The 117,504-nt window shown below is 36.2% G+C and overlaps 2 protein-coding genes and 1 pseudogene across 8 annotated transcripts; 2 read left to right on the top strand and 1 right to left on the bottom strand.

The window, feature by feature from the left end:
* Nucleotides 1-6,215: 6,215 nt before the first annotated feature.
* On the bottom strand, nt 6,216-99,867 carry PTBP3 (polypyrimidine tract binding protein 3). 7 transcript variants are annotated; one of them, XM_037152799.2, is made up of 15 exons: nt 99,649-99,867; nt 96,317-96,347; nt 64,101-64,185; nt 58,246-58,415; nt 54,979-55,125; nt 45,416-45,580; nt 40,842-40,952; nt 39,180-39,354; nt 23,926-24,003; nt 19,179-19,318; nt 18,910-18,943; nt 16,366-16,458; nt 15,481-15,697; nt 11,576-11,653; nt 6,216-11,424 (listed from the first exon to the last, which is right to left on the bottom strand). In XM_037152799.2, the coding sequence occupies exons 1-15, from the start codon at nt 99,654-99,656 to the stop codon at nt 11,292-11,294; spliced, it is 1,665 nt and encodes a 554-aa protein (XP_037008694.1). In that variant the 5' UTR covers nt 99,657-99,867; the 3' UTR covers nt 6,216-11,291. The 7 variants fall into 7 exon arrangements, with proteins under 7 accessions (XP_037008694.1, XP_037008698.1, XP_037008696.1 ...); XM_037152803.2 differs by lacking the exon at nt 99,649-99,867 and adding an exon at nt 99,046-99,231; XM_037152801.2 differs by lacking the exon at nt 96,317-96,347.
* Nucleotides 63,005-64,012, top strand: LOC119054767 (protein SGT1 homolog; annotated as a pseudogene).
* Nucleotides 65,530-65,811, top strand: LOC119054768 (small nuclear ribonucleoprotein E-like). The gene has a single exon (XM_037152804.2). The coding sequence runs from the start codon at nt 65,530-65,532 to the stop codon at nt 65,809-65,811; it is 282 nt and encodes a 93-aa protein (XP_037008699.1).
* Nucleotides 99,868-117,504: the final 17,637 nt, after the last annotated feature.

Below are 117,504 nucleotides of genomic sequence, written 5' to 3'. Positions count from 1 at the left end.
CCAGAACTCAGAGGAAACACATTTCTGTTGTTGAAGCCACCCAGTTTGTGGTGCTTCGTCATGGTAGCTCTGGAAACTAATACATTGTACAAGGGAGTATTTAGCTTCTTTGGGAATGACACCATCTGGGAAATCTGTGCTTTTGGGGGACATCGTGGAAGAAGTGATGGCCACCCTCAAAATGTACAGTTAGGACAATTGTTTCAGTAAGGGTAGAGATCTTGAATACCTATTCTAAAATGCAGTTGTGCCATTGGGATTTGCCGGCAAATTCCCAGAACCCTGAAGCAGAGTGTAAAGCAGGTGTTTTTGCAGGTTGAGACAGAGCCACTATTTACTCCTGTGAGTGCTCACTCAGCTTTCTGTGCATGTGATTGGCCTGCAGCCTGGTTCAGACGAGATGCTGGTCTACAACAACCAGTTTGCTGCCCACAGTCACCAGAAACCACAGCATCTATCTATAACGGTCTCAGGATTTTTACTGCAAGGACAGAGGATGGGGACTACGAGGGAAAATGCTGGGCCTGGTTCCACCTGCTCCTGCCAGCTGCAAGGAAGTGGCAGATCTTTATTTACCCAATAGATGAGGTGCTGTACGCTGGTCTCTGTGTGAGCGCTTTATTTCTCAGGGAAAGACTGCTACTGAGTGAGCAGGGGCTACCATCGGAATCCTGTAATCCCTAGTCTTTACGCCTTTATTTGTCAGACTTTAGAGTAGATGCATTGAAAAGTGTCATGCACCAAGCACAGAAGCTAACAGGTAATTCTGTAGCTCTAATCCCTGGGACAGCCCTAAACTCTGTTTGGTTTATTTTTAAGTGCTTATTCCTACCTAAATAAAGAGCTTCCTTTTGCTCTGAAGCCACTATTTATTATTTTTGTCATAAGGGAGAGATATGCAGTGGAAATGCTCAGGCTAAACAAGAAAGTCAAAGCAGATAGCTAGGATTAACACACCCTTTTGCAAAAGAACCACGGAATGAAACCAAAGTAGTATAAAACATTAATAAACTAAAATACAAACTTTTGGGGGGGATCAAAACAAGTAACAAGCAGGTATTTGAAAACACTTTCAGCAAGAACACTAAAGGGAAAAAGAGAAAACAGCAATTAAAAAGTAACTACACCACTTAGGTATAGATTTATAAATATCACAAACTTTTGACCAGTCTGAAAACTACTAGATAAGATGAACTATCTTAATTCATTAATAATCTCCCGAGTAGAAGGGGACAATGAACAGCATTAGAGAAGACTAAACACAGCATGAATTGTGTAAATTAGGGGGCAGGAAGTTTCACTATACCAGTCCTTCTACTTTAACAAATGTTTGAAATTTTCCATAAACACGAGGTAAACAAATTTTTGGAGAACAGAAAACAAAATCATTTTGAAAACAGGAAAATAAAGGGAAAGAATCAGGCATTTATTTTGTTTTTCTATAGAGAGTGTACCTCAGGGTAACCAAATAAATGGATATGGGGAATAAATGGATTTTCTCTTATATAAAAGTAACCCAAACAATACATGGAAAAGGAATAGAGCTTCAGTCTTGCAGTCCCTAAAAATGAATGGATCTAAGCAATGATCACCAATTACTACCATCACAAGATACCTAGGTGCCCAGTGCCATCTATAAAGTATTCTTGCTCCTCCCCTCCAAAAACATGAAGTACAACCAGCCCTGCCAGGGCGGCTCAGTTGGCTAGAGCATCGTCCTGACAGGCCAAGGCTGTAGGTTCTATACTAACCAGGATACATTTAAGAAGCAAGCGATGAATGTATAAACAAATGGAATAAATCTATGTTTTTTTTCCTCTCTCTTCCCTTTCTCCCTCTCTAAAACCAGTAAATAGTAACTTTTAAATAGCCCACAAAAAGAAAACCAGGAGGCAGGAAGAAGGTAAGGAAAGCAGCGGCTCCCCTATTTGCAAATTTGAGGTGGGGAGACATGTTAAAGTAGTAGCACCAGGGGGGCATAATCAGCAAAATCGTGACTGTTGGGAATTTTTACAGAGCAAATAGCTCAGTTTCTTCAACAAATAAGTTGCAAGGGGGAAAAGAAAGATGGAAAGACTTCATCGACGATTGCACTGTATAAAGTTAGACACACACGTTTGTAGATGAAAGTATATGATTGGGATTTGTTTCAAAATAACCTAGGCAGCGAGGAAGAATAGATGAAGCAAGATTAGCCCCTGGCTGCAGCTGGGTGTTGGGTATGTGGAGATCTACCACATGACACCAATTTGTATTTAAGAATCTTAGTGACAAGAAGTTTCACTAACTCTTTTGTTTTGAAGTCTTTTCTCAGGCCGGTAAGTCTTTCTGGCTTTTCTTGATAAAAATATGTAAGAGGTCAGACACCAAATGGACCACGACATCAGGCTTATAGCTGCAAAAACAAAACTAACAGGCACCTTTGAACAATGCAGGGGTTCGGGGTACAAACCTCCACACAGTCAAAAGCCAGAGTGTAGCTTTTGACTTGCACCAAACTTTAACTACAGCTGTCCCTTGGTGTCTGGGGGATTGCTTCCAGGACCCCTTGCAGACACTAAAATCCAGGGATCTCAAGTCCCTTACATAAATAAGATGGTGTCCAGGGGTGTCCAACCTGCGGCCCGTGGGCCAGATGGCTGTGAAGGTGGCCCAACACAAAATCATAAATCTACTTAACACTTAAGATTTCTTTTCTAAAAAATTTTTAAAGATTTTATTTATTTTTAGAGAGGAGGAGAAAGAGAGAAACATCAGTGTGTGGTTGCCTCTCACATGCCCCCACCCAGGGACCTGGCTTGCAACCCAGGCACGTGCCCTGACTGGGATTTGAACCTGTGACCGTTTGGTTTACAGGACCACGCTCAATCCACTGAGCCACAGTAGCCAGGGATGAGATTTCTTTGTGATTGTGTGCCGCAACGTATTTAATGTGTGGCCCAAGATGACAATTCTTCCAGTGTGGTGCAGATGTGCAAAAGGTTGGACACCCCTGGCAGAACAATGCCTAGTGGGCGTTCCATATCCACGGATTCCCAGCCACAGATCGAAAATACCATTTCCAACCTGCAGGTAGTTGAATCCACGAATCCACACATAAATGGATCCGCATAGTTCAAACCTGTGTTGTTCAAGGGCCAGCTGTATTAATAAAATCTCTTTTGAATTTAGTTGGGTATAAATGGTTCAAAAATGTAGAAATTACTTGAAAATAGTTTGTGTTTGTTCTGTTTTGTCAGGGAAACATTTTTCCTATAGGCGCTGTCATCAGAGAGATACGATACCATATTCACTTACAGGAGAGTCTCACAGTGAAACTCAGTCCATGGTACCTCAAGTACTTTATGACAAGGACTTACTGCGTATAATAATCAGCTGATTTAAGAAGCAAAAAGAATAGATGATAGCACCTTGCTCAATTACAATCAGTTTTCAAAATCCCTTTAAATGAAGCATAGCACACAGATAAATGCACAAATCCCAAGTGTACAAGCTCAAGGAATAATTAGAAAGTAAATTAAAAAAAAAGTAAATAAATACTGCTGGTTAACTGGTACAAAGGTTAAGAAATGAAACATTTACCACACTAGAAACATTTCCTCGTCCGCTCCATTACCTTCTCCCCAAAGGTAACCTCTATCCTGTTTTTGAACTTGCTGTAAATAAAACTAAACATTATATATTCTTTTGTGTATGGCTTTCTTTGTTCAGTGTCTCAACTGTGAGATTCTTCCATGTAGCTTTTGTATAGCTTTACTATGTTCACGTATTCCACTACTTTGAATCTCACTATAAAAATCTCTTTATCTAGTCCTTGAAATGATGCTTTGTCTAGCATTAATACAACTAGTACCAGCTTTCATTTTGTTCAAGACAATTGCTAACCAGGTCAGAATCTGATATTTATATCCTGTAGGATCAAGGATTTAGCAGATAATTCCATAACCTTGGGCACAGTTTACTTAATATAGTTTACTTAATTCCAACAGAACCAGTGAATTTTTCCCATTACCCTGTCTGTATCTAGAACACAGAAATAAAAGAAAATAGATATACAAACCTCTATGAAACATTAGAATCATTCATTTTCTGGTTAATTATACTTCCTTTATCATAGCAAAAGTGGGAGGTCTACATCCAAACCCAAGTTTATGAATGCAGTAATTCCAACACAACTGTTATTAGAATTTTATCAGTTCAGCATAAATTGTTTTGACAGAAGCACAATGACAAATTTCCACTAGAAGTCGAAATAAAACAACATAAAAAAAAATCACTGATGTAGAAACAATCACACGAATTGTAAACAGTGGATTTAACATTTCTAACTATTCCTGACCCAGCACCCTAGTTCAATTATTGACTAACGCGGAGCATTGCTAACTGGGCACAGCTTGTTTGATGGTGTCCTACTTGCTTATTCCCACACTGTTCAAGTCTGGCATGTCTTAGAAATGAGCATCGCTGTGAAATAGCTTGTTTCTGAGAGTGAAGAGTAGATAATTATGTAAGTGTATGTGTGTGTCCCTACATATTCACAATAAGCTGCATGACAGCTTTAAGCCAAGTGTATTCTGACTAGAATTGCCTAGTGGCCTCCTGTTCCATTTGGGGGGCTTCTGAAATCAAAGCAAGAGTTCAAGACTACTTGATATATGGATTTAGGCTGCAATTTCCACTGTATTATTACATATCTCTAAAAGCTAAATCACTATATTCACAACTCTTTGTATATTTCTCAGCACCTAGCTCAATTTCTTGGTCAGCTGAATGAACAATTTTTATTAAATAATGCTATGGGCTGAATTGTGTTTCCCCAGAATTCTGGTTGAAGTCCTAAACACCCGTACTCGGATTGTAACTGTACTTGGGGACAAGGCCTTTGAAGAGGTAATTACAATAAAATGAGGTCAGATGGGTGGGCCCTAATCCAATATAACTGGTGTATTAATACCTTGTAAGGAGATGAGAACACAGATACAGACAGAGGGACAACCATGTGAAGGTGCTGGAAGAAAACAGCCATCTGTTAGCCCAGCAAAGACGTCTCAGAAGAAATCAACCCTGCTGACACCTTGACTTTGGACTTCTAGTCTCTAGAACTGTTAAGACAGACCTTCAAGATTATAATCCTCACAGCTCTTGGCAGGACAGCTGGGAGCAATGGAGAGCAGCAGACAACATCAGGAAGACCTGGTTTCTAGTCCAGAACCTGCAATTAACTGGCGTGTGGCCTTGGGTAAGTCACTTCCTTCTCTGTGTCGATTTCTTTAAAAAGCGCAACTGAATTAGGTGATCTCTTAGATCCATTTTTATTCATTATTCTTAATGTTATACGCACTTTGCTGTGTGAATAAGCATTTCACAGTCAAGTTTTTATAAAAACCTCAACTTGAACATAGGGTTATTTTCTCTTTTCCTGACAAAAATATCTTTTATATTTTTGTAAAAAATAATTGAGCTGGTTACATTTATGGAGATTTTATACGTGATCCAGCAAAAATCAGTAGTGTTTACATTAATTTTACAATTTGTTAAAAATAAATTCTGTCTTCCAAAAAAATCCTAGAGTAAAAAATTAAAATAAGTTACTGTTTAGACTCCTACGATCCAATATTTCTTTAAAAAAAGGCCCCAGAAATAAAACACTTATCTAAGGAAAAGCAGTAATATAGGCAGCTGGTAACTGTACTATACCCTTTAATTAAAAAGTACACAAACTGAGTTTGAGATCACATCTCCTACCTCAAAATTCAGGGATACTAATCCCACAGGGCAGTAAAAAACTGAACCAGACTAGAAAAAGTGTTCCAACTCTTTTTGGCATTTCACATTATCTCGTGTGTGTGTGTGTGTGTGTGTGTGTGAGAGAGAGAGAGAGAGAGAGAGAGAGAGAGAGAGAGAGAACTCAAACAAGTGCACCAGTGTGCACTCATACTAAACGAGGAGTGCCATAGAAAAAGTTGCATTACAGGACAATTACAAAAGCAGTTTGCTCATTAACAAAATGAGAATTGTTCCTTAACTGAAAAAGAAGTGGTTAGTAGACTTATGGTTTTTTCAGTTTTTAAAGTTGTATAAATATGTGCTTGCTACTCTCTATGACAAGTTTAGATGGATGGCTATGAAAAATAAAACAAAATATGACATCATTAGAATTACAGGTAAGACAAGGGGAAACCCAAAGTACAGACAAGGACACAGAAAACCTGAAGAGCGTACAGATGTCATGACATTTATTAAAAGGCATGCTACAATGCTATAGTTGTTAGGAAAAGAGACCAGAGATACCAAGTAATAGTCAGCAAATATACAAACTGAATGAAAATGGAATATACTGTAGTGTACAGAAGCTTGAATTAACCATGCACTACGCATTTAGAAAATATGTTTTTTAATATTTTGTCATCTCTTTGCATTTATAACAATTCACTCCAACAATCACAGAATACTTCCCCCCTCCCCCCTCCCCCCTCAATGCCACAAACTGTGTTACAAATGAGGCTGGTACTGCTGCTTATCAAAATATACAAGACAATCGATGTTTTATATAAAACCACTTTATATGTTAACTTGTTCCCAACCCCCACTTTTTTTTCTTTTTTGGCCTGGTTTAAAAAAATGTTGTTACAAATATTTACATCATCTTCTGTTAGATGAACATTCTTATAAACTGAAAAAGGGAATCCTATGAACAGACCATGTAAAACACAAGACAATGTCAGAGGCTCCTAGCTGTGCTATTTTTCTTAAATACAGTACTGAAAATGCCCATTAAACCCTTGTCATCCTAATCCATTCTGTTCACATCTTAACTCCCATTTTCTCTAAGTAGTCTATTCACCAATAGGAAACAGAAAGTAAAGGCCGCTTTGCACTGGGTCTTCTTTCAGAAAGGAGCTTGGGAAAAGATGTTTAATAGAAGTCAAAACCAGAAGTCAGTCTTTGGTCAGAGCAATGAGGTGACATTTTGATGCAAAATTGTACTTGGTCAGTGATCTTTATAATTAGTACTTTCTGGATGCGGGATGAATTTTTAAAATATCTGGGTAAAAATGGTAAGAGGGGAAAAGGCCAGAGCATGACATCAAAAATAGCTATTAAAATATCTGTTATTACAACTACTATATAGATTCAAAAATTGAAAATAAGAGAAGAACAAAAATCTGTTTACAGTGCTGAATTAAGCTTGCCATAAGCAGCTTTCAATTATGACTGTTATCACCAAGGTCAATGGACCAGACAAATATCCCTGTTCTCTGGAACACATGCCTCAGGTTACAAAAACGAAGATGACCACAAAGACTTAGAGCAGCTCTGTTCTTGGACCTGCACGGTGCTATATAATGAGTATTATGCAATAAAGGCAAAACTGTGACTGAGACTTCACCCACTCAGTTACAATTCTTTACTTGTATGAATAGTCTGTGGGATAACGTTCCTTTAAAACCATATAGTACATTTCCTGAAAACCAGAATACTGACACTACCTTAGTCTTGAACAGGAAGGATAGGTCAATTAAGACTACTAAAGAAGGCACATAAACTTTGGTCCCGTTTAGTTTGTCTCCCTCTATAAAACCCCCGGAAACTAGTATTTTATTAAGTTTACTATTTTTTAAAACAATTCACAACTGTCAGAATTTGCTCTGAAAAAAGACTGCAAATAAGTCTTGTAGGTAACAACACAGCTCTTTTAAAAGACGGCTGAGTTCTATTTTTCTTTAAAGGAAAAGTTTTGTGCAATCTGAATTGTATTTCTTTTAATACAATAGTAGAATATTTTAAGTCTGGCAGTTTTATTCTTGTTAACAGATCAAGACAAAGGAAAGGCTAAGAAAAATGCTTTTACGCATAGTCACGCTGTCTTTTTGGTTTTAAAAATAGCAGTACACATTATGTTTTCTAAGAGATAGGCTAACAGTTTGGCAAACTTTGGGTTTTTATTAAGTGACTCATTGGGGGGGGGCACATACTTTTGTACTTGTCATCTTTTTTCCAAAAACATATTTAGTGGGAACAGAAGAGCAATTACATGATCACGTACTCAATGTATATATCAACTTTGCTGCCTTGAGGACACGGAGCTTTGAGAAGTTTACATGAAAATGAACAGACATTTATGAGTTACTTCTCACCAACTGGTGCACAATCTATGATTGCGACTATAGACAGAGAGAAAGAAGGCATTACTCTGCTCCCAAAAAGAATTAGGCAGACAGAAAGAAGTACGTCTCTAAAAACTGTGAGATCTGTATCTTTTAACAACAGCCAAAAAAACAAACAAAAAAACAATGCCTATACAAATAAATGATCACCATATTTAGTCTTAAAGAATTTAATGAGCTATTGGATAAAATTCTGATACTGTTCAGTTTTCGTTTAAGATACTGGGTTATTTTTCTATTTGTTTCTCACACAAAACACATTTTACTGCTCTGAAAGTTATTTAAACCTAAAAAAATTTTTTTGGCATAAATTGCTACTGTTACACATGTACTGCTATTTTTTTAAAGTCCTGAATATATACACTTTTTGTAAAAGTGAAGACACTTCCAAAAGTGTTAAGACAATACTCCTTAAAATAAAGTAAGCGAGCTTAAAAATAGAATACTATGTCAGCTGAACAGCAAAAACATGGCTTAGAAGATATCTAATAAACGCATGCCAAAAAGAAAAATACAAAGATCTAATTTTTCCACTACCCTGATATTTTTAAACTTTTTACAGAAAATATGCCAACACAAATACTGTAGACTCCTAGCATTCAAACAGCAAATAGCCCAGTACAGACAACATTGAGGTGCTACAGCTAACTTTTAGACACAAATTGATGGTTTCAAACACACTATTTTAAATAAGAATACCTCACTTTTCCAAATCTTAATTTGATTAATTTCTTTGTCAATAAATTAAAAGGTATGTAATGTGTATATGTATGTACATCAGAAGAGTGCATGTGTGTATCTATATACATATAGATATACACACACTTATCTATACACACACATACACAAATCCCTGAAGAGGATTCAAATGTTCTCTCAGATTTAAAGGCCCTGCCCCATTTCACAATTACATTCAACACCATTATGATCTCCCCTATGCTACACTTTTGCTATCCTAACACACTGAACGTTATGAGAATCGTGACTTTAAATTACACAGTAATTTTTAACTGAAAGCAAATGAAATAATCCAACTGAAAGCAAATGAAATAATCCAACATGCCGCTGAAAATTTGAATAATGCCTAAATAAAAGGAAAAAAAGAAGCACACTGGGGGAGATTTCTCCAAGAGATTTTTTCCTCCCCGCTTACTCAGTGTTTCACTGAAAATACACCTCATAAATGAAAAAATAATAACTTGTTAAGTGACTATACCTATCTACTCAGCCAATGCTATACTGATCCACCCAAAAGGTCTCAATTTAGTGTCCTCCCTCCTATCCCACCAACCTACTATTGCTCAGTGTTGCGAGAATTCTGCTTTTAAACAACCCATAATGTCCTCTGTCATCTCCAATTTTTTGTAAAATTTCTTTTGCAGAATCCTTCCTGTGTCCAAACTAATGGCTGGAATATAGCAAAAAGACTGAGATATTCACTGTAAAGGTGAGATGAGCCACTCTGAGAATCTGAAAAGTGTAAAAGCAGGGGGCAAAAATGTCCCTTTTGACAATTCCTGCTTTAAAAATCTGATCAAGCACTGAAAGAATAATTAACAGAAGCAAAGTTTCTCATTAATGAGAAACAATGTTACATTATACAATCACTGAATCAACATTAAAATGTACTCTTACATTCAACCAAAAGAAAAACAGGACAGAGAATGAGAAGGAACCCACTCTGTCATACCCCATATATGTGGGCACTCAGTTATGAAGGTTACAGTAACAAAGAAAACCAAGTTCTCACTTGAGTACTGAGAAAAACCAAGTAATCCTGAGACAAAATATGATGAATGATAAAGGTTAGACAAGATCCAGAAACTGAGATTGCATTTCATAGGTCCACATAGGTGTGCCATACTGGCAATGACCGCTATTGGTCACAATGTGAAGAGGCCTACAGGTGTGCACTGAGTTATTCTCCAAACCATTTACCCTTCCCCACCCCATCTCTGCACCAAAGCACCATAAATTTGAATAAAAACTATTACTTATTGAAAACCACTTAACATAGCAATGAAAAAAACCTTAAAATCCTTACCAAAACAGGGAAAGAAAAGACACTCACCAAGCCCACAATATAGCTTTCAAGATACTTAGATAAAATTCTAACCTATTGTATCATAAGCACATAAGGCACATAATAAGAAATTAAGTAAATACACAGTAATTCTGAATAAGTATTACAGATTATAGTGGTACAAAAAACCCTTGAGATTAATTTATTTCTAAAAGAAGACCTTACCAAAAATAACTTTTAAAAATCTGTCAAACCATATGATAGACCTGAATATTTTCCTTAAGACTGTAAACTTTTTTCTGAAAACAATTATAAAAAAGTAGTTTATAAGTAGAACTATTTTTTTTAAATTTTCTAAGATCATATTATCTTACTCAGCAAATGTGTTATTTTTAAATTTAAAACATGATTTTTCCTAATAAAATTACTAATTATTCTAACACCTTAACTGATCCTGGCTGGAATTTCCTTGGGGAAAGCTGAGACACTTCATTTCTCCAATCTTCAAAAGTTAAAGATATGCAATATTCAAAGGAGTGTCTTACAGTGAAACAAACCATTGAAAGAAAATATGGAATTTTATAAATCTGCTTCCAAAACAACCTAATTTATGTATAACTATCAATATAGGTAAAATAATTTATAAGTGAACATAATTCTGAATCATAAAGTTAAAAACTTGGTTGTAAGAAATTAAAATCACTTATATCAAGTAATTTTTAAAAGTTGGTATGTTTAAATTTTTTTTAAGTACAAAGGAGTTTAGAAATGTGTAAGGCTGATCTGGACCCAAACTAAAAAAAAGTCTGTCCTCTTGAAATCCAATTTAATATGGGGAATGAAATTACTGAAAAAAAAAATTTTTTTCCTGAAGATCATTTTCATAGAAACTATGGGATAAAGAAAACACATCTTTGATCACCTATTAGCGGGGGGTCAGGGGTTAATCATCCCTTAATTTTTTAAATATATTTAAATAGCAAACTTGGAAAAAATTATTTGTGTAAAAGAGGCAGAATTGGTCTTGAGATGCTTCAGTCTATGTCTGAACGTTTCACTGAAATTATGGTCCAGTCTTAGGAGAAAAATTCACAGAAAAGTCAGATTGTAGATTTTGAGAAGGAAACTCTGAGGTGGTGATTTTCTCCAAGGTCATGGTTATGAAGCTCAATGAGGGCCTGGATTGCTTCTTCCACAGATCCCAACTGAATAAGGGCCATTTTGCGATCTTTCCTGAAAATGGTATAAGAAATATAAAATGTACAGAATTAATTTTGCCTATAAACCTTCTCCCCAACCCTAGAAGACTTTACTGAACTACCTTAAAATTTACATACCATATTTTTAAACAAGGTTAATTTACTTCTTAAAAGCAAGGACTTACTGAAAAAATTTAAAAGCCTTCACTGTACATCCAGCTTCAGTGAAAAGGTTTTTCAGATCATCCATTGTAACAGAAGGTCTGTGAAAACAATCAAGAGAATCAACCAAGTAGCTTAGCCCTAATTCCCAAATGAAGCACGGAGAATAAAGCCATGCAATGAACACATGATTTGGCGCTGGCCTGAAAAATGTTTGAGGTTGACATATACATGCCCCTGAAACAACAGAATTTTATCTCAAATCTTTTGCAAAAGATGTGGACGGGTATATAAAGGGCAAGAAAATCTTTCTATACAGAGGTAGGCAAATGCAGGTTAACAGTTGTTAGTACGTGAAACGGTTTATTATTGTATTAATGCTTATTAATTATTGTATTAATGCTGATTAATTATTGTATTATTTATTTGCATTACAACTGTAAACCTCCTTTTGCCCACCCTTGTATTTATTCTTCCAAAGGATCAGTACCCATAACACTGGCTTCAGTAATTAATTTTATTACTTTCCAAAACTATTTCCTTAGTTTTGACTTGTCTACTATAGTCCAGTTCTACCCCTTAAACTGCTCCAAGGTCATTGTGAATATTTGTACATGGTAGTCAGGCGCTAAGATGGTCCCCAGTTACTCTGGCTGCCTAGAATTCACGCCCTTGAATACACCCTTGCCACAATGAACAGAGATGTCCTCTGTAAGCTTTAAGGGTATTGCAGAAATGATGCATGTGATTTCTGAGGCTGACAGACACTGTAGTCCCCACCTTACATCTTGAATCATTAGATTTGGAGGAAACCAACTGCTATTTCATGGGGATACATAAGCAGCCATAAAAAGAGGTTCTTGTGACAAGCGAGGGCCTTCTGTCAATAACTGGGCACATGAATGAGCTGCTCAGGAGGTGGCCCCAATTAAACATCCAGATTCAACCTTATGAGAGACTCAGCCAAAACCACCCAGCCAAGCAACTTCTGGATTCTTGACTCACAGTTATATTATGCGATAATGAACATTTACTACTATGCTTCTCATTCACTTGTTATGTACCTTTGAGTAAGTCACTTAACCTGAGCCTCTCAGTTTCACTGATAAAATGAAACTCATGACCTTACCTCAAAGGTCATATGGACAAACTAAAAGAGACAAAAAGTAGAATACAGTAGATTCCCCACTAGTCACGGTTTCGTTTCTATAGTTTCAGCTACCTGCAGTCTGAAAACATTAAGTGGAAAATTCATGAAATAAACAATTCATAAGTTTTAAATTTGGTGCTATTTTGAGTAGCATGAGGAATTTTCCTGCCATCCTGCTCCACTGAGCCTAAGAATCATTCCTCTGTCCAGTGTCTCCACACTGTGTGTGCTGCACACCTGTTAGTGACTAGACACTCAGCACTCAGCTCACCTGCAGTGGTGGTATTCTTGTGCTTGTGTTTAAGTCACCCTCATTTCACTTACTAATGGCCCCAACGAGCAAGAGCAGTGATGCTGGCAATTTAGATATGCCAAAGAAATGCCATAAAGTGCTTCCTTTAAAAAGTAAAAAGGAGCTCTGGCTGGCATAGCTCAGTGGATTGAGCGCAGGCCTGGGAACCAAGCAACCACTGTTCGATTCCCAGTCAGGGCACATGCCTGGGTTGCAGGCTAGTTCCCAGCAGGGGACACACGAGCGGCAACCATACATTGATATTTCTCTCCCTCTCTCCTTCCCTTCCCCTCTAAAGATAAATAAAGTATTAAAAAAAAGTGAAAAGGAGAAAGTTCTTAATAAGAGAGATCTCATTTACATAACTTTTATTATAGTATTTTGTTGTAATTATACTATCTTATTATGTTATTGTTAATCTCTTTTGTGCCTGATTTATAAACTTTACTGTAGGTATTATGTATGTACGGGGTCTTGTAACGTATTTTCTGGAAATAAGGGGGAAATACAATAGTGGTTACCAGGGACTAGGGAGTAGAGGGAAATGTGATTATTGTTTAATGGGTATAAAAGTTCAGTTTGGGACCATGACAAAGATCCAGACCTGAATAAAGGTGACGGTTACACAACATAAATGTACTTAATGTAAACATACACTGAACTGCACACTCAAAAATGATTAAAGCAGTAAGTTTCAAGTTGTATATAATTTTCAAAATTTAAAAGTTTAGTAAGAAGACTAAATGAGCCCTGGCTGGTGTGGCTCAGTGGATTGAGTGTTGGCCTTTGAATCAAAGGGTCACCAGTTTGATTCCTGGTTGGGGCACATGCCTAGGCTGCAGGCCCAGTCAATTACTCAGTGCAGGGCATGGGGGCACATGAGAGGCAACCACGCACTGATGTTTTTCTCCCTCTCTTTCTCCCTCCTTTACCTTCTGTTTAAAATAAATACATAAAATATTTTTTAAAAAGATTAAATGAGGTAATACCCATAAAACACCACCATAGTGCCCAGAATTTGGTAGATGGTTCAGAATATATTAATGTCCTTTCCCACTTCTACCCACAAGTTTTGTGTACGTTGCAATTTGAGACCAGCTCCTGGATAATGTATTGTATTTAAGTAGGGAATAATGACAGTACCTGCCTCTCGATCTAAATATGTTGCCCCTCTACCTGACTCTTTAGTGGTGAGCTGAAGAATTTCTAGATCAACATAATCTCTCTATATTTTTTAAGTGGTTTCTCCAACTTCCTAGCTGGCATGAGGTTTGAGCTACTGCCCAATTCAGATTCAAGGTTTCCCCAAGCAGCTTAATTGGAGACTAGCTGGGAGTCCAAGTAATCAACAGTTTTGAGTAATTATTTTCTAAACCTACTCATCTCCTATTCTCATTCTCAATAATGTTCTAAAACTTTACCATTCTCCATTCCCTCAGTCTTTAAATTTCCACCTATATATATTATACCCATACACCCAGCTTTTTACCCACCCTTTCCAAAGCGTTCCCCTCTTCATGTAATAGATTAAACTATACAAAATTGCCATCTTTGTTGGTTAAGGATTTCAAGAATTAGAATGGGGTTGCCAAGTGTTTTCTCTAAAGGGCCACACAGTAAATACCTTAGGTTTTGATGACCATACAATTTCTGTCGCAACTCTTCAGCTTTGCTGTTGTAGCTCAAAAGCAGCCACAGATAACACATAAATGAATGAATGTGGTTGTGTTCCATGCAACTTTACTCATGTAACATGAAATCTGAATTTTATGTAATTATCTCAAATGACAAAATATTTTCCTATTGCTTTCCCACCATCATTTGAAAATGTAAAATGTTTTAGCTGGCTCCTGGGCCACACCAAAACAGGTGGTTTTGACCCACAGGCTGTAGTCTTACTGGTCCTAGACTTGGAAGATTACTGAAGAACAAGTCTGCCACAACACTGCTAATACAGGATGGTCACCACGAAAATCACTTTTAGTTACAATTAATTATAATTAATGTTGATTATAATTGACAATGATATATGGCTCTGCAGCTTATAGATAACAAAGAATTCTTTTTTAACAAATTCTTAAATACATAAATTATTTGATTTTACTAAGCTGGTTACTTAAGAGTCTTCTATACAAAGGGAGTACGAATATATACCAATGCAGTATTTCTGCATAAACTTATTCTTATACCCTTTTATAACCAATAAGTAACAGGTAACTAGTTGCTAATTTTCTACTTGGAAAATTTCAAAACACTGCTATCTTTTACTCTTTGCTGTGTAGGCTGAAGATATAATCTTTCTCAAGACATAATGTCAAATGAATCATCTCACAAGAAATTAGTGGACAGGACAACTGCTACATTAAAATAACTTCAGAGTTTTTACCTCTCTTAAAACATATGCTATTTATAATAATAGTTATGAATTACTAGTCAATAGAAAGTTAGTAACCATTTAAATGAACAATAACTAATCAAGTACATACGGGATATTGGAAAGATGCAGTGTGGCTGATGGTGGAAAAATGTTCTGGAAGTTTTTAGAGCCAGGCTTTTTGAAGCGATGCAAAGGACTATTACTAAAATCCTTAGTCAGACCTTGGTCTTCTTGTCCCTCTCGAGGAAGCTGAACTGTTTGATGTTTGGACAGTGTAGCACGAAGCACTTTTCCATAAAGTCTCTGACCGCTCAGATGATTCATCGCTGGTGCACAGGAAGAAAATAAGAAATAAGAGTAAGTTTGGGTATTAAAATAGAGCCTCTGTAAAATTTGTCTAACTTATCAGCAATTCTTTTTATTTAGTCATTTAAAATTCTATTGTTAGAGGGTAAAAATGGTTATAAATTTAAAAACTCTTACATATAGAAAGGTACTAATGATTTAACTTTATTGTAAGGAAAGAAAAGCTGTCAAAATAAAAAGAACTATCTTCCCAGCACAATGCTAGGGAGTTCCCAAGTATCTGAAACATAGCAAGTGCTCAAGAAATAATTATTGCACAAATCAGTATGTTTTATAAAAATTCTGAGTGCTAACATAATAGCCACTGCAACAATGAACAGTGACACCACAGAATGATACTTTGTTGTACCATCATTATGAAGTTTGCCAAACTTTTATGTCATGCAACAGTTCTAACCCTAGAGTCAAAGCTCTAAATAGCAATATGTTCAAGTAGATAAATGAACTTCAGAGAGTAATAAATATTTTTAATCTTTATAAAATACAAACATGTTCAAATAATTATAAAGACATTAGCACAAAGAGGTACTCTTCAGTAAAAGTATATTCGTACTAGTGGTAAGTTTATTTTACAGGAAGATTCATATACAAACGGATAAGGTAAATTATTATTCTTAATCATTAGTACCTAGCTGAGCTTGATTTGCATCTGCCATTTGAACCAAAGCATTTTCTTTCTTATTAAACATAATCTTCACTCGATGCACATCACCATATACTCCTAGTTAAAAAGACAAAAGAAAACAGTTCTTAATGTCTAACTGTGTAATATTTAATTAATTTTACTAGTACATTAAAAGGTTTCTTTTCTCATAGAGGTAGGGGGAAAAGTGGGTTTAGAGTTGTAAATATATGAAACAGAGTTTATTCTTGTATTATTATATTATTTTCCAATACAAACAACTGTGAACCTACTTTTGCCCCACCCTGTACACATTCCCTGAGCAATCTCATACATACATTCCCCAATTTGTATCTCTTCTATGTTCCACATCACCCTTCTCCCTTTCCCACTTCAATCTTCACAATCTCTGTTGATAAATATTATCATATCCAAACACTTCCTCTAGTTAGATACTTGGAATTCATCTTTGACTTTCTTTCTTTAAACTCTTACCTCCCATAATCACCAGCACCCAGTGACACTATGGCCTAAACATCTACCACATCTGTCTACTCCTGCTCACTGTCATGACCATCGAAGCTATCATCATCACCGTTTCACATCTGCAGTGTCATAATAGCCTCCTAACTGATTTCATCACAACTAATTTTTCTGCATTGGTCTTCCCCGTGGTGAGTCCTACATCCCAAAGGATACGCAAAATGATTTGCTTATACAAAACCAACATGAGAAATTACATTTAACTACTTTTTAATATATAGGTAAAATTATAGGCAGAAGTTTCTATAATATACAAGGTATTCTCTCATTTTCTTCCATTTGGCATATTAAAATCTACTGCAGTTTATGTGCCACAGGGTATCATCAATATTACAAAAATAAGGCCCTTAAGGAGTGCTGGTTATCTTGTGGGCAAGCACCTGAGAACAACTGGACTTAGAGATGAATGGTACTTTTAAAATTTAAAACAATACAAGTATTCTTGTCCTTTTCACAAATACGCTGTCCTTTTCAGAAATAACAAGTGGCTGAAATAGATATTATTTTTTAAAAAATAGCAACTTGTTCTTCAAGCTGATTTTTTAAATGACAAATTAACTACTTTTAGAAAGAAATGTCTCTACTTTTAGAGACAAATTTTCATGTCTCTTATTAAGAAAGAGACATATGAAAATGTACCATTAGTACATGATTTCATTATTGAAAATTGATGGAAATGTGTCACCAATAAAAACTTCTACTACAAATAAACATAAAGGATCTTTGTGGGATGATCAAAATGTTCTAAAATTGGACTTTGATAATAATAATAATAATAGCTGCACAATTCTGTAAATTTATTAACAATCATGGTGCTATGTGGTATATTGTCTGGCTACAAATTGCACTTCTAAAATGCTGTTTTAAAAGCCCATTACCCACTCAAAATATTTAAAACAATTTTCTATCATAGTAAAAATTCTTCCAAATGGAAGTGAGTTTTAATCTCATTTGTTAAAAATATTCTAAAACAACAGTTTTCAAGATCAACTAATTTAACAGGAAATGAAACTTTTCTAACAACAAAAATTAGTGGAATAGATTGAAAAATTAGTAACATAATTAATTGGGTAGAGCAGCAATGAAACACTTCTATTTATAATGCATATGCTTAAGAGGCATCTTTTTCAGTAACAACAACCGTTAAGATCAAGTACTAAAATAAAGTGAATTTAAAATCAGCCCTTAGAATACTGAATCAAAATACAAAATATTTCTGAAAATAATAAAGCATATCAAATCATATTTCTCACTAAATGTTAATAGCTTTTTATGAAGTTTTCATTAATAAAACCATAAAAAATTAAATATAGCTTATTTAATTGCTCATATACTTATACATATTATACTAACATAATGAATACAGTATAAGATGGATGAAGTATATGAATAACTAAGCATATATACATTGGGAGTACATGCCAATTTTTTTTAACTGAGAAACACTATTAGAAAGTTTAGAGATTTGTAAAACCTGAATCTCATTATGCCTCTCTCTTCCTTAAAAGTATTCAATGGTTCCCTACTGTTCTCAAATGAAAACCAAGCACCATAATTTAGCTCACAAAGCTCTTCACGATGTTGCCCGTATTATCCGTGTGGACAGCGTCAATGCACCTCTCGCTTACAGCCTCCACTGGACTTGCTTCACTGCCATGTTCCAGAAGCACTCTCTCTCCCTGCTAGTATCTGAAAAAGGCTATTTGCCCTTCTTTTTCTGCCGGTTAACACTCATTTTTCACAAGTCAGCTTAACTATCATTTCTCTCGATACACCTTCTTTGATTCCCTCAAATAGGTTAGGACTCCCAGGTACATGTTCTCTTTTTACAAAAGTTTATCATAACTACTTACTAAGTCTTATTAACTGCTCTATTATCAGTCAAACATACTACTTGCCACACAGAGACAGTCAATAAATATTACTGGATGATAAAATGTGCTCAATCCACATCGCAAATATAAAAACAGCAAAAATAACACCCCCAACAAAATATAAAGAACTTACCAAATAAGATAAACAGTCCATGTGGTGTGATAAGCTAAAAAGGACAATACAAAATATGTGTCTAAGTAAAAAGTTAAAATAAGTTTACTTGTAGTACCAAGTGACTTTGTTTAAAGCATTTATTTTATATATTTCCTCTATATATACCAGTGTTGAATTTTAATAAAAATCATTGAAATAAACTTAAACATTTTTATTTGAATGCAACTTTACACCAGAAACCACTCCAGACCTCCTCCCGAAAGACTGTTTTATACTTTGCAACTCACATCAGGGTTGAGATTGGTGACAAGCAGAACAGAATTTCCTGGTATACCACTCGCCCCAGGAACAGCCATCCTTCCAGTGACAGCAGAGGAGGCAAGTGTGAGAGGCCCAAGAGGTCCAGGAACAGCTGGGACCGACAGACCTTTTTAAAACACCAAGAGCATTTCATATTCAAGTTATCTGGAGATTACAACACTTAATAAGTAAGTCAATGAAGACAAAAGCAAAAATAGGTAAGAAAATGTGTCAAAGCTACCATAAGGATATGGAAGGCCAGTTTTCAGCCCTACAGAGTCTGTCTGGAAGTCAAGTCCTTTGTTCTTTAATGTTATCATAGTCAGTATTCTATTACCAATACAGAATTTGCAGAGCAACTAAATTCACTGGTCTTAAAAGCCATTAGACTTCTCAGAGAATCTATCAACTATAAGCACTCTCTCATTTCCTGAAATATGTGTATTCCAGCACATTTCTATAACATAGATAGAATTTTCATATTGACTTCTACCATAAAACAAGATATAAACAAGGTCTGTCTGAAAAAAGTCCAGCCACTGTTAACATAACAATGGTTTGCTTGACATGGATGTAACCTGGCAGCTAAGAGTGTGGACTGGGATGTGCATGTGTAAATAATGACGACTTCACTGTACTAGTCAGTGGAGGTAGTAGACACCCTTGGGTAAGCATGTGTACTGTGTGGCTGTGGCATTCAAAATGACTGAGTAGAGCAACAAATCTGCATCAAATTTTGCATTAAGCTTAACATTCTTCCAAGGAAACTTTTTAAATGATTCAAGAAGGCTTTTGGGGATGATGCAATGAGTGCAGCACAAATAAAAGGTGTGGCACAAATGCTTCAAAGATGGTCAAGAATCTGTAGAAAGTGATCCATGTTCTGGAAGACCAGCATCAAACAGAACACTTAAGAAGGCTGAATGTGTAGGGGCTGCAATCAACAAAGATCGGTGACCAACAGTGAGGGAAGCTGATCTGGGGATTCCAAAAATCACTCTCTGGGATTTTGACACAAGATCTTGGCATGAAACATGTGGCAAAAATCATCGCACAGTTTCTGCTACCAGAGTAGAAGGAACACAGCTGCAGTTGCTAATGACTTGATTCAAACTGCTACAATGAACTCGATTTGACACCCTGTGACTTCTGGTTTTTCCCAAAACTAAAATCACCTCTGAAAAAGAACAGATTTCAGACCATCGATGATATTCATGAAAATGTGATGGGGCAGCTGATGGTGATTCCAACAAAGGACTTTGCAGTGTTTTAAACTGTGGGAGAGTCTGGAAGAATTGTGTGAGGTCCCAAGGTGCCTATTTTGAAGGAGAGTGAGGCATCATTGCCCTGCGTACAATGTTTCTTCTGTCTTCTTCAATAAACGTTTCCATTTTATTTTATTTTATTTTATTTTTTATTTATTTATCTTTAGAGGGGAAGAAAAGGAGAGAGGGAGAGAAACATCAATGTATGATTGCCTTTTGTGCATCCCCTGCTGGGAACTGGCCTGCAGGGAACTAGCCTGCAACCCAGGCATGTGCCCTGACTGGGAATCGAACCGCAATTGTCTGGTTCACAGGCCCACGCTCAATCCACTGAGCTACAACAGCCAGGACGTTTCCATTTTTCAAAGTACATGGCTGGACACTTGCTGGACAGACCTCCTATGTTTTAAAAATCTTTGAGCAGAAGTCACAAATATGCATGCCAAGTGGTACTGCATGTTCTAAAATTGAATTGTGAAAATACACAACTCTGTAAATTTACTAACAATCACTGAGTTGTATATCTAAGACAGGCATATAGCCAGAAATGTATGACATTCTGTATGGGAGAGTAGTATGTAACCTTGTGAAGTGTTATTACCATCAACTACAGATTTATAGAATTCAATATTCTTCCGTATCAAAAATTTTCAAGCTCTCTATTTCCCTGGATATATCAGAACTACTGAAATTTGTATTATACTGTAATGCTGTCACTACATACTATACTTAAAGCAACACACCTTCTCTGAAGGCCCCACTATTTGGGTTCTCAGCTTAAAAATTATCTAAGGTAGCCCTGACTGATGTGGCTTAGTGGGTTGGGCATTGTCCCACAAACTAAAAGGCTGCCAATTCAATTCCCTGTCAAGACACATGCTGGGGGCATGAGAGAGGCAACTAACCCATGTTTTTCTCACACATCAATGTTTCTCTCTCTTTTTTCCTCCCTTCCCCTCTCTCTAAAATAAATAAAGTCTTTTAAAAAATTATGTAAGGTAAAATCTCTAGTTTATACACAATGAACCAATTCCTTAATTCACTGATTCTTAAAGCTCAAAATTTCTTGTAATAGACAGGACCTTGCCACTTTACCATAAACCATGTAACTAAATGCAATACAGTTTGCATTCATACTGGTATTTTGCTTGATCAATCTAGTATCATTACTACTATCCTGCTGAATTTTAAAATTGTGCAGAACACATCTCAGGCTGGATACCCTTCCATGAAATTTATAATCAATAGCTTTTCACATGACTTCTTATGTCCCTCTAATCCAACCCCACGACTTTTGAATAACTTATTTTTTCATTTAAAAATTTTTAATTATAGTTTACATTCAATGTTATTTTGTATTAGTTTCAGGTGTTTAGCATATTGGTTAGACAATCATATACCTTACAAAATGTTCCCCCCAATATTTCAAGTAAACACTTGGCACCATACATAGTCATTCAATATTATTGATTATATTCCCTATGCTGTATTTTTGTAGGCTTATCATATACTGCTAAAAGTACACCTTAGCTACACTGTGGGATGCCTCTCTGTGTGTGTGTGTGTGTGTGTGTGTAGTTGTACATACACAATCTTTCGCTGGTATCTATGGATGCCCACATATATCAAATGATGAGGATTCTGAAATTCCTTACATAAAATGGCAAAGTATTTGCACATGACCTATGTACATCTTCACATATACATCTCTAAATTACTTACAACGCAATGTAAATGCTGTGCTTTGTGAATGCTTGTTATACTGTACTGTTTATGGAGTAATGACAAGAAAAAAGTCTCTATGCATTCAGTAAATACACAATCACTGAATGTATAACTATATATATAGATAGTACACATCAGTAACATTTCTGTCTCCAAACAGTTTCAATCCACATTTGGTTGAATCCAAATGTGCAGAGCCCATGGACATGGAGGGCTGATTGTATATCCCGCTGCAGAACCTTAAAAGTCTTATCAACTTCTCTTTCTTAACATCTACTACAGTATTTTATACACAGTATTTCAAAGAGAAAGATATAAAAATGACAAAAACCTATATCACTACCTTAAAATGTATATCAATTTAACATCAATTTATCAATTAAATGTATATCAATTTAAAATAAATAAGAACAGTATACAATGCCTGCATTTTAATGGAATGGGCAGAATATTCATTTAACATGTTAGTTAACATGTCTTAAAACTACCGAAAACCCTGAAACTTAAGCCTTGATCAATCTTCTTACTGCTTTTTCCTTTTTAATTAACTTCATCCTGTCTATCAAAGAAAAGTAGTTAAAATTCCCTGAATTAGAAGGGTAGAATATGAAGATTATTGCCAGAAAGCAACTATATTGTGACTTAAGATACAGTTATATTCACAAATCAACCAGAAGCTGGAAGTGTAATATGTAGGCTAGCTTAATGTTAATGCCACTCTTCTAACTGGCGACCTCAAAATTTTCTTTAGGAACTAGAGATAAAACCACAAAGAAATTTTTCCATCTCCTTAAGTTACAATCAAACTTGTTTACTATTTGGAAAAGTGTGAGAGCCATCCTGCCACGTATAATGTGCATCCATGTATAGTGCACACCAATGTTTCTGGCCCAAACCTTCAGGAAGAAAATATTATTTTTTAATTCAATTATTTATGTTTATATTTAGATATTTGCTTTTTGTATTATAAAAATTTTAGCAGTTATTTTCAAACATATTATGGTATAAGAAATTTTATGTAACAAATAATTACCAAACACAAGAACAGATACAAGGTATTTCAGGTACTAACCATGGATAATTGCGCATCCTTATTTTTCCCTAAAAAATTTGGGCAAAAAAGTATGCATTATACATGGCAAAATATATTATCCCTGTTAGCTAAAGAAAAAAACACATATCCCCTGAAATGAACAGCATGCATATCATCTTATGGTAATCTTCTGAACTCACTACTGATCCCCCCCCAAAAAAAGGGAGCGAGAGAAAGGATATATGAATAAGGTGAATACTAGGTGCTTATTAATTCAAATATATACTGACTGCATAATATGTACTAAATGACACGAAAGGTTTGAGGACAAACATAAGACACAGGTCTGTTCAACATGTAACTGATAAGATTATCAGCAAAGACAGAAGCAGTCCATACCATTTCCTACAATATCCAAAAAGGCAAACCTAAGGTTATTTAATATATTCAACCTAGAGTTACCTGTACCAATGGCAAATATAAACGATGCAGAACATATAATGGAGATTTACGATTAAGAATGGAATCAGAGAAAATTATTTGTAAATATAAGGAAGCTGTGTATTATACAATAAGCAACTTCTATGGTTAATAAACATAATACTTTTACTGTAAATCCTTCAAATATGTTAGTATTTTTCACCGTGATAAGTTCCTAGAAAATACAGAAAATGAGAAAAATAATTTCAAATTCAACTTTAAAAGAGTCACCTGTAGCTTGAGGAAATCCAATGGCTGGGGCAAATCCAGCAGCCCCTGCATACGGTGAAGAAATTATACCTGGTGCACCTAATGGGAAAGAGAAGCTAAAATAAATATATTACCCCCTATAAATATGGTTATAAAAGCAGTATAAAATGGATATTTGAGGGTATATTACTGATAAAGAGATTCTGTTATGAAATAAAAATTTAATAAGTGATCCTTAATGTATGATTAAAGAGTCTCTGCCACTCACAGAGGAGAACCCCTTTCAACTGGGTTACCCCTCTCAGCTGTTCAGTTTTGAGTTTTTATTTTGTTTCTTAGTTTTAGATTGTATTTATTCAGGGGATTGTTTTTATCTGAAAATCATCAAATATTTATTAAGTTGTACCGTACCTATGTGGTACTGCACTGATAAAAAGGAAATATGAAATAAAAATTCTTGCCTTTGAGAAGTTTACAAACTAAAATATAATTCAAGGAGATTGGTATGCTAAAGATCTAGCAGTTTAAATACAAACTTACTGCAAGTGGTCTAAATAGAAGGGATCACAGAGGATTCACTCTGATTGTCTGAGGTTTCTCAGAGATAAATCTTGAGCTAGACCTGACATACTAATAAACAGCACAGAGTATACTGTGTACTTGATGCTTAACAAATGCTAGTACTCTTCCCTTTCCTTTTAGAAGCTTGGTGACTATGCATCATCAATAGAAACAGGACTTAGTCCCAGTGCAGGAGTCAATATTAATAGAAAAACAATTTGGCTTTGGACATGTTAAGGTAGAGGTAAAGACATTCAAATGGAAATGCTCAACAGTAGAAATGAGGGGACAACCTCAGAATAACTATTATAAGAAACAGGACTGTAAATTATCTATGTAGAAATAAATATAAGAAAGCCATGCCAATGAGAGCCTTCAAATATGCCACTTAAAAGGGCACACAACAAGAAATGAAGAATCTGCTAAAAGCAGAATCTGGGAGTATTAGTACACTTAGGTGGTAGAGGAAGGAAGAGGATATTTTAAGGAAAAGAGAAAAAACAGCCTTAGTTGAAAAATATGAATTATAGTGCTTCAGGATCTAGATAAACTTTTTAGGGGTAAGGAATTAAAAAGAGGTTAAGAAATGAAAAATGTACAAGATAATGAGTAACGTTAGAGCACGAGTGGAAAGTTAGATTATGAGAGTCAAAGGGAGGATTTTTTTTTGTTTAATGATAAGGTGACAAATATATTTATAGAAAGAAAAATGTAGGCTGTATTTTACAAAGGAGTTAAAAGCTTATGTAATTTTTTTCTCTTCACTGAAGATAATTATTTAACAGAATTAGTTAAATATATAGCTGTGATTTATTAAAATAGTTCAAGAAAGTACAGTCATTTAGACTTAGGGATAGAGCCAGCAGAAAGAATTGAAGGTACAAAAATAAACAACTGACAGATACAATAAGAAGGGAAACATATTTACAGAAAGCATATTATGAACCAAACATTCTTCTAATGCTGAATGAAGACACGAATCTGTCCTTGCTAAACTCTAGTCAACTGAAGATCATAGGTAAAATGAGTCATTTTTACAACAGAGTAACTATATTTAAGGCATAAGGGAAGACAACAAAAAAGCTTTACTATGGATATGAGTAATTATAAAAATGTGCATTAGGAAGTTAAACAGAGGAAGAGACATGGAATGCCAAATATTCACTTGCCCCTTCCCTACAGCTCTGGCAGTCCTGTGACTTGCAGTGCCTCCTCCTCTGGGAGGAACACGCAGCCTATGCAACTCCCACTGCATCTGATCATGTCACAGAAACACACAGATGGACATGCTGCCTCTACACAGCAGTTTCAAGAGCTATTATCATATAAACCAACTCTTATTTTTTACTTTCTGCCACGAGAACGCCATGTCTCCCATACAGTGAAATGAACTGTCTTGGCCCAGGCACTAGCTCACAAAGGCATATGAATGAAGGTTGCCAAAGCAGATTCACAGCTGCCTGAGTGTTGATGCTATGAGAGAAATAAATGTCAACTGCTGTAAACCCTGAGATTTGGGCAAACAAGGGAGGTACTTTTTAAACACAACAAAGAGACTAATACAGATGCCCACTGAGAGAGGTCTAAGTCAGGCCAGCAATAGGTTTTAGGGAAATGAGGAAAATCTGGGACAACTATTATAGAACATAAAACAGTGATACATACAAGAACTGGAAAACAATTACCAGGGTCAAATTTTAAATAATTATTTACAAGTAGAATATGATTAGTAGGAAAATCTGTTCAAATCTGAAGAAAAGAATAATTTATAAAGTTTCCTCAAATCTGCTCCTCACATAAACAGAAGCAAAAATATTGTAGCAAAGTAACCAGTCAGACAATAGGTTAGTATCTTTATGAAAAGGTTATACAAACCTCTGACAAAACAATCTAAGATTTGAATGATTAAGAACAAGTATTTGGAAAATGTACCATTGCAAGAATATTAAGGCAAAATAAATTAACAGACATTTTTACCTATGAAATCAATTTATCAGTGTTATTTAAGCTTAATGTCCCAACTGGAGAATGATTAAATACACTGAGTCACTAAACAAAATACTGAGCCATTCACAATATTATAAAAAGTATGTACTATGAAAAATACACAATTATAACTGTTTTTTTAATATGGGTATACTAGCAGATTAAATCATACAAACCAACCTTATTGCAGAAAATGCTCAATGAAAGAATAAAAATGATGTTTAAAAAACCTAACAGCTGACAAGATGAATAGCCAAGCCAAAAACCTAACCTGGTGAAGCTAAGCTTTGGTTTAGTCAGCCTGTGGGGTAATAGACAAGACACAAATTCTAAGGTTAGCCCAAGGAAGTCACTAAGGAGGGTTTCACAACATTAATCTAGAAGTGTAAGCCTAAAATAATCCACCTATTTATCTGCTTCTCCTAAGCTAAGAAGACTGCAAGGAAAGTTACTTACGTGTCTAGCAAAGAAGGAACAAAAATGTTTATGGAAAGTTCTAATCAAATGCAAGCTGTCATGTAAATTTGCAGCCCAAATTTGTATTTTTCGGGGTCTACAGAAAAATTAATAAAATTCTAAATTTAGATGATGATGGTCCAAATATACAGCTTTTTAAGAAAAGGTATATTTTACTATTATGCTATTACAGTTGTCCCACTTTTTTTCCTTTTTATTCCCCTCTGCCATGTAACCCCCTCCCACCAGCATTCCCCTCATGGGTCATACATGTTAAGTTCTTCAGCTTCTCCATTTCCTATACTGTTCTTAAGCTCCCCCTGTCTATTTTGTACCTACCATTTATGCTTTGTATTTCCTGTACCTTTTTCCCCATTCTCTCCCTCCAGCCCTGCTGATAACCCTCCATGTGATCTCCATTTCTGTGATTCTGTTCCTGTTCTAATTGATTGCTTAGTTTGTTTTTGTTTTGTTTTTAGGTTCAGTTGTTGATAGTTGTGATTTGTGGTCTTTATACTGTTCATATTTTTTATCGTCTTTTTTTAGATAACTCCCCTTAACATTTCATATAAAGAAAGGCTTGGTGATGATGAACTACTTTAACTTGACCTTATCTGGGAAGCGCTTTGTCTGCCTTTCCATTCTAAATTATAGCTTTGCTGGATAGAGCAATTCTGGATGTAGGTCCTCACCTTTCATGACTTTGAATACTTCTTGCCTACAAGATTTCTTTTGAGAAATCAGTGACAGTTTTATGGGGACTTCTTTGTGGGTAACTATCTCCCTTTTTCTTGCTGCTTTTAAAATTCTCTCCTTATCTTTAATCTTGGGTACCTTAATGATGACGTGCCTTCGTGTGTTCCTCTTTGGATCCAACTTCTTTGGGACTCTGAGCTTCCCAGACTTCTGGAAGTCTATTTCCTTCACCAGACTGGGGAAGTTTTACTTCATTATTTGTTCAAGTAAGTTTTTAATTTCTTGCTCTTCCTCTTTGCCTTCAGGCATCACTATGATTCAGGTGTTGGAACGTTTAAAGTTGTCTCAGAGTTTCTTAAGCCTCTTCTCCTTTTTTTGAATTGTTTCTCTATGCTGTTCTGGTTCAATGTTTATTTCATCATGCTGTTCCAAATTGTTGATTTGAGTGCTGGTTTGGTTTCCTTCCCTTCACTATTGTTCCCTGTATATTTTTTCTATTTCACTTTGCATAGCCCTTTACCTTTTCCTCTATTTTGTGACCATCCTCAACCATTTCTGTGAGCATCCTGATTACCAGTGTTTTGAACTCTACATCTGATAGGCCGGCTATCTCCTGTTGCTTAGTTCTTTTTCTGAAGTTTTAATATGTTCTTTCATTTGGGCCATTTCTTTGTCTGGGCACACCTGTTACGTTGTTACGGGTAGAGCGTTAGGTATTTGCCAGGGCAGGGCACAGCAGGGCAGGGCAGGCCACTTCACTGTGTATGCAGGGGAGTGGTCAGAAAGGAAACAATGCTGCTTGCTTGGCTCTCGGCTTTGAGTCACTTCTCAAACTACCCATAAGCAAATTGGGCCCTTTCTGGTGCTTATTCTGGGTGGGTGGGTTTGTGTACATTCTAGGACGCCTGTGGGTCCTCCAATGAACTCTCCTGTGAGGCTGGAAGTTTTTCCTCCCACGCAACACCCACAGGTTTTTCTAGCGAGAGGTTTTTGAGACTTTATTTTTCTGAGCTGGAATCCTGAGCTGTGGGGTCTGTCTCTCTCCGGGGAGGGAGGAACAACTCCCCAGGAGGATGAGTTTATCTGCATGCAAATATGGGACTGCCCAGCCTGCCAGCTGCCACCTTGCCACATATTGTCTCCACCTCAGCTGCCCTTCTCCACCCCTCCTACCAGTCTGAATGAATGTTTCTTCTTTAACTCCTTGGTTGTCAGACTTCCATACAGTTCAATTTTCTGGCAGTTCTGGTTATGTTTTGTTTTAAATATGTTACTGTTCTCCTTATGGTTGTGTGAGGCAAACTGTATCTGCCTATACCTCCATCTTGACTGGAGGTCTCACTATAGAGCTTTTAATATTGAAGACAAGTAAATTCTCTCTAGAGGTATATACCACCTTGATCCTAAACCTCTAAAACCTCTCACAATCAATTATACAAATATAATGAATAACTCATCCAAAAAAAAGAAAAGAAAAAATATTTTATTGCAGAAATACAGCTGCAAAGACTTTGGACACTGCCTGGCTGGTGTGGCTCAGTGGGTTGAGGGCAGTGGGTTGAGTGCAGGCCTGCAAACCAAAGGGTCACTGCTTCGATACTCAGTCAGGGCACATGCCTGGGTTGTGGGCCAGGTCCCCAATAGAATGTACACAAAAGGCAACCACACACTGATTTTTCTCCCTCTCTTCCCTTCGCTCTAAAAATAGATAAACAAAACCTTAAGAAAAAAAGATGTTGGACACTGGAATTATCAGATGAAGATTTAAAGGCATGTTGAACAATATCTGTAGGGCATGAGTCAGTTTTTGAAAAAGAACCACATAAAATTTCCGGAAATGAAAACCCATTATTGAAATCTAAAATGACCAGAAAAAATTAAGAAGAGATTTGACAAGGGTAAAGAAATTGTTAATGAAATAAAAGACCCTAAGGAGTTATTCAGAATGTAGCTCACAGATAAAAAAGTAAAAAATATGGAAGTCTGAGACACTCAGAACAGAGCAAGGGCGTAAAACAGGTCTAATCAAAGTTCCAGAAAGTATGAAAAAAAAAAATAGTGAGGACAGTAAATATATGAAAAGATAATTTCTAGAACAACAACCAAAAGATACCCTACCAAATCAAGAATCCCAACGAGCTCCAATCAGAACAAATCATACTGAAACTACAAGACATCAAAGATAAAGAAAATATCTATGGAACAGCCAGAGAGAAAGAACAGCAATTAGGATGACCACTGACTTTCTCAGAGCAACAATGGAAACAAGACTACTGTAGAATGACTTCTTTAATATACTGGAAAATACAACAACAAAAAACCCCCTATCGACCTAGAAGTCTATACTAAGAAAAATATCTTCTAAAATTGACCACAAAATAAAGACATTTTGGACAAATAACAACTGCATATCTTACCACAAACTTCCCTAAATGAATACTGAAGGATGGGCTTTAGGCAAAACGTGATTCCCAGATGGCATATCTGTGTTGCAAGAAGGAATGAAAAACCTCAAGAATTATACATGACTTAATGTAAATGAATACTGATTGTATAAAACAACACTAACTAATTGCTAGGTAAAAATACATTTTATTTTTATTTTATTTATTTACTTTTTTAAATATCAATGTATGGTTGCCTCTCCTTCCCCTGCTGGGACCTGGCCTGCAACCCAGGCATGTGCCCTGACTGGGAATCAAACTACAATCCTCTGGTTCACAGGCCCACTGAGCTACGCCATCCAGGGCAGTAAAAATAAAATTTTAAAAGACAGTATCATGAGTTCAGAAAAGGTAAACTTCAGAAGAGGTACAAGGAGTTAAGGAAGCATGAGCAAAATATGAGACTATCTGGAGAAATGCACTCCAGGAGTAACACAGAAGGAAAAACCAGCACAACAATCCAGAGGTGGGAACATAACTAACATGTTTTAGAAATAGGCAGGATATCAGTTTGGGTGGCAGAGGAGCAGGGAGGGAACATCAAAGGAGATATGTCAAAAAAGTCAAATTGGAGTGGATGGTATAGGGCTTGGTAATCCAATATAAGAATGAGGGCATTTACTCTAAAAGAAATGAGAACCTTTGGAGGGTCATCAGCATTAGACTGAATTATATGACTTGGTTTTCTTATTTATATACAATAAACTACACATATAGAAGGTGCTATGTGAACAATTCTGATGTATATTTAAAATATGTGAAATTATCATCACAATTGAGATAACAGGTATTTCCATCACCTCAAAAATGTCCTTGTGTTTCTTTGTGGTCCATCTCTTTCCAAACCCTGTCTGTCCTCAGACAACCACTGATCTGCTTTCTGGCAAGTTAGACTAGTTTGCATTTAACAGAATCATATATCAACAGCATCACATATTTTTTATTTGCTTTCATTCATAGTAATATTTCATCTGGACTCTTTTAAAAAAATTTTTATTTATTTATCTTTAAAGAGGAAGGGAAGGAGAGAGGGAGAGAAATATGAATGTATGTTTGCCTCTTGTGCATCCTCTGCTGGGAACTGGCCTGCAACCCAGGCATGTGCCCTGACTGGGAATCAAACTGCAACCCTTTGGTTTGCAGGCCCATGCTCAACCCACTGAGCTACACCAGCCAGGGCTCATCTGGATTCTTTCATTCAGTAATCCTGTTGTCCTTATCAATTTGTTCCTTTTATATTGCTACATAGTATTTCATCACATGGATTATTCTGTTTATCCATTTCATCACATGAATTAATCACATTTTATTTATCCAAAATTACATTTTGTTTATCCATTCGCCTGTAACAGAATTATTTCTAGATTTTGGTCATTATGAATAAAATTACCATGAACATTTGTGTACAAGTATTTGTGTGAACATAAAAACAGTATGCTAATAAAAAATGTTCCACATCCTTGAAACAGTGAGACTTTTTAATTTCTATTTCCCTGATGACTACAGATGTTGAGCCTCTTTTCCTGCACATACACCATCTTGTGTAAAGTAACTCTTCAAATTTTTTGCCCATTTTTATTGGTTCCTTTGTTTTCTTATTATGCTATAAGAGAGTTCTTTATACACCTTGATATAATGAATTTGTCTGATGTATATGTTGCAAATATTTTTCTTCCAGTCTGTAGCATGCCTTTTGGTTTTCATGATGGTATTTTAAAAGCAGTAATACTTAAATTTTAAGGTATGATATAGAAATAATTTCATTTTATGGTTGTGCTTTTTGTGTTCTAAGAGACCTCTGCACATCCCAGGTTGCAAAGATTTCTCTTACATTCTCTTCTAGAAGTTTTATAGCTTTAAATTCTACACAGAGGTCTAAGATCCATTTCAAGTTGTCAGTATGGTATAGATATGAATCAATGTTTATTTTTTTCAATATGGATACCCATCTTTCCAAACTCTACTTGAAAGAGTTTCCTTTCCCTATCATATTTTACACTGGCAATTTTGTTGAAAAGCAATTAACTACATATGTGTGAGGTTTATTTCTAGATTCCCTATTCTGCTCCATTAATCTATATATCTACCTTTCCAACACTACCATATTGGCTTGATTACTGCAACTTTGTATTATCTTGCAATTACAATTTTTTAAAAATTCTTTAGAATATCCTCGATACTTTCTTTTTCCATTTCTATATGAATCTTAGAAGTATAGTGTATCTTACTAAAGAAAAAATTACTAAGTTTTTTTCAAGGTTGCTGAACATGAAATCAAGAAACTCTGCCTTTCTGTATCAGCAACAGTTAGAAAACAAAATAACAATGATAGCTAAAATTTACATTGCACTTATGCCATGCACTATTCTAAACTCTTTATATATACTAGCTAGCACATTTAATGTTCATCATAACCCTATCAATTAAGTGCTACTATTATGCTCATTCCATGTATAAGGAAACAAAAGTACAGAGCAGTTAAGCAATTTGCCCAAGGTTATACAGATAATAAATATTAGATCAAAAATATGACCAGTAAAATGACAATGAACTCACAACTACAAACAACTGAAACTAAAACTAAAAAAACAAAAACAAACTAAAGCAAAAAACTAGAATAGGAACAGAATCACAGGAATGGAGATCATATGGAGGGTTATCAGCGAGGTTAAGAGTAGTATAGGAATGGGAGAAGCCAAAGAACTTATATGTATGACCCATGGACATGAACTAAGGGTGGGGGCAGAGGGGAGATGCTGGAGGGAGAGGGGTACAGGGTGCAAGGAGATAAAGGAGAGGAAAAAATGGGATAACTGAGTAACATAATCAATAAAATATACTTTAAAAATAAATAAATATTAGCCCTGGCTGGTGTAGCTCAGTGGATTGAGCATGGGCCTGTGAAACAGATGATCGCAGTTCGAGTCCCAGTCAGGGCACATGTCTGGGTTGCAGGCCAGTTCTCAGCAGGGGCCAGTTCCCAGCAGGGGATGCACCAGAAGCAACTATACATTGATATTTCTCTCCTTCCCTTCCCCTCTAAAGATAAATAAATAAAATCTTTAAAAAATAAAATAAAAAAATAAATCAGTCATAACATACAATAAATAAATAAATACATAAATAGTAGTTCTAGAATTAGAATTTTAAAAGTATGGTTCCTAGAAATAAATCTAAGAAAACATCCCAATGTTTATGGAGAAAAGTCACCAACTTTACTGAAAGACATTAAGGAACATCCAAATGAATGGAGATGTGAGATGTACAATGTTCAAAGACTGAAGATTCTACTGTAAAGATGCCAGTATCTTCTAAGTTAGGGTGTCAAACTCATTTTCACTGGGGGCCACAGAAGCCTCACCATTGCCTTCAAAGGGCCGAATGTAATTTTAGGACTGTGCAAATGTAACTATTCCTTAACAGTTAAGCGAGAGCTTTGCACCGCCACCAGGCAGAAACAAGGTGCCGGGATGGCTACAAGGTGGAGGGCCAGATTCAGCCCAGGGAGCCTTGTGTTTGCCACCTGTGCTCTGAGTGATACAGAAAATCAATGTAATCCAATCAAAACCCCAATAGCTTTTTTGGTAAGTTGATCCTAAAATTCATGTGTAAATGGTCATTGCCTAGATACTCTTGAAGAATAAGGTAAAAAAACTTCCTCTATCAGATATTGAGACCTGTGGTAATGACAAAAGACAAACAGACCAATGGAACAACGCCCAGAAAACTACTTAAGCAAACATTAAGCTGAAGTTTTAACGTTATAACAATGCTGAAACTATTTTTTATTTATTATAGGATCAAGCAAGTAAGTCTAATGGAAACTAGATTTTTCATTCTTGATGAAGGAAGTTATCAATATAAAAAAAGGGTGCTGGGTTGGAATTAGAGGTATCCATTACAATTTGTGTTTTTTAAACAAATACACAGAAAAATGGAGCACATACACACATATATTCTACTAATGTCCATTTAAGGTTCCTAACCCTGAAAGGGTTACTCATCTGGATGGAACATCGTCCCGTACACCAAAAGGTTGCAGGTTTGATACCCAGTTGGGGCACCTATGGGAGACAACCACTGTCTGTCTGTCTGTCTTTCCCTCCCCCCCCCCAAAGTCAGCAAACATCCTTGGGTGAGGATTTAAATGAATAAATGAGTGAGTGAGTGAGTGAGTGAGTGAATGAATGAATGAATGAATGAAGTAAAGTACTTACAAGCAATGATGTCCTCTTAGCAATGAGCATATCTAATGCCTGGATATTAATTTCCAAATACCATTTCTCATTAAAAGAAACCTTTTTCAGAGCTAAGGTAGGGAAAGTAAAAAAAGATCTGATATATCTTCTGCCAGAAAGTAAGAAAGTGCTCAAATGATGATGAGGATATTTCAAGAGGCCACAGAAGCCAGTGTGAAATAGCTCCCACTGGCCGAATCTGAGAGAGCATAAGCATAAGATGAAAAATTAGTGTATAAAATTATAACACACAGAATAAGAATTTATGAATCCACACTGACATAAAAATAGGTAAATGAGTAGTAAATAAGCCATAGAAATCTAATGCATAGTATAGTAAATATAGGCATCATACTGTAATTATGTAATGTGGTACTATTATACTGGCAATCATATAATATACAAAAGCATCAAAGTAACATGTTGTACACCTTAAATGCACACACTGTTATATGTCACATGTATTCAAAATGAATAAATGAATGAATGGGATGATGTTAAGAAAAAGTCCTTTATAATAAAATCCCAGCTAATAAATGTAGAAGAAATAATGGAATTATCAAATCACCAATACAGCAACCACCATAGCAACAACTAATCTTTGCAATGGATGCTAAAACTATTATCTACAGTCTCAACACATCTCCACAAATTAATTACAAAAAGAAAAACAGTGACTTTACTGGAAGAAACTTGGCAGAAACCACTTTAATAAGTGATTGTAGGGGTCTGGAATAAGTTACCCCAAGAAGTACCTTTGTGGTAGGCAGATTATTTTGAGCTAAAGGCTACTACTGAAACCCTGCAGGCTGAAGAGAAGCTTTTGCCCTCATTTAACTCCCCAAAAGAATTTAAATTAGAAGACTTGCACCAGAAATAACTTTTATGATCAATCTATCTATTGATACATGACAGGGCAAACTACCAATTACTAAACAAATGTCTGCTTTTCTTATCCTACAGTGACCTTTCTGCCCTCTGGAGACCCAGTGCGGAATGTTACACAAACCTCATAGTCTCTTTCTGTCACTGGACCTCTCATGCATGTGGGGTCTTTGACTCTCTTCATGCACGTAGGGTTCCCATACGTGTACTTAAGTTTTGCTATTTTCTCTTGTTACTCTATCTCATGCAGATTTAATTATTAATATTAGACCAGCTGGAAAAACCTGGAGGGTATAGGAAAGTTTCTTCCTCCCCCCATGATCAAAGTTATTATAACCAGGAACAGGAAAAACTGGCATTGAGTGTCTCCTGACGTGATAAACTGAGAAAAACACATTATTTCAGCCAAAAAAACAAAAAACCACACACACACACTCATACTGAGAGACATTCTATATAATACCTGATCTGAACTCAAAAAATGCAAAGGTGGCGATAGACAAAGAATGAAGAAATGTTCCAAATTAAAGAACTCTAAGAAAGCACGACAAATATGTTAGCCTAATACTGGTTTGATCTTTACCAGAAAATATTCTCTTATAAAGAACATTACTTTCTTGACTGGCAAAATTTTAAAAGGTCTATGGATTAGATAGTAGTGTTGTATGAATGCTGATTCCAATAACTGAACTTTAATTTAGGTAAGACTGACCTTGTTCTTAGAAAATACAACAGTGAGAATTAAGAAGTAAAGGCGTATCACTTACTCTCCAGTGATTCGGGGGGGACTGGAGTGACCTACGGACGGACGGACACACACACACACACACACACACACACACACACACAATCAGAGAGATATCTCTCTGTACACATACATGTGGCATGATGTTAATAATTGAGGAATATGAATGAAAAATATAAGGCAATTTTTGGCATATTCTTGCAACTTGAATTATTTCAAAACAAAGTTACTAAAAGATTATAAACTTTAGAAGTATATAGCTTTATGATGTCAGGGTAACAAAAGATTTCTTAAGACAGAAAAACACAAATATAAGGAAAATGGCAAATAAATTTGACCACATAAAAATAGCATAAAGCCAAAAATGGGAGAAACACATATAAACCAATACACATAACCAAAACAGGACTAGTGCCTGGAATATATATTTTTTAATTTCTACAAATAAATACAGGAAAAAGAAAGAAACCAAACCTGAAAACAAGCAAGAGAGCTGAACAGAAAAATTTGTAAGGGGGAACAGCCAATAAACATATAAAAATATGTTTAACCTTACTGGTGATCAGGAAAATTTCACAGCAGCACTGTTCATAATAGGCTCAAACTAAAATAACCCAAATGTCTATTCACAGAATGGAGAAACAAACTATGGTATATTCACACAATGGTAACCTATACACTTGATACTACTGAGAATGAATAAGCAAAAGTCACATATATGAATATGAATGAATCACAAGTCACAACAAAAAAAATAAACAGCATGATTCCATTTATATAAGGTTCTAAATATAGGAGGAAACATTTTTTAAATTAGCACTTAGGGCTTCATAATAAGTGGTCAGAAAACAAAAACAAAAAGCTAAAAGGCAAAAGAATGATTATCATCAAATTTGAGACTGGTCATCTTTGGGAGAGTGGACCACAATCATTAAGAAGGGTACAAAAAGTGCTTCTTGAGTATGTATAAATATTTAATTTCTTAACCTAGTTGACAATTACATGGGTATTTAAAAACTTATTTACATGTTTTATAAGCTTTTCTATAGATATAATACAAGGTGAGGTAAAAATAGGCTTACAGTTGTGAGTACATGAAACAGTTTATTCTTCTATCATTATTTATTAATTATTATATTATTTTCCATATGAACAACTGTAAACCTACTTTTTCCTTACCCTATTATGTACCACTAAAAAACAGGGATGGAGTGCTTACAATTCAACCCTAGGAACTTTAAATGGCAACAAAAAGAAAGAACAAATGGGTAGGGAAAAAGTTAGGAGCATGTGGTATTTCAGAAGCCAAGAGAAAAAGGAGGAAATAGTAAACTTTCACACAATATAAAAAGTATTCTCTGATGACCCTGGCTGGTGTAGCTCAGTGGATTGAGCAAACAACCAAGGTTCAATTTCTGGTCAGGGCACATGCCTGGGTTGCAGGCCAGTTCCTGGCAGGGGGACACATGAGAAGCAACTGTACATTGGTATTTCTCTCCCTCTCTCCTTCCCCTCTAAAGATAAATAAATAAAATGTTTAAAAAATTTTTTAAATAAATAAAAATATTAAAAAATTATTCTCTGATGAATCACCTATCTTAGGATATAGGCATCACTTCACAATGACTTAGAATTTTAACACAATGAAAAATGTATTGTTTGGATATTTTATATTCAGAAACCAAATATCCTCATATTTTTAAATTGTCCTCTTTCCACAATGCGGAACATTAATTACACCAACAGTATATATTCAGTTATTACAGTTAAGTGTAGTTCTGCATTTCAGAGTCAGTTTTGGCAAACTTCATTGATAGCCCCAATTTCTATCAGGTGTTACTTAACTGGTAACTACAAAGACCTTTGGCTCTGCAAAACTGGACGTGTAAGTAGGAGCTGGTAACAAATACAAAACACAAACACTAGTCAGACCAAAGCAGAAATTTAAAACAATTTTAGGAACTTGAACTTAAACACAGTTCACCTGACTTTTTCCAGTTATAAATAACAAAAAGCTTTTACTTGAAAATAAAGTTAAAACTGTTTTCTAGAAAATTTTGGACAACCATTTGGCTATGGATTATTTTTTCTCACCTGTAAAATGAAGATGGACTAAAAACCACTCAAAGTCTCAATTAGCAATATTTTATGTTGTCATTTGGGAAAAGAAAAATCAATCATGAAGAGTAATAAAGTTTAACAGTCTATCTAAATATAAACCACACTTTTGAGAAGTGTAAAATCGAAAAGTAGCATACATTTACCTAATATACCCAACTGGGCCATCCACTGCTTTTTCCTTAACATTAAAGGTTTATTTAAAGAGCATAAACACAATCTCGGTCAGGGCACATACAAGAATCAACCAATGGATGAGTAAATAAGTGGAACAACAAACTGGTGTTTCCTTCTCCTCCCTCTCTTAAATCAGTAATAAAAAAAAAAATGAAACCGAAAGTATCAATATGCTGAGAACTAGTTTTAAATAAAAGGAAGCTCTTCAAAGCAACGTGTGCAGAGACAATTAAAAAATCTGCATTTTTAAAAATGCAAAACTACAACTTCCCACAAACTTAAAGATGAAAGTTCAGATGTTGAAAAAACAAAATAAAATAAATACCGTTCTTTGAATAAAAAAAGAATATACCACTAATTTAGGTTCTTGTTTTAAAATATCACTACCTAAAAAGAGAAAAGCATTTCTCTCAAGAGCAATTAAGCCAATATTTTGCTGGCTATAAACCAACATAGTTATCTCTGGCTGGTGTGGCTCAGTGGACTAGGCGCTGGTCTGCGAACCAAAGGGCCACCAGTTCAATTCCCAGACAGGGCACATGCCTGGGTTGTGGCCCCCAGTGGGGGGTGCGTGAGAATCAACCACACGTTGCTGTATTGTTGCTTCTCCCCCTCTCTTTCTCCTTCCCTTCCCCTTTCTCTAAATAAATATTTTTTAAAATATCAACATATTTAAACTAATGTTAATATGTAAAAGACTACTGATTTGAAGCAAATGGTTGTATGGCTGATAAAGAATAGTATTAATGTTAGAAAATAAATCTGTAATTTTTAACTTGTTTTGCCAAGTAACAGAATCTACAAATATTAAAATCTAAATAATGGACACATTTCATTCTATAATCCTTGCTATCCTTTGGAAATCCTGAGAGAATCCAAGAAGAAAAGGCTAACTGACATAACACGAATTAATAAATGAAACGGTGTAAGTTCGGAAAACTTGCTGTGACCCAAAACGGAACTACTCACCAAAAGCAGCAGCCATAGGGGGTTCAAGGGATGGATGGCCATCACCAGTAGGAAGGTCTAAGCGAGTGAAGTCTCTGCTTTTGTCATTATTGTATTTCACATTAAGGCTGGTGAGCTTGGAGAAGTCAATACGCAGAGTGCAGCATGCATTATAAATATTCTGGCCATCCAGAGCCTAAAGCATGTAAGAAAGGGACTGATATTTTGCAAGAAAACAACACTGATAAATCAAGTAGCCTGTACTTTGACACAGAATGGCTATCAGATATAAAGCAGAAAGCAATGGAATATAAAAACCAAAGACCTTTATTTATGTTTACCTCTGTCACTCTATGTACCTAAGAGAGAAAAAGAAAATCTCTCAGTCTCAGTTTTTTCATCTGTAAAATAAGGATAATAATCCCTATCTTGTTTCTAGTAAGACCAAGTGGAAGAGGAGAAATGTAAAGGCTTGAAAAATATTATGTATACTTGGACATTGTATTAGCTATTATTATGATTATTTTGTCAGCAAAAATGTTTAAAGATTTTAATTTTCCATTTCATCTTAATTCTTTTAATATAGTTTATATATATTTAAATGAAATAAAACCTTTCTGAGTGATACTTATCAGAACAACAATACATAAAGTATTATGTACCATTTTTTTCTTCTCTTATAAATTTATTTTTTAATACTGTGAATAATAAGCTGAGGGAAATTTGGAGTCAGTTCTGATACAAGACCAAATATTAGTAATCCCTCCCCTTCACAAAAAAAAAAAATCTGTAACCACTTATGACTTCCGTAAATACCCACACTTATAAAAATAGATACAAGACACATAAAAATGAAACAAAAATACACAAATATGCAAAATACCCTAACTTGTAATAGTATTTAGTGAGTACGCCATCATTAAGGTACAAAATAATATAAATATGGAGGTAGAAGGTACAGCACATATAAAAGCTCTATTTCTAATTCAGAGCTAGACACTATGTGGTACACAAAAGTACAACAAACCTTGTCGCTATCTTTGGGAAGAATTTAGAAATAATTCAGATACTGATATAAGACAGATTCTGGTCAAGGATAGCTACTACCAGGAAATGGGTCAGATATAACTAAACTGAATGCGAAATTTTGTATCTTGTCAAAAGTCAAGCATTCATGCACTAAAGCAAAGCAAAAAACACTATGAATTGACAGCAACCTATTTCCTGAGATTTAATACCTTCACTAATTCAGAGTTCAACAAGATTCAACAGTGAGTGCAGTTGCAAAAATAGTGAAATCAATCTCTGGCTAATTTAATAGAAAAAGTGAAGGTCAAAGGCAAAAATAATTCTACTTCACTAGTCAGACTATCAGAAATACTTGTGCTCGATTTTAGATTTTAAATATAACAAACAGAAATACCAGAGATGAGAAATTATAGGTGATTTAAAACCATTTCATATGAACAAAGAATTTTTAGCTTACTGTAAAAAAAAGCACACGAAATAATATATTTAAAAATGATAATTTTATAAATGTGTATTTTACAATTAAAAAATACATGATAAACTGGAGCAAGGAAGAAGACATGTTTTCTTCTTTATTGAAGAAGAAGAATGGTTTTCTTTGGTATCACTGAAGTGACTGATTAACACTTGAAAAATAAAAAAAATAATAATTACCATTTTGGCATATTGTGCATTCAATGGGTCAGCATACTGAAGCAAGGCTTGAAACTGGTTATTCTTTGTAAAGGTGATAATTTTCAAGACTGTGCCAAATTTAGAAAATATCTGGAAAAAAGTTCACATTAGGTTAAATTCAAAGAAAAATTAAACTAACATGTCTTTATAAATACAATTTGATTCATGAATCCCATTTTTAAATGAAAATAATTTCCTCTATTAAAATTGTTGGTACCAAAACAACTTAAATCAAGCCTAAGCCATTAGAGTTTCAACACCCATGCATGGCTTAAAACAGAACCTAAACCAATAGGCATTCAAATATTTAACCTATTTTATATGTCAAAAATGACACAATACTAAAACAAGACACTACAATAAAAAATAATTAATGTTATAAGATAAATGGGGTTAAAAGTATATAAATGGAAGTTAAAGAGTCATATGGATCATCTATTTCACTCTGACAATCAGCATCATCTACTTCTCAAGATTTTTATAGACAGAGAAACTACAAAGTATTCAATGCAAATTGCTCTATTAATACATGAAATATTCACAGAGCACTGTTCTAAGCACTGGAAAGTCAGCAGTGACCAAACAGAGACAAAAGTCTCTGCCCTTATGAGAAAAGACATGTGATAAATGAGCAAATAAATAACAATGTCTGGTCATAAAAAAGTGTTATGAATTAAAAAAAGAAAAAGAAATGAGAGTAAACCAGAATGCAAGTTGGGAAGGTGCAAGGGCGGTCCAGGAAAGCACCTCTGAAGTGCCTTTGGAGAACAGAAATAAACAGAATGCAGGGAAGGTTTCCTGACGGACTGATTACCAAGTGCATAAACATAAACAGAGCCTCAACTCTTAATGTCTCCTGTACATTATAATCTTTTAGACTTTAAAATGGGACTGAGATAATACTAAGTATCAAATCCTGGTAAAATTAATCTTCAGGGTGATTTTTATTAAGGCAGAACTTGCCAGAAACTGAAAATGTCCACTAGTATTCACTTGCAAAAAGCATATTCATATTAGAACTTTTTAAAATATCAAGCGCATTGGCCACAACTTGCTTATAATATTTTTGTAGCCAACGAAACAGACTTAATAACCAGAATTTTATATTACTAGTATTGCTTCTTTTTACTCGTATTGCTTCTTTTATTTAATATCATAATAATTGACTTTTGCAAGTTATTTATCTTTATTCTGCAATTCAAAAAGATCAGTCCTTTATCCTGAAGAGATTCATCTCTCAGACATTCATAAAATACCCCATATATAATAATACTTGGAAATAATGGATTATATGAGAATATTATTTTGAACTACTCCTTCAGTGCCCAGAGAAATTTTTAGTGTGCAGGGTTGAGTTTGTGTAATAATCAAAGAATGTCTTCTTTATCTACAAATATTCTCTAGGTGATGCCACAGAATCCAATGGCTTTAAATTATCACCCAAATGCTGATGATTACCAGATCTCCAACCTCACATTGCTATGTCAATCCAAATTTATCTCCCAATTGTCTATTTGACATCTCCTACTTGGATATTTACTAGGTATTTCAAACTTGAGATCTGCCCTACCTCCTACTCCTGCCCTGTCTTTTCCCTTGCCTCAGTCTTACTATTTTAGTATAACATAATTCTATTTTACCAGAGTCTCACAGCCAAAATCTAGAAGACAATTTTGATTACTCTCTTTTTCTTCATACACCATTATCTACTCGACCCATCAGCAAATCCTTCCAAATATATCCATAATCATCACTTCCAGTGCCCACATCCTCACCCAGGTCTCCACCATCTCTTCTACTTACAGAACCACACAGCAAGAGTGATTCTGTTAAAACATAAATGTACCCTTCTTCCCCAAATCCTTCAATGGTTTTCCCTCTTACTCAGGTTAAAAATTATAAAGGCTTTACACCATCTGGATCCTAACCGCTTCTCTGACCCTTTTATTTGACTTTCCTACTTTTTACACTACAATGACATCCTTATTTCTGATACCTGAACACATTAAGTACACTTCCATTTTAAGGACTTTGCACTTGGCTGTTTTCTTCTGACTGGACCATTATTCTACCACATACATGCCCAACTAACACCTTAACATCCCTTGTTTGAAATAGCACCACCCCAACCTCAATCACTCTCAATCCTCTTACCATGAACTAAAGGAAAAACCACTAGCTTCTATAGCAGTTTAGTTAATGCCAACTATTAAGCAAAGAATATAATCTTTTAATTAATTGTAAGAGGTGCAAGCAACTCCACACTTCCATGTATTTCCATATCTCAATATTCACTGCACTTATGCTACTACTTATGAAACTGTATCTTACCCACAAAACTACAAAAGCAAAGATCAGTTCCTTACAGTGCAATTTACTGGCATCTGATATTATAGCTAAAATTTCTCAAGTACTTAATATGTAGCAGGCACTGTTCTAAGTGCTTTTACTGCATTAACCCATGTAATACAATGAAGGGATTAGAAACCATCTTTATTCATCCCCATTACATAAATAAGTAAAAGACATAGATGGGGTAAGTTACTTGCCTGGGGTTATAGAGGTAGTAAGTGATAAAGCCAGGAATCAAACCAGTTCCAGACCCTCATGTTATACTACACTTTAGCTGGCTAATGAGACAGAGTGCCAGGGGGAGAAGGCTTAGTTAATGTAATTAGAGAAAGACTGGGGAGGTCTTTGACTGAAAACTCAGTGATTTAGAGTTCAGTTAAGTGACTAACGTCAGTGAAGAGTGTTACCAGCCTAAGAAATAGGAAACAGAAATATACTAAGACAGGAATAGCTGGAGGGAAGGGGAGAGAGTCAAAGGGCCATAAAAGTCAAGGTGCTAAATTAGCAGAGAAGTGTTAGGAAATAGGGTAAAGAGAGGACCAAGGTCTGCATGTGGGGGCCTTTAGGACTCTAGTCAGGAATTTGGTTTGATTTCAACAATGGAAAGGAACATTTAAACAAGGGAGTGCTTGAAAGTCCTAACCCCGAAGTTACTATTGAGGATTCACAGAATTACTCCTCTTCACTTGAAGGACACCATGATCTTTTGGGAGAGAAGGTTTGTTACTGCTCTCAGGGCGGGGTGATAAATGGAATGATAGGACAGGACCACATGACCCTGACTAAATTCACTGCAACAGATGGCAATGTTGAGCCCAAGTAGCAAGAACATCCTTTGTAAAACAGTGTAAGTTAGCAGTAGCTACAATGTTACAGTGCCAAATGCAAACAAACCAGCTGATGGATTGTGGAGTGCTCCATACCACTTTGTGGGATAAAAAGAAGAGCAGAAAATCTACCAGAACAAAGAAACCAATCACTCAAGCAACTCCTGAAGCTTTTTAGTGAACAAGTGTTGTGGATACCACTGTTAAGCACTCCCTAGGATGTGCTTCACAATTCGTATTTTAAAAAAATGATACTCAAAACTATCAAAGGGATCACAGCAGGCCTAATAAATGGCGTATTTTGACATGTACATGTATAGCACAGGAACTGTATTAGGAAATGTATCCAAGCTCTATCACCAGTTGGTACAGTGACTGTGAAAATGTAATTTAACTTCTAAGGGCCTTGTTTCCTTATTTGTAAAATGAGAATAGGGTAAGATGAATTTCAGTTCTTAAATACGCATGCATACCACTCCCACCCCCCAATGGCTCTTCACTTAGTAGTACAAAAACAAAGATTAGAAAAACGGTTAAGTAATTCTGGAATGGCCTGGCCATTATATTGGCAATATATATTGAAATGTACATGTAAAAATAAGCAAATAATATGTTTCAGTATTTTAATAAACAAATTGACAACTATAATGAACTCAAATCAATACGTAACTGAAAGGGACAAAAGTAACTGGAGCTTTTGGGTTAGATGCCAAATGTTTGTGTATACAGATTACAAATTAACTTGTATGTTACACTTTAAGAATATGTACATATATATTATATATATTACATATATTATATATAGATGGAGCACTAGGTAAAAATATAACAGCACAGAAAACAAAACTCTGGACTTCACACTAGGAGGCTTGAGTTCTAACTGGCTCTTCAATTACTCTCTACAGCATTCAAGGCATCAATTACCTGAGTCTCAGTTTTATTCACTATAAAATTATACGAGGTGACCTTCCAGTTTTTAAATTCTAATATGTAGTCATAGTAGGCCACGATTTAGTAGAATGTCTTTTATCAAGACAGTTCAGACATATGAATGGGTAGTCAATGACAGCTATGTGGGGCATCAGTCAGTATTTAACATGATACTTCATGTTACATATAGAGTTAAAATATATCTTAATTTCAGTGCTTTTTATAGGATTCTATGCTTTAATCATTTCCATGCTGAGATATAAAAAAGGATATCTCACACACCCTTTCGAGCCAAGTTATTTAAATTCAAAAAATGGAGACCATCAAAATTATCTCTAATTGATATTACTTCTTGCATGAAACAGGATAAATTTTTTTAAAAATTATGTAAATCAACCAAGCAAAATCAACAACCTACAAACTTATAACAATGTTCATCCTTACCTGATGAAGAACTTCCAGAGTAACAGGGTAAAAGAGGTTTTCAATAATTATTCGGAGCACAGGGCTCTGCCCAGGAAGGACTGTTCCTTCATTGGTAAGAGCTCCAGGAAGAGCCAGACTTCCTGACTGGACAGCACTGACCGCCTGCAGTGCAGCTTGGGCTCTCTGCGTAACAATCCAAAATGAGAACTTTTGGTTACACAGAAGCATTCTATGAATCCTAAAAATTAGTTAATGTAAAGCAATATGAAGTATATAGTTAAATAAAAATATACATATCTACTTTTTCTGTACGCACATAAACTTACAACTAGTAAAGAGTCAAAAGACTTGCTTTCTTATCACAATGGCACAAAATATAAGAAAGCTGCTTAAATTTACTTGAAGAAATGAAAAAAAGTACACAGCAAAAAAAGATGAAACTTAGATATGGTTTTAATTCAAAAATTTTAAATGACAACAGAAAAAAAGGCAATATGAAAGTAGTATTAAAGACCACTTAAAAACCATTCTAGTCCCCTTCTTTTCTTCTCCCTGAACAACTGAATTCTAAAGCCTTTGGGGGAAAAAGGACTCAAGGCCATGGATATCAGTGTGGTGACTACAGGGGAGAGAGGAATATAAGGGGACTATTAGTAAAATGGAAAAAAATTACAATTAGGATTAAATTAAAAAAATAAAGCCTTTGGGTGGAATATGATAAATGTAAGTATGGGGGAGAGGAGCGGCAGTGGTTCAGTGAGGTAAGGAAGACAACCCTGTAAGAAGGCATCCTGACACAGCAGCAGGGCCTGAGGAATAGGAAAGCAACCATGTAGCAGAACTTCCTAGCAAGGGGAACCTGAGTGCAAACAAGGTAAGAAACGTATCTCTGTGCAGGGGTGGCTCACTGCTAAATATCAGAAGCTGAGGAGCAGGAGAAAGGTAAGAAAGGCGTCTAGAGGACAGTAACCTGTCCAGGAGTGTCAGAGGCCAAGGAGAGTCAGTAAGGGTCCAGGTGGGATGGGTAGCCAATATGGTAATGCCAGTCTGCATATGGTGAACAGGAGGTTTGTGAGGGCCTGAGTGGAGTAAAAAGGTAATACTAGAGAGACAGCCTTGTATGGGTCGTTAGAGCCCAAGCAAATGAAGACAGACAAGTTTCTAAATATTATGTTTCACTAAAAGAAACCATCGTGTTCTAAAAAATGTTTAGTTCCAGATGTGGAGTAAGGAAAGCAGATGAATGTACAATTTTCTGTTTTTATGGAGTTGGTTTTTTGTTTTTTTACGACAACGCGAAGCAGTGTTAGAAGAATGATAGGAAGATGCCAAAAGGACCCCTAAGGTGTCCTACTGACTAAGTACACGACACTTTGAAAATCACAATAATAATAATTCTAACAAACATTGGGCTGCCAAAAAGTTACTTTGGTTTTTCCCATAAGATGGCTTTAGAAGCACTTAGTTGTCTTTAACTTCATTTGAAGTAACTTTGTTAAGATTGTATTGTGACAGCAGTCCAATCTGTGTATGTAAAACAAAATCTCAAAATTGGTGAATTTTCGTGTACCATTTTAATACTGAAGATGGAAGAAAGCAACATTTTTGGCATATTATGCTTTATTATTTCAAGAAAGGTAAAAACATAACTGAAATGCAAAGAAAGATTTGTGCAGTGTATGGAGAAAGTGCTATAACTGATCAAACGTATCAGAAGTGGTATGTGAAGTTTCATGCTGGAGATTTCTTGCTGGACAATGCTCCACAGTAGGGTAGGTCAGTTGAAGTTGATAGCAATCAAATTGAGACATTAACTGAGAACAATCGACACTATACCACATGGGAGATAGCCGACATACTCCAAATATCTGAATCAATAAAGCTGTTGGTGAAGATGAAAAACATGTCTTTTATTTTACAGAAAAACCATACAGACGTTTTGGCCAAGCCAATAATGGCCTATCAAATAAAACAGGAAACTTTTAGTTCATACTGATATAAACTGACAGCTGATAAGGACCAGTATATTTACACTGCCTTAAAGCACCTTTCCCCAAATACTCTTCTTTCTCCCTTTGTAAGTCCCAACTTTACAGTGGCACAGCCAGGCAACACCAAGTGACCAGAGAGCACGTCACCAGTAATGCAAGAAACTGAAATTACGTCCCACTTGATATGATGCAATTAAAAAAAAGAACAAAACTTCTATGTTGTTCCTGTCAAACATATATACACTGAACCTAATCACAAGAAAACATCAAACTAAGGAAGATCCAAACCAAACTCAAACTAAGGAAGATCCTAAAAGATAAACTGCCTGTATCTTTCAAGTGTCAAGGTCTTGAGACTGAAAGAAAAACTAAAGAACTGTTTGAGATTAAAGGAGATTAACAAAAATGTGACTTCTAAACAGAACATGTGATTTGGAAGAATATTTGTTTTACTCTAATAAACATTATGGGACTACTGGCCAAACTTGAATAGGGACTGGGAGTTGGAGGGAACTAATGTATCAGTATTAATTTCCAATTTTTAAAAAAGCCTCACCCAAGAACATGTTTATTGATTTTGGAGATGAAGAAAAACATGATGTGAGAGAGAAACATCGATCACTTGTTTTTCCTTTGTGCCCTGCCCAGGTACCAAACCTGTAACCCAGGAATGTGCCCTGCCCAGGAATTGAACCTGTGACCTTTCAGTTTGGGGGATGAAGCCTAACCAATAGGGACACACCACCCAGGGCTTAATTTCCTAATTTTGACCTGTATCCTGGCTGTGTAGAAAAATGTCCCTGTTTGGGGGGGGGGGGGGAGGGCGGCATGCTAAATGTTATTAGACAATGAAGACAGACCAGATTAGCAATTAATTTTCAAATGCCTCAAGAAATCAGAAGTTCTCTGTATTGTATTGGCAATGCTTTACTAATTTTCTCAAATTTTAAAAACATTATTTAAAAAATGAAGTAGGTGAAGGAGGGAAAATTGGAAGAAAAAAGCATGGTTGATGATCACTGAAATTAAATGGACATTTTCACCAATCTTTTGTTCCGTACTTATTGCTTAAGAAATGCTGAAAATTAGTAAAATGTTTATGCCACAAAATGAAAAACCCAACCACTTAGATGTAGCTCCTTTCATTTTCACATGGTGTTACTTGAGATTCTAAAGATCATAGTACTTATGTTGTTTTAAATGAGCAATTCTTGTATTTTATTTTCATGATTTTAATTTATACCACCACTCTGTGAGAAAAGTAGTTTTCCAACATTTTGCTGTAACATTAAAATTTAAAATAAGTATTTTTCTGAAAATTGGCCATCTTTTACTTCTGTATGCTTAATAGTAGGACTTCTATTTTTATACTTATATACAGTCATGCTGTGCATATGACATTAAGGAGTATCAAACATACACACAATGTACATAGTCTTATAATGTAAGATTATAAGGGAGTTGAAAAATTCCTATTGTTTAGTGACACCTTAAAGGTCATAATGTTGTAGTTATAACATGTTACTCACATGTGGAGATGCTGGTGTAAACAAACCTAGTATGCTGGCAGTTATATAAAAGTATAGCACATGCAATAATGTACCAGTATGTAATACTGGATAATGAAAATAAACATCTATGCTACCAGTTTATCTTTTTACTACACTTTTTATTATTTCAGAATGTACTCTATTTATTTAAGTTTGCTATAAAACAGCATGCCATGTTATGGTGGCAGTAGCTTTATATATCTAATGTTTACTACGGGGGTCCCCAAACTCTGGAGTTAGGAATAAGGCCTCAGAGCAGGAGGTGAGGCTGAGCTACAGTGAAGAGATTAGCTGGCATTACCACCTGAGCTCTGCCTACTGTTATCCCCACTATCCCCTTGGTCTTCTATGAAACCAATTCCCAGTGCCAAAAATGTTGGGGACTGCTGATTTATTGCATCTCTTTTGACTGCATCATTTTCTCTTGTGCTTGATTTAATCTTTTATAAATCATTTTATAAATGTAGTGTTACCAAAGTGTACAGTGTTTATAAAGTCTGCACAGGCATACAGTGATGTCCCAGGACTTCATTTTCACTCGCTGCTCTGTGACTCATCCAGAGCAACCTGCAGTCCCTACAACTTCGTTCATGATAACTGCCCTATACACATTTAACTTTTTTTTTTACCTTTTATACAGTACTTTAAATTACCTTTTCTATGTTTAGATGCACAAATATTCACTACTGTGTTACAATTATCTATAGCATTCAGTACATTAACATGCTGTGTGGACTTTAACCTGGGAGAAACAGCCTAGGTGTGTAGTAGGCTATACCATCTAGGTTTGTGTAAGTGCACCCTGTGATAGTCACATGACAAAATTACCTAGATGCATTTCTCAGAACATATCTATCATTAAGTGGCAAATGACTGCGCAAGCCTTTTATGTGTATCTTTTAATAGCATATTCATACCATATACAAATTTTTATGTTATCAGGTAAAGCACAACTGTCAAATACTCCATGTCCAGAGCATCACCATCTTTGAGAACCATTACAATGTTTTATGTCACTGATTTTCAAAACTATGCTCTTGGAAAGACAATTATATGTGGGACAGTGAGGACCAACATCCCACTTCAAACATGGCAGTTTATGTCAGCTATTTATACTGGCCTCTTCAGTAAGATTTTATGATTCTACTTCTTACAGCTTTGAAAACTGATTTAGACTTCCAATACTTTGAGCCCATATTTAGGTGAGGGATGGTGGTGTCGATCAATCCAAAAAGACTCAGAACTGACACAGGGGTTAAAATGAGCAGACAGGAATCAAAGCAGTTGTAACTATCACACACACACACACACACACACACACACACACACACACACACACGAGCAGAGACATGGAAGGTAAAATACAATGCTGTACAACCAAATTTCCTGTGATGATTGAAATATTCACTACATACACTGTCCAGTTTGACAGTCACTAGCCACGTGGCTAGTGAGCACTTGAAATTTGCCTAGTGCAACGGAAGAACTAAGTTTTTTTATTTTGAAATTTATTTGTCTAGGAAAAAAACAACAAAAGAGATGATGTACAGGATATCATCATAGTGAGGTTCTAAGTAGAATATGAGTTCCCTTTCCTCCCAGATTAGGATAATTAAATGTTATCAAAATTAAGCCTGCACAAACAAAAGTAAACTTAATCTCACTGACCTTATGTCATTGTACCTACAATAGTTCTATTTCTTCTTTATACTAAGCAATTCTCTACATGTATGCTTAGAACTGCTAGTATTACTGTTTTTGCTGTTGTTCCTCTTCTCTCTTTCCTCTTTGGCATATCATAGTGGAGAAATATAAAAAGCCATTATATATACTGTCCTAATCATTCTGGAGCTTTCAAAAATATTCTATATTAAGTATTTCATTGAATACTGTGCACAAAGGTCTCTCTGAATATCAGGCATGCAAGAAATGCTTTTGACAGCAAAAATCTGAGAAATTTACACCTGGGGAAAAAACTTTATTCTGTAAGTAGTAACTCTATAGTTTCCATTTTTAATTAGGCAAAAGAACATTTAAGTAAAAAACAAAAATGAAAATGAGCCATACTCCCTACTGAGAAAAACAGAAAAGTCAGGAGGAGGGAATGATAAATATTTTCTGTTACTCTGATACTAAAAATTGCAATGTAGAATTCCTATTACAGGATAACATTTACATGTTCAGCAACAAACTCTATGGAATGATTACAACACTATAAAGGAAACAGCAGTATGATCAAAATACCAACAAATATTTTTATTGAGGCAGAGAGAGGAATATACTTCACATAGAATTTAAACATGCTGAGATTATGGGAAGAAGACATTTCTGAAATTGAGATGGAAATGAGTATACAATAAAATGCACAGATTTTATGTGTTTAGTTTGATGACTTTTTAGGGAAAGCATTTTAAAGAAAAATCCCTCCATAGTCACCTTTTTGAAGATTTATAAACTTCTACCCACAAGGTCAAGAAAAACTGTGTATACAAACAATTAACAGCTGCTCTTAATGTAACCATTTCTCAAATGATGTACCTTAAAATATACGATATAAATTTTTTGGCTATAATTTTAGTTTAAATCAAGGGACAAAAATGTCTGATATTCGCCTGACCCTCTGGCAAGTATGTCCATAAGCTGGAAAAGAAGTTATGTGCACTGGGATATCTTGTTATTCAGAGAACAAAACAGAATGAACAGTAATTTATCTGCTTCCCAGAACTGTCAAAATAAAAGACATCTGAAACATTTTATATATGCAAATAGGTACCTTTAATTTTGAATTCAGCTTTGGTGTAGAACTTTGAATAAAAGAGAAATTATATTTTATGAAACATCAATGCATAAAAATTATGCAAAGTAACAAAACAGAAAGGATATTGGGAAGAAATCAAGTCTATCGAAGAATAAACTAGGTCATTTGGGCTGGCTTTGGTTGCCAAGCAACTGGGATTTCTTACTGTTTCCCTTTAGAATAATTCAGCATTTAAGAATTTTATTAAATTGTTTATTTCTTCTTCAAGACTTATTCTAACATATTTGGGAATCACACTAATGAGAAAACTGCACAACTTACATAAAAGAAATTAAAAGCTCTACTGAAAGACAGGAAACAAAATATTAACGTCCTCTTCAAAAGGATCAGTAAGCAATATAAATATGTTAGTTATCTGAAATTCAATCTATAAAATCAACTCAATTCCAAGGATATATTTTTGGGGGTAGAAGTTATCACAATAATTCTAACATATCTGGAGAAATAAACAAAATATACCAACCAGTTAATTTCATAAAAGAGAGAGTCAAGAATGGGCCTGACCCTTTAATATACTAAGGCACAGGACACTGTTACAGGACTAGAACGGAACGGAATCCAAAAGGTCGTCCAAATTAGACACATGGTGCATGTGAGCAGCTCTCTCATGAAGGGGGACCTAGGCCATGCCATGCAAGCAGAGTATGTAGGTATGTCTAACGACTATATACATGCATGTTGTAAATAGTCATAGCATGTTTACAGAAAACTAGACCATGACAAAGAACATGTTTCACATATGTGGATAATAGGTTATAAAAAAAAAAATAACCAAGGAGAAACAGGTAAAATAAAGACCAAAAAACCCTAACCTTACTCTCTACCCCCAAAATATTTCTAATGAAAGAAAGATTTACATCTGAAAATGCAAACAACTAAAACATAAAAGTAGGAGAATATAGGTAATTTTTTTTTAATTTAGTTAAGCTAGGTCTTTATGAGCATGGTTTCAAAATCAGAAACTATAATACAATCCTTAGGAATGTGTTGCATGAAAATATTTTAGAAACTGTATTACTAGCAGACAAAACTCCTGAGACAAACTAAAATGGTGGTTACCAGGGTCTCAGAGAAGGGAATGGGAAGTTAGTGTTTAATGGGTACAGAGACTCAGTCTGAGAAGAGGGAAATAAGTTCTAAAGATGGATGGTAGTGACGGGCTGCACACTGTGAGTGTACTTACTGCCATTAAACAGTATACTTAAAAATGGGTACAATGGCCCTGGCTGGTGAGGCTCAGTTGACTGAGTGCTGACCTGCAAACCAAAGGGTCATTGGTTTCATTCCCAGTCAGGGAACAAGCCTGGGTTGTGGGCCAGGGCCCCAGTAGGGGACATACGAGAGGCAACCACACACTGATGCTTCTCTCCCTTTCTTTCTCCCTCCCTTCCTCTCTCTCTAAACATAAATAAGTAAAATCTTTTAAAAAAATGGTTAAAATGGTAAAAACCCACATTAACAGAAATCACTATAAATACTTGTAAGTTACCAAATAAAAATAAGTAAACAAGAAGATATAACTTCTCACCTATCATATTAACAAAGACAGTAAAACTGGTCATACATTATCAGTGGCATCTTAAGTGGGCACATAATCTTTACAGAAAGCAACTGTACAACATGTAATCAAAATATAAAATATGCATATGCTTAGTCCCAGCAATTTTGCTGCCAGAAATGTAAACTAGTAAGATAATGCTGCAAGTGTGCTAATACATAATGTAAGAATGTTACTGTAATGCTATTTGTAAAAGCTAACACTGGAAATAATCTCCATGTCTATTCTTAAAAATTTGGGTAATGCCCTGGCTGGTGTAGCTTAGTGATTGAGCGGGGGCCTGTGAACCAGAGAACCACAGTTCGATTCCCAGTCAGGGCACATGCCTGGGTTGCAGGCCAGTTCCCAGCAAGGGAACGCACGAGGGGCAACCATACATTGATATTTCTCTCCCTCTCTCCTTCCCTTCCCCTCTAAAGATAAATAAATAATTTTTAAAATTTTTGGTAAGTTATAGCTGTTCTATAAAAGGGAACACTGTGCACTTAAAAATTATAAACTAATTCTGTATTTGTTCTCATGAAACAATGTATGACAGAGCTTTCAAAACATCAGAGTTCCTTTGGTATAAAACTATATACATAGATGACAATATACCTGAATAAAGAAGGGGCATACATCAAAATGTCAGTTATCTCTGGGTAACTAAATGGCTTTTTTGTTTTGTTTTCTTAACTTTTCTGAGTTGCTTGTTTGAATGTCTTCCCATGAGCATGTACCCTATTTATAATTTATAAGGCAATTTTTCATTTTAAAAAGTCTATTTCTAGACCTTTACTCTAATATTTCACTTACTATTAAGTTTACACAGTTTATAAATGACATTAATATCTCCTAGAGCAAATTAAGGATTATATATAGGAAATAGCAACTTTTAAAAACTAATGTGGAAAATTATCATTTAAATTCAGCAGCTTGCATTGTAAATAACTTTCAACACAGAATCAAAGAGCTGGAGGAGTTCTTTCACCTAGAGCAAGAGTACAGGGGCCAAACATGCTCTTAACATAATAAAAAAATGTCTTAAAATGTTACTTGTTTTGTGGATAAATGTTTTCTACCCTTAAGTAACTTCTAATTAGTATTTTAACTATGTACTTAAAAGTTAACCTGGAGTGACACAAAAGATTCAGCATGAACTACACCATAACAAAAACTGGTTAACAGGTAAGAAAGGTTGGTATTCTATGTTCACCTTTAAGTCACAAATCATTTAATGAACACATCTATATAAATTCTTAACAACATCTTAAGTTCAGTTGCTTAAAAACACAATAGAAGCATCATTGACTTCATAGTGCCTTTATTATATATTCAGTAAAAAAAGGATTGACTTTTAAAGTTCCTTCTAAATCTAAGATTTTAAGAGATATATAACAATTTAAGTTTTTACTTTTCTCATGAAAACAGTTTCAAGAAAAAACTCACATTTTAAATTTGCCATTTTTAACACCTTAACCTCAAACTTCATATTTCTAAATGGCTTTATTTCCGGTATTCAAGATTTTAGATTAGAATTTACATACACAATCTTTACTAATAAACCATCCTAAAAAAAAAACAAAAAAACCCACCTCTTTTCCCCATCTGAAACACAGAAAATTAATTTTAAGCAATTTTACCATATGCTTTTATAACTTTTTTAAAATGCCATTAATACTTACAGCTTGATTAGGTAGATTGTCAGTCTTAAGTTCTCTGTGATTGGAATACTGAATAAAAATAGGCTGGCTTCGAAGATGAGGAGTAACAGGAGTGTAATAATTCACCATAGTAATAGCAGCTTCCTCAGAAGCCATTTCTAAGAAAGCCTGCAGTAAACGCAAGAAGGTAAAGTGAAAGCTCATGTTTTTGAAATACAGCTAAGAACTTTCTTGTCATTCTAGCTTGCTCTAAACTCATTCATTCTCAACCTAAATTAATACAGACCCCAAGGGGATGAACTTTTGTTTGCCTCAATGTGTATCACTAATATTAATTGGGAATATTTGAAAAGTTGAGTTCAGTAAAGGATTTGGGATTAAGAAACTACCAGTTGATTAAACCATTTCCTGTGGTTTTTGGGTTTTTTTCTCTTTATGTTTCTCCTAAATCTAGAAATAATTAAAAAGACAAAAACAAATGTGTGCATTACTACTGTAAATGGATGCTTTTGGCAGCTGAGATTTAACAGTTCTTTCCTAAAAATTCTCTAACAGTGATGAGGCATAATGATTTGTTCTTCTTTACCTTTTTATAAAACAGCTGTTTATGAATACAATTAAATACAGCATGCAGGCAAGAGGCTCTACTGTTCAAATGAGAAAAACAGAACTTCCTATTTTAATTCAATATTGGTCAGTCATTCAAGTGACAATTTTTAAATCTCTGTAATCATTATATTAATATTAGATGTCTGCAGAGTAACATAGGATGATCTAAGATGGAAAACTCACCTTGGTATTTATAACTTAAATATATAGCTTCTTTTGTCTCTTCAAGACTCCTATAATTTCTATTACAGGAACAAGATACTCATAGAGCTTTAAGGTGGCAAGTTTTGCCACCTATCTTAATGGTTAATTAGGAAGATAAAATATAGACATACACTAACCATTCTGAACCACCTTAAGAACATACGAAATTTAAAATACAGGAAGAATCCTGGATCCAAATCAATGCAAATTTCTAGTTAGACAATTCAATTCTTTTTTACTACAACAGAGCATTTAATTGAGAAGCATATAGTAACCAATTCCAATTATATATAAAACATTTATAATTTATGTATAAAATATGTATTTTAACAACAAAATTTACTGAAGACAGCAAATGGTTAAGTATCTATAAATTGAACTTTCTTTGTTTATAGTTACCTTACTTGGCAAGTGTTTCCATTTGGCAAATATTCCAGGGAAAGAAGTATTAACTTCACAAATATTAAATATGATGCTTAACTGAATTAATCAAATGTCACAAAAGAATTAAACTACTAAAAGCATTCTATTAAGTAGTAATGTGAGCCACACAACAGTAGATCAAATACTGTTAATTAACTGATCTACAATGAACAAACAAAATTCCTCTATCTTCAAGAAATGAAATATACTTTGAGCCATTTATACCATCTAAAAGGTGGTATAAATCCACTATCCAATTATTTCAGTAATATACTTTTTCTAACATTTCTAAGAAAGGAGGATAAAAATGATCAAGGTAAAAATAGCTATGGCAATATTTCCTATCTCATTTTTAATCATCTCTTCAACAAAAAATAGTAAACTGCATTTTAATAATATTCACTATGTGGGAAGAAGGTCTCTTTTCTGAAAACTTTACTACATGTTAAGAATTGACTCAATGTTTAACATCAGTCGCACATTGTACACTGTATTTGGAATAGTACATAATTCTTGTCATAGAAAGTTTTTTCCTGAAAGTATATACAATCTAAGAATTCACATGTGAAAATAATTTTTCCACATGGCATCCAGTAAAGATTTTATTTCTGTTTTTCTAAAGTACCCATTCAGAAGGATCAATTTTCATTATCTGGGTGGAAAGAAAATCAAGTCAGTACCCACAAAAAAGGCTGGTAAAAATTTCCTTCCTGCTCTCAACACCCTACCTGCAAGTACCAAGGGAAAGATTATGCCTAAAAGTAGTTCTAGTGACTCGCATCAGAATCTCTTACTTAAGTATACTACTAACAAGATATTTTTCAAACAGAATTTGTGATCAAAGGACAAGCAATCAAGATAATAGTTAATTAGCACTACAGATAAATATAAATCCAGAATCAATAGTAGAGACAAAGGAAAGTATGATGTCACCTGCTGCCTCTCACAGACATTTGCAATGATGTGTAGGATATACTACAGAAACATGATAATATACATGATACACAGTTGTTAGACATCTCACATCATTAAACATGGCCATATTGGCTCTTTTTGAACTATGCGAACCTACTATTCTTAACAGAGGCAACTGTGTTAAAATAAAAATCTTAGTACATGTACTATCTTCAAGAGATGTAAGGTTAAGTGTGTAGACACAACCAGAGCTGAATACTAACACATGTTATTTACCTTCTACAGATTAATAACCTCATCTAAATTAAAGAGATGTTAGTTTGTAGTTTACTAAAGATATGGGCCTGAATCAGACATCATCATCCAGTCTCTAGCAAGTCTAATACGAATTAATTTATTTATAAATATATGTAAAATGTGCTTCTTAAATTTTGTTTATGAAAAGTCTAAGAAACACAGGGACTTATCATAATGTACTACACAGTGTCTAGTTCCTCTTCTTTACAGCAAAGCTCAGTGTGAAAGATTTTCAGGACAACTGAAAACTAGAACTAAAAAATTCATCTCACTGGGGGGTCTGTGCTGGAACAAGAAAGCATGCAATTATTCAAACACATATGACAAGTATTATAGTTTTGTCATGATCACAGCAAAAGCAAGTTTCCTTATTCATCTTAAGAAAAACCTATTAACTTCTGAAATGAAGAACCGCTTACAGTCTCTTTCAAATTATTAAAGAAGCTACATATTAATTCGGCAACTAAAATATATTAAAAATGTATATGTAGATGTTGGAAAACATGTATGTTCTATAATTTGCCTAATGAGGTATAATTTATATTCTCTCTGTCAGGAAATTCTAGTAATATAGAATATTTTCATAAACAATTTTGCAATTAAAAATATAAAATGTTTTTTATTAAGGAGGAAAAAGACCAGTCAATAAATAAGGTACTCCTTTTCCTGTGTTAATATTTTTGCTTGTTGCTTCCTGTCATACAAAAAAACTTTATAATTTAAAAACCACTCAAACAGAAGGAAGTTGAGAAAGTACAGAAAAATTCAAGAAAATAAAAATCATCTTTAACACTAACACTCGGAGATAGCGCTATGGGCCAATCTTTACACATTACATACCTGGCTTTTTCCTTTCAACATCAAAAGATTAGTCACTTTGCCAAATGGTAGACCTAATGATATAACTTCTGCTTCGGTGGCATCATTTGGAATTTTGCGAAGATGGAGAACACGAGAAGGTGAAGAGGGAGGTCTATCTCCTTTAAATTTCTTGTTGTCATTCCCATTAGCTAAAAAAATAAGATTTTAAAAAAATCACTGAAACTAATTTTGGTTGACGTACTACATTAACCACATTGTCACATTTGATCCTCCAAGAAGAGTGCCCTCTGTGGAAAGCTCTGCAAAATCCATTACATGGATAAACAAGATGCAAAAAGAAAAGATAATTGACTATTTATAGGATAAAAGATAAATGACTACTTACAGCAGTATTATATAAAATAATAACATATGTTACAGAAATAAAATATCTTGGGGGTTATAGTATTATATGAAATGTAACCTGTATTACAGTAACATAAAGGATATGATGAGGAAAGCAGAAAAGTTCTTACATTATACCTAGGTCTTACATTATTTGAAGGTAGACTGGTAAATCTAAGATGCATGACCTGGGTATTTAACTTAAGAGCAGTCACTTAAAGTAAGCCCTGTCCTTACCCTATTCTGCTGTTGATGTCACAAAATTACATCTTTATATAGTGTGTCTGGAAATACAAACTACAAACTAATAATTCTTTTGAATTCATTCATCTCTTAAAGTGACGTTACAAACCAAGTCACTTGAAAGCTTTACATTAATAATTTTAAAAACGATATTAGTCTCAAATTGTGCAGAAAAAAGTGGCGTTATAAACCATTGTTAGAATACTAGCTTTTATAAGTGCCCGTGTATTTTTATCTTCATTAAGATCTTTACTTTCTGTATGGTTTTTACTTACTGTCTAGTGTCCTTTCTTTTCATCCTAAAGAATTCCCTCGAGCATTTCCTATAGGGCAGGTCTAATGATAAACTCCTTCAGCTTTTATCTTGTAATGTCTTAATTTCTCTACCATTATTTTTCTTTTTTAAATCAGTGACTTGACTTTAAGAGTCTAATGTATTACACATAATTTGTCTGATTTCTTTTTAAAAATTCAATTTATTTAAACTAAAAAGAGGCGTAAAAAACAAAAATACCTTTGAATGACAGTTATGCCAATTACAGGATTCTTTGACAAGATGACTGTCTTATTCTTTTAGAACTTGGAATACACTGGCTGACTGCCCGACGGCCTCTAAAGTTCTGGATGAGAAATCTGTCCTTACTCTTACTGAGGATCCCTTGTCTGTGACAAGTAGATCTTCTCTTGCTTTCAAGATTCTTTGTCTTTTAAATGTTTGCTTATAGCGTGTTTCAGTGTGGATCTCATTGAGTTCATCTTACTTGGAGTTCACTAAGCTTCTTGGATATTTATGAGTTTATTCATGTTTTTCATCAAATTTGGAGATGTGGTAACTCTGGATATCAGACTCTTCCCTTTCCCCAAGGACTATCAGGGTGCTGTTATTTTTATTATCTTTTATTTTTTGGAATAATTGTAGGCTGTGCCAAGGATGAGCCTGGGGTGTAAATTAAGGTCTTCTCAAGTTTCTCCTGAGCATTTTCCTGGGTATGCAGGACCACTTCCTGATTTTCCCTATGGATACAGTTGTTATTTAAAGTCCTAGTCTTTAATGTCTGGTTCCCAAAAAGTAATTAAGAAAATGAAGTAGGGGAAGAGCACCAGCTCTTTATATTTCCTGGTAGTCACTTGGTAGGGAGGGCGACATGGCTTGCAACAATAGGGGGAGATGCGGAAGCTGCTTGCTTCTTTGTTGGCAACTATCTGACCGGATGAAGCAGTTACCTATCAGAAGTTTAAGGACAAGGTCCTTTTTGCCCACCCCAGCTACCACAAGCTGTTTATAAGCTGCTCCTGGAATAGAGACACAGCTGCCTGCCATGTGCCTGGAGGTGGGGGAAGGTAGCTGCTACTGTGCTAAGAGCTTAAAATTAACCATAATTTACCTTCCAAGTCTATCCCTGGAACTTGCAAGCAAGCCTTCAAAAGATTGAAGAGTTCCAAATTAGTTACAGATTCTGGCAATGCAACTGTTGTCTACACAGGAAGTCACATTCCTGGTGCTTCTTATCCTGCCATCTTTCCAGAATCCTCCCTCAATTACCTTTTAAATTAACAAGAAAGGAAAAGGAAAGGAAAGGAAAGGAAATGTAACTTTCCTTTCCTATGAGAAAGGAAAGTCATGTATGCACATAATTACCACTTTGTATAGACCCAAGTTTCCACCTGGTATCATTTTCCTCAAGAGTGAAGAATTTCCTTTACCATTTCATGAAATGAAAGTATGTCAGTAACAAATGCTCTCACCTCTTGTGTGCCCCAAGGGGAGCTTTTTCAAATGGACAAAGAATTCCAGGTTGATTGTATTTACTTTCAACACTTTAATGATGCTCCACTGTCTTCTGGCATATACTTTTGGGTAAGAAATCTCTCGTTATTCTTCCCATGAAAACTCCAGCTACTTTTAAGATTTATTCTACATTTCTGGTTTTCAGTAATTTGATTATGATGAGCCTTGGTAAGGTTTTTGATATGTGTATCCTGCTTGTGGTTCTTTGAACTTTTTGAATATGTGGATTTATAGTTTCTACCATATGTGGAATATTTTTAGTCATTATTTCTTCAGCTATATTTCTGCTTCCTCACCCCCACCTTTTTCTCTGGGATTTCCCTTATATGTATGTGTAGACTACTTGATGCTGTTCTACAGGTTACTAAGACTCTTTCATTTCTTCTTCAGTCTTTTTTTTTTTTTTTTTGGTCTCTGTGTTTTACCATCTATTTCTATCTTCAAATCCACTCATCACTTCTGCAGAATATAGTGTGCAGTTTATGCCATGCTGGGTATTATTTTCAGACATTAAATTTTTATCATTAGAATACCTATTTGATTTTGTTTCATTTTTCTCCTTGTTATGATGATATCTTAATTTAAACCTTTGAACATACTTTTAATAACTTTCAAAGTCCAAACAAATCTGCCAATTCAACCTTCTCTGTCATTTTCTAGGTCTGTTTCTGTTGACTGATTTTTCTCTGGATTATGAGAAACAATTTAGTGGTTCTTTACATATTTGGCAATCTTTTTAAAAAAGATTGTATTTATTTAACCCCAGAGAAAACGAAAAGTGGGAGAAAGGGAGAGAAACACTGAACAGTTGCTTTTTACACACTCACAACTAAGAACCTGGCCTGTAACCTAGGCATGTGCCCTGATGGGGAATCTAATTGGTGACCTTTTGGTTTGAGGGAAAACTGAGCCACACCAGTAAGGGCAATATTTGGCCATTTTTGATAGCTAAAAATTGCAAGCAATAGAATCTGTTTTATTACTTTAAAGTGCCAAAGTTGAACTTCCGGTCAGAATGGCAGTGTGGATAAACACAGCTCGCCACCCTGCACAACCAAATCAAAAATATAACTAAACTATAGAACAACCAGATTCAGAACCATCAGAAATTGAACTGAATGGAAGTCCTACAACTTTGGAATTACAGAAGAAACCATATTGAGATTGGCGGGAGGGGCAGAGACAAAGAAAAAGCTTGTTTCACACCCACATGTGGCAGATAAAAATTGGGAGGATATCTCAGGAGCAAGGCATCCCAGACCCATAAGAGCCCCCCAGCCCAGGGTTCCAGTGCCAGGAAGACAAGTCTCCATAACTTCTGGCTGTAAACACCAGCAGAGACTGAGACTGTGGAAGACAGAAACTGCTGGAATCCCAGGCAGTTCATTTTAAAGGGGCCACACACAGACTTACTCCCTCTGAGCTCCAGTGCCAGGGCATCAGATTGAAAGGCATCAGAGACATACAGGGAGGAACTAAATTATCTGGCATCAGGGTGAGAGCCAAGGGGCAGCTTTCTCCCAGACGGAAATGCTGACAGAGGCCATTTTTCCTTTTCTAAGCCCTCCCCCTCAACAGAGCAACAGAGCCAGCAGGTGGGTACCATATCTGAGACTTCATCAACCTGGGTCAGACTGTTTGCCTCACCCTGGTGATTCCCTGAAACTCTGCCCCACCCAACTTTTGGACCCACCCAGCCTGTTTCCAGTGGCTTTTCTATATGAATGGCTTGTACGGCACATGCTTCAGATTTTCCTAAATTCTCTCAAACAAGTTGCATCTGGCATCACCGAGCCCCACACCTCTAAGTTATCCCAGGCCAGGACTAGCAGCAGCCGGTCTTAGTTCACAGCTCTTGTGGGCATCTCCAAGCACAGCACACAAGTAGTTGCTACCTGCAGATAACTTTGTAGCTAGTGGTGTGTGACCCTGAGACAGAATACAGATAGTGGCTGACCTTGGACGTGACAATAGCAATAAGACTCAACTACAAGAGGAGGGTGCATACATCACATCACATCACCCTACCAGCTTGGGTATTGGAGGCTGTGCCACTGGACCCTACAGAATACCTTAAGTCACTCTATCAAGCCTGGGAAGTGTAGTAGCTCTACTCAATACACAGAAACAAACACAGGGAGGCTGTATAAATGAGGAGACAGAGAAACATGGCCCAAAAGAAAGAACAGAACAAAACTCCAGAAAAGGAGCTAAACAAAACGGAGAAAAGCAATCCTTTTTTGTTATATATAAACAGAGGCACTTCAGCCTATGTTTATAAGATGAGCAAAATAAGGGCAGCAGCGGGTCTTGCAACCTCAGTAGTAGGAGCTCCAGCAACAGCAGCAGTGACTATGAGGGATGGTGGCCACTATAGCAGGACTGGCAACAGCCCAGAGGTTTCTCCCGAGCCTCTCAGATGCTCTGGTTGACGAGGAGCCCCAGGCAGCATTAGGGGAGCTCACTAAGGCTTTGGAAGAGAAACCAGATGATGCACAAAATTACTGTCAAAGAGCTTATTGTCTCGTCCTTCTTGGGAATTATTGTGATGCTGTTGCTGATGCAAAGAAATCTCTTGAACTTAATCCAAATAATCCTACTGCTGTGCCGAGAAAAGGGATGTGAATACCATAAAAAAACTTTGCTGCGCTCTAGAAACCTTTACAGAAGGACAGAAATTAGATAGTGTGGATGCTTCTTTATTATCTGGATTAAAAGGTACCAAGAAGCTCAGAATGAGTCACAATCCAATGTGTCTGTATCCCAGAGGGCTGATCAGTCAAAAATCAAGTATGACTGGTATCCAACTGAATCTCAAGTAATCATAACACTTATTATCAAGAATGTTCAGAAGAATGATGTAAATGTGGAATTTTCAGAAAAAAGTTGTCTGCTTTGGTGAAACTTCCTTCTGGAGAGGATTATAATTTTAAACTGAGACTTTTTCATCCTATAATACCAGAACAGAACACCTTTAAAGTACTTTCAACAAAGATAGAAATTAAAATGAAAAAGCCAGAGGCTGTGAGATGGCAAAAGCTAGAGGGGCAAGGAGATGTGCCTAAGCCAAAACAGGTTGCCACAGATGCAGAGAACCTGTATCTATCATCATCTCATTATACAAGACATTAGGATAAATTAGTTGGAGACATTAAAGAACAAGAAAAGAATGAGAAGTTGGAGGGAGATGCAGCTTTAAAGAAACTATTTCAGCAGATCTATTCAGATGGTTCTGATGAAGTGAAGCGTGCCATGAACAAATCATTTATGGAGTCTGGTGGTACAGTTTTGAGTACCAACTGCTCTGATGCAGGTAAAAGGAAAGATGAAATCAATCCTCCTGATGAAATGGAATGGAAAAAGTACTAAATAAAATTTTTTAAATGAGCAAAATATGAACAATCTTTAAAAAAATTGAAAGAAAACATTTCAGATTTTGAAGAAAATGAAAACTCACCATACACACCTGTAGAAGGAGTAGAACTGTTCATGGTAAAAGGTCCGTTAAAGATGCCAGAAGAAAGAAGCTCATCAGGTCCCCGCTGAAAAGCAAGAGCAATATTCTGTTAATAAAAACAAATCTCAAATAATGATCCATATTTACCACTAAAAATATAAAAGTCAGCATTACTTCATCTGAATATCAAGGCATTTAAGGGGACATCTTCGAGAGTCACAGAAGCTAAACCTTGGAAGTGAATTTTATAGTAAGGGAAAATTACTGCACATTTACACAACTGTTAGTTATTAGAAAACAGAACTGTCATCACATAATTGGGGTATAATCCTGTACCTTTTTTGATTAAACCCAATCTTCTAACTTGTTACATGTGAACTACCAGAAACCAGATTGAGTAGGTACATCCTGACATTGTTTTTGTAGTATATTTTTAAGTACACTTAGTATATTAAATGTGAAGTTTCTATAATATATTCGAATGCAATTTTTTAATCCTTTCCCAAGGACATTTTTTTCATTGCTTTATTTTTTTTAAGAGAGAGAGAGGAAGGGGGGGAGGAAGGGGGAGAGAGAAACATGATGTGAGATGGAAACATCAACTGGCCGCCTCCTGTGTGCACCCTGACCAACTGAACTCACAACCTAGGTATACGCCCTGACCAGGATTCAACCCACAATCTTTTAGTCCACGGACAACGATCCAACCAAGCCACACCTGCCAGGACTGCATGAAAATATTTTGTGTGGCACTCCCTAAGAATTCTGATTTTTTAAATAACTTTTTTAGGTTGAACACAAAGATGTGATTTACTTCTATATTGTCCAAATCCTTCATATTCAGTGCTTTTTCATATATTAATCTTAAATGTATACTATTTATTAAACAACTACTATTTAAGTAATTTATTTCTCAGGTAAGAGTTTTGACCAATTCCAAAGCTGAACTCAGGTCAATGCCAAAACACAAGTTAGACAAGCCTTTCATTGTAACCCTTGGTAATTGTACCAAGATTTAAGTTTATATTTAAGGACAATAAATACCATGTATAAGTTAAAACCTACCTATTTCAAATGTTACCATTTGTTTAGCTTGATCAATTTTTAAAAAAGATTTATATATTTATTTATTTTTAGAGAGAGAGGAAGGGAGGGAGAAAGAGAGGGAGAGAAACATCCATGTGTGAGAGATACGTTGATCAGTTGCCTCTCACATGCTCCCATGTGGGGGACCTTGGCTGTAACCCAGGCATGTGCCCCAACTGGGAATCAAATCCGAGACCTTTAAGTTTGCAGGTTGGTGCTCAATCCACTGAGCCACACCAGCCAGCCATGGCAGCTTTATCAATTTTTAAGAAATATTTTTTATTCCAGAAGTAGCTTTTTGAGGGAGTGTGTGGGTTAGTGTGGTCTTTCATCAGCTTCCACCATGGCATACTGTGGCCAGAGCCAAAAAGTGCAGGAGGTGATGGTGCAGCCCATCAACCTCATCCTCAGATACTTGCAAAACAGGTCTTACTGTATTCAGGTGTGGCTTTATGAGCAAGTGAATATGCAGATAGAGGGCTGTATCACTGGTTTTGATGAATACATAAACCTTTTACTAGATGATGCAGAAGAGACTCATTCTAAAACAAAGTCAAAAAAACAACTAGGTCAGATCATATTGAAAAGAGATAATATTACTCTCCTCCAAAGTGTCTCCAACTAGAAATGAGTAATGAAGTGAAAAATTGAGAAGCAAGTTTGTATTTTGTGGGTGTTATTTGTGACAGGTAGTCCCTGAACATTTATTCATATTGTTTTGATTACCTTTTTGCTATTACCAGATGAAAATAAATGGTATGTGGTTGTTTTTATATAAAAAAAGAAATATTGTTTTATCTCCTGATGTAAAATTAGTCCCCAAACTATCCTACAAATATTAAAGTAGCCATAGTACTGTAACAGATATTGTTTAGGTGTAAGTACCACTTTCAAAGGGAACAACTTCAGTTTTAGCTGAAGAAAGGCAAACTACCAATGTGTTTGCCTAACAGAAATACAATTATTTAAACAATTTCTGTATTAGACGTCTGAAAATTATTTTCTTTGGTTCTTTCACTAAAAGTCATAGAGATAGCTTGGGACAAGAGGAAGAAATAAAGTAAGCTTGTAAGATGAAAATTGAAAATCTTAAATTACAGAAAGGTGGGAATCACAGCCTCACTTAAAGCATAGGTCTTCCTCATAATATCTGAAATACAGGTATTGGTAGCCAAAGACAGACTTAGTTTACTGACTACCTGCAGATATAGAAAAGTGAATTTTTGAAGTCTTAAATGTAGTAAAAATTTAAGCATGTCCAACATGTTTTTATGTATAAGGAGTTTGGTAAAACATGTGCTACTAATATATATATCTTCTACACATATGTGAGTTTAGTATCAATCAATGTTTCTATATGTAAATTGAGTTAATTTAATCTTTGAAACCTCTTAAGAGATCACTTTAGCTCTTTTCTAGACTTGAAGGAGTATGTTAAAATACCAACTAAACATTAACTCTAGGTGGTTTAGAGATTGAAATGTACAAAGCAAAATAATAAAGACTCTAGAAGGTAGTAAAAAGAGTATCTTCATAATCTTGGAGTAGGAAAACGTTTATTAAACAAGAAACGAGAACACAATTATAAAGGAAAATATCAATAAACTAGGCAACAGAAATTCAGAATTTCATTTTCAATATATACGAATACTGAATCATTACATTACACCTGAAACCAATATCTGCCAAATATCTCAATTTTTAAAGTATTTATTTAACAAAAAAAATCACTAGATTAAAAAGGCAAGTCATAGAGTAGGAGTAAATATTGAAATATCTACAATATATATCACAAACAGAAGTTTTATATCTAGAACTTACTAAGAAGAAAAAAAGAGGGGGAAAAATACCCTACAAAGAACCGAGAAAGAGTCAAGAATAACAGAAAATGACAAGAGAATTGAACAAGCACCTTATAAATAAAGTAGTAGACTTTATTACTGATCAGAGTAGTTGTGCTCTCTACTTCTTCTATGAAAAGAACTACTCATCACCAACCATGGCCATGTGACTTGTAATGCTTCCTGTGAGAAGATACCTCACTGGTCCACTGACACTAAGCATGGTTTTATGATTTCCTTTGACCTATGGAATATGGATGGACATGACCTACACTAAATCCACATAGACTCTTTAGAAGATATTAACGGTTTCTAGTTGTTCCTCTTTCCCTCCCAAACAAGAACGTATCCAAAACAGAAGCTGCTCTTTCAGCCTGGTTCCCAGAATAAGAACATGTATAGCTATGCAAGGGCCACCAACATTGTAAGTAAATAAATGTTTCTTATTTCTCAGTCATAGCAAAATAACATACTACAAACACATATGAAAGACACCTAACCTCTTTGCTCATCAGAGAAATGCAAGTTAAAACCACAATGAAATATTACCATGTTAAAAAGACTGAAATACCAAGTGTTGATAAGAATGTAAAGTGTCAGAACTCCTACATGTTGCTAGAGGAAGTGTAAATTGGGACAACTCTGTAAAAATGACCCAATATACTAACCCTGAGTATAGGAATATCTTAGGATCCCTATGTATTCTGCTCCTATGGATCCACTCAAGAGATTGACTGCTTATGTGCACCTAAACATATGAGAATGTTCTCAGCATCATTATTTCTACTAGGCAAACCAAAAACAACCAAATGTCATCAACTATAAAATAGGTGAATAATTTACTGTAAATACATTCACTGATTTGTAACAATGAGAATGAACTGCTCCATACAATAACATGATTCTCACAAACATAAAAAGTCAGTCACAAAACAATGCATGCTATATTATTGCATTTACATAAGAGTTCAAAAATATAATCAAAACTAAATTATACACCTAAGCTATATATCCAGATGTAAAAGATGGGAGGTGGACCCCTTCCTAACACCATATACAAAAATTAACTAAAAAAGGATATATATTTATACCTAAATGTAAAACTATAAAACTCTTAGAAGGAAACACAGAAATCTCCATGACTTTAGATTTAAAAATGGTTTCTTAACACCAAAGCACAAGTGACAAAAGATAAATAGATGAATTATATTTCATCAAAATTAAAATCTATTATACTTCAAAGAACGCCAACAAGAAAATAAAAAGAAAAGCCATAGAATTAGAGAAAAAATGGCAAATCATGTATCTGACAAGGGACTGGTATCCAGAACACATAAACTCTTGTAACTCAGTAATAAAAAGACCAATAACCCAATTTTTTAAAAGGTAAAGATTTGAACAGTCATTTCTCCAAAGAAGATATACAAAAATGGCCAATAAACACATGAAAAAATGTTTAACATCACTAGTCATTAAGAGCATGCAAATTAAAACCATGAAAAGATCACTTGAAATTACAATTAAAGCCAGGATATCACCATATCACTACATACCTATCATAACTACTAAAATGACAACATCAAATGCAGGTAAGGGTGTGAAAGAAACTGGCTCTCCAAGTACTGCTGAGAGAAATGTAAAAAAGCACTGTGGAAACAGTTTGGTGGTTTCTTAAAAACTAAACATATACTATGCTGTACATCAGAAACTAATATAAAAATATTAAATATAAACTTTAATTTAAAAAATAAATTTGAAAAACCCCTAAACATACATAGCAATCTCAAAATATCATCTGCTCAAAACAAAAATTCACAGGTTCTATGATGGCATTTATACAACATTCTCAAAGTAACAAAATTATAGAGCTAAAAAACAAACCAATGCTTGCCAAGAGGCAAAGACAGTTGGTGGAAGAATGGGAATATGATTGTAAAAGGGTACCATAAAGGAGATCTTTGTGGTGATGAATTAGTTTTATATCTTGACTGTGGTGACAGTTATATGAATCTACACATGCAATAAAATGAAACGGATTTATACAAAGGCACTGTATCAGTGTCAGTGTGCTTGTTTTGATAGTGTACTATTAAGATATAACAATTGGGGGAAACGGTGAGTAGCACACAGGACCTCTCTATAGCATCTCTGCAACTGGCTGTGAAACTCATTTTTTCAAAATAAGTGAAAAAAATTTGACAAGAAATACATCATTCTGAGCCAGAGGATTCCTACCGACTTGCTAACCCGTGCTCATCCTCACAAGCAGATAAGACTGATCCAGGTGTCAAATACCAAAGCTCATTCTCAGAGCTCATCCCTATCTCACACTATCATCTCTCACTATCCTTCTATACAATGATGGTCCAGAAGGCATCCCTTCAAAGACAAGCATGTTCAGAAACAACCTCATGAGTTCCTTATGGATCTTTATGTAAGAAAAAGAAGGGAAAGAATCAAAAGGCAGATAACATACACAGACACAAACAAAAATGACACAACTCTAAATTACGAGCAAACAGTTCCTAAAATTTAAACAAAATTTTTGAAGAACAAATAATAGCCTCTCCTAAATAAAACACAAAGGAATACAACAGCTTAGCAGGAAGGCAAATGAGAATTCTACTTAAGTAGTTAAAAGACAAACTGGGGAAAAACCTTAAAGCAGTGTCATGAAGTCAGACATTTCAAAGAGAAGGATGAGAGCCAAAAGTGCAAAAAACACCTCTCTACCATTCAAAGGCAGTATCTGCTGTAAGGAATCAACTCTTACTCTGTAATTTCAGTTCAAAAAGCTCCAAAAAACAAATTTTCAAGAAAGCCCTTTAATCGAGGCACATGACACTATCTAAAAGGTTTCTAGCCACGATCAGTATGGCTCAGTTGGCTGGGTGTCCACTTGCTGAGTGAAAGGGTGCTGGTTAGATTTCTAGTCACGGCACATGCCTGGTTGTGCATTTCAGTCCCCAGTAGGGGCACATGTGAGGGGCCACTGCTCAATGTTTCTTTTTCACACGGTTTCTCCCTCTCTAAAAATAAGTAAATAAAATCTTAAATAAAAAATAAAATAAAATAAAACAAAATTAAATTTAAAAATAAAGTAAAAAAAATACTTGTAGCCCTGGCTGGTGTAGCTCAGTGGATTGAGCGCAGGCCTGCGAACCAGACCATCGCTGTTCGATTCCCAGTCGGGGCACATGCCTGGGTTGCAGGCCAGGTCCCAGCAGGGGACACACAAGAGGCAACCCTACATTGATATCTCCCTCTCTCCTTCCCTTCCCCTCTAAAAATAAATGAATAAAATCTTAAAAAAAAAAAAAAAAAAAACACTTGTAGAGAAGATGTCAAATTGTTGTTAACACAGGCCCAGGCAAGGCTGGCTAGTTAAGAATCCAACAAGTTGATTTAGTTTTCTTGATGTACACACACCATTTCAGTTTCAATTTGAGGAGAAAAGTTGGTTGCTTGTGGTTCTTTCTATTTCTACCTCACTCAATAAACTTCATATCTAGTTTCCTAACAAATAAAAATCCAATCAATCATTAACATGAAATCACTTCTTGTTGTTTACTAAATCGAGTCTCAATGTACTGTGATGCCAACGAAAAGCTCTTTCTGATCTGGACCGCCTACTCACAATAACACTCTTCTCTGATAATTTTCCTCAAATACATATTTATTCCTGTCTTTTAAATTCTGTATTCCTGTCTCAAAAACAATCCCTTCACTACATACCCAGTCCTACCTATTGGTGACAGATAAATAATACCACAACCTTGATAATCTTTCTTTCCTAAAAGTGAAGAGGTTGAATTTAATTCTGATTGTCTTTCGAAATTAAAATGTGTCCAGTTCTAGGATTTTTGTACCTTTCACATAACATAATCTTCAAATGTATAACTATCACTATAACACATTTGGTCAAATATGTACATGAAGTTTTTTTCTCAACTACTTGGAGATCTACTATTGTGCCTTATACTCGATTATATTCACCCATTCCCTATAGCACATGTGAGGTACATGGCTCTCTGTCTTAGCTATGTATTATAGTCACTTATCTAGTTTAAAATACTACATACCAGGTCCTACCCCAGATATGCTAACTAGTAGGTACAGGCTGAGGCCTGGACACCTGTATATTTCCAAAGTTCTAATGTAAAGCCAATTGAGAACATCTATAAATAGTGCAAATGTTATAATGAACATAGATGCATAACAGTAAAGTGGTTTAAAATATAATGTTCTAGAATAGACCAGATATAGGCTTGAATAGGCTCTACAAACTTAACCTTTGTATGATACTACATATTCTTCAATCTAAGGCTCAGTCTGCTTATCTGTAAAATTAGAATCATAGTGGTACCCACCCTCATGGGTTATTCTGAGGATTAATATTTTAATACATAGTTCTCATTAAACACTGACAAATATTAATGATTAACTACTTAGTCCTTTTCAAAAGCTATATATGCCAATAGTTAGTTACATGTATGCAATGTAATTAGTATTGGATAGCAATCTTGTGTCCAACAAATGTGAAAGACATTCTTTCACTAAAGGAAAATTTCTCAAGTTTTAAAAAGAAATACCATCTCCTAATTCTAACAAAAAGAAAATTTCCTTTTCTCAGATGAATTAATGAAACTTGATTTTGAGATAAAACATTCTTAAAAACTAAAAGTAATAATTTCATATTTTATGTAACAAACTCTTACAATATGTATCCATTTCTAATAACTAGAGTTGGAATGCTTTTTGTATATGATTGTACTGGAGATTTAATAAAGCCCCATTTATAATTAACCTTTGAAAATGAAAAATAATAAGGCGTGTATCTGCCTGGGTATTAGGATACTTCATGCAAAACAATGATGACATTTGTTTACAGGAAAAAGAAAATTTTCACTGTAAGTATACTTTTAAAAATTTATATTTTTTAAAAATTATATTTATTTATTTTTAGAGAGGAGAAGGGAGGGAGAAAGAGGAGATAAACATCAATGTGTGGTCGCCTTTCATGCACACCCTACCAGGAACCTGGCTTGCAACCCTGGCATGTGCCCTAGATCAGGAATCAAACCAGTGACCCTTTGGGTTGCTGGCCAGCACTCAAATCACTGAGCCACACCAACAAGGGCTGGTAGGATCTTTTTATACTTACTTATCCAATTATCTCAGAATAAATTTTTCATTCTGATAATTCACTTTCATCTTAATATGCACTTTATGTTATAATATATCTCTATGCTCCTCTCTGTAATCCTTTTAACTGATAAGCTTCTGCCATGTTGTTAAAGGGTTTTCATCAAGGACTTTCAGCAAGATGGAGGTATAGGTAGATACACTTTGCCTCCTTGCACAACCAAAAGGACAACAACTAATTAAAAACAGAAAACAACCAGAATTGACAGGAAATTGAACTGTATGGAATTATGACAACCAAGGAGTTAAAGAAGAAACACTCATCCAGACCAGTAGGAGGGGCGCAGAAGACAGCTGGGATGGAGAGGACATGGGGCAAGGTGGCTAGAGGACTGGAGCAGTCAAGGTGGCGGCTGGTGGACAACATAGTCCCACATTTGTGTGTGGATAAATGGGGAGGAACAACTGGGGAAAGAGACAGGCCCTGCAACCCAGGATTCCAGCACAGGGAAATCAAAGCCTCTGACTGAAAATACCTGTGGGAGTTGAGGCCGCAGCAGGAGAAACTCCCAGTCTCACAGGAGAGTTCCTTAGAGAGACTCACGGGGGTCCTGGAACGTATACAAACCCACCCACCTGGAAATCAACACCAGAAGGGCCCAATTCGCTTGTGGGTAGCAGGGGAAGTGACTGAAAGCCTGACCAGAGCTGAGCAAGTGGCAGTGTTCCCTTTTGGACCCCTCCCCCACATACAGCACTATAATGCAGGCAAGTGGCTTGCTCTGCCTTGGTGAATATGTAAGGCTCTGCAACTTACAGTGTAACAGGAGCACAGAGACAAAAAACATGGCCCAAATGAAAGAACATATAAAAGCTCCAAAAATAGCACCAAGCAATGAAGAGTTAGCCAACCTATTAGACGCACAGTTCAAAACACTGGTAATCAGGATGCTCACAGAAATGGTTGAGTATGGTTGCAAAAGAGAGGAAGAAATGAAGGCTGTGCAAACTGAAATAAAATATACGGGAATCAACAGTGAAGGGAAGGAAACTTAGACTCAACTCAAAGATCTGGAGCAGAAGGAAGAAATAAACAGTCAACCAGAACAGAATGAAGAAGCAAGAATTCAAAAAATGAGGAGAGGCTTAGTAACCTTCAGGACAACTTGTAAATGTTCCACAACATCCAAAACACAGGGGTGCCGGAAGGAGAAGAGGAAGAGCAAGAAATTGAAAACTTACTTGAAAAAAGAGTGAAGAAGAACTTCCCCAATCTGGCAAACAAAACAGACTTCCCGGAAGGCCAGAGAGTCCCAAAGAAGTTGGACCCAAGGAAGCACATACCAAGGCACATCACAATTACATTAGCCAAGATTAAAGATAAGGAGAGAATCTTAAAAGGAGCCATAGAAAAGGAAACAGTTACCTACAAAGGAGTGCCCAGAAGATTATAAACTGATTTCTCAAAACAGACCTTGCAGGCAAGACGGGTGGGAAAAGAGTATTTAAAGTCATGAAGGGCAAAGACCTACATCCAAGATTACTCTATCCAGCAAAGCTATCATTTAGAATGGAAGGGCAGATAAAGTGCTTCCCAGATAAGGTCAAGTTAAAGGAGTTTATAATCACCAAGCCCTTATCATATGGAATGTTAAAGGGACTTGTCTAAGAAAAAGATGATAAAAAATATGAACAGTAAAAAGACCACAAACTCACAACTATCAACAACTGAATCTAAAAAAATAAACAAATAAAAACAAAAATGAACTAAGCAAACAACTAGAACAGGAACAGATTCACAGAATTGGAGATCACATGGAGGGTTATCAGTGGGGAGGAGAAGGGGAGAGAATGAAGGAAAAGGTATAGGAAATAAAAAGCATAATTGGTAGGCACAAAATAGACAGGGGGAGGTTAAGAACAGTATAGGAAATGGAGAAGCCAAAGAACTTGTATGTATAATCCATGGACATGAACTAAGGCGGGAGAATGATGGAGGGGGAGGCATGCAGGGTAGAGAGTAATAAAGGGGGGGAAAAATGAGACAACTGTAATAGCATAATCAATAAAATATATTTTTTAAAGTTTTCATCATAATTACTTTTAATGAATTCTTAAAAATACATAATGGTATAACTATTCCCCTATTTTTAAATATTGGTATTATTTGCAGTTTGTTGATATAAATTATGCTGTATTGACTCTTAAAATATTAAATTTTGTGTATTTTTCATTCTATCCATAGAATATTCAAAAGTGAAATAATTGTTCCATTATGAGTGGAAGATAAAACCGCAAGAAATCACAAATTCTTACTTAATGTAGAGTAACTTCAAGTTACTACTATACTACAAGAGATCACTAAGAAGTATTTTTATTTCCATAGAGGTCTTTCTAGTACCATTAGTATTAGCACATGACCATCCCATTTTAACATTACTCAAGATTTTTGGCTCAGTTCGTGTAGGAAAGAATTTAATGTTTTCCAAAGAGAGGTCGGTCTTTTGCCTTCTCCTTCTGGGAAGCAATCTGTAAGGCCATGGAAGGCCGTGCCTGAGAGAAGTGTCTTTTTTAAATCTGGGGGCTTTGTATCACCATCTGAGGGTGAGGGTTGGTCACACCAAAAAAAAGCCCAACAATGTGATTTAGGGAAGGGGTTTGGGGGCATATCTGGAGAGGATGGAGACTGAAGACTGAGATCGGCTTCAAGAACAATCAATTATGCCTATATAAAAGAGCCACCTCAATAAAAAATGCAAAAAATCACCCAAGTACAGGTGCATGTCCCTATTTAACAATACTTCATGAGTACTGTCACATACTAATGCCCAGAAAGTAATTCTGACTTCATGGCGATAGGACAAAGGAAGCTCTGTGTTTGGTACTTACCCAGACCCTGCCCCATGTGTTTTTTCCCTGGGCTCATTTAAATCTATTATCCTCTTCCTGTAATGGCTAGTAACCATAAGTATAACAGCATTCAGTGAGTTCTATAAATCCTTTTAGCAAATTATGGCACCTGAAGGTATTTTTGGAAACTTCCCAGAAAATACGATTAGGGTCAAAAGTGAGGGTAGTCTTTTGCAGACTGTGTCCCCTAATTTTGCAGACGGCCCAACTCCTTCGATGATTAAATGTTACATCAATAAAATATAATAAAACTATTTATTTACCAGATTTAAAACTTTATTCCTCAGGTTTTTTAAAACTTTATTCCTCACCCTTAAATTACCATTTCAACTTCTAACTATAAAAAATTTTAACCTAAAAAGTGGTAAAATATTCAAGCACAGAAAAAGAAAATTTAACTCAAATTTATCTACCATCTGAAATAAATTAATGCAAATTTTAGCTGTCACATTTAACATATCCACACAAAATATAAACTATCATGATAAAGAAATGGTGAACAATGTTGTCTTCAAAATAAAAGCCCATTTAAGTTTGATAATTCTACTAGACCTTTAAATAGTAACAGAGAGAGCTTTTTAAAAAAAAGAATATGCCTAAAATATGTGGAAGTAAAGCAAACCCTACAGTAGTGTGTAGTGTTGGTGTGGGTATTTTTACTGCCTTACTACATAAGAAAATAAAATATTTGAGCCTGAAGTTTCATATCAGAGATGGGGTTTACCGTTCATCGTATAGGATAAATAATACATCTCTTAAATAATAAGATACTTAAAAAACCTATAATTTATTGACCCTAATCATTTCGGGATACGGTACAAGACAAAAAAGACCAAAATCAGCTTACATTTAAAAATACAATCATAAAAAATACTCTGATAATCACCATTTTCTCCCCTAGATTTTCCCCTTAAGAATTCTCAAATTACAAAAAATAAAGGCTTTTAAAATATAAGGCTCAAGTACCAAGAGTCATATTACTTTGTAAAACTTTGTAAAAGCTGAGAAAAACACAGTTAGTTCGGTTACTGCTTTAAACTCAGATTCCTTCTTTTAAAAAATGACTTTTCTTTCCTAGACACAAAGCCTCTGGAAAACACAACACTACCTATAATTATTTAGTAAGAAACAAACACTATCTTTGAAAATTATACTTAGTATTTATAAACAAAGTCTGGAAAGTAATTTTCCATTACAGTAAAGGAAGAGCAATGCAGACCTAGGTAAAATTCAGTATCTCTAATAAATCTGACTGCTATAAGAGATTATGGCTTAAGACATGGATGATGAGCAGAATGAAGACATTTATAAAATAAATTAAAAGTTTATTTGGATGAGTGTAGATGATGACCAAGAGAAGGAAATTATTAAAGGGAGAGGAAAGAAGACTATCATGGGTAAATAACTTACCATTATATTAAAAGGCTTTAACAAGCCAAATAACAGAGACATCGTGGGGTGGGGGTGGAGGGCAGGTGATGCATGAACAACACTGGATCAACAGTCTCCTTAGATACACACAGTAAATTTACACAAGTACAGCAGTTGTTCTGTGGACTTGTCAGCTCTCTGGCTAAGTCAACACACCAATCCGCTTCACTGCCTCAAGTATCAATTATTGAAGCTCTCTCCTGCTAAAGAATTATTAAATACACCGGGCCAACAAAGCAAAGGAATACTGCAATTAAGCAGTACAAATAAAGTGTTGCATTATCAAATTTGATGGGAAGTAGTTTATTAACATTAAAATGAGATGATTAATATGATAACAGGCAATCCATACAACTGAGAAAGAGACACCATTAACTCATGGTTAAACTTCAGATCATACCTAAAATAGACCTGAAATTCAAGGATAAGATCATTTGTTTTAATCTATCAAGATACTATAACCATGAAAAAAGAGATTTTAAAAAGTCCCAATATTCCACAATCCTAGAACTATCTTTTACTAAATAAAGAATCTTAAATACTGAAATTAATATCCACTTACTACCTTGAAATCAAGGTAGTCAGTCCTCTCTGTAGTTCTAGCAGATTATCTAGTGACCCTTTGTGAACACTTAACTGGAACAAAAAACTCATGTTCATTCTGCTGTTATGTTTTTTCATAAACAAAACGAAAGTCATTGGTATGCAGAAACCGCCATATTGCACACATTTGTTGATTATAGTCTATTCAACTTTACATCCTCCTCCCACAGAACCTACTATAAGGTTTTCCATGCAATCTATGTTGAAATGATTTTTTGCTTATAAAAATGAATAACTAAAGCTAAGGGAATAAACTGAGTGAGGTTTTCAGATTGGGAGGCAGTATGAGATAATTTCAAGTTTATTTTTTAACATTTAGCTTTTGTTAATTTTAACCCCTTCAATGCCTATTACTCTAAACACATCCAAACCCAGAGGCACTGGTTATTGGTAACTATCCTAAAAAAAAAGACTTGGAGATCGTGTCCCCAACAAACACTGTGTGTAGGACCATCAACATTTCATCTACTAAAGGGTATGATTATTCCAAAATGTATTTACTTCCTAAAGAACAGTTACTTACTCCCCCCGCCAGTCCCCCCTCCAAAAGTTACCAAATTGTAACATTTTCCTTCCCAAGGCTACCACCATTGAAATTTTAGGAAGTGAAAACAAAAAGGGTGATAGTTAAAAATGGAGCAAATTCTTCAAATGTACAAAAGTGGCAATGTTTAAAATCCTCTATTTATGACACAATTTCAATAAAATAATTTTGACTGCTTTTATTTTATGTGGGCACCTTAGCAATAAAACACCAATAGTTTTCAAAAATTTATTAATTTTAGACATAGAGGAAGAGGGAGAGAAAGGAAGAGAGGGAAAAGGGCAGGAGGGAGAGAGAGGGGGAGAGAAAAGGGGAGAGAAAGGGGGAGAGAGAAAGACAGATAGATGGATGGATGGATGTAGGAGATCATTCTGCGTGGCATGGGCTCAGCCCTCAGTGGCAAACATTTACTGCAGAGTAACTTCCTACAATCCATGCTAAACCTTCCAAGAACAAGTGTAACCAGTTCAACAACTTTTGCCTTTTCATTTGCAAATATCCCTCTTCTATGATGTGATTAGCAGCACTGGCTCCTTTGTTTTCTGTAAAAGGTAACCACCTAAAGTGTCCTGTGCATGGTAAATGAGGACCATCATGTAATGTGCTGAGAAATCCAATAAAGGCCGGTCATGGCAAGGGCCAGGGCTTTTGCTCCCCTTGAGAGAAAGCCATGCTGTCCCTTCTCCTCCACAGGGCTCAGTAGTCTGTATGAATTTGTCTCATCTCAGCCATAACGTGGCAGACACTGTGGGGCGAAGTCCCCATGAATAGAGTGGTTGGATTTTGCTAATGAGTTACATACTGGTGGGAGAAACAAAAAAAGAAGCCAAAAGATATCATAGTTGTCATAGTTGTTTCAAACAGACTTCCGTGTAAAATATTCTTGTCCTATAGTCAGTCCACAGACATTTTAAAGTTTATATACATATACCTAATTCTCAAAATTTGCAAAGTAGGCAGTATTATCCCTCAAAGAACAAAACATCAGAGACTATTTTGACATTGGTCAGGGTAAATAGTACAAATAGTGGTTTAACAGTTATTTTTTAGGGTGAATGGTTTATTTCTCACTCCACATATCTGTTTTTTCTTAGTCTAATAAGCAAATTTCCCCTTGGTATGTTATGCCAACCCTCTGATCCATTTATGCCACCACCATCTAGGCATTATATTTTAGAACCGTATATAAAGATATATATATGTAATCACCTTTACAAGAGCAAAATAAAATGCAAGGATAGCTAATGCTTATGGATTGCTTAGTATGTGCCAGCTACTATTATTCTATGCACTTTACCATACATATTTCATATAAACTAGGAAACATAACAATTCAGAAAAAGTGCTGCCAGTTAAATTATCATATAGCATCAACTTTAAGAAGCACCCTCATATAAAAAAGTTAATATAAACAAAATGTATACCTTAGAATCAATGAAACATCAAAACTTCACAAAATTCTATGCACTGACTATTATGTAACTAATGTTGGTTCAAAATACTGTACCTCACATCCCATTCATCAAAAGCAAATTAGTTTTATTCTTTTCCTTTATGCATTTTAACTTTTGAGACTTCTTCTATCTGCGTGTCATAAGAATTTTAAAAACATGCAACACCTGACTATTTAGTCAGGGGCACTGACCTCTTTTCCCTCAGACTGTCAAAAAAAAAGAATGACAAGAGCCAACACAACAATAGATGTCCAGTGTGAACGAATCAAAATCACACTTTTTTGGGGGGGTTATACTGGCAAAATAAAGTAACATACTATTTTTTTCGAATTCTGAGACGCATCCCACCCCTGCCCCAAATTTGGGAGGAATAATGCTGCTGTTGAGTTCTGTTTACATTTTACATTATGTTATTTATGTTATTCAATATTTTACCCCATTTTTTGCTTCAAAAATTTTTTCCCTATTTTCCTCCTCTAAAACCTAGGTGTGTCTTATGGTCTGAAACATACAGGTAATTTTTGGTGTGCCGCAGAATTTTAATAATTAGTTTATGTGCCACGAGATGAAAAAGGCTAAAAATTGCTGCTCTGACACAAAAGAGAAAATTTCAGACCAATATCACTGATGAACGTAGACACTAAAATCTTCAACAAAGTATCAGCAAACTGCATCCCATAATACATTAAAAAGGTCATACACCATAACCAAGTGGGTTTCATCCCTGGTTTCATAAACCAAACAACAAATAAAGAGTTGGGGGTCATGATTCAAACCGCTGTAGACCAATTTCAGAGCCCATGCTTTTAATAACTCCACTAACCTACGAAATAGTAAACCATCACTGTTTTCACAGTAAGAGATTAAAGAAATTACTGTATATCCACACAATGAAACACTAGGTGGTTATTAAAATGATGAAACATCATACTTACCAACCTGGATACAAATTCATAGAACATTGCTCACTTGAAAACTATAAAACCAGGTAAAACAGTTATAACATGTATTTTCCACTTTTGTAAAAATAAATAACAATAAAGATGCACATATAAGCATACGAAGGTCTAAAAGCAAATTCACCTAAATGTTAAAAGGAACTACTATATCTGGTTTTTACTTCCTTTTACACTTGTCATGTTTAAATATTAACTAATCAGACAGAAACAGACTTTTATTTTTGAAAAATATTGAACTGTTTAAAAAGAGTTTGTCAGTATTTCTCTACTTCATAGCTGGGTCTTTCAATCAAATACATTTTTATAAGGATTTTTGGTCAATTCTACTACTGACCATTACTGAACATATTATTACCCCAAAATGTTAACAAAATTTTTCAATTAAAAAAATTTTTTTGCATCATTTAGTGATCTCCTAGCACCCCTGAATTTTATAACAGCTACAGTATTTGAGCTTAGGCTAGTTTTCCTGTTCCTTCAGTTCAAGAAAGAGGACTAAGAAGTCAGAATGAATAGTAATGAGCCCAACAGATGAGATTTCAATGCATCACAAAAACAGAGTTGTGTTCTAACCTCCTTTTCATCTTAGTGAAACCACAAATATTCTTTACTGTTTTAGCACACTTGAAGCTATGCTTTTATCTCTAATTCTATAAAAATGGTATTTGTCCTAGAATAAACCAACTTCCAAAAATAGTTGAACTTATTAAAGCGAATATTAGAATATTAATTTTCCTAAAGTCAACAGAAAAAACTGGATATAAAAAATAGAGCATGGGGTTTGGAAACAAACCTATATTTGAATCTAGCCATTGTCACTTATCACCTAAAAAACTCTGGAGCGGGAGCAGTACTGGTGAACAGAACGTTGATGTTCTGTCTACTAACTCTATCAATAATTTGAGAAAGATGTTGAAACCTATGACTAGTTATCCTTTTGGCTATTTCTTCTTTCATCCAAAACTGTTATACAACTTGTCAGAAAAATGTCTTCTTTTCTTAAGCAGGAGTCCTTTTGAATGACAAATATTAAAATCTCAAGAGTGCTAACTTAAGTCTAAAAAGCTGATTCTCTTCAACTACTGCTGATCCTCTGCTGTTGATGCTATTGTTCCAACATGTCATCACTAGCAGGACAGCTGCTGAATGAAGCTCCTATCTGCAATAGTGACTGAGCAGAAACCAGTTAATCTGCCCGCATTTCCTCTGCACGTTAGGGACGGAAACTCTCCTCTGGTGTAAGTCGCAGCTACTGTGGCTCCTAACCTCCCAAAGTTATAAAGCTCTCAAATTTTATATACATTCATTCATTCTCTCCACCTGCTTCACATGCACAGACACATTCTCTACTGCCCAAATCACAACAAATATTTTAGTGTCAGTGTCTAGAATTAGCCTAAAGACTACCACTAGGTTCAATAATTCTCTAAGCACTTACAGGACTTAGCATATAGTTGTGTTCTAAGACTTACAGTATAAGGATACAAAGCAAAATCAGGAGAGAAAGGTATATGGAGAAACATTCAGTGGACACCAGGTGTAACCTTTCAAGAGTTCTTATCAGTAAAGCCACATGGGACACAATTCCTCTACCAATGGATTGTGGTAACACACGTGGAAATGCTGTCTACCAGAAAAGGTCATTAGAGGCTCACTGCCCAGGGTTTTTATTAGGGGCTGGTCACATAAACACCCTCTCCAAAGCATGTACCAAAATTCCAGACTCCCAGAAAGTAAAAACCACATAATTTACACAAAGTTTAGACACAATGAGCCACTCTTATCATTTAAGGACAGTTCATATCAATGTGGGGAACTGTATTCCAAACAAGAGCCAACCTTGTAAAGCTGTAAACAGCCTTTGTAAGGACAGTCTCCCTGCTACACTATTTTTTGTACTTGCCAAGCCCAGATGGCTAAGGAAGTTTATATTTTTCCTGCAGCTCTCTGGAACCCAGACACAATTCTTCAGTTCAGGCTCTATTTCTACAGCTACTGCTGTTGCTGCTCCAACAGCATTAGCAAAGGATTTGAAAGAGTGAAAAAAAAACAACAAAACCTGGAGGTTCTGTGCTGCGTCATTAAGAGCAGACAGGACAGTGTTATAGGGTTAAGTGGGTTAAATGGCACAGGCTAGAAGTCACACCTTCTGTATTTAAATCCTGGCTCCACTGCTTACTATGTGATGAATAAGTTATATCTCTGTACCTCAGTTTCCACAACTGAAATGGGGAAAAGACAAACATCTTCCTCATAGTGTTGTGAGAATTCCATGCAAAAGTATATATAAAGGACTTAACAAGTATTATTCTTTTTTATTTTTTTTATATTTTATTTATTTATCTTTAGAGGGGAAGGAGAGAGGGAGAGAAACATCAATGTATGGTTGCCTTTCGTGCATCCCTTGCTGGGAACTGGCCTGCAACCCAGGTATGTGCCCTGACTGGGAATCAAACTGAGATCTTCTGGTGTGCAGGCCAGTGCTCAATCCACCGAGTTACACCAACCAGGGTGGCATTATTCTTTAAAAGGAAGTTTCCCTCCTATTTAGTGTTCTATCTCTAAATAGAACACTATCTCTATCTCTATCTCATGTGAAATGGCAATTAGAATAATCAGGGTCTTATACCCATGGTCATGACACTACATTAGTGACAGCTAAAGTACATTATATACCATATTATATAATTCACAGTGGGGAAAAATGGACTTTATAATTCACTGGTATTTAAATAACTGGGTAGTCATTTGAGAAAACATAAAGCTGATTCCATTCTTCACACCACACAGCAGGATAAACCCCAAATGAATCAAGGTCTAAACATGAAAACAATCATATAACTATTAAGAAAGCATGGGCGAATTCCTTTATAACCCCAAATGGGACAGCCTATGACTCAAAATCCAGAGCCACACAACAACTACAACTACTACTACTACTACTAATTATTATTATTATTACAATAAGTTCAACTATCTAAAAATCAAAAGCCTCAGCATGGCAGAAAGTTTCATAAGCATGTCAAACAACACACTGGAGAGAATATCTGCAATTCATTATAAACAAAGAAATTACCTCCCTAATTTATAACAAGCTTCTATAAGCTGATAGGCAAACAGCCCATAGAAAAATAAAGAACAAATACCAACATTCCAAAGAAAAAGGATTAAAAATATCCCTTAAAGATATAAAAATATGCCCTGACCAGGTGGCTCAGTTGGCTGGAGCATCGTTCGGTGTACCAAAAGGTTGCAGGGTTTGATTCCAGGTCAGGCCACATACATGGGTTGCAAGTTCAAGGCCCAGATGGTGTGTGTGTGGGGGGGCCTGCCAAATGATGTTTTTGTCTCACACTGATATCTCTGTCTCTCTTTCTCTCCCCCTTCCTCTCTAAAGATCAGTGGGAATGTCCTCAAGTGAGGATTTTAAAGAAAGATATAAAAATATGCTCTATATTACCCATAAAAGAAATGCAACTAAAAAGAGATGCTGGCAAAATCCAAAAGTTCAACAGTACAACCTTGGCAAGAACTATGCTTCACAAAATAGTACTACCCTAATGGAGGCAAATCTGTTATTTACCTAGAGATACTTTTACCTTCGATGTAGCAATCCCATGTGTGGACTCTACTTCACAGACACACCTGCATATACATAAAATGACCTATGTACAATATCATCCATAACAAACTGTTCATTAGAGCACAATGCTAGGAATAACATGAGTCCATCCAAAGGACTTAATAAATAATTTCTATATCCACAAAATATTTTGCAGCTGTTAAAAAATTAGAATGGGGGAATTTTGAGGAAAATTCCCTATGTTTTAGTGAAAACATCAAAGTGTTACACCAGTGTATATAAATATGCTGCCTTTATGTCTTTTTTTGTATAAAAAGTTACTTGAGGGTAAAGAAAAAACTAGTAAAAATTGCTAGCTTTGGGAGACAACACTCGGAATGAGAGTTTTCTATATATACATTGTTGAATTTATCTTTTTGTTGAATTACTTCTTTTAAACTTTATTAAATTTTTATCAACTATACATACTATACACATTGAAATATTACAAAGAAGTTCATATGATAAAAGCAAATCTCTCCATTTACATCCCAATCTCTAAACAATCTAAGTTAGTCTAATGGTTGTCCCCATAACCCAAATATGCTTACACTACTACTTTTGAGTTATCAACTTTAAAAATAAACTGACTAACCTCTAATGTGAAAACCTTAGAATTTATCTCTTACACTTCCTCTCTTTTCTGTCCTCTTAATGTCTGAAAGATATGCTATTAATTTTAGTTCTTATATGTGTCTTTGAATTACTGTATTATAATGTACTGCTTACTTTGTCCATTTTACATTACTTCTTGATTCTCCATTTTGAAAGACAAAGCTGTTGGTGCTAGCAATCTGTTCTCTCCTGTCCCTCTCTCTGCCAGCTTCACTTTTATTTACTTATGGTTATTACATTGTGCCCTGCAACAATAGCATTCTGGGCTTTGTTCATTGTGTCCTGTTCAAAGGTTGACTTAAAGTTGGAAATTAGTAAACAATATTTACATTTTTATCACTATGTAAAGAAATGTAACCCTGGCATAGTTCACTTTTTACTCTATGGTCTAATGTTACAACTTTAGGACCACTCGAAAAAGACTGCTCCTAGAGTCAGGAACACGAGCCCTGGTAGCTTTAGAGTATCAGCCTGATAACACCAAGGATGCGGGTTCCATTCCCAGTCAGGGCACATGTAAAAATCAACCAATGAATGCATAAATAAGTGGAACAGTAAAAATCGATGTTTCTCTCTTGCTCACTGCCTAAAAATCAATAAAAATAGAATGAATTCTTGATTATACTCTATAATTTCTAAACATCATGCCACATTCTACTTTGGTTCATAGTTAGGTCATGATTTTTTTTTTTTTTGCTTTCAAAGAAATTTTATCTTTTATTTTCTCACCCACCTACTTTCCTTTATCACCAAAAATTTCCCAAAATCTTCATGACACCATTCATTCTATGTAGCCCATATTTTTCTGTCCATATTTTTCTTCCTAAAACTCTGTCCTCCTGTGTCAATCTATAAGGCTATTTAGGCTTCTGAACAGCTGTTAACATGAGTCTTCTTTTCATTTTCCTTTTGGGTTGGCTCAACTTTTTCTTGAACTTCTGTCTTCCTTGTCCTTAGTTTACTAACATTTTGCCAGAGTACATCCTTAAATAACTACCTAAATGATGGTAAACAGAAGGTAAACTTTATAGAGCCATGCGTATCTGAAAACTATCTTTAATGTACCTTCATAATTAATTATTTAACTTAGTAAAGAATTCTGGGTTAAAAGTTATTTTTCCTAAGAAAATTATAAAAACACCCAGCGTATAGTATGACTGGTAACATGCCAGTATGACATTTATTTCTCTGAAGGTGACTTGTTTCTTCCCTCCCTCAGAAGCCATGGAAATTATCTCTTCATCCATGGAATTCTAAAATTTCACAATTGTCCTTTATACTCATTGTACTAGGTACTAAATAGGTGGATCTAAAGCCTGAAACTAGTATAAATTATTAACTCCTATCTCCCAAATCAACCATGGAGAAACTGTAGAAGCTAGAGGGATATGTGGATTTCGAGAATCAAAATGAGAAAAACCCTGAGAAAGTTGAAGGCTAACTCGAATCAGTATGTGGAGGGTGATGAAGATGAGTAGCTACAGACTGTGGTTGAGGACCCAAAAGCCTCAGTGAGGGGAGGGGGCAAGTTGGAAGAAAGCTTTTCATATTCTGTTCTTGCCTAAAAAAAATCCTCAGAGATACAAAACACCACTAAATTTGCCACATGTAAATATGCAACAAACTTTTTAGAAAAAGTACTAAAATCAATTGAAAAACAAAGAGATGGTGAAAAAGATATAAAAAACAAAAGTGACTGGATACTTGGTGTTTATATTGTCAAAACAGAATTTGAGGTCTGCAGAAAATGAGAATGTCTATTACAGTCCACAATTAAAATTCTAAAGCACCACATTTAATAAAATAAAGAAAAATGTAAGAAAAAATATAAGAAATAAAGATAAAATATGGAGAAAAAAAGGTAAAATGTAAGAAAAAAGATAAATCAGCAGTTGACTTAAAATGCTAATAAATCCCTCTTAGAAACCAATAGTCCAAAAATACAAAATATGATAAGAAAAAAACAAATACAATTAATGAGCTAATAAATGCAGAACCAGACATCTAGCTAAAAAATATACACTTACAAACAAACATTGTATCACACTGGCAAAAATTTGTGTAAAGAACAATTAGTTGAGTATTTTAGCCTTTGTAAGCCATATAGTCTCTGTCACAACTACGCACAATATGAAAATGAATGAGCATAGCTGTGTTTCAATAAAACTTTACAGATGCTAAGATTTGAATGTTACCAAACATTAATCTTTTGATTTTTTCCAACCATTTAGAAGAATAAAAACTATTTTAGTTCTCAGGACATATAAAAACAGATAGCACTAAGTTCTATTTAGGCCAAGGCTATAGTCTGCCAACTCCAACTCCTGTATCAGTTCATCAAAGAAATCTCAATATTATCCACAGGAACACATTAAATAGACTATGTTCCCTACAATAAAATTAGAAACAATAAAAGAGTAGCTAATGTTTGGAAACTAAATTTTTTCATGTGTTTATTGACTTTTTTTAAATGTGTTTTTTTAAAATATTTTATTTATTTATCTTTAGAGGGGAAGTGAAGGAGAGAGGGAGAGAAACATCAATGTATGGTTGCCTTTCGTGCATCCCCTGCTGGGAACTGGCCTGCAGGGAACTGGTCTGCAACCCAGGCATGTGCCCTGACTGGGAATCGAACCTCGATTGTATGGGTATGGTTCGCAGGCCCGCACTCAATCCACTGAGCTACACCAGCCAGGGCCTGTTTATTGATTTTAACAGAGAGGGAGGGAGGGAGATAAACATCAATGTGAGAGGAGTACCAATGGGCCACATCCCATTCATGCCCCAACCGGTTTCAAACCCACAATCTTGGAATGTGCTCTTACAAGGAATAAAACCCCAAACTTCTGATGTGTGGACAATGTTCCAACCAACTGAGCCACACCAGCCAGGGCAGAAAATAAAAATTTTAAAACCACTGAATAATCGCTGAGTTAAAAAGGATTTTTGTTAATCATAAGGAAAATGTAAAAATACTTGAATAAAATTAAAATGAAAATACAAATCTAAAACTTGTGGGATCCAGCTTTAGTACTTCAAGATAATTGTAAATACCTTTATCAGGAAACAGGAAATCTGAGAATAAGTGAGTTAATTATACAATTCAATAGAGTTAGAAATACAGACATGGAATCAAAGTAAACATGAAGAAAAATCAGAAAAACAATGAATGAAACTGAGGGCTAAAAAATTAATTAAAGAAGATTAATAAATACCAAAAGGTGGTTCTTTTATAAGTTTAGTTGGACCTGTGGCATAGCTGGTCAAGGGAGAAGAAACAAATAATTCAGAATAAAAAAAATAATAACTAAAGATTACAGAAATTAAAAATTAACATTAAGTATTATAAACTGCAGAAAAACAAGTTTATGAAATTAATAATGAATATATCCCTTTACACAATGTAAAATCCCAAAATTAATGTGAGAGAACATAGAAAACTTGAACTAACTACAAGAAATTACGGTAGTGATATAGGTAGACAAAATCCTCCTACCAGTCACTTCCAACCCCGGCCCAGATGACTTTACAGGTGAAATCAACCAAACTTTCAAGGAAAAAAGTTCCACATAACAGCAAAAACAAGTTAATCAGTTCCTTTTTAAGTGGTTAGTGTAATCCTGATTACAAAAATAAAATTAGAAAATCACCACTTTGCAACTATCATTACAATAACTAATTCAGGCAAGCAAAAACTAAAATCAGGAAGCAAAAGTTTAAGAATTAAAATATTATTAACCTGGTCTCAAAGCATCACTCCACAAAATACTTATTAGTTACAAAGGGAAAAACATAAATTTCGAGTAGAAAACCTAGCAAAGATAATCTTAACCAAGTAACCAACGTTAGCATTACAAGTAATAGGACAAATCAACATCCTCTGCCTTCTGATACAACACAAGGAAAAGAACATAGTATCAACATTTACTCACCACTTTGAGTTAGGCAGCTGTACTAGTTATGCATGAATGCATAATGAATTATTCCAAAATTTAGCAGCTGAAAAAAACAAGTATCTTTTAAACTCAATTTCTCTGAGCCAGGAACCTGGGCATGGCTTAGCTGAGTCCTTTAGCTGAGAGTGTCTCATAGGCTGGAATCTTCCCAAGGCTCAAAAGAGGAAGTGGAGGATCCACCCCCAAGCTCACTCAAGTGGTTACTGGCAGTGTCTGGTTTACATATGGGCCTCTCCATAAGGTAGTTCAATGGCAGCTCACATTTATCAGAGTGAGCAAAGAGAAAGCAAGAGAAGCCATTCTTTTGAAACCTAGTCCTTCAAGTCCATTTAAACCCATATTTTGCTATTTGTTGTCTCTGGTTCATCTGTTCTTTCACATATCTTAAACATAGATTAAAAGAAAAGAACAGTTAAAAGATACAGTACCACACAGTCAGGTGGCTCAGTTGGAGCATTGCCCCATACACTGAAAGGCTGCAAGTTCAATTCCTGGTTAGGAAACATCCTTAGGTTGCAGGCTCAATCCCTGGTCAGGGTGTATATGGGAAGCAACTAACTGATGTTTGTATCTTACACATCAATATTTCTTTCTCTCTCAAAATCAGTACCCATATCTTTGGGTGAGGATATACCACATAAACACTTATGAGAAAACTGGAATGAGACTTCCAGTCAAGATGGAGGCACATACAAACATGCCTCACTTCCCCATATAACTATAGCAAAAAATATAACTAGACTACAAAACAAATATCCCCCAGAATTGTCAGAAAAATTGAGCTGTGTATAAGTCAAACAATCAAGGATTTAAAGATGCCACAGTCATTCAGACGGGTAGGAGGGGCAGAGACATGGAGACACGTAAACAGGCACAGGAGAGGTGGAGTGGCACAAAAAGGCATGGAGATGGGAACCAGTTGTCCCACATCCACATGTAGTGGATAAAAATTGTGAGGGATACCTTGGGAACCAAGGATCCTAGCCCCAGACCAGATCACCCAGCCCAGGGTTCCAGTACCAGCAAGGTAAGTCCCCATAACTTCTGGCTTTAAATACCAGTGGGGGTTAGAGCACCGTAAGGAACTGTGAGATTCTCAAGAGATCCCTCTTAAATGGCCCAAAATAGACTTAGGACTCAGGCAGACCCATCCCTCTAAACTTCAGCACCAGGGCAACAGCTGAAAGGGTATCAGTGTCATATGGGGAAAAAGTGAAGTGACTGGCATCAAGACTTCCTCCCAGGCAAAACTCCAGAGGCCAGGCAGTGCCACAGCCCCTCTCTAGGCCCTCCCCTACACAGAGCAACAGAGAGGTGACACTGGTTGCCCCACCCTGGTGATTATCTAAGGTTCCCTCCACCCTATTCAACTTAACAGGTGTGCTTTTCTACAACAGGCTATACCACTAAGCCAGGGAGTCAAAGCAGCTCTACCTAATACACGGAAACAAACACAGGGAGACTGCCAAATTGAGGAGACAAAGAAATATGGCCCAGATGAAAGAACAGAACTCCAGAAAAAGAACTAAATGAAATGGATATGAGCAAACTTTCAGATGCACAGTTCAAAACACTGGTTATCAGGATGCTCCTAGAACTCATTGGCTACTTCAAAAGCATAAAAAACACCCAGGCAAAAATGAAGGTTGCACTAAGTAAAATAAAGAAAAGTCTACAGGGAACCAACAGTGGAGGGGATGAAGCCAAGAATCAAATCAACAATTTGGAACACAAGGAAGGAAAAAGCATTCAATGAGAACAGCAGGAAGAAGCAAGAATTTAAAACAACAACAACAAAAAACCTCCAAGCCTAAGGCTTAGGAACCTCTGGGACATCTTTAAATGTACCAACATCTGAATCACAGAGTGCCAGAAGGAGAAAAGGAAGAGCAACAAATGGAAAACTTATTTGAAAAAAATCATGAAAACTTCCCTGATTTGGTGAAGGAAACAGACATTTAAGTCCAGGGAGCACAGAAAGTCCTGAACAAGATGTATCAAAACAGGGCCACACCAAGATATAACATAATTAAAATGCCAAAGGTTAAAGATAAAGACAATCTTAAAAGCAGCAAGAGAAAAAGCAGAGTTACCTCCAAAGGAGTTTCCATAAAAATGTTGGCTGATTTTTCAAAGAAACTGCAAGAAGTTTCTGGCAAGAAGTATTCAAAGTCATGAAAAGTAAGGACCTACAACCTAGATTACTCTGACACTATCATTTAGAATGGAAGGGCAGATAAAGTGCTTCCCAGATAAGGTGAAACTAAAGGAGTTCATCATCACCAAACCATTATTATATAAAATGTTTAAAGGGAACTATATAAGAAAAAGATCAGAACTATAAACATTAAAATGGCAACAAATTCACAACTATCAACTGAATCTAAAAAACAAACTAAGCAAACAAGCAGAATAGGAACAGAAACACAGAAATGGAGATCATGTGGAGAATTATCATATGGAGAGTTACCAGCTGAGTGGGAAAGGAGAGGAGGGGGAAAAGGTACCGGGATTAAGAAGTGCAAATGGATAGGCACAACATAGACAGGGGCATGTTAAGAACAGTATAGGAAATGGAGTAGCCAAGAAATTTGATACATGACCTAAGAACATGAACTATGGTGTGTGGGGGAGTGATTGCTGGAGCAAATGGGAGAATTGGGTGGAGGGGGACACAGGGAAAAATTGGAACTATAATTGCATAATCAATAAAATATATTTAAAAAAGAAAACAGGAATTACAATATTATAACCAGACAAAGTAGCCTTCTGGACAGGAACTATACTACTAAAGATTTCTATTCCAAATGAAAAAAACAAAGTCATTTTATCAAGAAAATATAACATTCATAAAAGTAAATGTACCTAATAACCGAGCTTCAAAATGTGTAAAAAAAAAAACAAAACCAACAGAACTACGATAAATAACAAATTCACAATTATGGATAGAAATGCCAATAATCCTGTCTTCTTTCAGAAATAGAGTAGTAAGAAAATTATTAAGGATACAGAAAAAATGAATTTTCATGAATTATCTTATGACATTTATAAAGCACTAGGCCTCAAAAGGTAAACTATACATTCTTTTCAAATGTACACAGAACATTCTTAAAGACAGACCATGTGCTTGACATTAAAACTAATCTTATGAAATGTAGAAGTAATGAATGATACAAAGTACATTCTCTGAGCAAAGTGGTATTTAAGAAAAAAAACTAGTAACAGAAAGATATCTGGAAATTAAATCTTGTATTTATTTATATTAAATATTCCAAAATGTTTAGAAATTACACCACACACTTATAAATAATAAGTTGTTATTATTAACTTCAAAAGAGAACTCACAGGAATAGAAAATATTTTGAACTAAGTAAAAACCCAGTATATCAAAATTTGTGGGGTGTAGTAGAAAAAAATTAAAAATCTGAATAGCACAATATCTACTTTTTAAAACTGAATTCATAATTTAAAACTTTCCCATAAAGGAAATGTACCCACAGATAGCTACAATAATGAATTTTTGCAAACATTTAAGGAAGAAATAATACTAATTCTTTGGTGTGAGGGGGGATTGTTTATTTTAAAATTACCTTCCCAAAAACCATGAAACATTTGGAAAATAATACTAATCTTATACAAACTGTTTTAAAAAGGAGGAGGAAATCCTTCCCAACTCATGTCAATTTTGGTCATCTGAGAGTTTCTGTCTTTTAAGGAATTTGTACATTTCATCTAAGTACTTATTATTTCCCTCCTACTTTCTTGGGGTTTACTTTACTCTGAATAAAAAGGAATAGGAAAAAAAAACTTTGGGAATGCTGCTAAAGCTGTGCTTGGAGGTAAATTTATAGCATTAAATGATTACATTAAAAATATCTCAAGGCATGATACTAAGTATGGTGAAAATTTGTAATAATTTTCATGCACTGCTAGATAGTAATCTGCAACTATCTAGTAAAGCTGAACATGTGCATTACCATTATGCCCCAGTAATTTCTCTTCTGGTGTGGTCGGAAGTCTTCTAACATGGTCTCCCATGATCTCCACTAGCTAGTATTCATAACCAGGTGTAACTCTCTCCCTTTAAGCAACTTACTTCTAAAAACAGGAAAGAGCAAAAGTGATGAGATACCTTTTGATACTGAGATTAGGTATCAAACGACTTCTGGCCTAACTCTTAATTGTCCTTTTTTTTTTTTTAATTACTTGGGAATAGCACATTGCTGAAGCAAGATGCTCTACAGAGAGACCCACATGTCAAGGAATTGAGGGCAGCCTGCACCAAACAACCAGTGAGGAAGTGAGGCCCTCATCTCAACAACCCAGGAAAAACTAACTCCAGTTGACAACCATCTGGAGCGAGCTTAGAAGCAGATTTCACCTCCAAAAGATGACTGCAACAACTATCAACACCTTGATAGCAGCTTTGGGAGAACCCCAGAGTCAGAGGACCCAACTATGCCACACCTAGATTCCTGACCCACAGAAAATGTGAGATAAATCTAAATAATAATAAATGCTGTTTTAGGCTGCTACAAAAAAACCCCACACCAAACAACCAAGTCAAGAAAAAACAAATGAAACCCCAAATAAATAGAAGAAATAATAAAGAATGAAACTAATGAAATAGAAGAGTCAGCCAATACAGAAAGTAAAACCAAAAACTGGCTTTTGAAAATGATCAGTAATATTAAACGCCTCCAGTTAGACCAATCAGGGGCAGGGGAAAAACACGAATTACCAGTATCAAGACTGAAAATACAGCTCTGGCTGGTGTGGCTGAGTAGATTGAGCACCAGCCTGTGAACCAAAGGATTGCTGGTTCAATTCCCAGTCAGGGCACATTCCTGGGGTTGAGGGCCAGGTCCCTGTTGGGGGGCGTGTTGAGAATCAACAGATGGATGTCTCTCTCACACATCAATGTTTCTTTCCCTCTCTTTCTCCCTCCCTTCCTCTCTCTCTAAAAAGAAATAAATACAATCTTTAAAAAAAGACTAAAAATACAGAAATCATTACAGATCCAAGGGAAATTAAAAGGACAAGGAAATACTATGAACAACTTTATGCCCATAACAATGTAGCTGAAATATACAAATTCCCTGAAAGATACAAATTCAACATCCATTCATGTTACCAAAAAATAGCAAATGAGATATCCAAAGGAATTTTCTGAACCTGAAAAAAAGGCATGCTATGGCCCTAAGCTGATTGAAAATGTTTTCCTGTCTTCAAGAAAATTCCAACCTGAAAAAATGATTTTAATTCTCTCTCATAGGGTACATACGCAATAGACTGAACACTAGCAAAATTAGAAGGTTTAGGTTCCAATATGTAAGTTTGCCACCTAACTGTGTGGAAATTTGGCGTTCATTCATCAGGTATTTTGAAGAACTTATTTTGTCAAACACAGGAAACAAAGTACCAAAAACCCTGCCCTTGTAAAACATTCTAGTGAATTACTTAATCTCTAAAAACAATTCAGTTTTCTTTCTCTAAATTAAGAGTTTTCACATTTAAGGGCATTTTCATATTAAAAAAGAAATCCATATTACTTTTCTGAACCCAGGAAAGCAACTTACGGAAGATAACCTGAAATCCAATCTTGGCAAATGCTAAAACTATTTGTTGTGTCATATTCAGACAGCACCCAGAGAAAGATAAGTAACTGATATTTTTTAAAAACTTATTTAAATTCACTAATTTTGGTTTATATAATCTAAATAAAATATAAGCCTTACTGGTCTATTACTTGGGATCCAAGTAATAGAACTTCTTATGAGAAATCTCTTCATATAGTGAATAATTTTACAGACATTTGCACTATTTAAGATTATAAAAACATAGACTACCTAGTGAATCAACTAATCAACTTATCTTTTCTTCAAAGTAGAATCTGATCTTTGTTTTTAACGTGCCTGCTGCAAAACAGGTGGTCAGAAATTCAAATCATGTATTCAAATCCAGTTCCTGTGCCTAACATTCAAATTTTTTCTTCTATTTATCATCAAAATACATTTTTCTCTATAAGAAACAGGCATGACAATCCTTCAGGCATAATTCTTCAACTCCAAAATTATAAGTTTTTAAAATGTCTTACATATTCATTTTCCCCAGATAAACTCTAGAATTACATTTCTGATAAGACCAAAACATTTACTTTAAGTATCCCTTCCTCTAGTTCCTGATCTCCAAGTATCACACCCAAATGAGAAAATGACTTAAGTACCCTGACAATTCCACTGCTGGGATTATACCCTAAGAACCTGGACATACCAATTCAAAAGAATCCATGCACCCCAATGTTCACAGCAGCAAATTTACCATAGCCAAGTGCTGAAGGCAACCTAAGTGTCCATCAGTAATGAGTGGATAAAAAAACTATGGTACATTTACACAGTTGCATTCTATGCAGCAGAAAGAAAGTAGGAGTGCTAACTCCTACCCTTTGCAACATCATGGAAGGAAATGGAAAGCATTATGCTAAGTGAAAGAAGTCAGGCTATGAAAGACAAATACCATATAATCGCACCTATAAGTGGAACCTAATCAACAAAACAAACAAGCAAAACATAACCAGAGACAGTGGAGTTAAGAACAAACTGACAGCAACTAGAGATGAGGTGGGAAGGGATAATGCAGAGAAAAGCAGGGAGGGGTTTTCAGGAACATGTATAAAAGACACATGGACAAAACCAAAAGGGGTTTGGATAGAAGGTGGGAGGTGAGGATGGCTGGGTTGGGGGGTAGTAGTGGGGAAAATGGAGACAACTGTACATGAACAACAATAAAAATAAACAAATAAATAAAAGATGACTTAAGTATACCAGAAAAAAAAAGAAAGGGGGGAAAAAACCCCACCAAAGAGGCTCCCCCATTTATTTTCTAGTCTTAAAATCTGTTCAAAGTTTGCCAAAGCAAGCTAACTCCACCAACTTTGAAAGACAGTATAAGCAGTAGTTCCCAGTTATGTAATCTTGGACATACTACTGTTAATTAATTTTAAATGTTCTATACTGTACTTATGCTTATTTTTTAAGGTGTTTTAAGAATATAAGCAGCACCAACAGGCCCAATTAAGTGCAAATGTGGAAGTGTAGAAATAAAGAAATGACAGACAAAAAGTGGTGTAACAACTTTACATAACATACATGTAAGAAAACATGAATTCTTTCTATTTTCTACAGTGATCTGAACTAAGTGGCTTCTAGAACTAAGTTCTCAACTCAGCTATACCAAACACCAAACTGCTAAGGAAACTTAAAACACCCATTTATATTTTAAAAGGCTCACATTGATGAGCACTTGATTTATATGTTAGAATAATAAATGGGGAGACTTTGATAAAACTAAAATGACAAACTTATTAGAAGAATCATTACTGTGAAACAGTAATTACCCAACTCTCCTGTTGTTCACCTTTTAAACAGAAACTTCATTACTGGCAGCTAGGTATAGTGGGGAAAATATCAGGCTACAGAACCAGGTCAAGGCTTTGAACTCTGGTGTACCACAACTTGCATAAAAACTTTCTGAATCTATTCTGTTAATCTTTAAAATGGGAATATTAATACCTACCTTGAAGAACTGTTATAATAATTAGTGAAAACACATGTAAAGCAGCTGGCACATAGAAGGAATTGAAGAAACTTCAGCTGTAAGTAATAAAATTATAACAATAATTTTATTACTTACAGGCACACGCACGAGAAAATATAAAAAAGGGCATGATAGCAAAATAAATCACAATCTAGATTACATTTAACTGCTCAACTAAATAAACACACACCATGATCGTTCAAAGAAAACTCTGGGCTAAACTTTTTCTTCACATTTTAGATATACAAGATAACATTGTAGTTCTACTTAATAAATATGTAAAATCCAAAATTAACTATAGAAACACTTATTTTGGAGCTAAATAAAAGTAAAATACTATTATAACACAGTAAAACACATAAATTTATGAACAGGTGAGATGATTTCACCATTGGAAAAAAATGCCAAAACTAAGATTAAAAATGCTTATGAAAGGATAGTAAAAGATTCCTACCTTTAAACCGACTGCTATATCTGTAACAACACTGTATGGAAAAAGTAAAAAGAGAAAAATGGAAAACAAAGTTAGAGAACAAGCTTTTAAAAGGCAGATAATAAGATTAAAGAAAAAAGAAAAAGCATTATAACAACAAATAATAAAAATAAGAATGTGATGAGTTGTGAAATGTTAATACAAAGAAAAGTGACGGGACAGTCTAGCAACAGCAGAGTGTAAAAGCAAAGCTTCAATAGAAATGTAAGAAACAATCAAATTCTCTTTTAGTATTTAGAAAAGTATTTAAAAAGTATAGTTGTGCTTCAATAAAAGATAAAACATACATGAGTATGTTTCCCCATTTACCTCTTTTTAACAGGTCTAAATCAAAACTTAAAATCACCGAAGTTCATTCCCTTACATCATTGGTATAAAATGATCATGTTTAAAATTTTAAATGAAGCGAAACCAGTAGATTTTGAATCTGAGTAGATTTACAGAAGTAGAAGGCATTTTTGCAAAGTTGCATCTACCACCCAAAAGAGCTCACCAAATACAGCTAACATAGTCTCTCAAAACATCAAATTTCACACATTAAAATTTTCAAAAATTTGCTTTAGAAAAAAATTCTACCACATCACAATTGTGTTGGGGGAATCACTTCACAGATTATGTAATTGTCTAACCACTATGCTGTACACCTCAAACAGACACAAAATTTAAAAAATATTAATAGTAAATTTACTTTTAAATTAAACTTATATTTAAATAAAAGTTAACTGAAAAAAACTGTTTAAATGGAAATTATCTCAGGAGGAAATGAACACACACACACACACAACAGTTGGGATGTGAGGAGGAACTAGAAAGATATGTTGACTAGAAAGTTTGTTTTTTAACTATTCAATATAATAAAAAAAGTACCCTTTTCAGACTGTGGGAAAATGTAGAAATTTAACTAGCCTCTTGAAAACCAAAAGTCACTGTGTTCAAAACCACATTCCTTAACACCAAGGTGTAAAGACCCCTATAAAGTTCTGCCAAACAAAAATCCATCCATCTCTTCTACCTCCAAATAAACTGTCTTCAGTGAGATTTGTCTCCATGCAACCAAAAGAAAGCTGTAACTAAATTCTACCTATTGTTAATAATATCATCATTACTTAATAAACATTTATAACTTGCACTTGTTTATCATGCAAATGTAACAGTTTTAAATGATAACCACCAAGTAGACTTATTTTTCCTTACAGTGTTTTGAAACTTGAAATTCATTTGATAAAATTTAGATGTGATAAATAACTGGTGATTGTACATAAAAAATAAGACTGTAATACACCGTGGTATTTGTTCTGTTGCAAAGAGTAAATCATGTACCTATTTGAACTCTCAAATGAACTTACCTTCCAGTATCTTATTGCCCCCCATACTTAAGTATTTACTCTTATTTATCTTATTAATTAAACTCATTCTGAGTTCTAAAACCACATAGAGTGAGAAGACTTAACTTCTTAAAACACTCATATTATCCAAGAGTTAGACAAGATACATAACCCGAGTCCTCTATATAATCATTTATAGTCCTTTATAAATGTTTCAATACAAAAAGCTAACCTGCTTCCATATCTCAAGTCAAATCATCTTACAATTCACTACACGATACTAATTTCACAGCCTTCCTAGCTAAATAGAGTCCAGAAAAAATAAGGCCTGCTTGAGTGTGGTTGGTAGGGTAATAATATGGGTATAATAATTTAGTTTTAATTTGAACATTTTACCTAAAATGTCACATGGTGTGCTTAAATGTGATATTGTTATGTTACAGAATTACATGGTTAGGATTTTGTAATAAAAGATATTGTAATAAAAAAGAGTGTTATTTGTGCTGGGCCTTGTATGTGGCATAATTACACAAATTTAAATAGCAAAATTTCGCACACATATAAAGTGTAACTGAATAAGATGATCTGAAATGAGTTTTCAACAAAGCTTTTAGATAAGTTTCAATTAAATAAAGTTTCAATTAAATAAAAAATACTTCAAAGAATATCCGACCATAAATGAAACGTAAAACTTAACTCTGTCTAATGTTTGTAGCCGTGTGCAATATGCATTCAAATGAGTTAATCCAATAAATCATATAAACTCAATATTATGAAACTAGGATAAATGAAATCTAATGAAGGCGAAAACTGTTTTAAGATTCTATCGTCTTTACACAGCAGGACAATAATCATCAACTATATGGCAACACATACCCGGCTTTCACTGTTCAAGCAAGTTCTACATATTCTACAACCGAAGGGTTAGAAGAAACCTTGTCATCAAAAGCAAGTGAAAGTCCAAACACAAAACCTTGAATGCCTAATGGGAATAAATAAGTGGACTTGCAGGTTCTAACAGACCTGGAGATTTTTTAAAACTCTCCATGTACATATACCACGACCTTCAATTAAATCCTGAAGATCCTAATCCAGTTGTTTCCTTAAACATTAAAATACCTGTCGGGCTCCACCCCACACCACTGGATCCCCAAGGGAAATATTTATATCGGTAGTTCTAAACCTTTTTATTTTGATTACAGACCTCATTATCCCTTGGAGCGTTTTAAGGCTTCCAGAAAATCGCATTTACACAGTATTTCATACACAGGACAGGGAATACACGAAGTTGGGGGTGGAGGGGGGGCGTCCATGGTCACCAAGTGCAGACGCCCGGCATACAGAAATCATTAACACAGTTCGTACCACGAGTCCGCGGACCTCTGCCGGTTTCCCGGCTTTCCGAGACCCCGCGTGGAGCCCTGGCTTTGAGACCAGGTCGCCGCCCAGACGTGCGCCGACGCGTGCACTTGCCGTCCGCCAGTCCGAGGCCACTCGCCTCCGGGTCTCGGGAAGCTCCAGCGCTCGCCCCACCTCACCGGTAAACAGCAACACCCCAAGCAGAAGGACGTCCGCCCCGAACGCAGCCTCCGCCTCCCCCAGCGCCGCGCACCATTTTCTTAGAGGAAGTGTCGGGAGACCGGGCAGGGCTCCCCGACCCGCGGGGAGAGCGGCCCCCAGCTCCCGGCGGCAACGCCGGGCTTTCCTTCACTTCCCGGTGTGAGGGTGAGAGGGGCGGATATTACAGGGGGGCGCCCCGTGGGGGCAGGCGAGGCTGCGGTGGCCCGCCCCTCCGCAATTGGAGCTCCCTAGGAGGCTCCCGGAAGCCCCTCCGTCGGGCTTCGCCGGGCCGCTCCTCCTGCCGCCGGTGCCGCGCCCAGCTCCTCGGCCTCGTCAAGTCCAGACGAAAGCCGAAAGGAAGCGGGGCAAACGCCGCTGGGCGAGGAGACCCCGCCGCCGAGCACTTACCCATCCATGGCCCAGACGGAAGAGCACACAGTGCGGGGACTGACGGGCTCACGAGGAGCAGAGGGAGAGAGTGGCAGCTGCACGGCGGCTCCAAGGAACAGCAAGCGGTGTCTCTCCACAGCCCTGGCGGGTTGGAGGTGGAAGGAGAGTGGGAAACAGGGGCGGAAACCAGGGACGCTCCCGCCACCGCCGCGCCCCCGCCTTCCCCCACCCCGCAAGCGCGTCCCCGCCTAGCCTCACCCCGCCCCTTAGTGTCACCGCCCTCCCTTGGCCCCGCCCCCGGCCGGCCTCTGGCCCGGCTTCAGAGCGCCCTCTTTCGGTGGTCTTCTGAAAACCCCGCCTCCTGCTCCTCATCCGGGGAGCGTGTCCTGTCTTCCTCCTGCGATCACGGGAGCGCGCTCCTTGTGCTTCCCGCTTCGCTGCCCCGCCCGCCTTCCCTCCCACGGGATCCGCTGGCCTTTGGGCTTTTTAGACCTGGACCACCTGGCTTAAATAATTCTCTACCGGCGGGAAAAGTGTTGGAACCCGACTCTGGAGAGTAGGTAAGAATGTCCCACGAGAACCTCCGGACAGTGGTGTAATTTCTTGGGGTGGGCGAGGCTGTCGGTGCCTCGGCCTCAAGCACGAAGGCCAGGCTTTGACTGTCATGTTTGGAGTCCAGGGCGCTGCAGTTCGAGGAAGCCCGGACTCGGGACCCCCAGCCGGGGTGAACTCCAGCCAGTGCGGGACCTCCAGTTGCCCGCTAGCAGTTGATTCTGGGACCCTCTCCGGCCTCATAGGTGTTTTTGGTATTAAAATGAATGAGATTAAAAAGCTGTTCCGAATTTGAGAACACTGGATTTTTTTTTGGTACAGTTTTAGTCTCTGGGGGCTTTTCGACCCGACAGTCTGGGATTGAATTTATAGGAAACATTCACTACACAATATGAAATGGCCACTCTAATGCCAGCATTTTATAAAAGTTTTTCACTTTTCTCCATGTAAAAAAACAAACATCAGAAGCCTATGAGAGTGAGTTCCGTTTTCAGGTAAAAATGTAGACACAAATATAGTGATTTGCCCATAATTTCACAGCCACTAGAGCCCTTTTTTCTAGTTTGAGCAAAATTATAGACATATAATTTTATGTAAAAACAAGCAAGTTGCCAATATATACATATATGCAAGTTGACGATATTGATACCTATTTTCCTTTTATATTCTGTCTAGTTCTGAAATTGGATGAATTTTCAATTCACAGATCACCAAAACGTGAGGCACTAAATGCTGTCCTCTACCAAATTCTTAACCTCCTACAGAAAGGGCTGCTCCTTCTCTGCCTCATTTGAAAAGCAAGCCAAGAGCCCTGGCTGGTATGGGTCAGTGGATTGAGTGCCCGCCTGTGAACTGAAAGGTAGCTGGTTGATTCCCAGTCAGGACATATGCCTGGGTTGTGGGAGCCAGGTTCCCCTGTCCCATTGTTGTTTCTCTCTTTCTCCCTCCCTTCCCTTCTTTCAAAAATAAATGTAGTTAAATAAATACATTTTAAAAAGCAAGTAAGGAGAATCTCAGGTAACAAGATATATCTGTCCTTAATAATATGCTGCTTTTAAGTGGGTGTTACTAAAATGATTCAAACCAGCCACCCATCATTCAGTTAATATTTACTGAGTGTTTACTATGTGCCAAGCACTGCAGGGTTACCCAAGAAAATCAGGTGCCAGCCTTCATGGTTCAGTGGATTCCATGTTCACCCACATGACCTGGCTTGGCATGAAAGCTTTACATTATGACACTACTGGCTTCTTGATGGTGAAGAAGGTGACACATTCTGTATTTGCTAATTGCTCTATACTTTCAAAATGTGAGACAGTTATAATAATTTAGTTTATAAATTGTCCAACATTTTGCCTTCCTTCTGTTTTCATTCTGATTTGTCTAAGTAATTCCCTTACAACACCCCCCCTACCGACTATTACTATGTTTAGACAAAATACAAACTTTGAACATTTGCCTTAAGGCATTCCAGTATGCAGTGGTAGTTAATATTTAACCAGCATTACCCTATTCATGTTTACAGTTAAGAGTTCTCGAGATATAAAAGTAATACCAAAATGCCAATTTAGGTTAGAAATAAGACCAGTTTTTAGGTAAATCTAGGATATAGATATTTTGATACCATTTCATCCCATGACAAATATAACATCGTAATCATTAACCCGTGTTCCCTAAAATACAAACATCTGAAATTATACTGAGACAAGCTAAACTCAAAAGGTTCCATACTGCTTGACTCCATTTATATAAGATTCTCAAAATGACAAAATTAAAGAGCTGGACAACAGGTAAGTGGTTGCCAGGTGTGGGAGGGTATGGAGAGACAAGAGGATGGGTATGACTACAAGGGGGATGTTGGTAATAAAAGAGTTCTGTATCTTGATTATGGGATATAAGGTATAATTATGTTTATACATATCTACACATGAAAAAATTGCATAGAGTTTCAGATACACATGAGTTCATATGAAACTGGCAAAACCTCAGTAAGATTTGTGGATTGTACAAGTGTTTTGTTATAGTTATTACGATTTTACCATTTGAAGAAACTGGGCGAAGAGTGCACAGAACCTTGTCGTACTACTTTTTAAACTGTGAATCTGTAAGTATTACAAAATAAAATAAAAAGAAATCTTACAGAGTGTTTCCTTAATACTTGCTTGTTCAATAGATAAGCAATAACAAACTTCAAAGGTTTAAGGAAAATGTGTGGGATTATAACTTGTATTTTTCACACTATATCACCTTGGTAAATCAAAGGAGGTTATTAAAACAGCTGACACACACTAAGTCTGACAGACGTCATCCAGCCTGTTGAATTATGCGTCTTTCTTCAAAGTCCTTCCCAAACTCTTTGAGAAGGTTTAATAGCATCTCCTACATGCTCACTTACCTCTGCACCACAATGAGTCATATCCATTTTCCTCATCCTATGAGTGGCCCTAATGTAACCATGTGAAGCTCCTACCTTGTCTGGTGCCTGGCTCAGAGAATTCCAATGTTTGCACTAAAGGTGCCACCTCCTGTCGCTGTCCTGTAATAGGAGTCAAGGGCCAGTGCCAATTTTCTGGAGCACTTTTCTGAAGAGGGGAGAATTCCTTTCCTATCTTTTTGTCCCATATCACCTAGGTTGTAGTTTCTCAGCTTTTAATGTAACAGCCCTTCCCATTTTTATTCACAGAAAATTCTTTAAGATTTAGGTGTGAGTCTGCATGGCTAGGCCAGGGAACAGTCTGAGTAGAATCACTGTATCAGTCCCCATTACAACTTAGCTTTCGTCCTTTTTTTTTTTAATGGAGGCTTTGTAAAAAAAAAAAAAAGTATTGATTTGAGTGAGAAAGAAAGAGAGAAACATCTATTTGTTGTTTCACTTGTTTATACATTCATTGGGTGCTTCTTGTATGCGCCCTGACTGGAGATCGAACCTACAACCTTGGTGTGTAGGGACAACACCCTAACCAACTGAGCTACCTGGCCAGGGCAGCTCCTGTCTTTAAAACTGGTACATCCCGCTTTCTTCTCTGAGGGTGGGCTCTTAACTAGGTGTTTCCTTGATCCCTCTTGGAAGTAGAGTTTGTCACACTTCAGATATGCTTGAATATATTTGATCTTGCTTAATTTCAAGCTGAGCCCCCCCCCCCACTTCCACAAAGAGAATCCTATTAACTAACATTATGCATCAAAGAACTAGAAAAAGGGCACAATTTGAGTTAAGTAGAGTAACACCTCTGCCTCAGCATTAAAGTGAAAAGGATGGCATGGTGGCTCAGAGTGTAATCTAGAACCAGATTTGCTAGTTACAATCAAAAACCGAAGGTGCAGCATTACACTGCCCTGGCCCAGCTTCTGGTAGAGGGGAACTTCCCAGCCATTGCTGTCCACTATGAGTTGCCACGGGAGGAGAGGCGCTCCTGCTACCAGCAGTTTAAAGATTTTCAGTGATGAAATCTGTGGCTATCAACCTGTTCGGCTGAGGCAAGGACATCAAGTTATTGAATACTGCCTTCATCAATAACATGCACAAGATTCTGACACCTCCCTGCATCATGTGGCCAGAGCAGGCCATTGTGGCACCAAGGGCTTGGCCATCATGTTTGTGTCAGGTGAGCATGTGAAGGTCCATCCTCAGTGATACGGAAGATCACTGAGGTCAGTATTAGTGAGCTGCTTAATGAGATAAACATCTGCATTGTACAGACATGGTAGAGGACTCACCTGCCCGTTCTGAATGTGTCCTTCTCTGTCCCTCTTCTGGAGATGACACTGGGCATAGAGTGAAGGAGACGCTACTGTCGCCTACCCCTGACGATCCCCATCCCTTGGCTTCTGTCTTGCATCACCACCCCTCCTAAAACCCCACTTCCTGATTTGTCAGGATTTTTTTTTTTAAAATGAGAAAATAAAAAATGTTTATACACCAGCACTAGCTAAAAATGATTAGGAAAAGTTAATTAACCTCTCAGTGTTGCAGCTTCCTGAACTATAAGGGTGGGGGAGGAGTAATAGTACTTTCCTAGTAGCTTTGTGAATTAATACATAAAAAGTGTACGTGGTAAGTGATTAATATGTTTACACTTATTATTATCTTGTATTACTATTATGAGCTTACAAAGCAGCCTAATCCCTTGAGGATATGACCATGGATCAGCGCCAGCTGATAATGTAAACTACTAGTCCTTAACAAGAAAAAAATCAGTCCTCATCAAGAAAAGTCCTTCACAAGAATGGATCAGTCAAGATGGCAGCATAAGTATATACGGCCTGCCTCTGTACACAACCACATCAAAGTTATAACTAACATATAGAACAACCATCACTCACAGCCAGCCATCAGCAATCAAGTTGAGTGGACATCTGACAACTACAGAATTAAAGAAACCACATCCATCCAGGCTGATAGAAGGGGCAGAGATGTGAAATGGGCTGGTCCCACATCCACGTGTAGTGGATAAAAATTCAGGAGGGATATCTCAGCAATGAGGAGTCCCAGTCCTACACCAGGCCCCCCAACCCAGGGTTCCAGTGCCAGGAAGATAAGTGTCCATAACTTCTGGTTGCAAAAACCGGTGGGGATTGAGTCAGTGGAAGAAACTTCTGGAGTCCTAAAGCAGTTCCTCTTAAAGAACTCACACATGGACTTACTCAGACTAACTCCCTCTGAGCTCCAGCAGCAGGGGAGCAGCTTGAAAGATACCATACACAGAGAAACTAAAGTGTCTGGCATGAAGGTGAGAGCTGGGGGACAGCTTTCTCCCAGAAAGAAAGTTGGACAGAAACCAATGTCCCTTCTCTGAGCCCTCCCCCAACAAAGCCACAGAGCTGGCAGGTGGGTGCCATATCTGAGACTCCATCAACCTGGCTAACACTGTTTGTCCTGCCCTGTAGTTGCCGCTGAGACTCATACCCATCTAACTTATAGGGCCCACTCAAGGTGTTAACAGTGACTTTTCGATATGAATGGTTGGTCTTGTCTCATGCTTCACAGTTTCCTAAATCCTCTCAAGCAACTGTCAGCCTCAGTGAGCCCCCAGCCTCCATACCTCTTGCTAAGTAGCCCCAGGCCTGGCACTCACAGCAGCCAGCCTAGATTCGCAGCTTGGCTTCACCTGGGAATCTCCAAGCCCAGCACTAGTAGTAGCCATTTCAAATTGCTTTACAGCTCCATCAGGGTGGACAACCACACTGGAGCACCACCACCCTACCCCTGTACAGCTGACCCTCCACAGAGGGCCGAGATTGGTGGTCAGTGGTCGCAGCCAGTCCTTGCAGTTGACTAGCCTGAATAAATCCCTCGTATTGACCTGTCAACAGCAATCAAGTCTCAACTACAAGAGGAGGGTATACTCAGCCCACATGAAAGGCACAACTCAAGTACCCAGCTTGGGTGATCGGGGAGGTTATACCACTGGGCCCTATAGGACACCTACTATATTAGGCCACACTACCAAAACCTGGAGTCAAAGCAGCTCTACCTTATAGATAGAAACAAACACAGGGAGGTGGCCAAAATGAGCAGATAAAGAAACATGGTGCAAATGAAAGAACAGAACAAAACCCCAGAAAAAGAACCAAAGGAAATGGAGATAAGCAGTCTATCACTTTTTACTTAAATTATTTTAAAAAGAGCCCTGGCTGGTGTAGCTCAGTGGATTAAGCACGGGCCTGTGAAGCAAAGGGTCACCAGTTCGATTCCCAGTCAGGGCACATGCCTGGGTTGTGGACCAGGTCCCCAGTGGGGGCCACGTAAGAGGCAACCACACATCGATGTTTCTCTCCCACTCTTTCTCCTTCCCATCCCCTCTCTCTAAAAATATATAAATAAAATATTTTTTAAAAAGAAAAAGAAAAAGAAATTTTATATCCCTATTATAAATGGAAAGCCAATGTCATGTGCCATAAGAGCTGTCACTAAATACAATGTAAACAGTATTAAATTCTAGCTAGATACTATCATTTATCCAAGGCCCTGGGCTGGAGACCTGTCTCTTCTTTTGATAAAAAGGTGATTACCAAGTATGGGTGTAAAAGGCATACTTGCACCAAAAGGAAACTTTGCTTCTATCTCCAGTGTTAAGAAACAGACACCAGGCCCAAAAGGGAGTAGTCACTTGTGTTAAACCCCACATCAGCAGCCTAAGACTTAATCCTAATCTAATTGCTGTTTCAAGTAATCCCAAGAATTTAATCTTTAAACAGCCAACCTGGAATTACCTAGTCAGCACTAGTGAAGTAATTGCCAGATAAAACCTTGCCATTCCCCTTAAGGTGATCCAGCCAGAAACAGTACATCCTTTACTACGAAGTTCCTTTTTCTGTCCCTTTTCCTCCTTTACAAATTTTCCTTTTTCTTCCTTTCAGCAGAACTGTTTTCCACTTTGTAAAGTTTATATCAGAATTATGTCAACTTCCTCTGATAAATTAGAAAGTCTAGTTTTAGTTCCAGTAATAATTATCTTTAAATTTTAAATAACATACTTAAATCATCAACTTCAGAAGCAAAAATGTACAGGGATAAGCAAAAGTAGGTTTATTGATGACAATAAAGAACTCTGTGCCAGCCCTGGCTGGTGTGGCTCAGCGGATTGAGTGCTGGCCTGTGAACCAAAGGGTCACCAGTTTGATTCCCAGTCAGGGCACATGCCTGGGTTGCAGGCCAGGTTCCCAGTTGGGGGCACGCAAGCAATGTTTTTCTCTCCCTCTCTCTCTACAAATAAATAAAATCTTAAAAAAAAAACACAACCCTTTGTGCTCAAGCTAAACTGTGCTTGAGTATAACAAGTAGACTACAAAAATAATGAAGGCTGGCAATCTGAGCACTTACGAGACTGTACCTAAGTACACTGTGCCATTGTGACATTGTTTTTTAGTTAATAAAGCTATTGTAGACTTCTGGCCAAGATGGAGGCCTAGGTAGGCACATTGTGCCTCCTCACACAACCAAAAGAACAACAATAACAAATTTAAAAACAAAAACCAACCAGAACTGACAGAAAATGGAACTGTATGGAAGTCCAACAACCAAGGAGTTAAAGAAGAAACATTCATCCAGACTGGTAGGAGGGGCAGAGACAGGCAGCCAGGCAGAGAGGGCTGCAAAGCGGTGGCCGGCAGGCCGGGTGAGGTGGTGGCTAGTGGACCCACGGCCCCGCATTTGCATGCAGATAAATCGAGAGGAACAACTAGAGAGTGAGACAGACCAAACAACCCCAGGTTCCAGTGCAGAGAAATAAAGCCTCAAAGCCTCTGACTGAAAAACCCTGTGGGAGTTAAGGCCGCAATGGGAGAAACTCCCAGCCTCACTGGACAATTTGTTGGAGAGACTCACAGGGTCCTAGAATGTACAGAAGCCCGCCCACCCGGGAATCACCAGCAGAAGGGCCCAATTTGATTGTGGGTAGTGGGGGAAGTGACCGAAAACTGTCAGAGAACTGAGCAGGCAGCAGTGTTCCCTCTTGGACCTCTCCCCCACATACAGCACTACAGTGCGGGCAAGTGGGTTGCTCCCCACTGGTGAATATGTATGTGTAAGACTCCACCACTTACAATGTAATAGGAGCACAGAGACAAAAAAAAAATATGGCCCAAATGAAGGAACAGATCATAGCTCCAGAAAAAATACAACTAAGCAATGAAGAGATAGCCAACCTTATCAGATGCACCAGTTTAAAACACTGGTAATTAGGATGCTCACAGAAATGGTTGAGTATGGTTGCAAAATAGAGGAAAAAATTAAGGCTATGAAAAATGAAATAAAGGAAGATATACAGGGAATCAACAGTAACAGGAAGGAAACTGGGACACAAATCAATGATTTGGAGCAAAAGGAAGAAATAAACAATCAACCAGAACAGAATGAAAGAAGAAGAATTAAAAAATATGAGGAGAGGCTTAGGAACCTCTAGGACAACTTTAAACGTTCCAACATACAAATCGGTGGTACCAGAAGAAGAAGAGGAAGAGCAAGAAATTGAAAACTTATCTGAACAAATAATGAAGGAAAACTTCCCCAATCTGGCAAAGGAAACAGACTTCCAGAAAGTCCAAGAAGGTTAAAGAGTCCCAAAGAAGGTGGACCCAAGGAAGCACACACCAAGGCACATCATAATTACATTACCCAAGATGAAAGATAAGGAAAGAATCTTAAAAGCAGCTAGAAAAAAGGAGACAGTTACCTACAAAGGAGTTCCCATAAAACTATCAGCTGATTTCTCTGAAGAAATCTTACAGGTAAGAAGGGGTTGGAAAGAACTATTCAAAAGTCATGAAAGGCAAGGACCTACATCCAAGATGACTGTCCAGCAAAGCTATCATTTAGAATGGAAGGGCATATAAAGTGCTTCCCAGATAAGGTCAAGTTAAAGGAGTTCATCATCACCAAGCCCTTATTATATGAAATGTTAAAGGGACTTATTTAAGAAAAAGATGATAAAAATATGAACAGCAAAATGACAACAAACTCATAACTTTTAACAACTAACCCTAAAAACAAAACAATACAAAAACAAAAACTAAGCAAACAAAGCCCTGGCTGGTGTAGCTCAGTGGATTGAGCATGGGCCTGTGAACCAGAGTATCCCGGTTTGATTCCCAGTCAGGGCACATGCCTGGGTTGCAGGCCAGTTCCCAGTAGGGGACACATGAGAGGCAACCATACATTGATTATTTCTCTCCCTATCTCCTTCCTTCCCTTCTAAAAATAAATAAATAAAATCTTAAAGAAAAATAAACTAAGCAAACAAGTAGAACAGGAATAGAATCATGGAAATGGAGATCACATGGAGGGTCATCACCAGGGGAGTGACTGGGGGAAGGTACAGAGAGTAAGTAACATAATTCGTAGGTAGAAAATAGGGGGAAGTTAAGAATAGTATAGGAAATGGGGAAGCCAAAGAGCTTATATGTACAACCCATGGACTTGAACTAAAGGTGGGGAATGAGGGTGGAAGGTGGTGTGCAGGGCAGCGGGGAATAAAGGGAGGGAAATTGGACAACTGTAATAGCATAATAAATAAAATATATTTTAAAAAACCTATTGTAATAATCACAACCATACAAACAACTATAAACTTACTTTTGCCCACCCCTATATTTATTGATTATCCTCTGGGAAACGAAAAATTAGCCCTCACGCTGTGTCTCATGACTCTCTCCTTTCTTTATAGTCAATTTTGTCGGTTTCACATTATGTAAATTTTCTATCAAGAATTTCAAGCATCACATTAAATTTCATAAATATTCTTATTTATTTAGACATAAGTATTTGTTCCAGTGGATTAGTGCTCATTGACCCTGTCATATTATTTTTGTAAAGTTGGTGTTAAGTTACTCTGCTCAGTTTACATTGGTCAGCAGTTCTACCTTGCAGTTCACTGTTAACGCTTCAGCTTCCCCTCATTTCCAAGTTTCTGTTCTGGGTCAGGAAACCGAATCCCAGGAAGTCAAATGTGTGTCACTTCCTCAATTCTATACTCTTACCATCTTGGATGGGGCCCAAGGGTGGTTTTCCTAATTTTCCCATGGTTCGCTCAGATCCATACTCCTTATTTCTTCAAGTTTCAGGTCACTGCTGGACCATCAGGACCATCTCACTTTCTAAATGGCACTGAGTCAATATTTAGAGGAAATCATATCAAATCTCACCACTTTCTCCAATTTGGGTATAAATTGGAAGGTATTCTTCATAATCTGTGGTAGGATTACCCTAGTTTCCTTAAACTTGAAATTTATTTATTTACTTTTATTTAATTGTTGTTCAAGTACAGTTTTCTGACTTTTACTCCCATCTCAGCCCACCCCCCACCCAGTGCTCCCCACCTCCCTCCCATTTCCACCCCCCTTAGTTGTTGTCCATGTGTCCTTTATACTAGTTCCTGTAAATCCTTCCCTAAACTTGAAATTTCTAATCTGGTTTTGTGCTTTTGTCCCTGGAAGTTATGTTACAATTAATGACTGTCATTAAAATATTTCCAGTCTTTCAGAACCCATTTTGGTGGTGGCAAGACAACTGGCTTTGGCATGATTTGCCTGCTTAAGAAAAAGTTGAGGGTGAGAAAGGAAGGTCAGGGGGAAGGTGGGGGAGTAAAGATTCTTCAGTGACTTTATCTGTGGTGATTATACAGATTTTTGATGAGAAGATTAATAAACTAAGAATTTTTATGTGAAAAAAAAATAAAATAAAATATTTCCAGTCTTTTCAAGCAGCCATGGATACTGTCCTTTCATCAGCTCTTAACATGATTCTCCTTTAAATTATTTATCCCTAACCAGTGAACTGATGTAATTCACCTTGATCTTTTTAAAGAGGGGGTGGTGGAGGAATAGCTGTGAGCAGGGTAGCAGAGGAAAATACACAACCCCCCCTTTTTACTTTTACAATTAACCTATTACTTATCATTCTTTCTCCCTGAGCTGAAGTTAGCCTACCATACTAAGAGTAGATTTTGCTTTTCCTGCCTTGATATTCCATTTGTGTATAGATATATAAAGTTGGTCCGTATTATGAATGCCTGTAATATTGTAAATGTTCTTTTATGGGACAAAATAGTCCCTTAGGTATCTGAAACCATATCACAAATAGGAAATAAAAATTTTATTTTACAACTAGAACACTCTAGCCACTAATTCAAACTTACTCTCTAAATTTTTTTGACGTAATTATTCAACAAGGAGCAAAACAGATTGGTTAGAGTATATTTATTTTCCTTTTCCTTATTTGTCCTTTGTTGAAATAATAGCCTTGCGTGAAAAGCAGATCGCAGCCTACAGGTTCAGTGGGAAGGTTCCTGGGATGCCAGACAACCGGACAGAGCTGTTATCCCACCCCAGTAAGGTTCTAGAAAATGGTTAATTGCCAATGAGCAGGCAACAGAGCAGGCAAATAGCCTTGAACAGGCAAATGAGCTTCAAAGGTCAGTCACAGAAAAGCAAAACTAAAGAACAATCTGAAACATTTCTCTACGAGAAAATGTTATTTATGTAACTAAAGAAGCAAATCTCCTCCCCAACCCTACCCCCAACGGTGGAGGTAGAGAATTACTGTGCCAGAGGATACTAAGCTTTCATATAGCTTGTCTTCAACTGGAGCAGTGGGAGTATAAGAACTTAATCAAAAATTCAATTTAGTATAGGGTAGTAGGAGGATGGATGACACCTTCAAGAATTTAATTTGGCATAGAGTAAAGACATGGGGGAGGGTGGTAATTCCAAAGCTTGATTGTTGTGTAGCAAAGCAGTGGCCATTAAGAGACAGATGGCTCAATCATGGTCCTGATTCTTAAGCTACTTTGCCCTTAAAAAAACAAACAAACAAAAAAACCCAACTTTTTAAATGCCTGCTAGGATCAGTTTGAAAGCTAGAAGATAAAAAAAGAAGTGTTACTGTCTTGCAAAATATTAATGCTACCTTTATAGTGAACAGGGGTGAAACTATGTTGATTGTAGAAGAGGCAAGTGTTTCTCAGCATGGAGAGTACCGTGTCTCAGAATTCATGCCTCACTTTGGGAGATGTGGGTTTATTTGAGATAGTAGTTTCTATTAAGTGAGGTCACCAGCAAGAATTAGGTGGAAATATCTTGAAGGGAACTGGACTTGGAACCCACACCCACCCTGGACTCTCTTGCTAAAGTCATAGCCTTAAATAGAATGAATAACTCAGACTTGGAAAATGTTTGGCTTGGGAAAGGAGGACGGATCCTAGTATAAGACCAATCCCTGTGGGCAGGGCATGGGATTTCCTGAAAAGGGGTGGAGATATCCCATTTTAAAGAAGGAAATTTGAACAAAATTCATTCTCTCAGGGAGAAAAGCAGATATGAAGCCAGAGCAAAGCTAGGGACTTGGGTGTGTTCAAGAAAGAACTCCCTGCGTTGGTTTATATTCTTTTGATACTTTTACCTTGAGACAGACTATCATTAAAAGTGAGACCCAGGCCTGGCTGGTGTAGCTCAGTGGATTGAGCGCAGGCCTTCAAACCAAACAACCATGGTTCGATTCCCAGTCAGAGCACATTGTCTGGGTTGCAGGCCGGTTCCCAGCAGGGGATGCATGAGAGGCAACCATACATTGTATGTAACCCTACATTGATATTTCTCTCCTTCTCTCCTTCCCTTCCCCTCTAAAGATAAATAAATAAAATCTTTAAAAAAAAAGATTTTTTGCCCAGATGCACATAACAGAAAACTGAAAATAACATGTCTTATATTTGGTAAAATTTTATTTCTCATACAAAAGCATTCTAGTAGCGGTTTCAGAGGTGTTATGACACTCCCATGTTCATCAAAGATCCCACCTCCTTTTGTTACATTATGTGAGCATGCAGCTCTCATTCTTAAGGTCAAAAATGGTTGGAAGGTCTTTAAAGCAGCTTCCCCTAGAAGTCCACTTATGTCTCAAGAGCCGAATTTGGTCACATGGCCACTCCTAGTTGCAAGAAAGGCTGAGAGATGCAGTGTTTTTACTGGGCATAGTGCCACTTCTAATAATAGAAAATGTTGGTAGAAGCGAAGGATGTGTGGTCGGTAGGCAAATACAGTCTCTGACATAGCAGTTGCCATACACAGTTAATTTTTTATATGTATACAGCAGCGATTCTCAACCTTTTTCACCTCATGTCACACATAAACTACTTGCTAAATTCTGGGGCACGCCAAAAAATATATTTTTACCAATCTGACAAAAAACAGGTATTACTTTGATTCATTCACACCGGACAACTATTGTGTTGGCTGTTGTCATTTTTAGTTTGACAGTCTAAGGGAAAAGAGGTCACTGCCCAACTAAATAGCCAGGGATTGCATGTTTTTAAAATTCTTGTGGCACACTAGTTGAAAATCGCTGATGTGTAGTAGCAATTCTTCTTTGTAAGCCTCAACTTGTTGGCAATGGACTGTGTGGAAATGGTAGGGTAAATAAACCAACAGAACAAAAAGTGAAATAGGACATGATCCACACACCCACTCCACAACTTGCCCTCATGCAAAGGATCAGTTGTCCACTGAGGGAAATGTTTCCCGGAATTCTAAGGGATGGCCAGATGTGAAGTCAGGAAAACCCACGGTGTACCTTAAGGCCGTGGGAGTACTAGAACACTAGCAGGAGGGTTCTGCCCCCAACCCCAAAGTTTCCTTCATGTATGTTATAGGAGAAAGTTTACCTTTGAAGGCGCTATAGGAAAGGGGGAAGCTAGTTCCCCTTCTGGTTGCAAAATAGATGCAGCTGTTCCAAGCATCATATCCAGAAATAACATCTAGAAGAAAAGAGGCAATTGTGTAGTCTCTTTCTTAAAAGTAGGAAAATTCTTCCCAGCATTTGTCAGCACTGAATAACATACCCAATTCTGAACAAGACACTGACAAGGGGAATAAGATTGTATTGAACAAGATCAGTGATTCTCAGTCTTGGCTGTGTGTTAGAACTACCTGAGAGTCTACTTCCTGCGTGTGTCCCATACCAATTCAATTAGAATTACTAGGAGTAAGACCCAGGCATTAGAATTTTTCAAAGATCCTTAAGTGATTCCAATTTGCAAACAAATCTTGGAACTACTGGCCAACGCCTTCTTGTGCCCCAACCAATAACATTTATAATACCTGGAAACTTCTAGGAAATACAAAACTCCATTGTTGAAGACCTAGTTAATCAGAAACTCTGAAGGTCTGGCCCATTAATCTGTGCTTTGCAAAGCTCTTCAGATGATTCTGGTACACACGAGAGTTTGAGAACCATTGGCCTAGAGTAACTGGATTTGACCCTGAGCTGCAGTTATGGCTACCTTTTCTGAAGCATTGATGAACAAAACTAGCAAGGAACCAGGAGTGGAAGAACATGAGCAGATAATAGTTTTAGCTATAAGCATTCTCATTCACTTAAAACTTTTTAGTACGAATTTATTTCAAGTTTATAGAAGAGTTGTAATAATTAAAGAACTAGTATGTCTTTACCGCAAATCACCTTTTAGCATCCTCTCATTCTCCCTATACACGCGCGCACACACACACGCGCGCACACACACACACACACACTTTTGAGAGCTCGTGCATATTCATTTCCTTTTACTTCTTAATACTTTACACAAAGAACCCAGACATTCTTTTATATAACCACATTAGAGTTATCAAATTCAGTAAATTTATCATTGACACAATACTTTAATCTGTAGTACATAGTCCAATTTGTCAATTGTTAATAGAGCAATTTTTTTCCTTTACAGGATCTAGTGCAGTATCATGTATTGCATTTAGTTGTAATGTCTTCTTAGTCTTTTTAAATCTATTACAGATCCTTAAACTTTTTTTTTTAATGACATTGACATTTTGGACTTCTCATTCACCTATGTGATGGTGTAAACAACCAGTCTATTTTGCCATCCAGGAGACATTTAGAAATTTCTGGAGACATTTTTGGTTGTTAAAACTGGAAGGGCTGGAGATGGATGACGATGTTGGTTATACAACAATAGGAATGTACTTAATGCGACTGAAATATATACTTACACATAGTTAAAATGGTATATATTATGTATATTTTACTACAATGAACAGAGAACACTGGGAGAGGGGCGTGTAGTGGATACAGGCCAGGAATGCTGTTAAACACACTGCAATATACATGATAGACTTCTGTAACACAGAATTATCCAATCCAAAAGGTCAATAATGGCAAGGTTGAGAAATCCTGGTGTAAATTCTAACACAACCATTAGTTAAAGGCTATTAAATTTGTATAAATGTGTATTGAGCAAACCAGGAATGTATTCTAGGGACATGTAATATGATTAGTGAACAATGATGTATGCACAAAAACTTTTATTGCAGTATTGTTTATCATAAAGATAATTTTAAAATAACTTAAATGTCCATCAAAAATAACAATCGTTAAATTAATATGGAGTACATCATATAAAAGAAAACTATGCACCGATCTTTAAAACATTAAGAAAAACTTTTAGGTGTAAACTTGGGAAGATGTCTATGATACATTCAGTAAAACAAAAAGTTTAGAAAATAATATAGTATATATCTCCCCAGTGCTTTAAAAATGATCAGCATCTATATAAAGTTTTCAAACTCTTGAAGGATATATGCCAAACTGTTAACAATGATTATCTCTGAAGGGTAGTATTAGAGAGAAACTTCTCTAGATTGTTGGAATCGTGTATTATCAGAAAGATGCTGACATTAAAATACAGCAATGAGTTCAATATCCAGTAATTAGTTATTAATTAAGTAATGACTGGCAATATTCAACAAAAGGCAAAGCTAGGAGTCCTATGGGGAGAATTTGGTACAGCATCAGCAACGATCGCCATCCCTCAAAATCCCAAGGATTTCCCCATTTAACCTTCTGAACTAGAGTGGACTGTCTTGTGCATGAAGGAAATGGAAAGTTTTGAAATCTCTGACTCATTCAAAACCATTGAAAGCATCTATCTGCTCTTAGTCACATTGTATTGTTGGCCTCTGACCATTAATTAGTAATTTTATATTTGACTGCAGAAGCTTAGGGTATCTTAAAAGGCAAGTTGAAAAATTACAATGGCAAATTACAATTACACTAAAGCAATGTTTTCCAAAGAGTAAGTTAAGATCCATTCATGAGTCATTGAAATAATTTACTAGGTTATGACCAACTTACAAAGAACAAGACAGATAAAATCAAATAAAATAGAATAGAAAACTGTGAGTGTACTGGGTCTGGATAAAAAAATTGTTTCCTTATGTGGGTTGTGATTTAAAAAAAACATGAATGTTACTGCATTATGTACTTAAAAAGTATATTCTTATACAGAGGACCGGGGTTAGGAGAGTCATTTTTTTTGATAATTTAAAGTTGTTTTCAATGTCACATCTTTTGATATTTCTATTTAAGTTGGCATTTTCAATGTCCTATGTATCTGAAAATTACTTTTTAATATTGGAGAACTAAACTCAACAGATTTTACAAGTCACAAGTGAAGACAAGTTTGACTTTTATAATTAATATAAAATGAATTCAGTATCACATCCTATTTTAATAATGCAGTTTTAAGGAATTTAAAGTTTATACCTTTTCTTATTTCCCCTTTATGGGAGTCCTATTGAGAATCTCATGCTATTTTTGCCTTAATCCAAATTAAGTTATAATATAGCACATTGTTAATAAATTAACATTTTGTAATATTATATTTTGAATTTAAAAAAACAGTGCCATCTGGTGCTTATTTTGAGCATCTTCATGTCTTGGGTATTCATCTAAGAATATAATTGCATGTGGCTATCCAGTAGCTGGGAGCACATGTTTAACTTTTTGAGGAACTGCAAAACTGTTTCCCAAAGTGGCTGTGCCACTTTACGTCCCCACCAACAATGTACAAAGGTTCCAATTTTTCCACATCATGGCCAACACTTTCCATCTTTTCTATTATAAACATACTATAGATGTTAAAGTGGTGTCTCATTTTGGTTTTGATTTGCATTTCCCTAATAACTAGTGCTGTTGGGCATCTTTAAGTGTGCTTGCTTGCCTTTTGTATAACTTCTTTGGAGAAATGTCTATTCAGATCCTTGCCTATTTTTCAATCAGGTTGTTCATCTTTTGTTGCTTAGTTAAGAGTTCTTTATACATTCCGGATACTAGACCTTATCAGACACTTGATTTGCAAATATTTTATATACTCTGTAAGTTGTCCTTTCACTTTTTCCAGTGGTGAGTTTCTTCATTGAACAGCCCCTATCGACATTTCCTAAAAACACTTAATGTTTAAAATAGTCTAAAGTTCCCATTAGCTACTTCTTATTCCTCCTTTGTAGTCAGAGATCTTGTCCTTTTTGTCTTACTGTATCTCCAGTGAGCAGCACATATAAGTAATTTCCTCCTGAGTACCTAAGCGCCATATCATGGAGAACAAATTCAAATGTCTATGGGAGACTGGCAAGTGATACGAGTAAATAGAACTATTAGGGGCTTGTAAATAAGTGGGGAACATACTCCTAGAGAAAGTTTCTTTAGTCTTCATAAAGAACCTCCTCATAATCAATCCTTTCTACCACTTCACAGTACTAAGCAATTCAAATCTACCTAAAAATATGCCAGTCTTTAGTTCATTAGAGTAGCTGAATTATGTCCAAGGTATACTACCAAAAGCAACACTGGACCCCAGAATTAACCTTATTCCAGCACTGAGTTTGGGATTTGCCTCGCTATCAGCTAGGAGAAGAAAAACCAGAGTTAACTGACTTCTTTGACTCAACTATTGCAAAGAGCTCTGATCCAGAAGCTGCCCCTCACCAGTGCTATTTACAGACCTAGGAGCTTGGGTCGGCTTTCGTCGAGATTCAGTGCGA

Source organism: Artibeus jamaicensis, unplaced genomic scaffold (assembly GCF_021234435.1).
Source record: "Artibeus jamaicensis isolate MK-2021 breed Jamaican fruit bat unplaced genomic scaffold, CSHL_Jam_final scaffold_1964, whole genome shotgun sequence".
NCBI classification, from domain to species: Eukaryota; Metazoa; Chordata; class Mammalia; order Chiroptera; family Phyllostomidae; genus Artibeus; species Artibeus jamaicensis.
Note: the sequence above shows the minus strand (reverse complement) of the source record. Positions and strands in the feature narration are given on the sequence as shown.

What these genes read in the sequence shown, in the direction of transcription:
- LOC119054768 (XM_037152804.2), top strand. Translation starts at nt 65,530, where the DNA reads ATGGCATACTGTGGCCAGAGCCAAAAAGTGCAGGAGGTGATGGTGCAG.
- PTBP3 (XM_037152799.2), bottom strand. An exon ending in TCCTTCTACAGGTGTGTATG is followed by an intron (nt 58,416 to 64,100) that starts GTGAGTTTTCAT and finishes TTATTTTTTTAG; the next exon opens with CTAATGGGAATGACAACAAG. An exon ending in TGTTGAAAGGAAAAAGCCAG is followed by an intron (nt 55,126 to 58,245) that starts GTATGTAATGTG and finishes CGTTTACTGCAG; the next exon opens with GCTTTCTTAGAAATGGCTTC.